This window comes from Strigops habroptila, chromosome 12 (genome assembly GCF_004027225.2).
Source record: "Strigops habroptila isolate Jane chromosome 12, bStrHab1.2.pri, whole genome shotgun sequence".
Taxonomy (NCBI): domain Eukaryota; kingdom Metazoa; phylum Chordata; class Aves; order Psittaciformes; family Psittacidae; genus Strigops; species Strigops habroptila.
Window position 1 is genome coordinate 12,845,844 of NC_044288.2, and position 101,044 is coordinate 12,946,887.

Sequence of the window (101,044 nt, forward strand, 5' to 3'; positions counted from 1 at the left end):
CGCGGGGCCCCGGTGCTGAGGGCGGGTCGCGGGTCTGGGGGAGATGGCAGCGGGGCGAAGGGCTGGGCGCTGGGCCGGCGGCTCCTGTCAGCAAGGGTAGCCAGAGCATATCCGCTTCATCCTGAGAAAAGACCGCATTTCATCCTGCATGGAAGTGCCACAAAGTGCCAGCTGTTTCCTAGAGGATGAGGGGAAATGCAAAGGGGAATAAAAGTGATGAGACCAAAACGTGCTCATTGCTTGGGCCAGCCGGGCCTCCCGGTGCTGTGTGGGGAGCAGCACCCATGGGCAGCGGCGGCTCCAGGAACCAGAGAGCAGCTGCCAGTTTATGACTTTATTCATTTTCACATTTAGATATTACAACAAAACTCTTAATGACAAAGGATAACAAGTACTATAGGAGGAGAGGAAAGAAAGCAGTGTTCTAACTGGTTTGATATATAACCGTGAACTTCCAGAGACGAGACTCAACGTGAGTTATAAACACTCACATACGCTCACCGGTAGGAAAACTTCTCACGTGCAAATACTCACACACTCACCCACAAAACACTCACGCGCACTCACAGACCACACTTTTGTACTCACACATAACCCATGTTGTAACCTACTTGCTTCAAAGGCAGCCCACTGAAACATTGAATGCTGCTGTAGCAACAACAGGTACCAGGTTAAAATATTGCAATATAAATGAAGTGTTACTTGATACACAGGTTTTTCTTCAGAGACACAAGTGTATTTGCAAGTAGGCGACCCAACGCTTTGTCTTCATGAGGGAGGAATGTCTTCTCAACACCAACACTTTGTCAGGAGAAATGAGACCATGTATAGAGCGGGAACATTCATTTTAAAGGAGGAGGATGATGATAAATAGCTTAGCTTCAACGTTGAGTTCCAGTAAAAAGCCCAAAACAGAGTGCATTGTGAACAGAGCAGGCACAGCTATCAAACCCTGGGTTTTAAAGTTGAAATACTCCCTTGTTGCTGTAGAAAGACAGACAGCACTGCTGCCTAACATCTTAAAACCAGACCAGCTTCATTTCATGCTGACACTTATCTGGAGACTGTAAAAATCATAATGCCAGAAATAATGCAAGAATGTAGGGAAGGGTATCAGGTTTGTACACTCTAAATTTAGTATACTTTTAAGAGAGCGTGAAAGTACAATTGTTTCAACAGCTCTTCAATAACCCACACTACAATTGTTCTTTATCAGCAGGAGTGTCTGAAGAGGAGCCAGTGTTTGCTCATATCATGGCTGCATTGTTCATGCAATGCTGTTGATGCAGATACAATAGGATCTGATTCCACACACCCCTCAAGATGGTGCAAAAGAGAGAAAATAAACTTCTCGGGAGTCGGATGATTTGAATGTTCAAAAATCAGATGTGACACCAGTGCTTTCCCCAGAGTGAAGCAGGAGATCATTAACAATGGCTCTAATGAAGTAGCCCTTCTGCACAAGGATAATTGTGAGCAATTTACAGCTGAACCTAGAGACAAAGTGCAGCTGTCCTGGCTGGTCGGGAGTGCTGAGGGTGCTCAGATACCTCTGTCCCCTTCCTGCTGAAGAATCCTGCCAGGGCCCTGCAAGTGTCCGGCTTTGCTAGCATGCTTCTATCCCTCACATATGGACAAGGACTTGCAGCTACTTTGGCATTCTGTTTTTCAACTATTATTTTATTTATAGACCTCTTTCTTGGGCCCTCTCTCAGATGGAGCTCAGTGTTTCCAGGCACAGAACTGTTTGTGAAGCACTGGAAACAAGAGAGCCTGGGTCCTGTGGATGAACATCACCTAGCAAGCAGCCTGAATTTAGCTCAGCCGCCTGTCACCTTCCATCCATTGAGACCCCCAGAAGCACGGGGCACTTGCAGCCTTCCTCCTGTCAAGGGAACCACCAGTCCAAAAACCAGGGCAAGATGAGGGCAGGAGAATTTGGTCTGGCCTACACACCGTGTGCTATCCTACTTCCTTGGCCTGGCTCTCCAGCATCTCCTGCCAGAGGATTCTTACCGAGTCATAACAATTACTTAAAGATGCTTAAATTCCTGGCAACTTCAGGGAACATCAGCAGAAGTCAGGGAATTCATTGTCACATGCAGTTTCCAATTCCGCATCCTGAGCCAGTTTGGCTCAAGCTGGTCGGTTTTGTGCCTCTTTTTTTTTTTCCATGGAAATCGCAGCCATGTCATTCTGCTGACACAAAAAGGGAGGGGAACATTGAGCGCTCTAAGCACAGCCTTAGAGAATCTGAATGACAGGCATGCTTTTCCCATGTGCTAAATAAATCTCCCCATTACACTTGTGTGAAGAACTATAATTAAGACTTGGGAACGTCATCCGTAAGGACTCATAGGCTCATGTCAGGAAACGCATAAAACCCTCTGCTGGAAAAGAAATAACAGTTTGGGAAAGCAGTACATCTGACAGGAAACACAGATTTAAAAGTCCAGACCAAACCCTTGGCTCTCTGCACAGAGGTGTGGCCCACAAGCAGAAACACCCCAGTGCTGAGATGCCCTGGAGCAAGGAGCTGTGCCAGCCACGGGCATGTGGGAGAAGAGATGATGACAAGCTGTTCTGATGATCCTGTTCACCCTGACTCCTCTGGCGTTGATGTATCCGTACTCTGTGGCTGAGCTCTCGGATTGTGAGCAGGATGGAAAGAAGTAGGTGGGAAGTGGTGAGGCAGCAGCACAGAAATCTGTAGAGAGGGGCTGTGGAGGTTCCCCAGAGCTCTGAATTCACATGGTATCTTTTAGAAACAAAAGGCCCAAGTGATGAGATGTTTCCTCAGCAAATAAACGTTCCTCAATCCTCCAGAGACAGGTACACTGTGCTGGTGGCTCTACAACAGAAACTGGAGAGGAGCCTGTTGGGCAGAGAGTGCCCCCTTAGAGCCAGGGAACTAGGGTGACAGGGAAGGTCATGGTCCAGAACTGTTCATCCAGGAGAACTGGGGCTTGAGCCCTGGCCAGGTGCTGCCCTCCATGTGCTCAGTGATGCCAGCACACCAGGGGATGAAACCCAGAGCACCTCATTGCTGGAGCTCTGTTCCTTCCATTGTTTCCAAAGCCCTTGCAGCAACTTGGAAATAAACATTTCGCTCCCTACCACTTTGATCCTTTTCCTCCCAGCAAACAACCCATTTTCACTGTATGTTTAGAAACCAGCTGAAATTAACACAGCTTTGCTTAATTCCTCACTGGAGCAACAAATGATCTCAGCACTACTCTAGGACAAGGGGAAGGTGAGAGCAGCAGACCTGTGAGTAACCTGCTCTCAGCACAGATCACATAAACCCCTGTTTTGCATAGGGCCTGCAAAAAGATCCGCTATTTATCTCACAGGGTGGACTCTAGCCATCATCTGATGACTACTCAGCACTAGCTGTGTTGAGATGGCTAAAATAATCCTGGTGATAAGGCAGATTGACAAGTTTCCTCCCAGCAGAGATGAGAGGGGTGTGGGTGTTGCTTGCAGAGGAGACAAAGAGGCTGGCATCTGCTCAGAATGAACAGTGTGCATGAACATTTACACATATCCCTCGGGATCTCTCCATACACCTCTTTAAAATGTCCTGCTCTTGCTGCAAGTATCACTAGGGATTTCTTCCCTTTGATTCTGCTCCACAGTTCAGCAGCTGACATCATGAGGAGAGGAGAAGGAAGCAATCCAAGGAAAAACATTCAGGCTGCACACCAGGAAGAAACTTGAGACTAAGACGGATCTATTTATATCTGACCTGAAATGGGCTTTCTGAATGGGAAGCTGATCTGAGCGGAGGCTGGATGCTAGGCAGAAGGTGCTGTAGTGCTGAACACAGGCACCCACTCGCTGGCAGAATGCATCTGTCTGAGCCACAGGAAGAAAAGAAACACGAGGAATGAGCAAGGTGCTCTCTCCAGTCCCGGCACGGGGAAACTACAGCTGGTGGTGCTGTGTGGGCCATCGCGCTGCTGTTCCCCATCCGTTCGGGGTAGGTTCCCTGCTGGGGTTGGGCATAGGTTGAAGGAGAAGCTCTGAGTGACTCTGGTGATGTTCCTGGAGGGTGAGAGGGGATGCCTCGGCAGGTGCCTCCAGGGCCTGATGCCGTTAGTACTGCTCGGAGAAGAAGGAAGCGTGGAGAGTGGGGGGACTAGCCCCCTCTCCAGGCGGGGTGCAGCTGCCGTCCTCAGAGTGTTCTGACAGCTCCCCGTATTCACTGTTGTAAAAAGTCTGGCCTCCGACTTGGGACCCATACGACGGACGACATCTGCCCCGCAGGTCGGACTGTTCCCCCGGCAGCTCCGCAGTTCGGCTGGGCCCTTTACTGCTGGGAGGGAGAGACACACAGATCAATCTGAGCACTCCCAGAAACCCTCCGTCCTGCTTAGATTGATCCCAGCTTCAGGAATCATATGCTAATGCATGGGGAAGAGGCAGGGTCAGGAATAGACCTACACCTCGTTTCAAAGCACACCACCAGGCCTTGCTCTAAACCTAAGCACAGCCCATATGGCTTGTGGAAAATCTGCACGTAAGCCAGCGATAGTTATTTCAGCTCTTCTAGATAGCTTTTGGGAAGCCCAGAGAAGGGTTGGGACCCCAATGAGCAGGGAGAGACAAGAGACATTGCCATAATTGCTCCTAGACCTGGCAGGAGTAACAGAAACTGATACAGACCAACAGCCAGGGTTGGGGAAAGGAAACAAAGGAAGATGATGAAGAAACTGTGGGAGGAAATCAGCAACCCCATCTCAGTGCCTGCCAGTACCAGGTGACTGGCAAGAAGCCACAAGAGTGAGGGTAACTACACACTCAAGGACAGGCTTAAGGTCAGTGTTTTCCAGAAGATGGGATGCCAGGTACCCCATGGTGTAGGATACAACAGGAACATGCTTTAGGGAAAAAAGGACAAGAAGCAGGAGACAGTCAGATACAAAGCAGAGAGACCACAGGGCTATGGCTAAGGGAAAAGACAATGACCAGTCTGGTTTGATGTTGGGAGGCAGAGGTGAGGAAGAGGCTTGGGACTAGTCTTGTCTACACATGAGCTGACATGGCTCGCCCAATGCACTGTCACAGAGACAATGTCCCAGCCTGCTTTGGCACCAAGCAGAGATGAGCTGGACAGGTTCTTGCCCAGTTTCCAAGCCTGGGGCAAGGACATAACCATCTGTAACATCCTTAGCCCTTAGTGTGCCAGCTCGGCCTGCCAGGCTCAGTACCAGCATGTGGGAAGTCCTAAGGCCTGCACCATCTCTGCAATGCCACGTCGGGGCTGACATGGGTCACGGCTGTGGGAGGGAGGAGGAGGTGGCAGCCACATAGTTTCCATCCATCCCACCTGACACATTTCACCAGAAAATGTCAATAAGCATTAAGAGTCTCATCAACCCCGTCACTCCACTGTGCCTCATTATCCTAACGAACACATTCTCATTGAAGGGGCACAAGTTACATTTTTAAACCCTAGGAAGCAGCAGGCAGGTCTGTTTTTGTGCATTTTGCCTCTTGTTAATGTGCATGGACTTATCTGGCTCAGGGTCCAGAGCCCTGCTGCTGCTGCAAGCTCCAAGAGGTATATATCCTATGGGGAGACACCAGGAGCTGCCTCCTGGTCTCACTGCATTTGGCAGCAGGGAGAACTGAGTGGCTGGACTTAAGGAGTACCTGAATCCACCTTCTTTTCTGTGTCGGTTTTCTATCCTCTCAAATTCCTCAGATGCCAGAACCATCCCACTGTCTGTCTGATTGTCCTGGAAGGAAGCAACAGGAGTTATCAGTAACATCCCTGTCGACTGATTAGAGTGGGAAGGGAGGAGAAATCATTCAGGAGATGAGATCATGTGTGTCTGTGACAGGGAAAAAGGAGTAGGGGCACTTCACCAGCATGCTCCATGGTCTTGCTGGAAGTGATTTTCTTAGGTGGCTTCTTAAAAGCAGCACATACTGTGTGCAGTTCAGTGCCACTTTTTGGGAAAAAAGAAACAAACCAGTGTTCTCTGCCTGGAAGATGTATTACCATCAAATCTGAGAGAGGTGAGATTTCCCTCTGAGACTACAGGTATGACTTAAGTTTTGCCACTAGAGGAGATATTAAGTACCAGCCCAGGAGGGCCCCTACTGCACACTGCTGTGTGGGTCAAGGTACAGGATGTACAAAGATTCTGGATTTACCTAGTCCTGGCTGGATCTCCGTACGCTTAACCAGGCCACGTTCACAGATTTGAGAAGGGGGAAGAGCAGGCTATTCTCTGAGGTCTTTTATAGTTCCCTTGCTTGCAGATCTAACCTCCCTATTTGCACGCTCAGGCAGCACAAACTGTGCTGCAGAGAAACCCCTATGTGCCAGGTGGAGAAATGAATGGGCATAAGACTGGATGGACTGAACAGGAATGACACAGACAGACTGACATTAGATAGGAGTGCTCTTCCTTCCACGATCCTAACAGCAAAGGTGTCAGGAAACAGCTGAATGGTTCTTTGCCCCCTGCTCCACTCCACTCAGATGCTACTCACCGGGTGTGCCTTGTACATTGTATGTGTCATGGGAAACTCTTCAAATGTCTTTATCCTGGATGGACACCTGATCTGATTTCCTCCCGTCAGACAACCAGGGAACGAGACACAGTTGTAGTATCTGCTGACAGAAGCATACTATATTCAGTAAAACCAACAGAGTCCGTGTCCTGAAGAAACAGGATCCAAAACAACCTCCCCTCCGTGCAACCAAAGTATGAAGGGAGGTAGATGTCCTAAATGGTGGGTTTTGGGAGGGGAATGGGGTCACCTTAGGCCTCTCAACCCCATGCTACTTCTGCAGTGGGAAGCACCCAGACTTCCTGATCCTATCAGGCCCTGATTATCTCTCCACTTTGGATAAGCAGAATAATGTCATATAGATCCCAGGCATCCCACTATCACAGCTCCCCAGGGATGAGAAGCCGAGGTCTAATTGTTTGAGTGAGAAACAGGATGAAGCTCCTGCATTAGCAGAAGGGCAGAGGCCCAGCTGGCACCTTCTTTCCTCAGCTACCTGATGGCCACGACACCTTTAGTGGGATGTGGTGCTCTGGCAGTGTAGGTGGAGGCAGGAGAAGGAATGTCATAGGCTTACACATCAAGGGCTCTTTCTCATCAGGAAAGGAAAGTGATTTTGCTTTTATAAGCTATAAATGCTATGGATCACACCCGATCCTCTGGGATTTTCCCAATGTTGTGCTACTGGGTTCTCCCCATATCCCGCCTCAGGCTCCCTTACAGCTCAGGCTGCTGGCTGCCTGCTGAGCTCTCTCTGCCCTTTTCAGAGGGGATTCACCTTGCTGCTAGGCTGTGGCAGCGTATCCTCATGTCAAAGTCCTCTTCATCTGAGTTTTGCTGGGCAGAGGAAGGCACCTGGGAGAAACCATCATCTTCTGAGCTGTGCGAGTCGTTCAGCGGGATGTAATCCTTCCCTTCCTGGTAGGAAGAACAGTGAGTGGCCTTACAAGAAGGGGAAGGCTTTCCCACAGGAAAGGGCTCTACAAGCAGAAGCTGTCAGAGCTGGGGAGAAAAATCCTGGTTTATGTCTTTTTCTTCTCTGGGACAAAATATCTGTCTGGGGATTTCCGTGCCCTCTACACTAAGTAGCTGCAAGTGTTGCAGGTGTGCGGAGGTGTGCGCGAGCAGGAAAACAACCCAGTCCTACGGCACTTACAGTTCTCTAGCCTACACTGTCAGAGCACTGTGCTCCCATGGGCACATCACTGGGGCTTAGTCATGCTCGTGCTGGGATCCAGTGCTGCAAGGTTAAAATCAGGGGTGTCAGGATGAGCCAGTTCTCATATGTAAGCATTTAGCTATCATCTGAAATGGAACATCAAGAGAAAGTTAAAATCAGAGCTGCACGCTCACCGCAGTTAAAAGGCCTGGTGAGTGATTGGTAGTGATTAGGAATAGTTTCAAAGAAATCTGTGTATCTGACTGCTGTAATGGAACAGTTGTTTGGGTCACATGGCCCTGACATTTAGATCCAAGGATGGAGTTTCAGAACTCCTGGTGAAGTCCTGGTTTTCATTATGCAGGTGTGTGGGAGGCAGGAGCGCCAGGGCCTTGCGTCAGCTGAAAAATTTCAGATAATCATCTGGCGATTAGGATGGAAATGCTGGAATGATGACTGAGAGGGCACCCACCCTGCACGGAGTGGAGCTATATTAAGATGCAGCCAAAAGGCTACCACAGAAATGAGCTTTCCAGTAGCTCTGGGAAACAGACCTCTCTGGTCCAGGAAACCCTGTGTTATTGCTTGGCCTATGCAGAAGTATTGAATTGGCCAGAGGCAGAGGTGGGCACAGTGAGGGAGCTAGTGGTGGGACAAGAAAGAGCTGTCTGGAGCTGAGCAGGGGCACTGAGAGGTTTTCACCTGCTGGACATTTTCCTGAAGAAGGTTCCCCAGTATCTCCACCAGGTCGGAGAATGTTGGTCTCTCCTTGGGATCACCGTGCCAGCAGCTCAGCATTATACGGTATCTGCCAAGAAGAGATGCTGGGTTTATGCCACTTCCTACCCCACTCTGCAGCTCCCATCCACGGTGCCCACTGGGACACCATGTACCTGCACTGTGAAGGAAAGCTCGGCACCCCCCAGCACATTGGCCATGTGGACCCACTGGAAGGGTGTTGGTGCATTAAGCACTGAATGTAACAGTGCACAAGGAGCAAATTTGGATACCTCTTGTACCCTTCAGAGCAGGAAAGCAGAGTGCCCACTTACAGACCCATCCCAGCACGGGTATGCAAGGGCACCTAGATAGATTTGAACACATCTGGCTTGTCCTCCAGGCAGTTGCCTGGAGTGAAGGATGTGTTGGCTTATCCCCCACCCTGGCTGAAAGGTCTTTGCATCCCACAGAGGACCTGGTCCTGCCCTATGTTGGGATCTGGGAGGTTTCTGACTCACATTTCTGCTGTGGCGTACTCTGGGGCTCTCATCCTGGTACCGTCTTTGAGCCTCTGGCAGAACTCCTCGTTGATTTGTACTCCAGGGTATGGAGATGCCCCTAAAGGAGGTTTGAAGAGGGGTGGGAATGTGAAATGTGCCATCAGAAACCAGTCCTTCTGAGACTGCCCTTCCTCCCGAAACACTGGAGATGTGGTCCCTTCTCATACACAGAGTCCTTGGTGCTGCCCCAGTGAGGTGGAGGCCACCTCTGCATGCTCTGGGAGGCACCTCCCCATCACTCTGTTCATGGGTGGATTTTTTTTTGCCTACATAGATGTTTCTTCCCATCACAACCCTTAGATGTGCTGCGTCAGGGCCTCCTTCACAGACTCACCCACCAAACTGCTACGTGGGAAGAGAGGTCTCCCTCAGTATCATGTAACCCTCGCTAACACTCACCTAGCGAGAAAATTTCCCAGAGAAGGACCCCAAAGGACCAGACATCACTCTGGGTAGTGTAGACCTTGTCAAAGATGCTCTCTGGAGCCATCCATTTCAGTGGGAGACGGGCCTGCAGGAGGGAGAGGTGAGGCACAAGCGTTCAGTCAGGGACATGTCTCAGGACAGCCTTTCTGGTAGGAATGGGATGAAATGGATGAAAGGAAACCAGATAGCCCTGCTCCTCTCTCCATGGAAGGAATGGAGGTTTGGTGAGTCCAGAGGGAGGGATGAAGACACTGAAAGGGGGAGGAAAGAGTGTAAAGAAAGAAGAGTAAGTTAACGACAGACTGAGGGGCAGAAGGACGGAGACAGAGGTCTGCTGGTAGAGGAGGAGGACAGCACATACATCACTGGGCCAATCATTCCTGGTCGCAGCCACACAAGTGGTTTCACTCTTCCTTTTTCCTCAGTTTATTCCATCCCCAGAGCAGTTTGTGAACAGCTAAAGGGGACCTAGTCTGTATAGGGTTTGAGAAGATGGCACTCACACTGCCTTTCCTGACGTAGTCGGGGTCCTTGTAGATGTCCCGGGCCAGGCCGAAGTCGCAGATCTTTACCACGTTGTTCTCTGACAGCAGGATATTGCGGGCTGCCAGGTCTCTGTGGATGCACTGAGGGCACACAAAGAGGAAGGGGCAAAATCAGAGGGACAGGAACCACCATCAGAGAGTTCAGAGCACACTCCTCCCCTCCCGAACCTGAGCTGTCATGGGGGAATGGCGGAAGTGGGAAGGAGTTAAAGATAAAAATTTCACAAGGAGATGGTTAAGGAGAGGATGAGATGCCAAAGGACTCTGTGTACACGGGGCTACCTCAGACTTCCTGAGAAGTGTGAGGCAGGTCACTGAATCTCCCTGTGTGTCACCTGTAAAGTGGCTGTAGGCAGGTTTTGTCTGGTCAGGCATGCACAAAAGAAGAGGGGAGCGAAGGAAAAGGTGAACTGACCTTTCGGGATGCCAGGAACTCCATGCCACGTGCCACCTGGAAGCTGTAGCAGATCAGGTCTTCCATTGTCAAGGGACTTTGCCACAAGTCATCCACTGTCCAGGAGTACAAGAAAATGATTAGACAGTGAGTGGTCTTTTGTTCTCCTTGCTCTCTCCTGGACTGTGGATGCAATACTCTTAAGCGAGATAAAACTAGTCCTCAGTGCTAAGTGGAGTAACCAGCTTCCCTCTAGGATTTTTTGCTTAGGTGGCAGAAAGCATATGGCAGGAACCTGCTCCAGTGTGAGGAGAATGAGTCCAGCTTCCAGCACACGTCAGTCAGACAGAGCTTTGGGAAACAGGGCTGGAAAGGACTTGAGGGTCAGCTCATCATTCCTGTCCTAGGGAAGACCCACTGCGATCCCCCTCAATTCTCTTTTCTTTAGACTAAGACAATCCAAAGGAATTTAATCCTCCCTTTTGGGCCTCGGGAGTCTATTACAATTGACAACAGACGACTGCAATAGCCCTGTTCAGGGAATTTCCACTCAACAGTTACCAGCCCCCAAGGCCTGGTCCCAGCTCCCTGCTGTCATGCCCTACCCATTCCCCACGCTATCCAAGCCTGGCATTGTTTTGGTGGTGAGGAGCTGCTGCCGTGGCTGGAATGTTACCTTCCTGGATCGGCTGCGCTGTCGGGCTCTTGTGCAGCAGAAAGCGGTTGAAGATAGCGCTGTCGCTAGTCCCGGAGCGACTCCTCCTGTCTGCTCTCACCGCCTCCACGATGGACTGGACCTGAATACGCAGCCTGGGAGACTTCTCCTGTGAAGGAGACCAAAACAAAAACCTCAGCAGACAACACACACTGAAACCCCTGCACCCACGAGCTGCACAGTCTGTTCCTCTTCTTAGGTTGTAATTCCATCTTGGAAGCACCTACCTTCCATTGCAGAAAGAAATTACTTCCCTGATGTGCACATGAACCAAGATCACTTGGTCAAAGTGATCTTGGTCTGCTGCTAGACAGAGGGTGTGTTTGTCCCAGTGTCAGATCATGTTTCAGGCTATAACATCTTCCTTCCCTAGCCATGGGACAGGTCCCTAGGGGCAAAGGAAGCTACTTACCCTGTAAGGACTGAATCCTTCCCGCTTGGTCCGCAGGTAGTTGGAGAGGTTTCCATACTTGCAGAACTCAACAATAACCATGAGTGGACCTGGCGAGAAGGCACTGAAGTCAGTGGAGGAGATAAAGGCTTAAGATGGTCAGAATTTGCCCCAACTCATGTGCAGCCCTGCTGAGCTGTGGCACCTGCCCTGAGTGCACACAGACACACCAAAAACATCCCCACATGTCCGTGTGGTCACACACATGGCCAGCGGAAGGGACACAGGACAAACACTGATCTCTGGGAGCAGGCACAGCCTGCTGCCCTGGGATATTTACCATTGGGCTTGGTGCAGGCACCCAGCAAATTCACCACGTTGAGGTGATTCCCGATGTGAATGAGGATCTTCAGCTCTGACATCAGTGCCTTGTGCTCGCTTGCAGTAGCTCCCTCTGGAAACACACAGACCATGTCATGATGCCTTCTCACAGCTTTTGCACTCCCCCTCACCACCTTTCTCTTAGCAGAGTGTTAATGGGAGTCTTGCTGAGGAGACTGTAACCCCGAAGCCTTGGTACATTTTGTTATTGCATGTTCCGTATGAAATGTCAGAGCCTTATCTGGAGATCCCAGGATCCCTGCTGTACTGTGTAGGGGGCTGCCAGCAGGGGCACGGACCCAGAGCAAGGGACAATGCAACTTGTTCCCAATACATTTTTCCTTGTTATAGTTGTGCAGGGAAAAAGATGACTTGAGGCTTACATACAGATGCGTACGTTTGAATCTCTGCCCTTTTGGCCTCCAGACAGAGATAACGAGCCATAAAACAATTTGAAGGAAAATTAGAAACAAAAGGCATCCGAGTCTCTTGATCATGACTGGAGATAGGAGCTCTCTCAGCTCAAACCTAGAATATCTTTTTATGATTCCTGTCCAGCAGCAAACACAGTGCTGTGACCTTGCCAGCTCTCTGTACTGCATCTTCTCCCCAAGCGCCCAATTCACATCAACTCTTGATCCTCTATTTTACCCTCAGGGTGTGTTCTCTGATTTTCTGTGCCTTTTCATGCTTCTCAGCTTCCCTATGTGCATTTTGCCTTACTTGAGAGTTTGTACATTTAGTCTGAGAGACAGGAGCATCCTCTTGAGCTGCAGCTAATGGGTCAGGTGAGAGCCATGCCTCAAAAGACTAAAGCCAGGCTTCCCTCTGCAATTGCTGTGCAGGTCATTTGTACTCTTGCAGTGGTAAGTACTGCCGAGATGAGCCAGGATTTGGTTTCCACGTAAAGGCCACTGCTGGCCAGAGACTGCCTCGGTATTTTGTTGGGTGCCAAATTAGAGTGTTTCAGATTCCTGTTTGAAAGTGTGGCTATGAAAGCTTGAAATCTCACCCTGGATTGACCAGGTTTTGGGTGCAAAGCCAGTTTAGCCCTCAGAGCAGGTTAAGAGCTGCAGCCTGCTTCCTTACCCAGCTCTGAACCTGGTCCATAAACATAACATACAGGCACATTTGGAAGAAGGCAACTGGGAACAACACTTTCTTCGGTGACCTGCTGAAGAGGGGCTCTGGATTCTTGTTTGTCCTTCGAGACACATTTCATTCTTTGCCTTTATAAACAGCTAAATTTCCTTGACAGCTGAGTTCCCCAAGTCCCTGCTGCCTTTCTGCCACTTGCTTCCCAGTGCAGCTGAATGAGGCTAAAGCATCCATGAGGGGAGGCCAAAAGGATCAAGTGTGTTGAGGCCAAGAAGCCATAAACTAGAAGGCTGGCTCCAGCTCCTCTCCCCTAGGTCAGGGCTGGCTCACGCAGAAGCACCCAGGAGTGTTTGTGGGAGATAAAACATTTTCCAGGGCCTTAACAAATGCCTTCTGCAGAAGACAGGCATTGACAGGGTGGACATTCCCTAGCAGGTGCCTCATTCTTTGCTGCCTACACTGACTGTATATCCTGCTTCACTGTCCACGTACCTTTCAGCATTTTGACTGCTACGGTCTCACAGCTGTTACTTTTATTGATCCCAAATGCTGATGCTTCCACCACCTTCCCAAAGGCACCGTGACCCAGGACTTTACCTATAGGCAAGGAGAGAGGCAGTGTGAAGGAAGGCAGGTGCAGCACAGGCAGAATGGAATGAAAAAAAACCCCAAAATCCTAACAGGAAACCATGGGAAGAAGAAAAACATCATAAAGGAACAGGAAGGAATGGAACATGTGCCCTTCCCAGGTGGCTGCTTGCTCTGTCGGTGAGAATAAGAGAAGGGGTGATGGGAGGAACTGAGACAGAGTTGGCATGGACAAAGCAGAGGAAGGAAACGGCCCTGCAGAAGTGAGGGGCTGTTTGTTGCCCTCGAGCAGAGCGTGTGGGAAAGGTAAACGTGACACCTTGCAGCAGAGCAGCCAGGGCTAACGTCACTGCTCTGGGCCTCAAAGCGAGAAGGCATTAAATACACAGAGGTGTGTAATAAAGCAGGAGGATGAGTCTGAAGGGCTGGTGGGAAGCCCTGGCTGCAGCACACAGTGGCAGGGAGGGGGCCCGGCTCACCCAGGCGCAGACGGTCCCGCGGGAACTCCCACTTGCTGGAATCATAGGGCAGGTACTCGCACTGCTCCTCCAAGGGCACCTCACCGGGGTCCATGATGATGGAGAGGTAGCCTGTCTTGATATCTGCATGGGCAGGCTGCAGGAATCAACCAACACAAAGGGTGAGGAACATGCTCTCCTGGCACTGGGTGCTGACTCCCAGAGGGGATTTGGTTCCTTTGCTTGCGTTGACCTGCTTCCCCCTGGCAAAGGCCATTCCCCCTCACTTCCGTGACCACAACCCTGTCCTTGGCAGTGACAGTGCTTGAAGCATCACTCAATGACCTCCTTTTAGTGGGTGCTGTCATACAGCCCCACAACACAGCAATGCTGTTGTCCCAAATCCCACTATGCCACCTCCCCTGGGGACAGTCACGTACCCTTTTGATGTTACAGAAGATGAGGATAAGAAGTATCCAGAAGAAAACAGCGATAACACCAGTCCCAATCAGAATGACAATCTCCACATTGGTCCTGTCATCAGAGCCTGTGGGATGGGAGGGAAATTGTAGCTTCAGAATTCCCATTCTGTGCCCCAGCTCAGTTGTCCTGTGTGGTCTGCTTCAGGATGTGGGGAGGTGTGTTTGCCTGAGCTAAACATGCTCTGGACTACAGATCCTCCTGTAATAGCATCATGCCACCAGCAAGGCCTAGGGGCTTTCACTGCCTCCCGCTGCCTGGTTTTACAGGGAAGAGGTGTGGGACCTTGGCCACACTCCCACTGCACCCCTTCATCCCCAGGGGTGTCGTGGCTGCTGGTACCTTCCACAGAGACGCTGGCCGAGGAGTTCACACAGCCCTTAGCATTGCAGACGCTGCACAGGTAGAGCCCAGCATCCTCCTCCCTCACCCTCTGAATGCTCAGCCTCTGGTTGAAGTCCGCCAGGTCAATCCCTGTAAAGCAAGGAGGGTTGTAGTGGTCACTCAAAGGGAGGGGGGATTAATATACTGGACTCATTCAGGCTCAAAATAGGGCTCTTATTTTTTGGCTGTTTCATTTTAGATGGGAGAATGAAACTGCACCAGCTGGTAGAGGTTCTCTTCTGTGGCCTGATGGTCCCAGAAATACCCTGGAGGGGCTTTTCCCAGGCAGTGTATGGAGGGGACAAAACCTCTGCGGACAATGCTGGATGGGGCTGGTGCCCAGGCAGTCCAGCTGGTGTGCCAAGCTCTGCTTCAGCTCTAAGACCTGTTCTTTTCCCTCTGCAGTGTGCCTTGATCCTTCCCGTGTTCCTTACATGGGATCTGGATTGGTCCCTACATGAGCAGAGACTCCAGCCATTGGGCTGAGAGTAAGAAGATGAGTAATTTTTCTTCTCTCTACTCTCCAGCTGAATGTGCACACACACAGTGCTGAGCCAGGCCCTAAGGCATGGACTTGGCCAGTAAGACTGCATCAAACTGGGATAGAACACGATTAAAACCAGAGTGCAGCCAATTCAGAGAATGGGTGTCTTTCCCTGGGCACAGCAACTCCCAGAACCCAGCAGCATTCAGCTCTCCAGCCACCGGACATGATTCCCTGCCTTTGGTTCACCCCCAGCCCACTGTACCTGACACTTCTTCTACCAGTTTCTCGTCTTTGTACCAGCTGATTTCAGGAACGTGGTTGCCGTCCACCTTACAGCGCATCTCTATGGAGTCGCTGACGTTCACCCAAATGTCTGTCAGGTTCTGCTTGAGGCGGGGGATCTCCAGGGCTGGAGGAGCAGCACAAAGAGGAGGAGGGGAAAACGGGAAACTGATTGATCAAAAGGATATCTGCGTTCCTGGGGGCCTTTGGGTCTCTGACCCCTGCTGAAGGGTGTCTTGAGAACCCAGGTGCCCTGCCTTTGCCACCTTGAGTTTAGCTTGCTTGCGTGGCTTCCCCTGGGGACGGACTGGAAAGCTGATGGCAGCAAGAGCATCAGCTCTCCTCTGTCACTCCCGCCTGCCCTGTGGACCCTCACCCTGCACAGAGATGTATTTCTTGTGGCAGTGCTTCTCCCGGGTCTTCCTGTTCTGCACCTCACACACGTAGTCTCCCTCCTCGCCCAGGGAGATGTTGGGGATGGTGAGCAGCAAGGTGGCATCATTGGAGTCCGGCTGGAAGCGCAGCTCCCCCTGCATCTTGGTGGCATAGTGGTGGACGTTCTTGCAGTCCAGCACGAGGGGGTTGCCCTCCTCATCGTGGAGCTTGGAGAGGTTCAGCCGATACCACTGCAGGTTCTCGTAGGTGTAGTTGTCTGCATTGCAGCTCAGCTGTAGGTCCTGCCCCTCTATGGGCTCTTCCGAGGGCTGGGACTCAATCTCGAACCCATCTGGAATGGCTTTCAGGAAGGAAGTGAACATGTGAATGAGTTTTCATGGCTGAGCTGCCAGACACAACAAAATTGTCTCCTTGGACTTAGCTCTCTGAGGCCCGCCCGTCCTCATCCAAGGTAAAGGAAACCAATCTAGAGCAGAACTGTGACATGCAAACTGCTGGCAACAAACAGCTTAAGCCCTGCGAGTGCTAAAGGATATGCTGAAGTCCCAGGGTCAAATTAAGATGGGGTCACACGTGAAACAAGTCTGGGAGGTCTGAATTAGGCTGTTTCTGCTCTCAGCTCAGCTGCAGCATTCTGGATTGCACACATGCCTGCTTTTACACGTGCAGGCAGTTATTCAGCCAGGCTGAACAATTGCACATGCAGAGCATCACTGGAGCAGTGTCTGAAGATGTTCATCTGCCTCCAACAAAAGCTGGTGGCTCTGACAGCACAGGTACTGCCTATGAGGGCCATGAGCCCAGTTTTCTGTGGTCTGCCCAGAAAGGCATGAAGATAAGCCTCTGCTGTGCCTGTGCCAGCCTCCCTGTGCTCAGCCGATAGGGACAGACTCCTGCCAGCACAGGGTACCGCTGGCAGGAACCTTATGCAGCGCCATATGGGCCACGACTGCTGAGCTCTGGCTTCTACAAACTCAGCTTCCTTCCACCACCAAAACCTGGTGAGGACCGTGCCGGGGGCTCCGGCCAGCAGGACCCGGGCTGGGAGCAGTGCCACTAGAGGATGCTCTCGGACCAGGCACATCCCCAGCCCAGAGAGCTGCCTGGGCCTGGGCCGGAGCCAGCAGGATGTCCCCAGCGCAGGACCTAGGTACAGGCAGCACCGGCTCGCCCCCAAGCCTGCCTGCCAAACTGCCTGTGCTACCTGCTGCCAGGGCTCCAGGCTTTTGCCACCCAGCAGAGCTCTGGGATAACCCTGCTTTCCTGCTGGCTTCCTGGTCACTATTTAAGGTGCTGACTGTGAATGACAGGACCTGGCAGGCCCACGGTCCTCCCTGTTTCTAGCAGAGAACTCATCTGGTGCAGTTGGAGGGGACAGTACTCACTGGTCACGTAGAAGTAGATCAGCCGCTCATCTCGACCCACTTTATTAGAGGCAATACACTTGTACATGACTGAGACGTTGGCCTCCTGGATGGCCAGTTTGCTGACTGTCTGATGGGGGAGAAGAGGACAAGAAAGAGTTAGGAAGAGCTAGAAGGAAGAGAAGTAGGATCAGTGCTGCTCTCTGGCAGACAGCAAAACACCAGCAAGCCTGGCCCCAGGTGGTAGCTGTACCCGGGAAAGGGTTATGCAAAAATAGCCCCTTATTCAATAGCCCTTTGTGCATTTCAAGCCTCATCTGCTGGCTCTAGGAACAGCAACATGGTTTTATTCCTGATCTCTGCTCCTTTTTATGGAGCCCAGCCAGCACAGATGCCTCTCCATAGAAGTAAACTTCTTGCTAAGCCCCTTAGGTCACCATGGGGACAAGCCTGTGCCCAGCAAAGGCGACATGCACATGATGTAGGGTTGAGGGGATGGCTAAACCAAAAGGACACCAAAGTTCTGATTCCCTGAGCCCTCTGCAGTTAAGTGACTACTTGGTGTCCCACAGAGTTCAGTGGAGTTTACAGACCTGTAAGCACTCCTTTTATCCATAAGGGGAAAAGAAACCTGTGAAAGCACCCCAGCTCTCATCACTTCAGGAAGAGCTGTCATCTTCTCCCTTTAAGTCTACGCAGACACGATCCTAAAAGGTTCCTCCTCCCTTCTTCCAGCAAGACATGATTAAGATTGGGCAGAGAGCCAGGCTGCTGCCCTGGGAGCACAGACCCAGGAGATGCTGCCTCCAAATAAGCCAGGAAAGGCAGCCAGGGAGTGAGGATGTTCTCCTCCTGCCAGCTCACACTGTACATGTGTGAGTGGCCAAATGTGTTACAAGCACTCCCCTTAGAGGAGATCTGCAGTTTGAAGCACAGGTTTCTCCTCCCTCCCAGTTTAAATGACAAGTGGATCGCATGCAATAATCCCTCTAATGAGACAAAGTTTAAAATGCAAAAAAATTATTGTTCCTATGGGGAAACTACTTTGCCTTTTACTATTCATCCCACAGACTTTGGGAAGCATTTCCGTTCTAAGTGGCAATGTATTAGCCTGTGTTAATCAAAGGAACTGAATTCATTCAGTGCATATTCAATACAGCTGAAGTGACTTTATTACTAGTACTTTTGTGTGTTGCCTTTTCCGTTGCTTGGGGTTATTCAATACAGCTGAGGTGACCCTATTGCTGGCACTTTTGTGTGCTGCCTTTCCTGTTTCTTGGGGATTTTCCTTCTAATCTACACTGTTATGTTTGTGTTGGGCTTTCTGGATTTGATGTCATCCTGCAGTGCATGGCTGTGCACTGCACACCCTGTGGCTCATTCTGGCCTTTCTGGTCAGAATAAAAACCAGAGGAAGATGTAGGAGTAGAGAGGCAGAAAGGAGGAGGAGAGGGAGAGAAAGCAGATTTGAGGACATGGCATCCCACTGCAAGTGGAAGAGCTCTCTTCTCCTAGAACTCTTGCATGTCCCTGAGCTGTACAACCTAAGTTGGACCTCCAGGACAGTTACAACTAAGTAGATGGAACGAGGACACAGCAGAGGAACAGGAGGAAAATAATGAGGAAAAAAAGGAAAGGTCAAAAGGGATCGAGACCAGAGTCAGATGTGGAGAGGGACACAAGGGCTTCTCACCCGGGAGCTCCCACCACCCCTGCTCGCCTGCCTGAGGGACACCAATCTCTGCCTCTCCCTTCAGCTGCTCTGGGAGGAGAAACATCTGCCCCTGCCACCCTTTTGGCAGAGTGATGAACTCCCGCCAGGCCAGGGGACGGGAAGTGCCTTTGGAGGTGTGTAGGAAAACAGGAAGTGACTTTCGGAAACAGGGGCCCGTTTGTTTGTTCTGCATCCCTCTGTGAGCGGCTGGTGCCCGACACCAGCGGGAACAGGAACCCCGTCATGGCACAGAGCTGACACTCGCAGCTACCAGAGAGACAGAAAGAAACAGGCAGCAAGCAGCATCTGGCTGTTTGCAGGTCACATCAATGAGAGATGTTCCTTCCAGAGAGGAAACGTTGTGATGGAGAAGTGGGCTCTGTGGGGCACATGTGCTGCACTCACAAACCTGCAGCAGATGGATGCCAGCATCTCCAAACCACCCTCACCCCGCTGGGATGGGGTCAGCTGGGTGAAATGCCCAGCCACACACACGCACATTCCCGACGCCAGAGATTTCCTGGTCAGTTTCTGACTCCTGCGCTCTCTTCCGAGCTGCCCAGGCTGCTCTGTGGGGTTTGGCTCTCCCAGAACAGCTCATGCAAGAGTGCTCAGAAACGGCCACAGGACCCCCTACAGCACACGTCCCCTGTGCCCTCCCTAGCTGGGTGCAATGCGTTCAACAGCAATCAGTGTAAATCCTCCTGTACAGTCAGCCCCGGCAGGAGCCTCCCTGGATGCAGGGTAATTCCTCAGAGATGACAGCTCTCCCTCGCCCTGGGGCTGCCTGGTACTGCAGAGCCCCAGAGCTGGGAACGGCCACTGATGATTTACTTTAGAAGCAGAGGTGTGAAGCCCTCCCCAGGTCTGTCTCTGCCAGGCTTGTTTCCAGGCCGCTTTTGCTGGCTGATCACAAAGGACCCCTCTGAGGGTGCCTGTCTCCAGCTCCTCACTCCAGATGGGCTTGGAGCTACAGCCTCACCTTGTTCCGTCCCTCCACGAACTCCACCCAGGTGTCGATGCTCTCGATGGGGTTCACTGCATCCTGCTGTGACACATCTTTCCAGTCCTTGCACTCGGGCATCCGGTCCCGCTGATGGCGCCTTGCTGCCCGGTGCCTGCTATTGCTAATCCAGGAGCAGGGGAAAGAGGAGAGAGATGAAGAGGAGGTCAGCTGGGACAAAGGCAGCAAAACCCACTCTGTGTCTGAGAATCGATGCCCCTGTGCTCTAACTCTGCAAAATTTCCTGTGTCTTTCAGTTACATGGTTCTAATGTGCTTTATAAGGGTGCCCCACAACCACTAGTGGGACAAACATCTATAGATGTGAAAATTGAGGCAGGGAACAGATACAGGTGTCCCAGGCAGTGTTTTCATCCCTACACCTGTGTTTTCATCTTTCCCTGCTATGGGTGGAGGAAGGCTGGGGTGAAATCGGTTCATGTGTACCTCGGGCAGTTCTTGATGCCACTCTGCTCAGCAACAAGGCCTTAAACCGCTGCTGGGACAGTGAGTCAGGGATGTCACAGACTGGCTGGGTGCTGGCCTGGAGAGCAGATGGTGCAGCACTCCAGGGTGCTCCTGCTGCTCCTGATTCAACGAATACCAGGAGGGAAACATCCCAAGGAGAGATGCTGCTAGCATCTCACAGAAACATGGTGGTACCTTTTCAGGCTGAGACAGGAGAGCTGGGAGAAGTGCCTAAATCTGCCAGGGACTGGGGATGCTGCAGCCTGCAGCCTGCTTCTGAAACGCAGTTGGGGCCAGGAGACAGGAGGGTCTGGCCAAAATACAGGGTGGGAGGTATGGCGGGAGCAGGCTTATGGTGACAGGGAAGCAGGGGGGGAGCTGAGCACCCAAGAGCAGTGGCAAGGGCACCAGCAGTGCAGGGCACAGCGCTTGGCGGGGCGAGCACACCGGCGAGCTGTGTAAACAACAGGAAGCTGGAAAGAAGCCTCCTGCATCCTCTGGAGCTATGCTAGGCAGAAATACGGTGGCCTTGGGAGACAGTGCTCATAATTCATGGGCCCCTCTGCTTCCTGACAGGGCCACAGTGCACTTGCATGCGATGGAGAGCTCTCTGGTGTCCCTGGCTCGGTAACAGTCTGTACAGGGCTGCAGGACCTGGCTTCCTCCAGGCACCCTGATGTCCTCCACCCTGACTGCTCTGGCTACAACTCCCCAGCATCCCTTTTCCTTCTTCCTGCCACTAAAAAATGTCACCGTAGCCCTGCCGCAGCCCTGCTGCTGCCCCAGCTTCCCAGGGCATGGGCAGTGGGCACGCACCCTTCCTGCCTACCTATTGGTGCTGCCTGCACAAACACCCTCCTGGCAAACCATGCCTGCAGCTGGCTCTTCCCCTGCACACAGCACCTCTTCCCAGCACACAGCACCTCTGCTCCCCTGCCTACATGCACTTTAGTTGCCATCATTACCAAGAAGATGATGAAGGACCAAAAAACCACAGGGACCTTAGGGCAGGAAGGGGTTGAGCCCCAGCTCCTGTCTCAGAGTCTCACCAAGGGGCTGTGACAACTTCTCCTGCAATCTGCCCCAGTTTCAGACCCCATTAGCACAGTGGTCAGCAGTTTTACTGCAGGTAGTGTGAGGTGTGGCCAGACCATAGACATTCCATGCCAGATGCAGATGGCTGAGGATGCAGGGGAAGCTGTGGAAGCCCTTGGCATGTGGGACCAGCCACACTGGGCAAAACTCTCACACAGAGCACAAGTGTCTCTGGTGGGCTTAATTCTGCCTCCCCACAGTGGGTGTTCAGTGCTCCAAGCTACCACTCAGTGCTGTACTCCTCTTGCCACGTTGTGGCTGGGAGAGGAAAAGTGAGATGGGGTCAGGGACACAGCCATGGTCACAAGGAGCCCGCAATGCCGTGCTTGTGGCCTGGTAAGACACGGTTGTTGGAAGAAATGGCACTTACAGGCTGCGCCGGGAGAACATCCGACAGGGCATCCATGGCCTCCACTGCCACTGGATCACCTCTGGTGCCGGGATGCCATAGACTGTGCAGGTGAGGGCCTGGGGGCTCCTCCGGGAGTAGATGCTCGGAGAAGAGGCTTCCTTCTCATGGATGCGTGGAGGAACTGCAAGGATCAGAGTGACACCGTGAGGTCAGCCCCTGCATCCCCAGGCCAGGCACAGCCCTCCCCAGGCCTGTCTCTAGAGAGACTGGCCACTAAAGCACTATGGCTCTCAGGGCAGCTCCTGGGGACCTCAGACCTGCAAGGCAGAGCAGATCGTACTTAGGCACATTCAAGTGGTGGCATTTCTCCTTCCTCTGCAGAGTGTGACTGTCTGGATGCTGCAGGGCTCAAAGCACTGTCTGGCAGTCCCCGACACAGGGCTACAGAGCTTGCTGGAGACAAATCTCCAAGCAGCAGTGCCCTTCCAGCACCTTCTCTGCTGGCATCTGGTTCCTGCATGATTTGGACCAGTTTCTGCTGGGGGAAAACTTCCCAGAAGCTTCAGCTTCCCAGGACTGCTCCAGCTCCAGGCTTTGTGTGTGCTGCAGCTGCACTGCCCTCAAGTCCGTATCAGTCAGGGTCACCCCTCAGAGCGTGTCCTGGGAAACGGCTCCTGAGCAAGGACATATCCTGCTGAGAGTGATGGAGCCAGGAACAAAACTGTGCTGTATCACCAGGCCACAGAGAACCAGCCTCAATGTAACCAGAGCATCCCTCAGCAATGAGGGAGGAGATGATGTAAATACCAACTGCTTTAGGATAGCAACAGAGACTTGGGCTTGGAGTAGCCCAGAGGCTGGAGCCATGGGCTCCCCCTCAACCCCAGCCCTGAACCCCTCCCTTACCATTGACGATTAACTGGAGGCTGATGCGCTTCTCCAGCCCCGCCAGCCTGTTCCGCAGAACCAGCGTGTACGTCCCAGCGTGCTGCTCCGACACATCCTTGATCTGCATTGAAGATTGAGATTGCTTGGGAATTAGCTTCCCGTCCTTGTACCTGCGGGGAGGCAGAGAGAAAATGCAGCCATGGGGAGGAAGTGTCCCGCTGGCAGCTGGGCAGGGGTTTGCTGGTCCCCATTAGAGCGCAGTCAGGGCGCCGCTGCTAGCACTGGGGACCCCTCTGGAGAGACCCCTGGGCTTTCCCTGGACCTGAGCTACGGGTCTTGTATGGATGTGCCTGGGGCTGGGGATGTTGTAGCTCTGCTATAAGCAGAGCTCTCTTGCTCCTCTGGGCAGCCTTGATCCCCGCTGCAGGGGGACAAGAGGGGCAAGCTTCATTTGCTTCTCCAGAGCTGTTAGGACATTTGCTGCTTCCCCCCCCAGTGTCACCTCCTCCCATCCCAAGTTGTGCAGCTGAGAGCGAGGGTAGGTGGGAGAAATGACCCCCATGGGTAGAAAAATGTGTCATTTGGGACAATCTTCGCCACAGAGGGACCAGGCTAAGCTTTCCTAGTTGGTAGAGGGAAGGCGAGGAGGAGAAGGTGGTCAGGGTAAGAAAGGTGAGTTACCACTGGAAGTCTGGTGGGGGGTAAGCCACGACTTTCACCGGCAGCTTCACAGCTTCATCTCCTGCTGTGGCTTCTATCACCGGGCCCTTTCTCCACTCCACATTGATGAAGGGCTTTTCTGCAAGCAAAAAGGTGAGCATGGAGGAGAGGAGAGCACAAAGGGACAGCCTGTCACCAAGATCTGCTGCTCTCCACAGGGCCTGGCAGCAAGGACCAAGGACAGGCAGGGTGTTGTGGCAGTGCACTTGACAATAACTACTTCTCTGCAACGATGAAGTCAAAATAACCAAAATCCACTGTTGTCTAATCTGCTCATATGACCCCCAGTTCCTCTTCCACATCCCTGTTCCCAGCAGGGCCCCCTCTCTGGAGCGGAAGGGAGTGGGTGCCAGGCAGAGCTGGGCAGACCAGCACTGCTCTGTGACTCTGGCCTCACTGTTGTGAGCCATCAGGGACACAGGGAGGCTGTGCTGCCCCGTCACATTCTGCTGCCAGGAGACAGCCACCCAGTGCTGATGGTACCTTGTGCACCCGCAGCTCATGCCTCCCAGGCCAGCATCTGCCACAGGACCACGAGACCTGTGTGTCCTGCCATCCCGCTGTCATTTGGGCCAGTTTGGTGTTTGCATCTCACTTGTCATCTTGGCAATGTGAATGCAATCATGCTTCCAGTGTGGTTCTGGGGCGCAGAAGGGCTGAGGGACTGGAGGAAGGCTGGGTCTTACTAAAGCAAGGTGGGATGGAGGTGCAGGAGCCCCTCTACTAAGCCTTGGGCCAAGCACTGTCCAAGCAGTCTGAGGCTGTGCTTGCAGCTCGGCTCTGGCTGTGGCTCTGTGGGGAGCGGAAGGCACCGTACCGTGCACGATGACATCAGTGCTCTCCTCCAGCATCTGGGCGCCGTTGGTGGCAGTGCATGTGTACTTGCCCAGGTCCTGCTGGCTGACGTTGTGCAGGGTCAGGATACTGGAGAGCTCCGTGTGTGTCTGCAGGGACCGGCGCTCGGGCTCTATCACCGCCCGCTGCGTCTGTGGGAGATGACAGAGAGAAGGGGATGAAAGACATCAATGGGATGGGGTTGTGCAAGCCCTGTGTGACTGACTGCCTGAGGCTGGGATAACAGCATAGAGTTCTGCTTTTATCTACAGCCCAGTAACCAGGCTGGGAGACCTACAGATACCTGAATAGAGTGGTGCCCTCAGAGGACTCCCCTGTCTCACTGTTCACAAGAACCAGAGGCTACAACAGAGGAAAACACAGTGGGGAAGGGAAGGAAAACGCAGGTAGGGACCCCCTCAAGGTTTTTGGTAACCAGGGCTGTGTGGCTAGAATAGCTCCTTTTAAGCCAATGATGTTTGTTCTGGATTTGCACCGGTGGAAATGAAGCCAGTGTTTGCCCAGGAGAGCCCCAGAGCAATAATACCTCAGCAAAGAGAAAAAGGGGTCTCCCCTCTGTCTGCCTTCTGCTGCAGGAGAGAAAAATGGGAAAGCACTCTAAGCAAGATGTGCTGGGCACAGGATGGTTAGGATCATGAAGCAGAGCCCTGCCAATGATGTGAAGAGGCACACATAAAGGGGCAGGAAGGGACAACTCAGAGAGAAAGTTGTCCAGTGCTTCTGGAGCTGCTCTGTTTGCTGGTACCTGTTTGCCAGGGTAGGTCCACTGGAAGCGGACGCCAGAGTTGAACTCAGCCCACACTGTGCAGTTCAAGACCAGCTTCTCTCCCACCAGCAGCTCCATGGCTTTCTTGGGATACAGCTGGATGTCGTACAGCTCGCTCCCTGATGAGGAAGAGGCAATGGAAAGACATTTCTGATCTATTAACTCTTTGACTCTTTGAGTTACAGGACGCTTGAGTATGACCTCCTGGTGCTTGGTGTATCTCTGTCTGGCATACAGAGGAGATACAAGCACCATGCAGAGTCATGGTAGCTAGACAGGACCATAACAACCCCATGAGCCACACTGATGAACTGCAGAGTCATCTAAATTCCCCATCCCTGCACCTTCCCAAATATTCACCTGCTATATGGATGATGAAGAAATTGGATCTGAAGACCTTCTTGTCAATGACAGTCTCACACTGGACAAACAGGGAGTCCCTGATCAAGTGCGTTGGTACCTGCACCCCCTTCTTGTTGTCCCAGAAAGTGCTTTTCCCGTCAGGGTGGATGAGGGAATTTTGCTGGAAAAATCAACATTTTGCCAAACTGAAATAAGAAGGTAACAACATTCCCACCCCACCCCTTCCAGGCTTTTCACTGGCTAACGCATCCCTTTTGCGGGAAGAAACGATGCAGCATCATGCTGTGCTGACCTCCCGCCCTCTTCCCCCCAAGGGTTTGTCATCTAGGAATCTCGGCCTCCCCTATACCCTGAGCAGCGTGTCCTGAACCACGAGCCTCTGCATCTGCAAAGTGGGCCAGAGACTTCCAGGAATGGAAACTTCTAGTGATAGCTAAGGAAACTGATGCTGATGTCCGAAACATCAGCTCCACTGGGATGAGTGCTGACCTTGGGTAGTGTCCTTCCCGGGCAAGGGGAAGGCCCCTGGCCCCCAGAGTGTCCCTGGAGGCTGTTGTACAATAGTAACACTCATCCTGGAAGGATGTATTTGCATTGTAAAGGAAAAAAAAGGGGGGAAAAAAAAAGAAAGGCACAAGCAAACTGATAACAGAGCTGTTTTTAGTCATCAGCCCCAGGGCTGCAGCCTCCTCCCTCATAGGGATGCTGACCACCTAAAGGGTTTGTAGATCAGGGACCAGAGAAACAGGGGATGCTGCGGGGAAATGGGATTAAAACAAAGTCTTGTTTTGTTTCATAATGCTCCAGGGAAGAGAAGCAAGGTTGGCAGGAAACCCGTGGGGTCTGCCCAAGGGAACTGGACAGCACAGCTTCAACCAGCAAATAAAACGAGGAAGCCAGTGGCTTGTACTTTCCATGGAAAATGTGTCCCACATATTTTCCATTCCTGGCAGTGCCTGTCCTGCTTCCACTCAGGTAATTACAAATGCAGAACAAATGAACATTGTGGTCCAGAATCTCCCACTAGCCGAGCTCTCACCAAGATCAGTGTGACGTTAAGATCTGGGATGGACACGAGGCATGGTACCCAAGTGTTCTCCTTCTTGCTGATGAGGAGGGTCTCTGGTTTGTTGATAAATGGCTGTTCAAAATCTGAAGAAGAGATACAAGGAGAACAACTACTTAACAGACAAGAAAAGAACTGGGAAGAGGGACCAACCAGAAGAGAGTGAGGCTTTCTGGCTTTGTTTAACACAGCACGAGCTTGCCAGAGGGAGTGGTGGTGAACTGGATGGCCCCATCTGCAATGTGTGACACTCGGAGGAGACACCTGGAGCTTGGGAATGCAAAGGGAGCAGCAGAGGTGAGTGCCTGGGCCAGCCGGCTCCTCCACACCAAACACCGCACCAGTGGAGCGGCACTTGTGTGACATTTGGCAGTGCTGGAAGTGACCTCCCCTTTCCTGTCCCCCTCAAGGTCTCTGCCTGGGTTTGACTTGTTGTGTAACCATCAGGTCTCGTCCTGGGCTCAGCCCGGTGCCGGGCTGTGCCGTGCTGGTGCCACGCAGGCAGCGCGACCTTCCAGGGCGAGGAAGTGATCCGCAGCGGAATGGTATGCAGATGTCATCCTGCAGCCATCCCGGCCGGCAGATAAACAGATGAGCTGAGCTTTCCAGCGCTGCCACCCCACTGCCTCCCAACTGCTGCAAGCACAAATATTGACAGGAAGAACAATCCCACCCCAAATTAATCAGTGACATGACTTAGCAAGGACAGGGACATTGCACTAAACTCCCGGGGGACCTCGCACCAAGCAGCAGAGTGTCTGCAGAAGGGGCTGCCCCATCCTGCTCAGTGCATTGCCTATTTCAAATGAGAAAAGCCCAAGCAGGGCTCCACGGTGGAAAGAGCTGATGGCAGCAAATGAAGGAGATGTGTTATGGCCCATTGTGCCAGGCAGCATCCAGATACAGAGCGCAAAGACCGACCTGATCCTCAAGAGTTGACAAGGTAACAGGCAGCACAGACCCCATTTCTGGTTCTTTCCAGATACACTGGAAAGAGCTGGTGAGACCAAGATGCAAAATACACTTGCATCCCAAGCCAGGGCCAGAGGATAGGAAGTGTGCGGGTTGTCTTCCAGTGCCTCATGCCAGCTGCTGCTGAGGCTGTTCAAATCACACTGAGCACAATCCAATCCAACCCAGTGCTCCCACTGTGGAGTGCATAAGGGAATTCCTTTAATTTGTGATCTATTTGATGTAAAGCTGTTGCTTCAGTGATAGTCATGCTGCAAAGATGTACTCCTGGTAGCTTTTTTCTACAGCTTAGGTGAAACAAGCCATGCACAGGAAACGTGTTGGTCATATCTTATGAATATACGGATTGCCCAGAGAATTCTTATCTGTATTTCCTGGGGTTCTGTGCTGGCACAGGATTGCTGACTTCTGAAATCACAGATTTGTTTTCGAGTGTGAATATGTTCCTCACTCCTCTCTCGAGCCCTGGGCAGAGGGAGGAGGTGCACAACTGTCAGAGGTGAGAGAATACGAGGTCCCCTCGAAGCTCAGATGGCAGCCAAGAACTAACTGATTTACTGGGCTGGTGCTGCTGCCAATGAGCTTGTGATTCATGCACTAACTCCCCTCTCTGACCACATCACATATTTTCTATTAGGCTGTCTTAATGGGTCGGATGGGAATAATTTAGCATCTTCTTCATTAATATATGCTAAGCTTTATGAGATGGGGGCTGTACACATCTTATTCTACCCCGATGAGGCATTCTGTTTGTTTACAGTGCTATCTGTAGCTGTAATAAAATACACACCTAACTGGACACATGGGAAATGAGACATATGTGTGGAGAGTTCATTTGAGAACTGAGCTACAGGTAAAATGCAGAAGAACCCATTTTTCCAGCCAAGCACATATATTCTGGTTCCTGGCAATTCCACCAAGCTCTTAACATGAGAAATGAGGTTGATGGATAAACCTGTGGTCTGACCATGCTGTCTCCAAACATCCCCAACACTTACATCAGCCCTTCCAAGCTCTCTAGGGACAGTTTCACGTTGCAGCCCAGTTCAGCAGGAACAAGCAAGGTTTTATCTGGATGTTCTGCAATGGCTATGGTTACCGTATGCCTGGGTTTTCCTGACATGTCCCTTCTCCTGCCTGAAAGCCTGTCCTGCCTGGAAAGGCGGATTCTGAGGTTTCCTGGATGCTTGATAGCCGTAACAGGGCAGAGCCTGATTGGAATGAGTGTAGCCATGTGCACAGCAACGCTGCGAGGTGTTGGCTGGATCTGTTGCTCACAGGCTGTCCACAGGCACTGTGAGTCCCGTGGGTCCCAACAGTGTGGGATTTATTGCCCCTAAGCTACACTGCATGTGCATATTTGCTGCTCTCTGCTAAACAGGAGAGCCATTACCGAGCTGCACATGGGGCTGGAGGTGAGAGAAGGTGGACAAGGGGGCAAAGTGGCATTTGCTGGATCACAAAGAAAATCAGGCTCTTGCAAAAGCACTCCCCGCATGTAAGCTTGTTGGGTTGTACTTATTTTAAGCATGTGTTAAGAAGCCCTCTGCCTCCATCCTGATACCCTAGAGTGCCTGAAAACTCCGTCCAACTCACAGTCGTACCCTCACAACATGTCTGGGATCCAGGGAAGCTCTGTCCTGTTTTAGGATGAGCCCACGGGATGAGGATGCAATTGCCCAAACAGATCTCCATTCCTCTCCAGCAGCTGCCCAGCTTTTCTCATTTGCCCCTGCATTTTTCTCTGCATAGTTGCAGAGGCAAATCTGGCTTTGCCCTGGGACTTCTCAAAAATGCATCTTGTATGTCATGACCTGCCTGGCTCATGACAACTGCACCAACTAATAAATGGGGGCGGAAAGAGAAATAGCTCAGCCAACTGTTTCCAGGGGACAGGACTCATTTATCTTGCTGGAGCATGCTGCGAGCAGCGGGGGAGACAGCGCAGGAGGAGACCCTGGGGCATGGAGAAGTTGAGTGTTGGCCCCGCAGCCACTTGCTGAGCTGAGGTTCCAGCTCCAAGCCTGGTGGACAGCCTTACTCCTCCAAAACACATCTTATAACCCTGCCTGCGCAGGCAGCCCCTGTACTAGGTGGAGGGAAGCATCCAAGCCTGCCATTGTGGAGTGGCTCCAGGGCCATCAAGCCCAGGGACAGAAGGCTGCACATGGCGTGTTTGTACCACTGCTCCTCTCCCTCTCTCAGTCTCAGCTTTATGGAACATTATCATCCCTAGCTGCTAGCATCTCGGAGAGCCCCAGCTGCCCAGAAGCTAACTCTGGTGCTTTTTTTAGCGGTGAAGCATCTCTGAGGCCCGGTTTTCACTCCTTAAATTCCTGCATTCCAGCCCGGCTGGAGCAATGCCCTCCGGCCGCGACGTAATTGAATCCCAGGCGCTGCCGCCATGGATGGATATTGGCTCCCCTGAAGTGCAGGGAACCACCAGCCCTTGACCCCCTCCCTGAGCCTGCAGCAGCCACGCTCTGCCCTGGGAGGCTGGGGGGCACGTTGGGCTTTTTCTGCTATTATGCTGGTGCACAGGCTGCCGCTGAGCTGAAGGTGCATACAGATGGATGGCTCTTACCTCTCACAAATACGTAGGTGCTGACCGCTGTGGTGCCCTCGATTTTGGCATCAATGTACTTGTAGTAGCAGCGGTAGTAACCCGTGTCGTTCGCCTGGGTCTCTGTCAGCACCAGGACTTTGCAGTACGGCTTTGTGCCGGTGCCCTCGCAGTCTTCTTCTCGGATTGCCCGGCTGCTGCTGGGGGCTGCTGAGGCCACCAACTCAGTCTCCTTCTCCTTCCCAGCAGGGTCCACTTTGCCCCCAGGCCACGACCACTCCAAGGGGTGCTGGCCTCTAGACATGGGCAAAGAGGAGAGTTAGCTTTGGGCTGAGCAGGGGGAACGCAGTGAGGATTTAAGTGCCCTTTGTGACTCTGCACACATCTGTACATGGCCCAGCCACCACTCTTGGGCTATGGCATGGCTATCCTCCAAGGAGAAGAATAGGCACAAGCAGCTTCACCAACCACTGGGCACACAGAGGCTCATCCCCTTTCCCAGGCCACCTCTCTGGCCATGCTAAGCTGTAAGATATCAGCCCACTCACAAGCAGGACTCCCCCTCCCGTGACTGTCCTACTGGTATTGATGCCAGAACAAGAAGCCACAGAGGGCCCTGAGGGAAAGGCTCCATTTATTCTCTATTCCCTCTCATTATTAAAAGGGTCCAGAGCTATTAAGAAAACACATGGATGTGATGAGTTCCCTTGGCTCAGCATAGCTGCTGGCTGGGGCTCGTGCTGTGATGAATGGAGTGGGAAGGAGAACGAGGGAAGGAGAGCAGACTGGAAAGAAAACGGGAAGGAAAAAAGCAGGAGGGAGTCAGGGATAAAAGACTGCAAGGTAAAAACAAGGAGAGGCTCAGCTAACTGCTTCCTTCTCTGCTGCTGTGAGAGCGGGTTCCCTTGCTCTACACAGCACCCTGCTGCCCCTTCCCACCTCTGCTGAGACACTGAGCTACAAACACCTCTCCGTAACCACAGACCCTGTTCTCCAGCAGCCCAAAGACAAACGGAAAAGCCCAGGAACTGCAAGAAACCCCCAGGCAGAGCGTGCACATGTCTATTTATATATAACTGAGGCTCTCCAGAGCGGGAAGCTTGCACATGCACATGTACGCACGCACGCGCCACCACAGCTTGCTATAGCTGCACTTGTTTACTACAAACAAAACAAGCTTTTATTCCATGCTGGAAGTTTCCTTCTGTGAAATCAGAGCCCCTTTCAGAGGAAGGCCGAGTCTCCACTTGAAAGTTTGCCAGTAAATCTGAAAGTCACTTAAGAATGTGCAAAAGAAGGGGGAAAAAAGAAGATATCGCAAGAGACAGCTGTGGGGTGAGAAGGGCCTTTTGTCAGCACCACTTACTCTATCAGGGGAAACTGGGTTCATCTATTACGCAAGTTGGGAATAGGCATGTTGGCACATGCAGCTCCTCTGCCAGGACAGCTTTGTGGGCAGATGCTTCTAAGCGCAGGCAGACCATGACCATCACCAATAACTGGATGCAGACAGCAAGGGACAGCAAGAAGGAAGTAAGATAAGGTGCTATCGGAGGGCAAATGGCTCATATGCAATGAGGACAGGATTTCTGTCCAAGCATGGGGGAAAGACCTGCCGCTTTGTGTTTGTCTTCAGCAGCTGATTTATCTTCCTGCAGACCTTGCTGTCTTGCTCGCTGCGGCTGAGTTTGGAGACACTGTGCTGCACTCTCCCCATGTCACCAGGCATAAAGGCTCTGGAGGCAGTGACGTGCCCCTGGGGACAGCCACGCAGCCCCTCTGACCCAGCTCAAACTTCTGCATTCACTGAAAATGCCATCAGTGCCTGAGGCAGGACTGGAAGTACAGCTCTGGTGGCTTGTGTCCATGAATCACAGGCAGGCTTTTCCAAAGTAGCTGTCTCACAAACACTTCAATAAAAATAAAGCTCTTGAATTTTGAGTTTTCCCCATCCTATGCATGCACAGGGAAAAAAATACTAAATCTGATCACCAAACCTGTAACACCCAGTGGCCTCTGCCATGCCCACTGCTGCTGTGCCCATGGCCTCGCTGTACCAAGCACAGACCATGGGGCTGGCCCCGCTCTCAACCCGGAGCTGAGCGCTTCACACCCCAACTGCACAAAGGAGCCCCAAAGCCCTTTGCTGTTGCTCAGGCATTTTTGGCTCTCCACAAGGAGCAGGGTAATTGTACAAGTCTCCAGTGTTTCCGCTTTCTGTTTGTTTACCCACTGGGATTTTCACACATTATCAGATCCACTTGTTTTATTAACCATCAAGGCTTGCACTAGCTGAGTGACACGTATTTGTACAAACACGGATGGGCCAGTACAAACAGACTTGCCGACCAGCCTGCGGGCAGCTCTAAACCAAGGCATTCCTTGATCATGTGCTGCTCAACCAGAGCCAGTGGGAACACAGAAGATGTAGGTGTTGGTGTGAGTCCAAGTTCACCTCAATGGTGTGTTAAGAGCACCAGAAGACAGGGAGGATGGCAGGCCAGGCTTACTTGGCTTTATTTCTGAATCTACCCTCTGCATTTGAGGGACGGTCCAGGCAGCAGTTTTGGATGGTTTCCTCCCTCCTATCTGTCACCTTCAAAGATTTATTCCCAAGTTGTTTTCCTTCAGCTTCGATAATGTGCTGCTGGCTGATGGAGCCTGCTGAAGCCAGCTGGAAACAGATGCATTGTGGGCTTCTCCACAGCTGTTTTCCTAAATATTTTCAGGACAGATGCTCTTCAAGGGAGATGTTGCAATTGGCACCACTTTTCTTCAATCCTCTTTGAAGCTCCCAAGTGTGCTATGATGGGAAAAACTGGCTGTGGCTTTGTGGATTACCTGGGATAAGACAGATCCCCCGTGAGCACCACAGAGGATGTCCAGAGCAGTCACACACATGTAGGAAAGAGCAGCAGGTGGTGTGTGCCCCTGGACACTGCTCTGGAGCAGTCACGGTGGGGCATTGCCTTGTCCTCAGGCTCCTTCAGCCCCGCCACAAAGCCCATTTCCTCCTCAGGAGCCAAGAGGGCTCTGGGGTCAAATACTTCCTCTCTGCCAGACTCAGGTTTGTGCATCTGTGAACCAGCTCTATTAACAAGTCACTGGGCAGCAAAGGACAGCCTTGCCCTTCTTGCAAATACCATGTTGAGGTGACACTCTCTCTCCACCTGAGTGCCCAGCACCTACAGGATGGGACGAGGTGGGATGGGGATGGCACAGCCAGGACCAAGTTGATCCCTTGGAGGCTCCTGCTGTTGTGCAGCTGGATCCCGTGGGCTCTGATCCAATATTGATGAGCTGGAACAGCACAAGCTCTCTGCTTTCCCCCAGCACAGGCTGCTGAGGGCATGAATGCAGAGATTCACAATATTCTTTCCTTCCTTCTCAGGATGAGACCAAATAAAAGATGCACTGTCCACGTGGGCATCAGCCCCTTTGCCATGCTCTGCCACATGCTTAGATCAAAACATCACTGGGGCTCTCAGCCAGCCCTGGTATGATCGGTATTTTGGGGAATGCTCCTACAGTGGTCCCTTGCTCTGTGTGGGCCTCTCAAGGGTGTATTGTGTTGGGTGACAAGAGAACATGCCTGTATGTGATGCCATCTGCAAAAGCACAGCCCCAGCATCTGGTGGCTCCTCACGGGTGTGCTGTGTTTCTGTGTCTCTGCTAAGCATGCCCAGCTCCAGAAGCATCGCTTATCCCACGGCCTGGCACAGACTCTGGTCACTGATGATGCTAGGTGACCTGCAGTGGTGTGACAGTGGTGATTAGACAAGCATCCAGGCTGCTGCAAGGGAGCCTGAGAGCGCAGTTGGCTGCGGGACTCTCACGTTCAGTGGGTAAAGCTTGAAAGGTCTCCAGGGAGTCTCAGATGGTGGGTTTTGAGCTCAGCTTTCTGCTGCAGCACTGCTTCAAGCAGGCCCGTACTCCTGGCTCCAGGGCAGCTCGAAGAGCAGCCAGAGGACATTGTTCTCAAGGGAAGACCAGGGTCAAACTGAAGGCACCTCCAACACGATGCTCAGCAGGAAATCCCTGGATCCTGGATTTGATTTCATATTTGTTTCTGCCCTACCCTGCCCCACCACCCTCTGCTTTGCCTGTTCTCTTGGTGGTCTGCATGCTTTTCCCTTCAGCTCCCATTAACACAAGCCAGGTCTTCCCACGGTGGGTCATGGTCCAGAGAAGAGGTTGGAGAAGCAGCTGGGTGTAATCAGAGATCCAGGGACCAGGAAAGATTTACTTTCCATTCAAACAAAGTAATAATGTCCCACAGTCAAAGTCCTCTCCTCAAGACATTAGACAAACACAGGCTTGAGAGCTCAGAGGGAGAAGGGGAACCTCTGAGCCATGCAGGAGATGCTGAGACCTGCGGATGGTGTGAAGGACACTGCACAGCCCCTAAGGAGCATGGCTGGGACAGCAGGATGCAGGAGCAAGGGGCAGCCAGGGAACAACACAGGCAGAGGGTGCATGGGTTTTAGCACTGTTTGCAGGTGGCCCTGCTGCTCTTTGGCTGGCCTGTTCAGTCCTGCACAGCATCTGGAGCCAGGGGTAGGGATCTTCCTTATCTCAGCTGTGTCCATGCCAGTGCACTGTGAGCCCGAAAGATGAGCTTGGCACTCGAAGCAGTAAACATGGAGCTTGTTCCCACTTGACTCTGCAGCTTGCACGATGCGCCCTGCAAGGGCAGGCCATGTACACTCTGCACTGGAAATAAGATTTTGTTTTTCCACTTCATGTGATTTTTCTTCATATTAATTGATACCTAAAGAGTGCACAAGGGAAGGGCAATCTTGTCCACAGTCCAGGAGGGTTACCTGCAAAGAAAGGCTTTCCGCTTCATGGTGCTAAGCAGATATGTTCATGCTTGAGTGCAGAAGACACTTTCTTTAACCACAACTCTAACTTCAGGATGTCCTTTAGCCTTGGCTCAATCTGCAAGCAACACAGTCTTGAAACCACTTTTTGTGTCCCTGCCTGGGCCACTGCTGAGAAAGGATCTGGCCTGATTATACGCTCATTCAGAATAATCTCACTGAATCTCCCCTCTTCCAAAGTTTTAACAGAAGGTGTCAGTTCCAACATCATTTGTGGAGACAACTGCCACAGCAGAGCACTGGAGTCCCCGGACTCCCTCCTCTTCCTCTATGTCCCCTACAGCAGCTATGTGGCTGACCACAGTTCTCCAACTCATACACTTCCTACAACCCAGCACACACCGTGGCTCCTCAGGTCACTGTATGAACAAGCCCCAGTCACTTTAGCTTCCCAGACTGAGTGAAATCAGTTCACTATGACCACCAACAACCTTTCCTCTGTCCCTCTCCCATGGCTATGAACTGATTCACAAAGTAAAAGCAATGCCATCTGTTCCAGGAAAAGTTAAATATGTTTGTGACAAGACATGAACACAATGCCAGCCAAGTGCTTGCAGTAATTGCTCCATGGTTATATATAACACCGAGGAACACCCATTTGAGGCCCACGCTGAATTTATATCCCCACTGGCCCCTAGCACTCAGATCCCAGGCATGGATCTGCTTTCAGCTGCTGAAGGGAAACTCCAGCTTTGTCAGGAAAATTGATCTTGGTCAATTCTCCAAGACTAGGGGAAGTACTGAAAACATGTACAGCCAAGTGTCCCAAGCCTGGAATATACCAGTTCAGGCACATCACCTTCTCAGAGCCAGTCTCCAAAACAACCAGAGATTCTCCAGCTCTTCTCACAGTTATTCACCTGGCCTCGCTGGGGCTTCTCTTCACCTCCATGTGTACAAGGCAGAGCATGAAATCCCAGCTTCCTAAAAAAGCTGGAAGCCTCTCACAGTCACCACTAAGTGCAGCCTTGCCTTCTCCCATGGAGATTTCTCAATGTGCCTGCAAATAACCTGCTAGATTTAAAAAACAGAACTACAGCCCCTGAGGAGGTGAGCACAAGCAACATCAGAGAAAGACAAGGAGAGTCAGGAAGGCCAGTTTCCCTAAAGAGCTTACAAGGAAGCTATCAGATCATACAAATGTTTCTGTGTCTTCCTTCTGCCTGCAAGACTACAGCAGAGGTTACCACCATCCCCTCTGAGACATCTTCAGCTTCTTTTTCAATTAATTAATTAGATGAATTCACACTTGGTGAATGTGGCAGGTTTCCAGCCAGCTGTGCTAATTTGCAGGTGTACTGCAGGCAGTGTCCCTGGTGGGCTCTCCTTGCCTGGTTCTCCAGCACTCACCAGGTACGAGCAGTCTAGGCAGGGCCACGCTCGCTTGTGCCTTACCTGCAGGTGATGGTGAGCGTATCCTTGGCGTTGATGATGTGTTCCTCCTCAGTGATGCTAAGAGTAGGGGGGGTCATAGAATAACTGCTCACCAGATCTGTGGAGAGAAAGGAGAGAGGGGATGATGCAGACATCTGCTAGTCTGGACCACCACTGTGAGCAGCAGCTAGCCTGGCATCATGAGCCTCTTGAAGGAAACAGCTTGTAGGAGTCTGCTCCTAAAAGACAGTTTAATGCCGGCTCATTGAGCCAAAAGTGGTTCATTTGCAGCCTCTCTGGCTCCAGCGAGCAGCTCTTCAGCAACAGCCCTAGGGCCAGACAGTTCTTGGGCTCAGACAGACAGACTAGCACAGATGAGGGCCAGAAAAAGAATGGAAGACCAGAAATCAGGGAATTCAGGTGTGGCCATTCCTCACCAGGTGACTGAGATTGAGCTCATTTGGAGTAGGGCTCTGAAATGGTCTTATCTGCTAACCGGAGGGAGTCTGGCAGGAGATTTTTCTATACACATGTAGTTTTCTCTAATTAGGGGCACAAATCAGGGTGCCTAGATACCACAAATGCAAAACTCTTGCATTTGGGCAGAGATGCTCTCAGAAGCTGGCAGTGATTTACTGAATGCCCTTCTCCTGCTGGGCACTCTCAGGTACAGAACCAAACCTTTGGGGATTACAACAGTCCCCTTCTCTGCCCCAAAGCTGGATAGGCATTCCAGGAGTGAAATTGTCCAGGCTCAAGGACAGGCAGTTAAACATTATCACACTGTTCTTCCAGCTTTTGTCTGGGAGAGTCCCACTTCTCCAGCGCTTGCATCTCCGGCATGCCAGACATGCACCCTACGCGAGCTCCTCATGGACAAAACATCCCGAAGTACCGGTTACCCTCAGAGACATACCCCTTGTTTTTCATTAGCACAGTGTTACTGACTGTCATTACTTTGTGATCTTTATCTAGAACTCCAGCTCCTGGAGATGTGAGATAATTCAAAAGAAAAGTCTTGGTGACTGCAAAAACAAGCAAGCAAACTAACCCGAAATAGAAAAAACATCAAAGTTGCGAAATGTGAAGCTGTGACTCAGGTAGATGTTAACGCTAAGGAAGAAAAGAATGCAAAAATATGTTGCTAGCTTGATTTTCTATAGAAACACAAGTGTTTTGCAACCATGTTGTTGTTTGCATCTCTGTCTCCTTCCCCCGTAACACTCAAACCCATGTATCAGGGATGTGACAGGGAGATCTGACAGATCACAAACAGCAGGAACACTGTGTGACACCTGTCCTCCAAAACCATGGCCTGAGGTCCACAGCCCTTGGTAGAGCCACACGGTGAATGTTTCTCCATGGGGAAACCTGCCTCAGGAGACACCGAACGGCCACCAGCCCCTCTGACACACGGCCTCTGAGGAGACATGCCCATGGGGCAGCCGAGGTGCCCGGCTCCACCGCCACCAGGAGAGGCTGCTGAGGGGGACCCGGCGGCGCAGGGACGTGCCGAGCGGCACCGCCAGGCCAGGGCCGCCGGCCTTGTTCTCCCCGATTGTTCTCCACTTCCTTCCCGCCTGCGCGCGGCTCCGAGGTGGTGTCCCCACGGCTGCCCCCATGGCAACGGCGGGGTGACGGCCATCTCCCCCCCACCTCCTGCCTCCTCTTCCCTCACCCGCGTGAGGCAGCATCAGCCCCGACCCACCTCAGCCTGTGTGTGGGTCCCGCTCCCCATGGCCTGTCCTACAAACACCCCTCTCTCAGTGACAACAACAACAGCCATCGGTCATCATTCAACACACGCTCGGGTTGGCGTCACCATGGCCATTAGGACCGGGTAGTGCTCAGCCCCCACGGAGGACACCCTGCCTTGTGCCTCCAACCTCCCCTTCCCTAAGGGAGGGGACGTTCAAATGTCACAGACAAAAATGTGCCCCGGGGCTGCGAAAATAAATGACCGCATTTTTGGTAAAATCCCTTCAAAATGTAACGAGGTTTATTAAAAAAAGGGGGTGGGGGGGAAAGGAATCTGACCGCTAAGCTGCATTTCCTATTAATGCTGGACATGCTTATCCCAGTGCAAACACTGCTCTCCAGATGGCCACAGCCTGCTGGTCCATCACCCTGGCAAGAACCAATGCCTGCACCTCAATGGTGCTCAGCCCAAAATGCAAAGGATATGGCTTGCCATGGGGCTGGTGGGGACAGCAGACCCTCTCATCCCATCAGTCCTCTGGGGCAGCGGGCAGAAAGTGAATCCCAAACCCAAGCACAGCAATCTCTGGGACTGGCTGCAACTGGAGCCAAATTGAGTCTTACAACTGAAGTGGTCCCCCTTGCTTGAACCGCTAAATAAGCGGTCCAAAGTGGCAAGAGCCTCTCGGATGATGCCGTGCGCTGCATCTGCCCCATTGCTGGGCTCAGAATGAACAGGACGGCTGCAGAAATAACCCCCTGCCTCCCTTCACGTGCTGCACGGTGACCTGTTAGCAAACAACGCCAGGGGGTGGAGGGGAAGAAAGGAAAAGTACGATCTGTGCAGGTTGAGGCTGTGGGATTCCTGCAGATGCATCCTGTCCATGGCCCTCCGCGAGTACAACAGGAAAAGGAACCACTGCTCCCTCCGAAAGCACTGTGGCGCAGGGATGGGGACGCTCCCGCTGCTGACAGCCAGTGCTGGGACAGCTTTTGGGGCTGTCCAGCCTCCTCATCAGCCCCGGACTGCCGGGAGCTTCAGGGACTCCCTGCCTCAGGCACTGGATCATGCTGGGGACCCACTGCTCACCCTGACACCCCACACTCATCTCAGGATGCTGATGTCCACAGGCACCTGTGACATCCAAAACAGGCAAAGGGATGCACAGAGCCATTCCCAGCCCGCAAAAGCATCTTTAAGGCCATCAGCTTTCCCCAAGCCAAATTCTCCATCCCTCAATGAGCTTGCCAGATGGATCTACCCCATTGCTGCCCCTGTCTTTTCCCTCCCCAGGGAAGCGTGTCCTGCTACAGCTCACTCCTGTGTCTCACTCTCCCCAACACTGAACTTGGTGCTGAGTTTGGCCATTAAATCTCTGCTAACCGACATACAGATGGTTTGTGTCTCCAGCAAATCCCAGGGTGCGAGGGAGATGTCTCCAGAGCACAGAGCGCCTCCTCTCCTCTGAGTCCCTCCTTCCCCACCTCCAACCCTGGTGATGCGTTATCTCCTCGGCCCTCTGAGCATGATCCCACTCTCTCATACACACCAAATCGTGCCCTTGCACAGGGAGAGCATTAGTGTAATTAAAAAGGCATGCAGCAGCCCCGGCGAGCTTTGTTTTTTCAAGATGGTTTCCAAGCAAGTTGGCAGCGGGATATTAAAATAAACAGAGAGGGATTGATGGGATGCCGCGAGAGGAAGCAGGATCCCACAGCCACTCACACCTTGTCTATTTTCAGAGAAGTGCATTTCCCAGCGCTTTTCCTAGCCTTGATCTCTCGGCGCACAGCTCTGAGAGGGGCCAGGTTGCGCCAAGGGCCTTTTCTTTATAGCTGCTGCCTCCTTCATTTTCTCCATCCCTCTCTGCCTCTTTCTGCACCCTGAAATCACTGCGGCTCCCAGCATGGCAGCAGGGCTGCCCGCTGGGGTCCTGCATCCCAGGGCTCTCCCTGCCTGCTGGGGAAGCCATGCTTGCCCTGGAAAGTGCTACCCACCCTGGGGCATTTCACAGAGACCCAGCAGCTTGCAGGCTCCAGCCTTGTGCCTGACCTCACCTCTCCACCCTCATAGGGCTGGTTTTCCCTTGCGACGGCTGCAGATGGTTAAATCACTGCAAAGTGTCTGTGCCAGGGGCAGCACTGCCGCAGTGAGCAATGGGTTTGGAAACCCATGCAAAGGCTGTGCATGGGTGAAGGTGGAGGCATGGCATAGCACGGCATGGCACAACACGGCTCCCACTCTCCGTCTGCTTCCACCCGCAGGAAGCCCTGCACCGGATCCTCGCGCCGAGCCCCCCCACACCACCTCAGCCCTTCTCCGCTTCCCCTTCCCTCCCTCTCTGCTGAGTCGGCCCTGCTGACTGATTAACGGGGTGCCTTTCCGGACAGGGGTTTTGTTCACACTCTGTCCTTCTCGCTGACTTCCTTCCCCGGCGCTGGGCTGGATCGCTGTGGCCACAGCCGCCGCGTGTCCCCAGCTAACCGGCACGGCTCACGCTCCTGCCACCACGTGTACTGCTGAGGCTGTGTGATCCTGCTTGTCTCCCTGCACCTTGCATCCACAGCCCAACCCAGCCTGGCCACTCCAGTGCTGTACTAGGCCAAAAGATAGGCTGGAAATGAAAAAAAGTCAGGATAGCAAAGCTATCCTGACCCTGCTACCCCATCCCTACTTTGTGGTATTCAGGCACAATTCCCAGCCAATGAGCATCCCAACAAAACAAGGCGGGAACTTGAGATTCCAGGACACTTTCTACAAAAGGGATTTCTGGCAGATTTGTAGCAGGTGATTGAATCCGCAGACTGAGGCTCCAGGATGGAGCCCCTGAGTTTACCCACATCCCCAGTGTGCAATGCAAAGCCCGGGGATGAGCCCCTTCTGAATCACTGGATTCAAGCAGTGCTCTGACCTGTCCCTGGCCAGAGTTCAACAACATTCTGAATGCCCTGGAATTGCTCAGGGACCAGCAATACCTTAGAGCCCAACGTAGCTCATCTTACAAAGCATCTCCTGTTCCCCTTGGGTTTTACCCCCAGCCCAAACCTTTGGCTGCCCCGAGCTGCCCCTGCGGGCTGCAAAGCCAGTGGTGGGGCCCATCCCTTACAAGCAGGGCAAGGCATGCACTTAGACCTGCAATCATGCACCACAGCTACTATGTGAGCACAGACCTGCTCCTGGACAGCCAACAATAAAATTCTGGTACCTCACTGTGAATTGATGACACGGGGACTGAATGACCCTTTCTGATGCAGAAGAGCAGCAACAGTTGGTACTGGGGGAGAGGGAGGAGAAACCTTGCTCTGCCCTTTCTGCAAACCTCTCCTCCATCTTTCCAGGCTGGGATTGGCCGAATTAGCAGCATTTGCTGGAAAAACTGCATGTGCAGCATTGCCCTGCAGGAACTAACCCCAGCCAGCTTCCCCGTCCACTCCAGCTACCTCTTCCCCACCTGCCCTGTGCTGGTATAACTGAGTGCCCTGGTGCTGGAGGACCTGCAGCTGCCCACAGACACATGGAAGTCCACATGCCGGAGGCAGAGCCGGGCCAACTTCCCACCTACAGGGCTGAAGTTCCCTCACGGAGTGACTCCTTCTCACGCACAGGGCAAGCATCCAGCTGTGGGCTGGAGTGGCAAAGCGTGAGTGTCACGTCATGCAAGGAGCAGGCAGCTGGCAGGGCAGCAGGGGGAATTTGGACGTAGGGCTGTCAGCTCCTCCTCTTCCTCCTCCCGGTGCTTGCCAGCACGGAGGAAGGCTTGTTTTGCAGAGAGGTGAGATATCACACGAGGCTGAGAAATGAATGGCAGGCTCCAGCAAACGTGGGGGTGAAATACCAGGTGTTTTCTCTCCAGCCTCACAGCGGGCAGGGTGAGTTCCAAACCACGGTGGGAATTCACTCCAATGGAGCAGGTTCTGCCCAGGAGACACCCATGCCCATAGTAAGGCTGGGGGAAAAACAAGAGAGGTGGCATGCTAAAGGGCTCTGTGGGCAAGATGGAAACAGGCTGAGGTGTAAGCAATGAATAAATCAAAAACTATAACGGTAGAAAACTGGAAATCCTCCCAAAATGATGTATTTGCACAAGGGCAAAGGAAGCAGCTCCCTTCTGTTATGGCATTCATGAAAGATGTTCTTTTTCTGCAACTCAGGGTTGACCATCATTTCAGATGTGTCCCAGAAGGGGTTAAATGCAGGGGCTGTGCTCCTCTGTGCAGCATCAGCCCCTCTGTGCCCTGTGTTGTGCTACTGCAGCACCACTGATCACTGTCCCAGCCACACGACTGACCCCCAGGCACAAAGAGCTCATTCAGACCCAGAGCAACACCTTTCCCCTTCTCAGGGTGGGTGATGATAATGGTGAGACAACACTCCTCTGGTCCAGAGATTTTCATCTATGGACCTCAAAGCCCCAAATCACACCAAATCAAAGTGCGGTGGATCTGTGTCCTCACCGTTTTGTGAGGATATTCCCAAAGCATCAGATGTTCCTTTGCTTCAACCAGAGAAAGGTGTCATTTTTCAGGGGATACAAGGCACTAATAATTACAGAAACTCAACCAACGCTCACAAACACAGAGGTGATCATCATTAATGGGTGTCTGATCCCTCCTGTCCAACACCAAAAGCATAGTGAGATATTTACTTTGCTCCAAGACACCTCTGGGTAAGTTGGTGTATGGAGGCAGGAGCACCCCGAACAGGGACCCATCTGAGGGTGGAAACGCTTTTCTCTTGGCATCAGACTCAGAGACTCCCCAAGCACCACGGGCCTACAGCAATGCCAGATGAGGAGGAAGGATGTGTGCCAAAACGGACAGGGCATTTGGGGAGTGCAAATATCAGGGCTCTCCTCCAGCTCAGCACCTGTGGCCAGGGCAGATCGCAGCCAAAGCATCTCCCTGCCTGCCAGCCAAGCAGGGAGTGCGGTGGACAGAGATGCAAGCAGAGAGTGCATCACAAAACAGCAGCATGGTCCTGACACAAGCAGAAGTCACAGCCATAGCAGCACCACGAGGCCGGGTGTTCTGCTCTGCTCCCCCAGCCCCCGGCACTCCACAGCACCACGGCTGTGCATCCAGCACCCATGGGTCTGGCCAAACAGCCCCGTGCTCTCAGTCCAAAAGGCTGCTCTGTCCTCAATGCACGCACCCCAGTGGGTCCATTTAGCTTCTTATTCCTCATAAACTGTAATTCACTAGTTCTTTTCTGGCAAGGCACACAAATCTCACAACCACTGCACTGATGGGGAATGAGGCAAAGAAAGTCATGAGCTCTCTGGACTCCTTAAGCTCTTGGATTTCTAAGCTGGCAGTCTCATCAAGGGACAGAAACACAAGAGCTTGAAAGCAGGAGCCACTTTCAAGAGAGCTGGGCTGACCTGAGGAGCAAATTTACCCTTGCATCCTTCAGTCCTGGTCCCTTGGCGTCTCCAGGCAGGGATTTAAACCAGGGTCTGTCACAAACCAGCTGCCCTGAGGCAGCAAAGCACAGCTATACCCGATGCCCAACCACGCTGCCACCTGCTTTAGGGACTCTGGTCTGCAGGGGCATGCATAGCCACCATGGTGCCGTCATCCCAAAGCATCCTAAAGAGGGGTCAAGGAGCGCCTGTCTGGGAGTGTTTATCTGTCTGCCTTTCTCCCCCCGCAGGAAGCACTATCTCACCATCGCCCTGCCTCACTCCAGCCTGGTTTCCTGCTCCATCCTGCCAGGTTTACCCTGCTTTTTCCTCCTCCCCTCCCCCTGCCCCACGCTGTCAGGCCATGTTTGCATTTCTGTCTCCTGCCGTCTTTCCTCTCCCTGACACCCCCCCGCACTCACTCCCTACTCCATCCTCCCCAAGAGGCTACGTCCTGAGCCAAAGTTAGCCTCTGTCAGGTAGCCACATGTCCGGCCTGGGGCAGCGGGTCAGCCGGGGCCACCCTGCAGACCTCCTCCAGGATCTCTGCTGTCAGCAGCCTCCCCGGGCCCCAGGGGAGCCGGCTGTTTGCTGCTCTGCTCGGGTGAGGGATGCTCCCGCACATCAGAGAGCTCGTTTCCCCTCGGCCCACCCTTTCTGCTGCTGGCCAGACACCGCTTTGTTTGGTCCCCCATTCCCTGAATCGCTCCGGGTTTGTTGGCTGCCTGCTCCTGCCCGGAGAATCCTTTTCCTGCCTTTGAGATAGAGGATGCTCGAGCCATCTGTGCATTTTATTTCCTTGTAGAAACTAACAAGCCAAGGATTGCTTCCTCTCCCTGACATTTCAGAGGGCAGCTCCGGCTCAGCGGGATGCGCGGGGAGGGAAGGGAGAGCCCAGTGCCTTCAGGCAGGAACAGGACCTATTCTGTCCACAGGATTCACTCCTCAAGGGGTAGAAATCCTCAGACCTGCCAAAATGCCAGTGGCAGCTCCCACTCTGCCACTGCCAGGAGCCCAAGATGAGCCGCACTGCTTAGCATACACAGCCACCCCTCTTCCAGTGGCCCCTATTAACCGCATGGCTAAACCCTCACGCAACTCAATTAAAATCATCCTCCCACATCTTTAGGACTGTCAGGTTGCTTCTCCTCTTGTTTTAATTTACTTCTTTGAAAATCTTGCCCTGCTCACATTCTCTGCCCCCGCAGGACGTGATTAACGTGGCGTAGAAAGAGCAGAGGGATCGGATGGCTTTTAGGGGACTGGTAACAGAAATTAACACCCTTCGCTATGTCTCTAACCTGAACGGAGGCAATGGATGGTCCACAGCTTGAGTGAAATGAGTGTTGGTCCATATATGTTACGTGGAAGACAGGCATTGCCAGCACAAATGGATGGTCAGGATGGGCTGGGGACATACCCCCATGGGCCCTGGGATTTCTGGGCAGCTGGCTTGTACTGCTGCTACCTTCAGTTCAACTATCAGGGACTGCTCAGGAGTTGCCTGATCACTGCAGGATTCCACCCGTGTCTTACATCAAGCTGTAACTGCAGGGGGTTTATTGGGCTGAAATACTTCTGGCAGCAGTGGTAGAAACCCACGGGACACTGAGGAGACATCTTTGGCCACTGAGAAGAAAGAATAGCCTATACAGTGACAAAGGAAAAACAACTAAAGGAAATTATCAACTGCTTCTCACATTGTACCTGATAAAGTTACAAGGCAGTCGACAAAGTACCTTCTCATACAACTCAGCTAAACCGTGGATTTTGCCACTGTGGGAGACCCACAGAGAGATTCTTAAAGAGAGGAATATGCTCCCAGAGGACAAATCACCACCAGCTCCTACACACACTGATCCAAGTGAGACATCCACGTCTAGAAGCCTCTGAACTGCCCACTGCCAAAGCACAGTGGGTGCATCAGGGCAGGATCCCCCTGCCCATGCCAGGGCATCACCCGCTTCCCCGGAGCCCCTGCTGCCCACACTGAGGTTGGTGACAGCTTGGGCAGGGTCAGGATCAGCAATAGTACCTGGGCAGGGGAAAGGAAAAGCCTGAGAAGCAGTGGAGAGGAGACCCTCAGTTTGGACATCAGTAACTACAGCTCCATCATGAGTTCCCAGAGGCTCAGGTGAAGCTCCTGTCAAAGCAAACCACAGATGTGCATTGGGGGAGATGGAGTTCAAGCTAAGTATGGCCTCAGCATCTGGCTCTCACTGGGAGATGAGGAGGCAGCAGCAGCTGACCGGGAAGTCAGGCAGAGCCCGAGGGTGGGCACTGAGCACAGAGACAAAAGGGCAGCAGCATTTGGAATGAAAAAAGCAAGTCTCAGGATTGTTTTTACCTTGATGTGTGTGGGCTTAATTGCTGGCCTTTGAAGTTTAGCTTTTCCCAAGACTGTTGGCTTACGGACAGGCTGAACAGAAAACTGAGGAAACCCCACTCAGGGTAGGTTTCCCCACCATAAGCAGAGCCTGCAGACCCTGCCTGCCTCCTGCCCAGGCTGCTGCAGCCAACCTGACCATGCTGGGCTTTTACAGGGGTCTGCAAGCCATGCAGCTGGATTGGGAGGCATCATGCCATGCGGAAAAGACCTGCTCCTCCATCTTCGTGTCCCTGGAGTTTGCATCCAGATGTTTGCTACTTTGCTGCGAGTCGAAATCAACTCAGAGCCCTTAAACCAAACAGCTGCCCTGGAGCTGGCAGTGCCTGTTCTCTGCAGCACAACCCATCCTCAAGCTGATCTCCAGCTGCTCAGTGCCAGAGAAGCTAATGAACAGGGTAAGTGGGGGGAAAAAACAGTTTTGCAATTAGATGATTATCTTGGCCTTGGAAAACCTGGATTCAGTCCCCCATCTGCTCCAGGCTCCCTGCAAGCTCCTCATGTGGCTTCTTTGTACCTCCATCCCTGCCTGAGCCACAGAGGGTAGGGCAGCTGGAACTGGGCTGCTTTGGCTTGGAGAAAAAGATACTCAAGCAAGAAAAGAGGAATCCTTATTTCTTCTAATGAAAGATAACAGGGAACAAAGAAAATGGATTTATCCTGGAGCCAATAAAACATGAAAAAGCTACATTAGACGTAGATGGATCCAGAAAATAGGAAGCACAGGCAAAGCGCAGGAGGAATTTAAACTTCCTGATTATCAAAGCAGGGTTTTCAAGCATCAAGTATAATCTAAAAATAATAATAATGATTATAAAAAAGCAAAGGGAAGAGTGGTCACGGGCATGAGCATGGGGAGCAGGAGAGCACGAACCCCCCCTCCCTGGCGCAGCTTCCCTCGTGCACACCCGCACGTGCGCATCTGCACGACCCCTTCTGCTGCCTCCGACGGGGTGGGCACGAGGAGAGGCAGGAAGATCACAGGCACACGCTCTTCAAAGCAGAATTAGTCATCAGAGGTAGCGGCAGAGGAAGGAAGCCTCAGGTACGAGGTCAGACGTGCTCAAGCAGAGAGGGCTGCTCAAGAGCTCTGAGCGCTCGCTGCAGATCTAAGAGCCCCCCTGGCATTTGCACAAGCAGGACAGGAGGTGCAGTTCCCTGCGGTAAATGCACCTACAGCAACATAGGAGATAAGAAATTTCAATGCTCCTGGAAAACACTGCACAGCTTGGCTTTGTGCCATGCTTGAAAGCAGCCGGAGCTGGCCAAACCCAGAGCCTCCCCTGATGTGTTCATAAAAATCTTACTCTGCTCTCTACAGGGTCCTCGAGAGGGGTGGGCTCCACACAGCACAGCAAACCTCTCCCCTCACATAGGGCTTTGCTGGGTGTCTCCTCACTCCCAGGTCAGTGATCCTATCTGCTCCCTGATGGGCAAAAAGACTTGAAGATGGAGAGACTCGGGGCACTGGGAGGAAAGCCAGTCCCACAGGGCTGTCCAGGGCAGCGATGGCAAGTTAAATGCACACGCTCTCCGTTTCTCTTGGCATAGAGCTGCGACCACAAGCCAGGACCCGCTGCAGCAGGAGATGATAATCATCATCTCCGAGAGCCAAAGTGTATCAGGGCATTCGCGTCACTTGAGATTAGCTGGCTGTTTAACATCTGCACAGATTTCTCTCTCCACCTCCACATAACACCCCTTACGCAGCTATGAAACTCATTTAATTCCCTTCCAAGAAAGGCTGAGTTGGAAATGTCACACTATCATAGCACAGTTCCAACGATGAAACACCCAGCCTAAATGGCAGTGTTGGACTCTGGTGCTATTTGAAGGCCGGTTTAGCTAAAACACATTATACTGCTTTTTAAAAATAGTTTATAAGAGGGTTACCAAGTTTCATAAACACCTCGTTACTCTTGTTAATACTCAGAGCTTGACTGTTGTTTTCCCGTTCAAAGGTGCTTCCCTTGCCACGCAGCTCAGTGGGGAGAGCACGCAAGCGGACGCAATGGGAAGGAAGCGTTTACACATGCTAATGACTTCCACCAAAGGAGCACAAGTACTAACAGGGAAATTGTGCTAAAGAGACAACACGCCACTTCCTTGCCTGTCCCTATTTGGTCACCACGAGGTACTCTGTGCTCAGAGCCATGGGGTGAGGCTGGGGATGGCCTTCCTTGGGAAAGCCAAGGCGTGAACGAAGGGAAGACACGTTGGCTTGGACCACAAAGGCAGGAGAAGCTGTTTGGCAGCGAGGCTGTTTTGGCGCCACACTGGACCAAGGGGCAGAGGACAGACATGGGCCCTTTCCCATTCCCAGCCACGTGGGTCTGGGTGCCAGAGCCTTTCCAGGTGCTGTTCAGGCTATTTCAGCAGCGCATCTCTCCTCACGCCAGCACAGGTTTCCTAAGTTCACATGGGGCCCTGTTTATTTTTCTTCTTTTTTTAAATCTACTATTGTATTAAGAAGTGTTTTTCTTCTGGCAAAGGTTACTGCGGGGCCAGCGCTGTGCGGAGTCTCCTGCCTTCCATCACCACCATAACCTCGGAGCAGGAGCTCGGCCTGGCCAACACTGCTTATCTTCAATGAATGCAGGCTTGTATTTCCACTGCCATATAAAAAATAGACCCCAGCGCTCCCCCTCTCCCCCAGAGCATTCTTTGAAATGCCACCCAGGCCTTGTTATTGCTGGGAGGCTGGAGAGCCAGGGATTAACTGCCTCAGGCTGCATTAGGCTTTATTTGTCTAAGCAGCCAAGGGTGAGGAGCAGCCATAAATATTGTGAAATACCAAGTGTTGTGGAAGGGCAATGTTGGGCAATGCAGGCACCATGGCAGCAGCATCCCACCTTGGGCTGGGTGCAATTCTGGTGTGACTGATGTGGTCGGAAAGGTTTCTGCCTCCCTACAACACAGGAGGTTTGGGAGACATCAAAACCCATCCTCATGTGTGCAAACTGGGGACATCAAGCTACCACCCATGTCTTCTGGTTGCCTTCATTAGTCCTTGTAGCACATAAGCAAGTAAACGGGGTGGATCTACCTGACCAAGTGGGAAAATCCCACTGCAATACTGTCACCCAATGGGACACATACTGTGTCTGAGCCTGTCTGCCCAGAACGGCGTGGTATGGAGTATGCTGTGGGTCCCCTTCACTTGCACACTGGGATGTCATGGCTCAGAGAGGAGGTGAAGATCCCATCCCAGCACCAGCACTTAGAGACAGCAGCCCAGGACCTGCCAAGTCTGATAGCTTGGCAACAGCCAACAAACCAAATGAGGAGCCATCAGGCCCACATGCACATTACATTAGCTAAATTGCTTTACAAAGGCATCTCTGGGTAGCTCCATTTGCAGGCAAGGTGGTTGCTTTCCCCATGTTTCATCCCAGCACAAGGACCACACACCACCCGCCCAGCAGCACTGGGATTTTCTCAGTGTGAACGCATCTCCCATGGGAGCATCCCACACCACAGCCATCCACCATGCTTTTGGGACACACCATTAAACTTCTGCCCTTTGCTTCCCAAGGGCCGAGCACTGCAGCGTGGTGAAGGGATGATGGCCACTTAGACCAGATTACACCTCACTTGGGACTCTGCTCAGGCTAGGACAGCCCAACACATAAGTAATGGATTTCTGTGGGGGCTGGATGCCGTCACCTCTCCTGGATGCCGTTTTGCTTGCTGCCATCACTCTGAGCTGGCAGTTCCAAATCTGAGTATAAACCACAATTCGTGCCCAATCTTCTTGCTTTAGTAAATACCAAGATTTACTGTCATCCATGGAAACTATTGACTTGACCCTCACTTCTGTCAGTATATATTCTTTTAGGTCACTGTATCTAACATCCATCTCAGCAGATGCCAGTATTTCAGAAATGGGGAAAAGAAGTCACAGATGGAGAGCCAAGCCCAGAACTGAACCTCATTGTCAGCACAGGTGAGTGTGTCTGTGCAGACACATAGATGCTTCCCCCAGCAAACGCAGAACCTTTCACATGCAGGGAAACAGATGGAGGGTTTTCCAGGCTTTGCTACACAGCTTTGTGTAGCTTTTTTTAGGGGAGAACATATGAAACCAGTAAACCTTTTACAGACGTCCCTGCTGCCTGAAGAGCCCAAGTGCCTGCATATCTCAGAAAGCTGATGGAGGACCCAAAACCCCTCCATGGGTCTCCTGGGTCTCATGAATGTGCAGACAGACCATCACAAACCTGTGGAGCCACCACCCAACTTGGCTCTGTAGGATCTGCCGAGCCCCATTAAGCCCTGCCAGCAGCTGAAATAGCGAACCCACCACAGGATGGGTGCTTTGTGTCCCCAGAGAGGAAGGGGACAGTGACCCAGGTGGGAGGCCTGGCTGCCATGGGCACTGCTAGCACTGGCTGCTCAGCAAAGCCATCATGAGCTTGCAAATTCCTTATAAGCTTCCCATGTGACACAATTACCCAGGGGCCAGATCCTGAAGTCCTTTCTGCTCTCTTTACTCAGACCAGTCTCCAGCGCAGTCATTGAAGCATTGGCCTAAATACAACTGAAGGACTTCAGGATCTGGCCCAGTAATAAAAACTTCCTTCCTTTGTCTACTGCTCACTCCACATGATCCCGCTACCTCCCAGCCTCCTCCTGGCCACGTCTCCTGAGGCTGGGGCCATCAGTTGTTTTGGTTGATGCTACTCTTTCATTTTACCCTCCACCAGACCATGCCTGCAAGCTGCTGAGGTGGAGGGAGCCGGGGCAGTCAGCAAGGAGGAGGGTGGATCATGGGGTGAAACGCATGTGTGTGGACACCATACAGGCTGGGAGCAGTGTCAGCCATCACCTCCCCAAAGCAATTTCTTCAACACCTCTGAGGATGGGATAGGGTGCCTCTAAAAGAGCTTTTCTCCCTCACACTGACTGTAGAGCAACTGCCTCAGGCTATACACTGATGTTTTATGTGATGGGACTGGGTGAGATGGCTCCTGCCCAGGAAGGTATATCAGGAAGTTAACTCATCTCGCTGCAATGGCAACTATGCATCATGCTAGGAAGTGATGCTATAAGAAATAAATATAATTTCAAACAACTGGCAATATGAATTTTGCTGCTTTCTCTGCCCCAGAATAGCCAGGAGGATGCAAAGCCCTGTTATCCCCTGTGGGTACCTACCTCATCCCCAGCACATCTGAAACGTGCGCTGGGGTTCGGGGCAGGTGGCAGGAGCTCCTGCTTCCTTCCCATGTCTACCAGCCTTGCACACACCTGCGGCACTGGCAGAGCAATAAATAACCACAAATGGACTGATACAGCAATTCCCTTCACGTGGATCTCCTCTGCTGCTTGATGATGGAAAGCAAACAAAAGGAATTTGAACTTAGCTGAAATGAGAAGCATTTAGTCCTGAGGTACCAGCATAGCTTGAGGACCTAAACCTCAATCCTGCAACTCACGGATGCTCAGGTAGGCGGCCTGGTCATACAATGGATTGCTCAGAGATCACAGAAACTACTCCTGTGAGTTCCTGCTGACATTTGAGGTCTTGCAGGGAGATGCTCAGCTAAAACTGAAATGGTCAGACACAAACCTTGGAGCATCCAGCTCCCAGGGAACACAAAACTCTCCGAGCAGCAGAGGGCTGGTGGACTCAGGGTTCCAGGCTGCAGCCTCACAGGTCTGTGTGAGCCCTGTGCCACCATGCCCTGCATCCCAAGCGACACCAACCTGTGGATTACATGGACTGAGAGCCCAAGGTCCAGTCCAGCAGCAAAAGCTGCCTTGCTCAGGGCTTGCTCTTTAAGAAATAGTGTCTCTCTGTACATTCTGCCCTTTTTAAATACATTAATTGCCATGGAAACAATGCTTTTGGTATGGGAGCAGCCTGGTGGCCTCCACAGATGCAAGATAAAAAATCAATGGATACATTGAAATACAGGCTGTATTTCAGGACCTTTTGTGGTTTTTGAGGCTGGTCACCACGGGCACATAGGAGAGAATGGCTCAGACACTAACAAGATGTCCGCTTCCATGGAGAGAAAGCTGGGGACAACAAAACATGCAGTAACATCTCCTTTGCAGTGTTTATCTACTCGGTCAGAGCACTCTTGTGTGGGAGCCAGTCCCAGTACTGATGTACTCCTGGCACTGGTCATCACTCCCAGCTCCTGCTGAAGCATCCCAGCCCTGGCTACCCTTCACATCCTCTTTGCCAGTGAACAGAAAGAAAGCCTCACCTGGTCTCAGACATTGGCAAGGTGGCTTTGCTCCATGCCTCCCCTCTTCCCATCCATGGCCCTTTCCACCAGCTCAGATGCCTCACCAAAAAGAAGAGAAGTGCCAATATAGTACATATTTACCATCACTTCTTGGCCTTGAGAGTCCTTTAAATAGCACTGAGGGGGTCTGTACACAAACCAGCACAGACAGAAGGGCTGTGAGTGCCCTTCCCTCCCTACCCACAGACACCCCCAAAATCCCAGAGCAAAGGGCAGCCCCAGCTGCCTGGCTTCTCCCCTCCGGCGAGGGGGAACGCTGCCCTGTTCCCTGTCGTGCCGCCCATCATAAAGGGGTCCCTGAGCTGTTATCAGGCAGTGACAGTTTCCGCCATCAGATTCCTCCTGTCCGTCAGGAAAGCTAAATAAGGAACGTCGTTCAGGCGGCTGCAGGAAGAGGGGAAATGCAGGGACATCCGGCCCAGCTGCCAATTTTTCCTTTCCCATGAACCACCACTGACCTCCACCAAGGGAAAACCTGGACACCCAGCCTGGCATCGGCACCGCTCCTCTTCCATTAACCCTTCCCAGGGGAATGCCCTGGCCTCTGGAGCCTGCCCGGGCAGGTGGCCTCACCATGCTCTGCAGTATGGCCATGGAGGGATGCTGCATGGGTGCTGGGATGGGATGCCGCACGGGCGCTGCACACACCACAGATCAAGGCAGATGGACTCAGCGCACTGCCTAGCATTTGCCCAGCCAACTGGAGCCATGGCCAGGAGAAGGCTTCACCTCTCCAATGCCTGCACACAGGTGGGTGGCTACACCTTGCATGGCAGCAGCGAGTCCCAAAAGCATCATTGAGCTATTCAGATCGCTTCCCTCCATGCATGCACTGAGACCAGGAGCAGGGTTGAGCTTATTCTCTTGCTTATCCCTCTGCAACCAAACTGGGTTTTTCCAGGCTCTACCAGGAGTTGTAACGAGCTCTGGACTGGCTGCTGCAAACAGGTAAAATCACATCTCCTCTTCCTCTCTGCTCACTCCAGGACTCCGCACATCAACAGGGACCAGGACAATTTGCAAACCACTGAGCTTTTTCTCATGGTCCTTCCTGGGGTCTCTGCTGCCTTTCATGGCCCAGCAGCAGAGCAGGGGAGCAGCAGCAGTGCTCAGAGGCAGGGAGACCACAGCACTTGCATTTCCCCACCACCTGTGGTGGTGTGTTTACTGTGTGTTCTGTGTTCTCTGCGTGTTCTGTGTTCCCTGTTTCTCCACTTTGGAGTCTTTTCCTGACCCCCTAAACCAATCCTCCCTCATTAGCACATGACATCCATCCCATGGCACCTCCAGGCTTGGCTTGCAAAACCTGCACTGGAGATCCTCACCCTGGAAGGAGGGGGCAGAAACGCAGCAAGAAAAACAATTCACACGTGGGAGAAGTTTTAAGGTGAAATACAAGTCACCGGCTGAAACCTGTTTCTGCTACCTCAGCAGGGAAACGACTCCAGGAGAGACTCCCTGCTTAATATCCTCAGCTTATAAAACTCAGTGGGAGTTTCACCCCCGGCTGCCGCAGGGCCAGGTTTTCACTCTCCTCCTGCTGAACTTGCACCTAGAGACGCAGCGATTTGCCCGCAGCTCGTGCCTCCTCGCCCACTTGACCGCAGGCCATCTCCACTTCCACTATTCTGGATTAACAATGAGGCACTGCAGATGGGGAATAATACTATGTACCAAAAACATCTTGGCTGGAGAGAAAAAAGCCCCCCTGGGACCCTTCTAACCCTCTCTTTTAACAACGTGAAACAAGAAACAAAGATCTGGGATAGCCAGAGGCAATAAAACCCCTGGAATTAATTTAACCAGGCACTAGATGCCAGTGCAGCTGCAGCGGTATTTCTTTTCTTAATGAAGGACACAAGATAATTCGAGCTCTGGCCCAGGGCAAGGCTCGGCTCTGGTCTCCCCAGCAGTCACTGGCACGCACTGGGCAGTCACGGTCCCCCCATGGCACCCAGGTGATATGGAACCCTTGGGGGACTCTGTGCCTGGCTCCCTGCTGCCCCTCGCCCTGGTGGAGATCTGCAGGAGCTGCCTGCACAGTGGTAGCTGGGGCAAGTCAAGGTGAAGCATAGCACTGGGCGCCTCTGACTCACAGTCCGGGGTGGGAAGGGGGCTTCCAGCTTTAACTGATCACCTGTGGATCTTTTTCCCGGCAAACCCATCTATTTTCCATGCATGAACCCAGGCAAACACCCAACATCCACAAGGCCGCGTGGCGATGAGCTCCACAACAAGCCACTGGCCCCCACCATGCTCCGCATCCTCCCAGCACAGGAACACACCAGGAACAGCCTTCTCCAGGCGAGCTGTGATTGTGCAGCCCCGTCTCGCAATGCCCCGGCCCGTCTTTCCCAGCGGAAAAGCCCTGTGACGTTTAGTCATTCCTCACACGGAAACCACCACAACCACTGCTGCTCCGCTCCAGCTCCCCACCCTCCATGGGCAGCACAGCAGGGTCTAGCCATCACAGGGCTTGCTGCTTCTCCCCACACCTACAGGACCCCCCCAAGCTCCCCAGTACTTCAGGCTTATTGCAGCTTCTTTCCACCACTGGGTTTCAATGTACAGCCCCCCAAAGCAGGAGTGAGGGAGTCCCCACAGCTTGCCCGCGTTGCCTGGGGCTGTTTCAGGCCAGCATGCTGAATGCAAAGACACCACGTTCATTTGGAAATGCCTGTGCTGGACCAGCTTGAGTGGCTGGGGAGAAGGTGGGTGAGATGGGTGCTATCTCCAGGGCTCAGTTGCTCCCCAAAGCTGCTGAGAGATGGGCAGGCCTGGGCACCCATCAAAAGCCCCCTCCTGCTCCGCAAAGCAACCTCCCAAGCGCTGCGGATGCCCTGTGCAGCATTGGGAAACTGCTGCCTGGCCATGCTGCCGTTCCCGTGGGATCCTGCTCTCCCTTTCCCTCCCCAGGAACTGCCCTGGGACTCTGGGAACAGCCTGTTCCCTCCCTGCCGGCTGGGAGCACCTGCTCTTCCCACGCCAGCCCGCACCAACGTGGGGCCAAGAGACACCCCAGGGACTGGAATCCCGTGTGGAGCGAGCCCATGGGAGAGGGGCAGTGGAGTGGGGTGGGACACGCCAGAGGAAGCCCCCTCTTGCCCTGCCTGTGCTGGCTGGGGACATGGTGCTGCTGGGGGAGCGTCACCCCAACCTGACGTCAAACTGAGCTCAGCAGCAAACTGTTTATGCAGGCAGTGAGCAGCGGGGTTGTGTGCCCCAGCCAGATCCCAGGGCAGTAGTTGCAGCCCATTCATCCAAAATCATTCCTAAGCAGACAGCGGGGCACAAGGGCCATGGCTGCCCCCTCCCTGGGGACCAAGGTCTGCATCCCTTCCATCACCAACCTCCTCCTTGGAGGCCCTGGCTCTGCTTCATCACTAACAATGAAGCGGGTTAAGCCAGAGCGGGGTTTGTTGTGTGCTCATGGGCTTTTGCGTGAAAGGGTGTTGCTGAAATGGCCCGTGTTTATTACTTGCAATAAAGCAACTGCTTCAAATCCCAGCTGCAAAGGAAAATGTTGCTGCTGGCACAGTCAGTGCAGGGCTGTCGGAGCACCCGGTCAGGGAGGTCTGTGGGACCTCAGAGGAGGGCAGGCAGCAGCAGCCAACGTAATCAGCTCAGGTCCTGCACAAGCACAGGCCCTTCCCTCACACTGAGGGCACATGCTCTTGGAAGCAGCAAGCCAGAGTCCACCATGGGATTATTTGGCAGTGGGGTGGTCAGCGCTGCTCTGCAGGGAGCACTCGCTCCCAATTGCACTCCATCCTCGGAGCACTATGGAGCTGGGATGTAGGGAGAGCCTGTGGGCTCTCACACACAGCATTCCCTCCCAACGCTGGCCCATTTAACCAGGTATCAGAGTGCAGGAACAAGCAGGATGAAGAGCCAGGACAGACCTATCATGATGCTGAGTATTTCATCCTTCCCAGGTGGAACAGTCTCACACCCCCCTCCCTGCTTCCAAGGCAAGCAAATATTTTCACCCAGCTGACATTACAGTTAACGAGGAATTTGTGTGTCCTTTACGCACTGACAAATTGGTCTCAGGTAGAACAGAAGACGAAGCAAATCCCCAGGGTACGATCCCCTGGTTCAGTTCCACATCTCCCATCGTCGCTGCACTAATCAGGCAATGCGGGAGAGCTTCAAAGCCCTGCTCTGAGGAGGCCCCACACATCACGCAGCCGTGCTGGCCGGAGCCTCACAGGCACCCAGCCCCACACCTCCGGGAGATGAAAGAACCCAAAAGCAGCTACATGATGCTTTACAAATTGCTAACGAGAGAACTTTGAGCAGCAGCAGCTCCTGCCGCGATGCCACCAGCACCAGGTCCCTTCCTGCCCTGCCTCCCAGAGCTCCCCCGGAGCTCCAGCAGCCCAGTGGGTCCTTCAGCCTGGTGGCACCAGAGCCATCAGCAGCATTTTGGGCAGAGCAGGTTGACGGTGCTGCTGCCGGTGATGGTGTCCATGCTGCATCTCTGCGGCCGGACCTGCAGCCCTCCTATGAGCTCACTTCAATGATGGCAGCAAACGCCACCAGTGACAGTGAGTCACTGAGCTGAGGCTACAGAGAATTCTATTTATGCTCCCCAAATTCATCTCCCCACGTCGCTAGCTTCCAACATCACTTTCTGTCCGTCTTGCTCTGATCCAGGCGGTAAATGCTTTACCTGTGTGAGCAGGAGCTTCCCTGGGGGGAAGCCGATAGAGCTGGTGCCCCATCCCTGCTGCCCTGGCAGTGCCCACCCAGCTCTGCTCTGCCCCACAGTCTCTGCTCTCTGGACGTGCATTGCAGCCCCATCTCTGCCGCAGTCTCTGACCGAAGCTGTGGCCAGGGGGTTTGACTCGCTGCCCAACAGCCTTTCACCCCAGAAGTGCTATGGGAAGGAAAAGTATTTCACCAGGATCTGCCTTGGGTGACTTCCCAGGTGGACCAGAGCGGCCAGTGACCACTGGGAGAGGCAGGCTGGACGGCATCGCATGGTCCACCACCTCCTCGCACCTTCCTCCCCAACACGCTGCCCAGCGCTCACAGATTAATGACCCCGGGCATGAAAAACAAATACTCAGAGCGGGGAGCCGGCCTCCAGCCTGCCCTCCCGGCCCGGCGCAGCAAAACCCCTCCTGCGGGAGTCCCATGCGGCTTCTCCCTGCTCGCAGCGAGCGGCACGGGCACGGCGTGTGCTCCCCACCGGCCACCCCGCGACCCGCAGGGACGGCAGCAGCGTCCTCCCGTCCCGTCCAGTCCCATCCTCTCGCTGCGGGGACGCGGTCACAGCCGTCGGGGACACCCTGGCGGGCTCCGCGGCGCGTCTCCGCCGGGGCTGGGGGACCCCGGGGCGGGCGGCGCCGGTCCCCGTCGGGGCTGGGAGACGCCGGGACGCGTAGCGCTGGATCCCGGCATATCCCCGTCCGGGATGTGGGACGCCGCGACAGGCAGCGCCGGGTCCCCTTTCGTCCCGCCGGGGCAATCCCCATCCCCAGCGCGCCCGCAGGTGCGGAGCGGGCAGCAGAGCGGGCAGCCCGCAGCCCCGGTCCGGTCGGTCCGGGCAGAGCAGAGCCCCGCGGCGCTCACCTGCCTCCGAGACAATGCCGAGCCAGAGCCAGAGGGGCAGCGTGCAAACTCTCTTCATCTCCGGGGCCGCGGGCAGGTCCGTGCGGGGCGATGCGGAGCGGTGCGGAGCGCCCCGCGCCCGAGCTCTGCTCCCGCCGCGCCCCAGCTGCGGCGACGCGCGGCGGCGGGCGGGGAGCACCGGGGCCGTTTCCTTTTCCTCCGCCCGCCCGGGCCGCCCGCCGCCCTCCACGGAGCCCGCGGGGCGCCGGGCGGGCGGCGGGGCGGGACGGGGCGGGGCGGGCGGGCGGGGGCGCGGGGGGGGGGGGCGCACCTGCGGCACCGGCACCGGCGGGTGGCTGCAGCCCCGCACATCGGGGTGCGGGCACCCCTGCACCTGTGAGCGCGGGTGAGCATCCATCCATCCATCGCCTGCAGCTGGGTGCATGGGTGAGCATCCATCCATCCCTTGCGGCTGGGTGCAAGTGTGTCCCGCACCTGTGTGCATGTGTGTGCATCGCCTCTGCTCCACGTACATGAGCACCCCACCACTTGTGTGTATATTCATGCCACCACATGCCTTGCACGCCTGTGTGCACCCTTGTACATCCTGCTCGCACCTGTGTGTGTCTTCTTTCTTGTGTGCATCCGTGTGCACATCCCGACCTCTTGTCCTGGAGGGAATGCACACAAACATCCTCTCACACCAGTGTGCATACCCCTCGTGTGAACACACACCTCACATCTGCTTGCATGCGCGCCTTCATGCCTACATGCACTCCAAAGCCCATTCCTCACACCTACATCCACACCCCCCCCGTACCTACACTCCTCCTGCACACAAAGATGCACAAGCACTTTGTCACACCTGTGTGCACACACTCGCACCCCTACTCATTTGGGGTGCACTAGGGGCCCCACTCATGCCATCCATCCATGTGCACTGCCAGCAGCATGAGGCAGCCACGTTGCCCCTCAGCACTATTACATGGGGCACACATAGCTCTGGCAGGTCTACACCAAACCCCATGCACACGACCCTGGCATTGGCAGCAGAATGGGGCAGCCCCACGGGTGACAGCGGCTCCAGCTCGGTGTGAACCGACTGGGAACATGCTGCAATGGCAGAGCTTTGGGAATGCGGTGGCACAGCGGGCACAGCCCTGGCCAGCTGCCTGCACACCCAACGAGTGCTGAGTGGATGGATTAACACAGCCCCACGCTGCACCCGGGAGGGTTATTAATTATACACGCTCGCAGACAGCGAAGAAAGAGCCTGAATGAGAACCATGTGCTCGTGGCTTTGAAAAGGCATGAAAACTTCTCGTGCGCTCTGCTCTCCTTGCCAAACCCAAGGAAGAAATCACCCCATCCCTCTCCCAGAGCTCTCAGAGGGGCTCCAAGCCACAGAGTTTATTTTACCTGACTCCCCCCAGCCCTATAACTGAGTTTTTAACCCTGAGAATGCCGACTGCATTGCTCTACAGCACACTCATAGCGGACCACCTTTCTCTTTCATCCCAAAGGAGGAGGAAAGGAGCAGGAAGCAACGGTGTCCCCCCATCCCAGGTGAGTGCCCAAACCCTGCAAGTTTCTGGAGAGACTTTTAAACTCGCTATGATGACAGGGATAGCTGGGGACTGCACAGAGGGACCGCACAGAGGGGCAGCTCTGCCCATCACTGCAGGGTGACGAGCTGAGATTGCGGGATCAGACCCCTTCCTGGTGCTGGGGGCTGTGACCAGAGATGGAGCAGCCGTGGGGCTTCCTGTCATGTCAGTGTGCCCACGCTGGGGTCACTGTGCACCTGGGAGGTGAGCAGCGAGGTGATGCGGTGTGGGCAGTGATGGAGGGATGAATCACATCACACTGCTGAGATGCTGGACAAAGCACAGTCGAATATCTGGAGAAGCCGAGTGTGAGAACAGTGGAAGGTCTGCCCTGGATTTGGAGGGAGGGCAATCCTCTGGCAGCCCCAAAATCAAGGGATTTTGGCATCCTGCATCCATTGCAGTGCAAATGTGGCACCGTGCAGGCGGTGGTGGCCAGGACGAGCCCGTCCATGCTGCCATCTAACGGCGGGACGGCGGGGAGGGCTCGCCCCGCGACGACAGGGAATTTTCCATCACAAACACAGGGTCACTGTGGGACCGGTGGGACCTTTCCATTGTTGCCGCCTTGGGAAACAAAAGGATCTTATTTTAAAATCTTGAGCCCCTTCCAGCACGTGGGGAGGACCCGAGGAAGCAAAGGCTTCCCCAAAGCAAAGGATAAAGACACACTGTCTAAAGACACAGAGCAAGGAGCCAGCGCAGGAGCTGCTGGACGCAGCCCAGCCCCAGGGACAGCAATGGGAAAAGCAGACGAGTGGCTCTGAGGACACCCAGGGACAAAACGACAGGGTGACCTGCAAGGAGAAGACAGCCTGGTCCTGAGGGCAGATGGCAAGGACCAGTTTGGGACATGCAGAGTCCGGATGCTGGAGCAGAGAGGGGAGCTTCGCCTCCATGGTACCCACTCCCCCATTCCCATCCCCTCCTATCTGAACCCAGGGCCAGGCTCAGCCGGTCACTGCATCCACACCACGCCTGGGGTTTCTGCTCCACGGTGCTACGGTTTATCAGTGAAACGCACTCTTCAGGCAGCATTTAACAGCAGGCAGCATTTCCTCACCAGGCTAAATCGCACGTACGGCACCTCAGAGCAGTGTTCTCCCTGCACGCAGGAGCTGCTGTACGTGCTGCACAGGGCAGGGGCTCTGCCTGCCCCAGACGCCTGCCTGCAGGGCCAGGCAAGGATGTTACACCCCGAAATGCAGCTCTGGAGCTGCCCTTGGAGCAGCACCACAACCACCACACACAGCCTGGCAGCAGGAGGAGGAAGGATGTGCTTATTCAAGAGCCTGCTCAGCCCAGGGATGTGGGACAAGCAGGTTTCGCTGCTCTCCAGCTCTGCTTTGGCAAGGGGAAGGTGTAGGAGGTGGCAGCGATGGCACTGGCACACGTCACAGTGAGCAGCTCGCAGCCCGTGCCGCCACACCGGCCCACGCGGCACACGGCAGCGGTGGCAGCGGGAGCCGGCTGCGCTCCCTGCCTGCCCGTGCCTGCGCATCCCCTCCTGCTCCCGCTTCGGATCCCGCTGCTGCTGCCCAGACTCACTTGCCTGCGGTTTTGGGTCAGTCAGGATGGGTTTCAGCTCCCTGCTGTGATCAAACCAGCATCACCTTCCTGCAGAGGGTCCCAGCCCTTGCCAGGGGATGACGGCGCCGCTCACAGCAGCATTTCCAAGCCAACAGCTCTTTCTTCTCCACTCTTATTCCAGCTGAGGCTGGAGGGCAGCGAGAAGATGATGCAGGAGCCTGGAAAGGAGGCTGAGTGCAGCCCAGGGGCTCAGCAGGGAGGGAGCAGAAAACCCTGACATCCCTTCCACATCCAACCCCCGAGCAGGGCTGCACAGAGCAGCAGCTTCCCAATAAAGGGGGTCCCTCTGCACCCACCTCCACCCCAGGCCATGGAGCCCCGGGCTGCTCGGTGCTCCTGCACAGGAGGCCACGTCTGCCTGCATCTTGCTTGGGTCCTCCTCCCCTCTGCCTGAGCGCAAAGTCATCTCCAGCCCCAGCACAGGCATTAGGCAACCCCAGAACTACAGCAGAGCCCAGCCCTGGCACACTGCAGCAGAGCTGCATAGGATGGGGGAATGGCCCTGGTGGTACCATGGGAGGGCAGAGCCCCTGTTGACCCCCACTGGGCAGCGGGATGACCAGCGAAGGAGTTGCTTTGACAAGCATCCCTGTGCCCAGCTGTGGGAGCTGGAAAACCTTCACATCCAGCCCTTCCCACAGTGCAGAAAGTGAAGCCTCTGCAGAGGAGGCATTTGCAGGCTCCCGCCAGCATCAGGGGTTGCACAGGATTGGGATAGCTCTGGCCTCTGCTTTGACCCTGGAATGGACTCGAGTGGGATAAACATGATGACTCCCCTCATCCCAGACACCGCCATCCTCCCTCCCACCAGCCCAGCTCAGACCCACCCCAGCACCTCAAGTCAACTTCACAGCCGTGAGCAAGGTGCGGACATGGCCAGCACCCCCCAGGCACTAACTGCAGCAGCCAAATCCACTCAACTTGCGCTGCAGGTGGATGGAGCCAGGGCTGGAGCAGGGGCCAATGGAACTGCTCTGCACCCCCAGGCTGTACTAGAGCCCAGTGCAGTAGATCCCCCCCCCAGCATACAAGCTCTGAGACACAGAGGTCTTTTTAATGAGCTTTAATAGCGACCGAGTGGAAGGGAGGGGAGTGAAGGGGAGGGGAATGGGAGTGGAAGGGAAGAGAGGGGAGTGGAGGGGAGGCAGCACCACAGTCCCGGGCTGCAGCGGGGCCCACACCGTGCACCGAGCTCCCTCTGCCGCCAGCCTGCAGCCCTTCCCCATAAAGCCCTTTGAGCCGAGGAAGCCAATGGCTGGGACACAAGAGTTCAGTGTCCAAAGGCACTTGACAGTATTCCAGGACTGCTGCCCTCCTCCAGCGTTTTACAGGTGGGAGCATGGAGCGACAGGAGGTGCAAGCAGCCTGTGGCTGTGGTTACTGAACTGTGCAGTGCTCAGGCGTGGAAGGTTGTTCTTCGAGGGGTGCCAGTGCAGCACGCACAGCCCATGGCACAAACAGCAGGCGTTCAGGAGCTGGGAAGAAACTCATCCCTCTCCTTCCTCCTAAAACTGAAGCCAAAACAGCCTCTCCAACACCCTCATGTGTGCAGACTGGCCTCCTGTCCTGGGGAGCAGCCAGCCGGCAGGAACAAGGAGCCAGGCTGGTGTCCCCAAAGCTCCTCCTCGCCCCTCACAGGGACAAGTGGCAGAGGCGCATGGGCTCCATGTTGTCGCTCCCATCGCTGAAGCAGGTGCTGAAGAAGGGGCAGTATCTCTCCGCAGAGACCTGGTGGAAGGTGAAGAGGTGGGACATGTCCCCAGCATCAAAGAAGGTGACGGTGCCCTCCCGGCAGTCCAGGAACACCCCCACTTTGCGGGGAGCCCGGCGGGGAGTCAGGCGCACCCAGGGGGTGGTGGTGGCCCAGTACTCGGTCCTGTTCCGCAGGCGCAGTGTCCAGTAGCCATTCTCCGGGCACAGCTTGACCTTCGCTGCCCGGTCCACAGCCTCGGCGGCCACCCCCAGGTCCCACTTGGTTTTGCTGCCCACCCAGACCTCCCAGTAGTGCCGGCCGCTGTCGAAGGTCTGGGAGCTCAGGACGTTGACGCACTGGCGGAAGCGCCGCGGGTTCATGGGCACAGGAGGGGCTCGGCTCCTCTCTGTCACTGCTGTCAGGTCCCTGGAGAAGACCAGGTTGGGGTGGGCTGACTCAGGGTCGAAGGTGAGGGGGGCAGGAGCTGTGGAGACACCCAGGTGGCATTTTACTGGCTGCATATTCCCTCTACAGAGCATCCCCAGCTCAGCCATCCCTCACCCCGATCCGCTCACCAGGACAGATGGAGCGCAGCATCCGTCTCCAGAAGATGTACTGCAAGGGGCCGCTGCAGCTGTCCCTGTAGTGCTCCAGGTCAAAAGCAGGCTGGGTCTCAACGCGCACCGAGGGCCTGGGGCAGAGAGAGCAGCCGTCAAACCTCTGCCCAGAAAGGGAGGGGAAAGGGACATGCTCCCCTGTGGCAGTTCTGGCCCTCAATTACTCACAGCCTCAGACAAACCTGAACCTCAAGGTCAGTTCTGCAGCCCCATGAGCTGTAAGAAGCTAAGAAAGGGCAGGGAGAAGCCAAAGTACCCAAAGGCTGTGGCATCAGCCTTGCTCCTGCTTGCAGCATGCATTGCTCTTGCATTCATTCCAAACCAGCACATTCAGCCATCCCGACACGCATGCTTCCCGAGAAGAACATCCAGCATGCGCTGGGGATCAGCCCCCAGCTGGCACAGCACCAGCAGCTCACTGAGCAATTTGTGATGCTTTAAAAGCTTGAGATAAGATCCCTCCCTCATGTGGTCCCAGCCAGGGACAGAGATAAGCTCCTGAAAAGGGAATCAGCTTCTTTCACGCCAGACATGTACCTGATATCCAGGCTCTCCACCTGCAGTGAGAAGCAGAGAGAATTAGCAGTCACTGTCTGTAATTCATGCAGCTGCACAAATAAGCTCCTTGTCCTGCCTCAGACTGTCACACAGCACAGAGAGAGGAAACCAACCTACCAGGACCCTCACCCTGGGGGAAACTGTCTGCGCACCGGGGCCAGGGGTGACAGAGAAGGAGTAAGGCTCCTTAGACCCACCACATCCGACAGATCCTATATCCCTTGTGGCTAAAGTCTTTGGACTCCAAGGGATTGGGCAAATAATCTGGAGGGATGCCAGTGAGATCAACTTCCAGGTACAGCCTATTTCTGTCATTTAGGACTCTCCCCATCCCATAGGCAGATGCTGAAACATCCCTCATCCTCCTGCCAGGGTCAGCCAAAGACACTCACCTCCAGCAACGACACTTCTTCCATCTTGCTCAGAGCCTGCTCTATGCGCTCGATGTCCCTTTGCAGCACTGATATCCCCTCCTCCAGCCCATGCACGTCCCTGTGCAGCTGGGCCAGCAACTGCGCTTCCTTTTGGGCCAGCTCTGCCAGCACAGCTCTCTCCTCTTCCTCCAGGATCTGATGAAGGCAGGCAAACTGTGTCCGGATCTTAAAGTTCAGCTCCCCAGACACCTTCTGAGAAGGAAAAGGCAGATGAGCCTGGCAGCTAAAACACACTAGGAGGTGCAGAGGATGGCTCAGCTGTTACTCTGCTTACAGAGTCCTGGAAATCAAGTGTCTCAGACATACCCACAACTTTCTGGATGGAGAATAGGACACAAGGACAACTTTTGAGGCTGCAGAGCCAAAGGGAAAAAACAAATGAAACCAAAATTTACCAACCAAAAACAAACCCAAAAACTTTACCAATGGCTTGGTCACCTTAACTAGAAATCCTTGCACACAGCCACAGTGGGCACCCACAGCCCTCTCCCACACCACCAGGAATTGGCTTGTGTGTAAGACTGGAGCTTTTTTGCTTTCCTGGAGCTGCAGACTCAACTGCTCAGGTTGGTCAGGATTTATTTCACACCGTGCCAGACCCCCAGGCAGGGCTGCCTGACACTGGCAACTTGTTCTTTTTCTCTGCTGCCTCCATCTCCCAGGCCTGTTGTTTGTATGGGGAGATGGGGGAGCTGCACAAACTAATCTCTGTAGATAAGGCTGATAAATCCCATTCAGCTCTTTCAGAGGTCACTTTTTCCCAGTTGTTTGGTCAGCCAGCCAACCTTGTGGTGCTCGCTCTGCCTTCCTGCCTGTTTACAAGAGACAGCCAATGACCTTCTATTTTCCAAACCTTTAAGCTTTTAAGCTCTAAGTGCAACCTCAGCCCTCATTATTTTCTCAAGGAGTGCTTCCTGAAATGCACATCCCTTTCTACCAGCAGGAAACCCATCTCCCCAGACTGTATCTGAAACTCCAGCAGCACGCATGGCCCCCTGGCCTCCCTTTGCTCCAGCAGGTGCTCGTGCTGACACACCAGAACCGCAGAGGACATGCATGGCCTCCCTGTTCAGGTCAGCAATTTGCTCCTGTACTCTTGAAACATCTCCTAGTCAGCTCTTCCACTGCAACTGGACATGAGCCACATGCGCTTACTTGCTAATACTTCATTAATGTCAAAGGTCTATCCCAAATCTGGCAGTGGGATAAGAGTAACGAAACAGTGCAGGCAGAGACATCAGTGACTCCAGTCAGAGGACAGCCTCCCATCAGTTGTATCTCACCTCTGAGCTACTTCCATTTTCCTTAAACTCTCCTTCCTTGGCTTTTAATACTTTTATGTCACTTGAGAAGGAAGTGCAGACAGCCTGTGTCTGTCCTTGCTTCACTGATCAGTGACAAGCAGAGTGTCACAAGTAGTGACAAGCCCATAGAGAGCACTCAGGCTCCTCACATCATCTCAGAGCTTCGCAGTGAACCCAAACACAGTCATTTTAAGAAGGCCACTGCTCTTTGCAGCACCAGCTCCTGACCCAGCTCCTTCGGCTTTGCTGCCACTCCTTCAGATACACAAGAGGATTTTAGAGCTTCCAAGAATTAACCCTCTCCCAAAGTGGCAGCGCTGCAGGGCCAGAAGAGGCTGCTCAGCTGACACTCACCCTGTCCAGGCTCTGCTGCACCAACGCACCCTGTAAACGCTGCATTAACAAGTGCTTCATGCCTCTTCCCAAAGCCTCCACTGAATGTTCAGTAGCAATGGGCTTCGGCCTACATGCAGGGGAGCATGTTCAGATCCCTACATAAGTTATCCATCTAGATTTTTACAGGAAACTGAGCAAAATCCCAGCTGAAGTGATACACAGATCCTCTATGAACGTTAACCCAGAGGCTGTACAAAAAGCAGGTATCACACGGCATTACCATCAGGCCACAGATATCTTCCTGTGTCACACGCTTCCTCTGCAAGAAGTTCTCCATCTCCTTCTGACGAGCTTGCAAAGCATCTTCCAGGTGCTTCTGCAGGAACAAGTTAAAGAAGGTGAGGAGACCATTCACTGTAATTCAGGAGCAATCCTAATTCCTGAGACCAGCATTAAAGGGAGGCTGCAATTATAAAGACAGTAAAGAGAAGAAAGCACCTGATGCACAGACTTGAGAACTACGTATGTGTGCACATAACGAAACAAATTTATTTTTAATAAATAAAATTATTTATTATTATCCCAGGCTGGGAGCTCCAGCGTGGGAAATCTGTTTGCTCAAGGTTTAAACTGTGTGCTGTGAACTGACCTGTGCAGGGACTGACCCCTCAAGCAGCGCACGCAGCCCTCACCCCCCGCTGCGTGGTCCCTACGTGAGAAACGAGGCTGCGATGGAAGTCAGGCACGGCAGTGAGGGAACAAATGCAAGAGAAGAAAGCATCCAAAGGACAGACAGCTGGAAGGAAACAGGGAGAGGGAAGGAATCAGGAAGAGACACAGATGTCACTGCGCTTGGGGCAGACGAGGCATGCATGGGGCTTCCTTGCAGGGGAACTGACTGCAGGAGGAGGGGGTACCAGGCTTGTGGTGGCCACACAGGGCTCACGTGGCACCCGTCCCCTTCTCCCCAAGCCGGGCAGAAGCCACTCACCCGCATCCTGTGCTGGTGCCCCACGGAGCCGCAGCGCCGCACCTTCTCCACCAGCCCCGAGAGCAGGTAGTGGGTGCGGAAGGAGCGGCTGGGGAACTCGCGGCGGCACTGGGGGCAGGAGGGGACACGGGTGCCGCTCGCCCAGTAGCCCTGGATGCAGGTCTTGCAGAAGTGGTGCATGCAGTCCAGCATGACGGGCTCGCTGAAGAGCTCGCAGCAGATGGCACATGTCAGCTCCTCCCGCAGGCTCCGGTCCTGGCTCCTGCCGGCCATCCCTGCTGGCACACAGGTCCCAAAGTCAGCTTCCAGCACCAGCATCCCCAAATCCCCTTCCCCCTGGGCTAGGGCAGGCTTTGCCTCTCCTCATTGCTGGGTGCTCTGGGGCAGGGTTTGGTCACCAGCTTTATCCAGGTGCTGCACTGGATGTATCCAGCCCTGGAAAGCCCCAAGCGGTGGGAATACCGGAGAATCCCCGGCAGAGGGACAGCCCTTTGCCCAACAACAACTTTGTTCCCTGTTACTTCACCAAAGCCACTCCCAGTGTCCCACAGCGCCGGGCCATGTGTCCCGACAGGGTTCCAGGGAAGGGGTCACCTGGCCCACGGGCAGCAAGCGGCCACCGGGCAGGCTGGGGGGGCTCTGGGGCCTTACCCCAGGGCCCGGCGGTGCCTGTGCTGCAGCCGCCCGGCTGTGACCGCACCCGGCCCGGGGCTGCCGAGAGCCCGCTGCACCCCCCAGGCCCGGGCCTTGAGGTGCGGGGCCCGGCCTGCTCCGCGACACCCCGCCCCGGTCATCCCCGGCCCCCCGGAGCACCCACCGCGCTCACTGGCCTCGATCCCCGCCGCGACCTCGGACCCGACCCCGCACCGCTCCGCTCCGCACCGCGCCGACCGCAGCCTCCGCCCCGCCCCTGGACTGACGCGCGCCTCGACCAATCGCCGTGCGGACTCAGGGCCCGCCCGTGCGCTCATTGGATGGGGGCTGTGGGCGGTGGGCGGGGGGGGGGTGCTCCGGGATGTGATGTGGTCACGTGTTCGCGCGGGTCCGGGTAGGAGTGACGGGGCCCTGCGCGGCGCCAGTGGGAGAGTGCGTGGGGTAGCGCACCGCACCGCACCGCACCGCACCGCACCGCATCGCACCGCACCGCACCCATCTAATGCATGGCCTGCACTGCACTGCCCCTGCGCTGCATTGCCCCTGCGCTGCACTGCCCCTGCGCTGCGTTGCCCCTGCGCTGCACTGCCCCTGCGCTGCATTCCATGACATTGCCTTGCTCTCATTGCCACCACCCCTGCACTGCCCCGCTGCTGCATTAAGCAATGAGAGCATAGAAATGAGCAGCAGGGTAAACCCGTCCCCTGTGTTCCCTGGTTTCCCCTCTCCAGGGGTTGGAAGCTCGCAGGACATGAGCCAGCTTTCCAGGTTCCAGGACCTTCACGGAGCAGCTCTGACCAAAGCCTCAGGGTCACAGCTTCACGTTTTACTCAATAATCACAAGGGCTGCAGGCTTGTCAGCGGGGGAAAGGAGGAAGGGTTTCACCCTTGTGTGGTCATCTGATGGTGGGCCCTGGGATGTTATGGGAAGTGGCAAACAGTGGTGGACATGTGAGAGAAATCACAAGAGCTTTCAGTACTGGAAGTAATGGGAACGAGCACGAGTTTCACAGACTGTCTGTCTCTAACCGCTGTTAGAATCTGAGCAGCCCCATCGGGGCGATGCGCAGGGCACTGTCCATCTCCTGCCTTCCTGCTGCTGCTCGGTGTTTTCTCACCATTAGAGCAGTGCAATTAATGCATAAAATGTTTCCACCTGTCCACATTTGCGTGTCTGAAGGATTTTCCCAGGCTCTCTCTTGCACTGTGCATGCTTGCCCACTGGCATGTGGCCACAGCGGCCCTGCTTGCAGGCATCAGCCTCTCTCTTGTGTCCACCGGCCTCTTGGGGTCACACGCTCAGCCACAGCCCTGCAGTGATGTTTGAACTTGGAGCACCACTGGCTACATGAGGAGCAATCAGTCCTGGGGGATGCTGCCCATGGGCACAAAGCAGTGATGAGCTGAAGCTCCTTGTTGCTCACCATTGCAATGCAGAGCCCTGACTTAGGCAGCTCAGGACCCCTAGGTGTCCCCAGGGGAAGTCCTGAGCTCCAGGAAGTGCCATGGACAAGGGAGAAGGATGTGGGCTGCTGTGAAAGTGCTTTGAGGCCTCTGGGTGGTCAAATAAGTGGCATCCGTGGACACCAACAAGGTCAGGCCATGCCCAAACATGCTGCCAGCACCAACAGTTATTGTGGAGACTCAAGACCCCTCACTCGGGGGCTGGCCACTGGAGGACAAGAAGCAATTGCTGGGCAGGAATTGTCTCCAACGGGCTGAACCTGCTCCCATTGCTGCCTTTCGCCCCACTGCACTGCACAACTCAGTGGGGTCCCTGTGGGAATGTCACTAGGATGGTGACACCAGGACCTAGGGGATGACACAGGGATCCAGAAATGAATGAACAACCTCTGCTTAGCTGTGAGTTAACACAGCAAAACCTCACTCCACACATTTATGGAGTTTTGTGCTTCCAGTAGGCTGGATCTCACGATGTGGATGGGCCGGGGCTTGCCGGGAGCAGTGACTGCTGCCAGCCCAGTGTGGGTAGCACCTGCACAGCGGGAGAGGCGCTGGCACTCCATGTCATCTTCCTGCCACAAGCCAGCAATACCCTGCAAAATAGCTGGCTTTGAACTCTTGGATTTTGGATGGGAATTGAATCGTCTCCTTTTGAGAGGGAAATGGCTTCATCAGCCATGTCCAGCCTCTGATTTCCTTGCTTCAGGAGGAATCACAGACTATGCACAGACACACACAGACACATGCACAAACCTGCAGGCAAGACACCCAGCGCAGGGCACGCAGCCTGGGGTAAGCCAGGGTGCTGTTTCCTGACCTCTTGCAGCTTGCAGCACCGGGGTCCATTATTTGTGCAGCTCTGCACAGAGGTAAAAGCATCAGTAATTGCTTTTCAGCAGAGATCTGGAATGTGCTGTGGAAGGTTATGTTCCCTTTGCAGCTTGAGCTGTCACTGCTGGGTGATGTCCCCATGAACCAGCATCTGTGCTGTGTTTAGAGAGCTCATCCCTCCCTGTGGGGCTGGTTAGAGAGCCCAGGGAGGTGCCAGCCCTCAGCCTGCACCTCCATGTACCCCGGGGCAGCTGCAGGCCTGTTGTTTGGAGAAGGCGAGTCCCTCTGTAGCCAGATAACTGAAGCTTCACCCTTAAACAGCAGAATTTGGGCTAGCTCAGGTGGAACCTGGTCCTGGGCACTCACACACAGTGTGAGCAGCAGGAGCATCCCCCTGCTGCAGCACTGGGCTGGGGCCGTGCCAGTGGATACCTGGGGGCTGCAGGATGCTGCTCTCATCGGAGCGGTGCTTTACACCAGCACCCAGGGGAATCCTGAACCCCCTGATTCCCTGATTTGATTTTCCCAAATAACTCCCCTTGCTGCCAGCAGGACTGATTGCCCATGTAACATTGCTCATCTCCATCTTTGTAGGTTTGAGATGCAAATGCAGGTTTCGGAGCCAAAGGAAGAGCGGCACCATTTTACCACGCACTGCACTAATCCATCAATCCCAGGAGAAAGTTCCAATGCAGGCGGGGATGTCCTCGTCATGGCCATTTCACTTGCTGGGACATCAGCTATGAGGTCTGAAGCTAACAGTGAGTGGCAGTCACTTCCCAATGAACACATCTCCCATCTGCGGATTGAAAACACACACCCCAGCGTCCCTGGGTCTCGGATTCTTGTTGAAGTGCTCCTGGCATCTCCTTCCTTTCAGCACTCGCTTCAGTTGGCAGTGTAATGTTTTTCTTTCTTTTTTTAGCATATTCCTCTTGGGAGGCTCCAAGCTCTGGGCTGGGACCTGAGAACACTGTGTTTGGAGAGCCTGATTATGCACTGGGGAGATGAAGGATAATGTGGATCGGGAAGGGTCTGGCTGAAAGCTCATGGATTGTGTCCAAACCCCCCTGCAGTTCTCCACTCCATGCACTAAACGTATTCTTGGAGATGGGTGTCAGAGGCACTGTTTGGCTTCAGAGAAGGAGGGGGATGAAGCTGGACCCACTGCACTTCCCACTTCATCCGCAGTATCGATCCCTTGTGCCAGCTCTCCAAACATGGGCAGGAAAGCTCAAGAGGGCTTGAGAGGCCTTGGATTTTGATTTCCCTGTTTCGCTTTGGTTTGAGTACAAATACACAGCGAGGACTTTGATTCCTCTGGATCCCACTCTGCTTGAGCAGTGCCTGGCTGTGGAACAGGGCAGGGGGCTGAGGGGTGAACTGGGGCTGGAGCCCCAATGGGGAGGTGCTGGGCAGCCCCTCAGCTGTGACTGCTGTGCTCGCTGGTCTGTGCCCTTCTGCACCCACAGCCTGTCCCCTGCAGAGCGGAAACCTGGAGGCAGGGGTGCTCCAGCCACAGACACTGGGGTGAGATGATGGTTTTGGTGTGTCTGTAATGGAACAAAGAGCAGCAGCACGTGGTAATTCCCAGCTCAGCTGCCTACTGGGGTTTGACAGCCCACATGTGGGAGTTTGTTTTAAACACAGTCGAAAGACTTATCAGTGCTATCCTCTGTTCTTACCCTGGGACCTGTCAGTGGTCCTTAGTTCCACATCTCAGACACTGAGCTGAATTAAATCTGGTCTATTCCATGTGCTCACCCAGACAAGCCCCAGGGGAATGACCCTATGGGGCTGAGCCAGGAGCCAGCCCTTCTCAGTGCCCACAGCATCCCTGGCCAGGAGGGAGTGTGGTGCTGCTGGGCCAGGAGAGATCCTCAGACTCCTGATGTCCCCAGAAGCAGGCTGCACCCCAGGGGGCTCCGCTTCAGTGGGCTCCTGCCGGCTCTCTCCTGCAGTGAGACCAGGAGAGAGGGAGAAATGGAAAGGGAAAACAGCAATTGGGAGGAAAAAAGTGAGAGAAGAAAGGATGAGGTGGATCAAGGTAACGGCTGCATGACCGTTAATGAACATTTTGCATCCCTCCATGACCTCAGCTGCAGGGACACGGTTTAAAGACTTTGGTTAGAAAAGCGAGCAGGAAATGAAGCAATGCTCCAAGATGCGATATCTTTGGATAAATAGCTGGAGGAGGAGGGTGACCCAAGGCTAGGCCATTATTTGGCAATATTTTCTTCCCAGGCCCAAATGACACTGCTGCTTTGCTAAAGCCAGACCCTTGTGCTCTGAAGGCATCCAACTGGCCCCAAGTACCCCGTGAACTGGCAGCCATGGTGCAGAGAAGAGCCAGATGGAGATGGTGAGAGGTGTTGAGCAAGTTCAAACCATCCCAAACATGCCATGAAAGGACCCAGGTCAAGTAAGACCAGTGGTCTGAAGGTCATTTTGCCCTTTGTGTGTCCAGGAGCTCATGGAGAAGGCTTGTGCGTCAGCATGGACAAATCCATCTCCTACTACATGGAGGGAGGGAGTTTTCACCATGGGACTGGGGCACCTCTGAGCCCTTGGATGCTGCATGGCCCTGGGGGCACTGGGGCTGTGGGAGGATTTAACCCACAACCCACTGGTGATGGCATGTAGGAAACAGGTCCCGGAACGGGCACGGACGGATGAATGCTGCTTAACCATAGCTTTTGTTTTTCCAAGGACACTCAAATAGCCGAGTTCTTAGGGACTGGATTCATATGGCTGCTGAGCTTCCCATCCCAATCTCCCTCCCCAAGCTCAGCAGCCATATGAAAGCCCAGGACTCCCCACGTAAACCATCACAAGCTGTCTGACACACCGAGATGTGAGATTCCCCATGCTGCCCCTCCAGGCAGCCAGGAATCCACCACGTTTGCATTCCACCGGCATCCTCCCCACACCCGAGCGCCAAATCCAGGAGATTTCTGCAAATATTAACATTTCTGGCTGCCACTCGTTTGCCTGTTTATTCTGAGCTATTCATTAAACCCCTCTGATATTCCACACGCAGCACATGGCTTGGCCAAAACAGTTTTGTCCTCTCAGCCTTCCCCATCATGGGTCATGCTTCAGCTTCCCCAGCCAGACCCTGGTCCCTGGGCAGAGACACCCAGTAACACTCTTCTCCTGCACTTGGATGCCTGGTTCATGGTGAGGCTACTGAGCACTCACAGACATGTGGAGCTGCCTCTGCAGGGCCTGAAGCATGTGGATTGTTTTTAGCTTCTTTAAGGTTTCTCACCTCAGTTCTGTACAGCAGGGATGTGGGAAAGGTCTTCATGAGCTCACCCTACAAAAATGGGCTGGGCAGGCTCGGCTGCTCAAGGTGCTGAAGTCTTTTGTTGGTTAGCGTCCATATTCCACAGCCAGAACACAGTAGTCATGAAATCACATCACACCCCGAGATTTGCTTTCCCCTGGCTTCTCTGAGGCTGTGTGGTCTATTCATTACTTGCATTAAAGATGGCCACAGAGCCCAGGTTCTGGGAATACCACACAAATCTGACCGGTTCCCAGTGTCTGCAATGCTGAGGCTGTGGTGGTGCTTGGTCAGGCAGCTCACTGCTACCCAGCCCTGTGCTGGAGCTGCCCCAAACAGCCCCGGGGCCAGGGTTGCTGCGGGATGGCTCCAGGCTGAAGTCAAGGCCAGAAGCAGGCAGTGGCCTTCAGGAGGCTGTGTCTTCTGCTGCTGGTTCTAACAGCACAGTCAGCGCCAAGAGCGATGATCTTACCACGGGATGAATTGATGTTTTTCAGGGCCCTGCTCTTTGCTCCCCATTCAAAGTTCATAGAGTGATTTATCTGTAATAGGAGCTATGCAGGCTCCTTCCCCCTCCGTTCCAGGGGAATAAGCCGGGGCATTGCCTTGCCCAGGACAGCTGTCAAAACAGGGAATAACCCATCCGGAGACATGGCGCCTGCTGCCTTTCCCCTTTCTCCAGTGACCAGGGCTGGCTGTGCTCCTCCTCTTTGCTCTGCTAATGACGATGCACACTGCTCTGGCCCTCGAATGAGGATGTCATGGGAAGCTGTCCATCTTCTGCCCAGAGTGAATGTCACCCTGAAGGAACATGGTTCTCCCTGTGGGAAGCTGAGCACCACATGCTGCAGCGTTTGAAAGTCCTGAGTGCTCAGAGAGGTAATGCTGTGCGAAGCCCTATTTCTCCTGGCATCTTAAATACCTTTAATGCCTGGGGAGAAATAAGTCTCTTCTCCCTCCAGCATGAAATGGCTTTCGAAGTGGATTTACAGGCTCCAGATTCACCTCCCTCATGTGTCTGATCCGAGCTCTTCAGTGGAGGCAGAGAGGAAACACTGCTCATTGAATAATAAATTGCAGGCCCATGCTCCCCATAACAGTTGCTTGGAAAGTATCCCACACGCCTTGTGCCAGATTTGCTGGCCAGGGAAGCTCAGTGGTATTAGCATGTTCCAGTTAATTAGGGTTGTGAGCCGTCCTTTTCACCGCCTGAAGAGCTGAAGGAAGGACAAACCCAGAGCACTGCCTTTATAAGGCTTTGTGCTCTCCAGCTTGGCTTGTGCGTGCTCTGCTCGCACCCTGGGGATGCTGCTCTGTCTCCTGGAGTCTCAGTGTCATACCTATCTCTCAGTGTCAGACAGTGGCTTCTGAATCACGTTTCTGGGGAACACAGAGCCAAATGGATTCCCAGCCAAGCCCCTGGGTTTGTATCAGGACTGGATTGGACCCTCCTGCCCCAGTGTGAAGAGCCACCAGCAGCACTGGTGTGCACTGACACTGCTGCTGGCACAGCTCTGCAGAGCTGAGCATGGTGCGGATAATCTGCTGCTTGCTGACAGCTAATGTGGGTCCCCACAGGGCTGGAAAAGATGGAGCAAGGTAGTGAAGCAGCAAATGTGATCCTGCTGCCTCTACGGTGGAGCTGAGCACCAGATCTTGGCTCCTGGAAAGCCAGTACCTTTTGGCAGCACCAAGCTCATGGAAAACATGCCATGCCCTGAATTTTTCCCAAGTGTTTGCATTGCCTTCAGTCTTGACACTTAGGCAGAGTTCAGGCTGGGGCTGCCATCAGCCCATATGGCTGTGCCTGCTCCTGTTGCCACAATCCATCATTTAGAGCACTGTTTGTCATCTCAGCAGTGACAAACTGGCCATAGATTTCTAACTTCACCATGTGCCTATGAAGCAGGAGTATCCGGCCTGGGAGAGCAAGACCCTGATTGCAGAACACGCTGCCTTAGTGGCATGGGCAACTTAGAAATAAACCCCGTGGGGCAAAAGTGTCATCTCAGCTGTCCTAGCAAGGCTGCCACTACCACACATCCAAACACCCAGTCTCCTGTAGTGCACGCAGCCCACTGCTCCAGGGGTGTGCTTGCCAAAGTGAAGCATTTTTGTCACCTCTTCTACATACAGGGGATCAAGACACATCAAATGATCTGCCCAAAGGCAAACAAGGAGCCTCTAACGGAGTGGGAAACATTCCCCTACCCCAAAACTCAGCCAGATTTCTAGTCTATCCAGACAACTGCTGGTGTACAATGTATTGTATTTTTGCAATCCTGGCTCTGAAGAGCTTATCTGACTGCAATTATCCTCTTCTGCAGAAGCTGTTTTCTACCTGGCTCAGTACACAAACAACAAGCAACAACCCTCTAATAAATTAGCGAAGCTTGGAGTGCAGTGACTTGCAGAAACCACAGCTAAATGCAGGGGCCAGTTCTGGGCTCGAAGGCTCTGCTGTCTGCCTGGAGGAACCGAGCTGCCCAGAGTCCTTCTGCCCTGATGTGAGGATGAACAAGGAGATTTTGTGTGTTGGAGGAGATCCAGGGGTAGGGAGGGAGTTAATCAAATCAAATGAGCCCTATGGCTTTGCTGTAAGTGGAGCCCTGTCCCTACCTGCTCCCAGCTCTGCCAGGAGCTGAAGCATGGCCATGTGTGTCCTCTTCAGCAGGACACAAACCCTGCTAATCTCTTTCCAAACCATCTCCTCTTTCCTGGCTCACTGACCCTCATCCTGAAGACACACTCACCATCCTTGTCTTCTGTCTGCCCTGGAGGGGAGCAGAGATTTGTCAGTCCCAGGCCAAACCATACAGCTTGTCTCTCCTGCTGCTTCTCCAGCACCTCTCATTGTGGTATCAGATCACTCAGGTATTTCAGCAAAACCTTGTCCCTGACGCTATCTCTGCTCCTCCACTAATTCCAGAAATGTTCCTATGAGGACAATAAGCAGTTACGAAATGAGAACATCTGCTTTTAAATTCAGAGAGGGTGCAGACAGCTTTCTATCCTCCCTCCCACCTCTGAGCAGCTTTGTGGCTAATTTAGCTCCCAAATGCATCACAGTCTCCCGAATCCGCTGCACCCATGACCTCTGGGGCTCAAATGGAAAAGGGGCTTTTGTGTTACCACAACGTGCTGATGCTTCTGAGGCTGCTCAGCAAAACACGGGCTTGACACCGCAGGAAGGAGCAGTGGAAATATTTTGATTACGTGCAGGTGGAATTAAGCAGATGTTTGAAAAATGAAAAGCTGCTTTTTTAAGTCAGTCAGTGCCGCTGCTCCAGATGAAGCAGGATGAACGGGAGCATCTGGAAGCCTTGGTAACAGATTTCTTAGAGATTTCTCCGAGATTTCTCCCAGGGAGTGATCAGATAATGTGCCTGCTTTTTATGACAGGAGTTGTGCTAAAGAGTGTGGCTTACAGCTGCAAGGTGTGCAGCGCGAGGACCTGCCTGCTCGCTGAGGCAGAGCAGATCACGGGCTGCTGAAAAAGCAGCCCTCTCCTCTGCCCCATTTCTCAGCTTTTTGACATCATTTTTGCTCCCTGGAGCATAAAATTCATTGTTGTGTTCTCAGAAGAGCGGGTGAGCAGAGTCGCTTTTGCCTAATCAAAGCACAACCAGGGAAAGGCTTTTGGGCTGCAAAGATCCTTTGAACAATCCCATCGTGTTTGAAAGGACACGAGTCTCCTGCAACACTGGTGCAGGCGTTTGTGTGTACCCAGCCCATGTGTGAAATACCCCAGGGTTTGAGGCTACACTGTGCATGCAATGGGTCCTGCCACCTCTGCTTGGGGCTGTGCAGCCTTCCCTGGGGCAATGCAAGGGACCATTTATTGTATTTCTCCATCCTCATTCTTCAGGGTGTAGTTGCTGGTTGAGGCTGGGAAGACCCTCAGCTCCTTTGGGATCTGTTAGCTGCTGGGGACGTCTTTTTGGCTGCAGCAGCACGCACCATGACTGCTCCTCTTAACCCACCAAAAGGATGAGGGGCTCTGGAAGAGCAGACCATGGGTGTCTCTTGGCTGCCGAGGAGCCGAGGGCTGGGCAGCATCAGGGCTATGATGCATGAACTCACCGCCAGCAGTAATTATGTTGTAGCTGGGTGGGAGTAATTATGTTGTAGCTGTTGTAGCAGGCTGGCAGGCAGCCCGTTTGCAGTGCCGGCAGAAGGGCCTGGCTCCTGTGGAGAGGGATGGGGAGCATGGAGGGAGAAAACAAACCCTGTCTTGGTGGCTGCCACTTGGAGTGACACCTCAGGTGTGCTCCGAGCTCGACCTTCCCTTACTGCACTGCTCCATCGCTTGTGGGGGGATGATTTGTGACCACGTGCATCACCATGGATCATGGGCAGGTCTCCCTTCCTGAGCTCTGTCTGTTCTGCCAAGCACAGGGCCTTTGGGCTATGTTATCTGGTTGGAGAGCTGAGTGGATGTCTGGGAACATCGCAGGTTTTGGTGCTAACCTCTCTGCTGGACCCTGAGGCCGTGGGAGAGGATGGTTTTGAGGACTGCAGTGACTACTCTGTGATTTAAGAGTTTGCATTTGCTGTCATCCAGCAAACACCACATGCCAAAAATGGCTGGAATTCACCCCATGGTCCTTCTGAAGGTTCACAGCTTCAGGCTGCAGTAACTCTCCTGTCAATCACTGCCTTTTCCCCAGGCATCTTATTCCAGCCTGAGGAAGAGAAGAGTGGGGAGCTCTAGCAAAGGACTCCGGAGAATGGGCAAGAAAAATCTTACACCAGAAAAGAAAGGAGGAAAAAAATATCTCTCTCAAGCAGAAATCAACCATCTACTGCTGAGGACCCTGGAGAGGAGGAGTATCCATCCACCAGGAACACAAGGAATAGCATACACGTCTCGTTTCCCACTAGCTGCACTTGGAGACAGCAAAAGCCCCTTCCAAGCAGTTTGTCTTGTCCTCCTCCTCTCCACTCTCAGCTTTCCAGAGCTGCTAAATCAACATCCTCAGGGAAAATGAAGGGGGAGAAGACACAAAACTCCCATAAAAATCCAGCTAGTGCAGCTGGTGGATTTGCCTGGCCGTCAGTGCCAGGGCACTAAGCCTTTTCCTTCCTGAAGGGAATACGGGGAGAGGAAGGGGAAGGATGGGACTCATGAGGACCCTCATCTGAGTCTTGGGTTCAAGTGCCACTTTCCGTGTGACTTACTTTAGGAATGTTCTTACTCTCGTTTTTCTCCTAAGCCATTGAAACGTTTTATTTTTCCTGGTGTATTGCAACTTTTATGGCACAGAAGATTGGTTGAAAACCCTCCCCTTTTTCATTCTCACAAAGAAAAGGAAACCAAAGTCCACCGTGGGGGTGAAGAGCAAGATTCCTCCGATAAACTACTAGCTGTAGATACTCAAAGCCAAGCAGAGGTGTCCTCCTCCCTAACCTCTAGGAGCATCTTCTAGCCCAGGTGAGCTGCAAACTCACACACTGCCTGTGGCACAAATCCTATGCTAGGAACACACCTGACTACTTTGAAGGCAAACTTTGGGCAGGCAGGGAGCTGTGCTTCTTCTGCTTCCCTGTGCCACCCTCAGGGTGCTTCCCTGGGCTCCGATGAGCTTGGATTTTGCAGATTTGGACATGAGGATGCTGCTTTTGTGCCTTTCCCTCTCTCTTGCTCCAGGAGCGTGGGTAGTGCTGAGCACCCTAAAATAGAAACTCACTTGGGTTCCCAGCTCCACATTGAATCTGGCTCTGGAACAGACTGAGCCATTGCCAAGTGGCCAAAACTTCTCACCATTACTTCTATTTGCATCACAAGAGTACCCGAAGGCCTGTCCCACAGCAGCAGACTGCTCCATGGAGGGCACTGTACTGACACAGAGGAAGAGGAGGATGAGGGGACGTCCATGAGGGCTCTGATAAGTTGCAGGACCTGCAGACCTCTTGCTGCAGGGAAGATCCACCCCTGGACAAGACCGTGCCAGTCCCAACGAGTTTAAAGCCTGAGCAGATGGGACAGCTCTGGAGCGAGGGCATATGGACACTTGCCCAGGTCAGTGGCACAGGCGAGGAGCTTGCAGACCTCCATCTCCCACCACTTTTCCCCGGAGAGGAAACTGAATGTGTTGGAAAAGCTTCTCTCTCCTCGATGCAAGAAGCCCCTCAGTGGCTGAACACTGTATAAACAGCAGCAGCAGGCTCCCTCCCCCTTTCCATTTCTGTTTGTTAAACACACGCTCCCTGCCTTTCTCTCATTCAGGAGCTAACCCAGCATCCAGCTTTGCGATACGGGGGCTGTCAGTCACCCTGCAAGAGGGTGCTCTCCAGATGCTCAAGGTGGTACCGAAGCTACCCCTGGTGATGAAGCACCCCCCAGCAGCCCGGATCCTTGCCTGACTTCCTTGCTTTTTTGAGGACAGTCACAGAAAGTGCTTTTCACCCCTTTGCCACAGGTTGACTCCCAGAGAGTGGAGAGGACCAAGCGCTCCATCCCGGCCAGCAATGAGACAATAACTTGAGGTGAGCAGCTCGGTTCCTGGAGGAGGAGGATGCTCTGGCCTTTGCAGGTGGGTTGGGGAGGGCTCATCTGTATGGCAGGACTGAGATGGGGACAGGTCTTGGCCATGCCACATGGTCCAGGCAAAAAAGGTCCAAGCATCTTTGGGAAACTGAATTTTGGGGACTGGCAGCTGAGAGCTGGAATAGAGAGAAAGTGAACAAGAAATACTGGCAGGAGTTTCGACAGGGAGTCTGGGAAGCAGGATGCTGAGGGAGAGCAGTCAGGAAAGCAGGCAGGAGAGCAGGCTGCTCCAGGGGGCTGCACAAACCAGGCACGTACAGGGACAGAGCTGCAGGTGTGGGGCTGAGGTGCGTGGCTGCCTGAGAAATTCGGATCTCTCCCACAATCTGCCTCCTCGTGGCTTGGTTCAAACCTCCTGCCAGCTCCTCCGTGCTGGGACTGCACACGTTGCTGGCACTCGGCTCGCTGCCAGAGATCAGTGCCCTCAAAGAGAGAGCTGCGAAGAGATAGGGATCTGCAGGACAAAAACTGGTGCTTGCTGTCTTTCTGTGCTCACTGCATGTTAACTGTTGAACAGAGGGAGCCCCTCGTAACCCTGTTTTAGCCTGCATTTCACCCATGGAGTTTCTGGTCTGTCCCAAAGCAGGATACTGGGTTTTCTCCCTGGTTGTTCTGTTGGTTGTTATTTCCCTCTCCTCCCTTGTCTCATCTATCCCAACCTCCCCAAATTTAAGGAGGTAACAGACTCCCCAGGGTGACGAGGACCCCTTCACCAAGCTCTTCCCTTCTGCAACCCCAACAACTGGTGTGTCTCCATTGCAGCATCACCCACTGAGCCCCTGTCTCCCAGCCAGCCTTGTTCTGCTCCCATGGCATGTCCCACAGGGCAGGGGGTCCTGCACTGTTCCCCCCTGCTTTCTGTAGGAGAGATTTCCAGAAGAAAGCATGTATCCCTGCCAAACGGATCTCTCCTCATCACCTTTTTCATCCTGTCCTGAGCTGAGTGGCGAAGTCATCCTCCTTGCCTTGTCCCCTTCAGAGTCTTCTGTGGTTTCAACCTAGGCAGGGACATGCAAATACTTGGAGTGAGGAACCACAAGAAAGCCCGTGTGTATCCCCTCCTCCTTGTACTTTTTCTCCCAGTGCCAGTTCTACACTGGGGTCCCCTAAAAGCAGCTCTGGGGCCCTGGAGCTTTGCACGTGCAGGGCTGGCAACACGTGTCTGATGCTGTGAGGTTTCTGCACCACTGGGCCTGATCTGGGTAGATAATTTAGAAGGCTGCAGCAGATGATGGGCAGGTCAGAGGCTCTTCCCTTCTGCCTTAGTGTCATAGTAGGACAATCACCCCTTCGCTGGAGACGGAAGGACTTGAGACAATTTCTATGTGCTCTTTGGCTTCAGGAAATCATCCCAGAGCTGCTATTTGTCCTGCAACCAGTCCATTGCACGGAGAAGGCAAAACCTTTCCTCTCCATCACTTACATTTTGCATTTTCATGCAGCTCCTGAAAACTACATTCAGGTTTTATCCTGGGAGATGCAGAGTCCTCTCTGGTGGGGAATGCATGAGGCTGGAGTTAGCAAACTTGGGCTCTGTTCCCAGCCCTGCCATGGATGTGCTGTGTGGTCTCTGGCAAGCTGGTTAACCTCCGTATCTCAGTTTATTGTGTTCTCCTCTCTTAAGTGCTGTGCTGTGGGGTGCAGGGCTTCAGCCCATTGCTGCCTCTTGAGTGCTGTAGGGGAACATGAAGGTGGTAGAAGGTGGCCTCCCTAGAGTGAAAACTGGGTTCTGGTGATGAGGGATGGTCTCAGACCTCTTGCCACAGACACATGCCTGCTGCCAGCTATGGGATTGGGGATGAGGTCAGTCGGTGCTCTGGATGGCTGCTGGACATGAAGGGTTTCATGGAGTAGAGCTGCTTTGGAGGAAGGACACAGCAGAGATTAAATGAGTGAGCCAAGGCATGGGAGTATCCATCAGCCTCAGCCCTCACACCCCAGCGCTGCTGTAGAAAGAGATTGTGGCTGTCATTAGCCAGAGAGCAGAGGCTGGTCAAAGTCCCTCCACTCCCTCCCTTCCAATCCATAATAACTGTGATAGAATTGTAATTGCTGGCCACGCTCTGAGCAATCTTTGCCCTTACCTCCCTCTTTCCTGCACCCCTTGTGCCCATGCCACGTGCCTGCTGGCTGCAGTGACCCCAGGCTCGCTTCCTGGGACAAAAAGAGGAATTTTAATCAACAAGCTCTGTTTTCTCCAGCCCTCTGCCCACCCGTCCAGCCCTGCTTCTGAGCCCTGCCAGGCTTTGCAGATGGCTCTTCCAGGTCTGGATGTGCCCTGACAGAGCTGGACCAGGCTGGCTGGGTGCCTGGGGCAGCAGCAGGGACGCAGAGGGAGCCAGGGTGTCCCCAGGAAGCCATGTGAGTCCCAGGACACCTAGACTAGGCCCACTGTAGGAATGGATTTTGGAGTTGCCACGGTGGGCACCATCCCTCTCAGTCACTGACAGCAGTGTGCTCAGCAAAGGGCTGAGGTTTCACAGCTCCTCTGTGCTTCCTCCCTTCCCAAAGCCTGGAGCCTGGTGGCACAGGAAACAGCTCTCTGCCTTGTTGGGAGCCATCCCTGGATCCCAGCCCTGCCTCAGGCTGAACCTCAGCTGGAGGAGAGGGTGAGGGCAAGATTCAGGCAATGTCCTGTTTCTGCATCCCTTCATAGCAGCGCAGCACAGAGGAAAGGGCTTAGGGTTCTTTCTGCCTCCTCCTGGTCTGCCCTGCTGCTCTGTTCTCCCAGAGCAGTTGCGTCTGAGCTCCAAGGACTTTTCCATCTAGCCTGGCAGGCCTGCTGGGCTCGGGAGCGTGCGCCTGCAGCAGCCTAGACATATGCCAGCTCTTCCATTAGTTGCTGGAACAGACCTCGGTCCACTCTTAGCAGCATCCCTGCGACCTCCAGGCAGCCCCTGGAGTGGGAACACTTGTTATGACCATTTTGTCTCCTAATTAAAATGCCTTAATTGATTTTTAATAGTTCCCCTTTGGAAAAAACCACAAAGCAAAGCAAATCAAATAATAACTCCATTAAGGCCATTTTGTTAGGAAGCAAAACAGCTCCAATAATCACGATGTTCCTGGCTCCTCTCAGATAGTGGGTAGCTGCCAGTCTCCAGTGAAAGGAAAAAGCCTGAGATGTGAACATGGGAACTGGCAACCAATTGCTGGGTGAGGTGGGGAAAAAGGGAAGGGAGTGTCCACTGGTGGTGTGCCAGGACTTGGGTGCTGAAGATAAATGGGCAAGTCACAGAGAAGGGGTAACGAGTGATAGTGATAAAGTAATGCCTGTTCCCCTGCTCTGAGCCCCATTGCATCAGCTGCATGGGGTGTCCTTGAGCTCCTTCCTCCTGCCTTAGAAACTGGGACTTTTCCAGGGCTGGGGGCAGCGGTGTTGTGGAGATCTGAGATCACCCTTTAGCAAACCCCTACCCCAGCAAATCCACCCATTTTTCCCTCTTGCTGCCTCGAACTACCTTCCTACCCTCTTAGTGGTAGCTGTATGACATCCATTATCACAGTATTTGAGCCCAGCAACTCCATTTACAGGAATCATTGGCATAAATTGGCCAGCAGTTAGGCAAGTTAGGCAAGCCAAGGGACATGGAGAGGGCAGGAAAAAGCAAGTGTGCAAGCAGGGGCTATCTACCACAGGCAGCTCTTTTGCAGCCCCTAGGAGCAGCTCCCAAGGGAGAATCACAACCCTTGCTCTGAGGAGCGATGGAAGAACAAGCAGCCACTTATTATTCATTGCAACTTAATCACTGCCACCTTGACCGTTTTCCCAGCATTATTTTATGCTGTTTGTTTATGGAACTGGCTGAAATGCAGTTGCAGCATTTCATAAAATGTATAGAAAAGCATTCCCCCTTTCCCAGGACAGGCTGTCCTTAAACATTTGCCTTGCAGGGTGCAGGACTTGCAGGAAGCCCACCAGCACCCAGTGATCAAGTGCTCCCGTCTCACCTAGTACAAACCCAGACCAATTTGTTCTTCAGTTGAGAAGGTTCCCGGCAGTCTGCCTCTAATTCCCAGCTTCATTTAAGCCTTCTGCCTCCCACCCTCAGTGGCAGGGCATCATCCCTTCTCTCTGCAGGTCAGAGAAAACACGATGCTCTGCAGACCACCCTGTTTGGGCACAATGATGACTTCTGCTCACTTTTGATCAAGTGTGCAGTGGGAATGGCGGCCCCACACAGTGCTGGGGAGATAGGATATGTAAGGGGCCATGTCCACCCCTCTCCGCATGCCCCAGCAGCAATTCTGAGCCACAGAGGCTGAGAAGCAGCCAGTAACAGAGCTGGCTTTTCTCCTGCTGTGTTTGGACTTGATAGCCCTGCTGCAACAGCACTCTGCTGTTACAACGGCACCAAACGCCAGCCACGGGTTCCAGGCTGGGTCAGTTCTGGCTCATGAGCCAGGCTCCCTGCTCCCAAAGCCATACTCACACAGACATTTGAGCACCATGTGGCAGGAGCTCACTGACGCCGCGGCTTTGGCTCTCAGGCCTGTTTGTGCCTGGACGCTCAGCAACAGCTCTGCAGGCGGCTGGTTCGCAGCTCCAGCGGTTTGTCCCTTGCACAAGTCCCTGCAGGAGCTCCCTCCTCTGCACAGCCAGCGCGGGCAGGGGTGTCACCGCCACGCAGGGGACAGACAGGTTCTTTTAGGGATCCTCAGCAGAACGGTGTCAGCACTAAATCGTGGTTACAATTAAAGCTTTGTTTTCTTAACAAGATATTATGGTTAGCGTAGCACAGGATTTCTACAAGCTGAATCCATGTAGTACAATCTACAAGTAGTGTAATACAGACTTCATGATGCAACTTATGATATCTAATCACCTAAGTAATACAGAATTTATAACACAACTTATAATCACTCAGACTCTCTGCAGACCAGGTCAAATTCTAATACATGGTTTGCTGTACCAATAGAACAATCAAAATCTAGACTCGAAACCCCTATAAAAGCATGAGACACTCACTCAATCCTCAAAGGGAGCAGACGGTGGCAGGGGTGTCCCTCGCTATGGGTCTCACTGTCCAGCAGTTCCCCACTTAGGACTTGTAAATGCTTGATTTTGTGGACAGTGCTGTGTGCTGTTACGCTTCCCTGTTCTGTGATGGGGTCATCAGCAACTGCCTGACTGGGTGCCTGGGACCTTCAAGGCCATCCAGGAAGGGAGTAATTGTCCCTGCACCCAGGAACCTTGAGGCTGGCAGGGAGGGGAGGAAGAAAACTGTTTGGTTTGTCTAGTTGGTTCACAGGACCTTCCCGGCCTGATAGTGAGGGAAAGGGAATGAATACGTGACCTGCTTGCTCACAGACAGTGGCTGCTTGCCTCATAAAATGGTGTTAGTTAGGCCTACCAGTCTGGCCCTGAGGGGTTGAGGGGTTTTTCCCTCTTCAATTCAAATAAACAGAATCCCAGAAACTTGGGTGAAATGTTGCATTTTTCCCTGACCTTTCCTCGGGAAACTGGCATTCAGCTGATCATAGGTTCTAAAAGGAGGTGTAGGAGAGCTGCAAGGCTGTTCAGTGTAAGGAACGATGGGGGCAAGGGAGAAGGAGGGATGTCACCACTGCTGCTGTTGAGCCTGAAATGCCATGTGGGACATGCCCTTTGAGTCTCAATTCTTGCAGATGCTCTGCTGTCTCCTGAGCTCTCACTTCTGCTGTGTCTGTGTTCCAGACCTCCATCCCCTCCTGACAGAAAGTCTCAGGCCACGCATGGGACCTTTGGAGGGAGCCAACAGCACCCTCACCATGGAGAAGACAGCACTGGACGAGAAGCTACCACAGGGCTGGCATGCCAAGGACTTTGTCACTCCTAGCCAGGATCTCTCTGGGTCCCGCAGTGTTATGATGGACAGCACCAAGATCCTGGGGGTGCAGGTTGTTCTGATTGCTGCCTACTCCCTCATCATTCTGCTGGGGTTCATTGGCAACTCCTTGGTCATTTACATCATAGTGAAGTACAAGACCATGAGGACCGTCACCAACTTCTTCATAGCTAACCTGGCCCTGGCAGATCTCATGGTGGACACACTCTGTCTGCCTTTCACTCTAGTCTACACGCTGCTGGACGAGTGGAAGTTTGGAGCTGTTCTTTGTCATCTGGTCCCTTATGCTCAAGCTCTGAGTGTCCATGTGTCCACTCTCACCCTAACTGTGATTGCCCTGGATAGGTATCGGTGTATCGTTTTCCACCTGGACAGCAGGATTTCCAAGAGGCTCAGTTTCACCATCATTGCTGTCATGTGGCTAGCAGCAGCTGTCCTGGCAGGTCCTCTGGCCATCTTCAGAGAGTACCGGTATGAGGAAATCCCATCCATCAACCTCAAAATGGCTGTCTGCTCAGAAAAATGGCCTTCTGGTAACAACAGAGATGCCACCATCTACAGCCTGTCCATGCTCCTCCTGCAGTATGTTCTTCCTCTTGCAATTATTTGTTTTGCCTACACCAGGATCTGGTTCAAGCTGAAAAACCACGTCAGTCCTACTTCTAGGAATGAAAACCAGTGCCGGAGGAGGAAAACGACCAAAATGCTAGTGATGGTAGTTGTAGTATTCGCAGTCTGTTGGCTCCCCTTCCACATATTCCAGCTTGCCATTGATCTTGATCTGGTCCTTATCTTCCATGACTACAAACTCCTGTACACTGTCTTCCATGTCGGCGCCATGTGCTCTACATTTGTCAACCCTCTGCTCTATGGATGGATGAACAAGAACTACCGGAACGGCTTCCTTATGTTCTTCCGTTGCCAGAACAAGCCAGAAAGTATCCACACTGAAGGCTCGGTTAGAGGGAGGTTGTACGTCTTCAGGGCCAGCACCTTAAATGGGAGCATCAAACAGACTCCTGGCAATGGACCAGTGCCCACAGAGGTTTAGGGATGGGACATCCACCTCCAGGACTGAGGCTGGCTGAGCCCAGAGACATTCTCAGGTGAATGCCTTTTTTTGGCAGAACATTGTGTTGCCAAAACATTATAGCTACTGCAGGCACGTAGAAACACCCCCTGTATCTCACAAAACAATAAACCTGGTGTATTTCTGTCTGACCAAACAAATGAATTTTGCTTTTCTCTGCATTCAAGTTACGCATGCAGGAACACGAAGAATCACACACAGAGGAGGCTTTCATTTAGCCAGCAAAATACTCCCTTTTGCTATTTCCATTTGCCAAAATGGGTTGTTCAACCTTTTACCCTCTGACACATTACACATTACAAATGCAGAACCTTATTGTGTATGCTTCTTCATCTGTATGTCTCCTACCCAAAAGCCTTAATGTTCCATCTTTAGCTAATGTCACCAAGGGGAGGGAAACCTACAGTCTTCTGCAAGCATGGGCTGGTTAGTACCATCACTGTGGTGTGCTGGGCATGGAGCAGGTAGGAGGTGGGCAATCCATCATCTCTTGCACAGCATTTGCATGAATCTGTATTTGCAACCCATGGGATGAGCTCAGGTCCTCAGAAAGCCCAGGAGGTGGCAGTGACACTACTTACCACAGCTTCCTTTACAAGAGCAAGAGCAAGGCTATGGGGACACCTCATTAGCCAGGGAGCTTGTGAGCCAGTGCTCTGGATTTAGCGAAGAGGAGAGCAGGCAGAGAAGCTGATAGGAAAGACCTGGGGCAGTAGATCAAGGGAACTGAGACTGAACCTAGGAGAATGGCAAAGGTGATCTCCAGACCCTAAGATCTTGCGCCTGCCATGCAATAACTTGATGGGTGCCAGCATGACCAGAGGCAGATCTACCAATGCCACCATTCTCCACAGCACTTGGAGGGTTTTAAAGCTTTACTCTTTCTAGGGTTGGAGGTAGCATAGGTTGGATGCTTCAGTTCAGAAGACAGATGTAACCTGCTTGCATGATTGTCACAGATGTGGTGTCCCCTGGCAGAAGAAGACATGCAGACAAAAGATGTATTCTTTCTAACCAAACTATATGTTCTCCTCTCTAAAGCTGTCAGCTGAGGAGCGTATTTTTAGCTCCGCCATCAAAGGAGCCTTGATTGCTACTATGATCTCAGCAGCTCGTCATTGGTGTTGTCTCTAAAAGTCAGTGTTCATCAGATTGGAAAGTAACTCCCAGATGCAGGAAAGAGACTCGAGAGGCCTCCTCATTAAAAAGAAAAACTTTGATTTGTAGGTCTTCACTGGAGCAAGGACAAGAGGTAAGAGGACTTGCAGTCCTGGACCAGGCTGCTGGGCTGTCACATCGGGAGTCCTCAAGAGATGAACTGTCAAAGGGCTTATCTGAAAGTCCAGCTCTCCTGCCTCCTCCCCAGCTTGTCCTGCCTATGGCCCTTGTTCTCCAGCTGCGCTTCCAACTGCCACTCTAGATTTTAGTCTCTATTTCTCTGATCCTCTGCTCCATTTTCCTAAATAGGTACAGGAAAGTGGTCTCTGGTTCCTTCCCAAGAGAATCACTGCCAGGCAGGGCCTGCAGCCCACTCCACGCTTGGAGGCATGGGCATGCTGATGTCTAATAACCTCCCCAGCACCTGATCCTGCAGGTCACAGCCGGTTTTTCTTTTCAGGGAGCTTCTGGACCTGTGAAGATCCTGTCAGGAAGTCACTGATGTTCCAGCAAAAGGGTCATCTGCTTCCTAACAGGCCACAACATGATGGGAGAGCCAAGGCATAAGTAAACCTTTGCCATGTGACATGCCATGGCATGGTGGTGGGAGTTTGTTGTTTCACCCTGATGGAAGGAGGAGGATATTCTCCTCCACAGCACCAGTAAATTCTGTCTCTACCTAATAAGCTGGTCATTTCTACAATCAATCCTCCTGAGGAACTCTCCCCCTATTTCCACCAAACTCCAAGATACAAAGAAACATTTATGTTTCAAAAGCGGCTTAAATGAGTGGAAAGAATTCAACTATTACCAATAAACACTTCAGAAAGTGATTTAACACTCAATAGTATATGTCCGTGTAAAGTAACACATTCAGCAATGCAAGCTTGGAAGCTAATCATGCTGCCAGCCGAGATGGATGAGGAACTAAATTGCTCTTCTAGGGGCCTTGCCAAAGGTTTTGTCCTGTGGCACCACACACTGTATCTGACTGCAGAGCGAGGCAGATAATGACATTATGAATGACAGTTTAATTTTGAACCAAGACTTTTAAACTGAATATGGATAAATAAATAAACAGATTCCAGCTCTTCACAAATAAATACTGGCAGTGGCATTTATAGGGCACAGGGATTTTTTATGCTGGAGCAAACTGAGAACGAGAAACTATTTACTTCAAGCGTAATTTGCATCATTCTGTTGCCTTTATTTAATGCACTGGTGCAGCCTTACTGATAGATGGCTGCTTGCTGCTTTTTCCTCGCCATTGCAAAAAATACACAACCTTCCACAGCCACTGCTGGTGACAAACCGGCTCCTGGTTGTGTATCCACATCCCTGTGGAAAACCATGATGCCTCTATGGAGGGACAGTGGCCCTAGTGTCCGCTGCCAAACAGAACAAGAGAAGGTGGAGAGCAAGGAAGCAAAGCTTCTTACCAAAAGTCGATTTGGGCAAATAAATAGTATGTTATAGACCGTCATGATTGCATTGAAGACAGGAATGAGTTTGCTTCCACGAAACAGAAATCTGTTAGAGATGAAGGTTCCCCAAATATTAACACTGTTAAAGATGGCCTTATTGCCATGATCAGTTCCATGAAACCAACGACCAGAAGCATTGTAAGTTTTTGAACTATTTAGAGCTTGGGACAGGGTAGGAAGGACCTAACTCACCCTGCTGTATGGGTTTCAAGGGCAGATCCTGGAGGAGTTAGAGATAATCTTGGAGTCACAGGGATCTTCCCGCTGCCTGCTCCTTGCCAAAGGTGCCTCAGTGAATGCTGGCCAAGCGGGGCTCCTCTCTGCAGAGCTGGCCCTGGTGTTCCTGATGTGGGATGGAATGATTCATGTCAACAGCACAGCTGATAGGGATAAGGCATTTCATTACAGGGTTACACACACAGTGATAAAAATGAAAATGAACAAGTGTTTCAGCAAAGCTTGTCTGGACAGCAGTGTTCCCAATGACCAAATGAGTTTCCTCTAGGGCTCTTTCTGATTCTTGCCGACATCCTTCTGAAAATGCTCCTTCACTGAACTCACCCGAGGATATTTCACAGCTTTTAGGAGGGAGGTTCTGAATTCCCTGAGAAATACCCTATTTCTCATGCTAGGAGACTCCTTCTGGTCACATCATACAAACCCTGTGTTATAAAATGTACCACTGAACAGTTCTTGATTGCCAAGCGAGACCTAGCAGATGATTAACTCTGAATAGACACCACAGGTGGGGATGCCTCTAACTCTCCCATGCAACCATGACTCACACACCAGACAAATACAACAACAGCTGAGATGTGGCGACATCATTTAAAACCAGCAGCATCAGTAACTGCTGCTCCCTACTACAGGCTGCTCTAGGAGTCCTCCAGTCCCAGAGTCTCTTACCAAACTTCCAGGCTTGACAAAGCACACTGAAATTTGGAGAGCAAGGGCTGTGCTTTGGACACTGGGGGCTCTGCAAGCACTAGAAGTTTTGCCTCTAAAACACTTAGTTTGCTCTGAAAATCCCTTCCCATTTGATTTCCAAAGTATATATTTCTGTAACAAGCTAATGTGTGTAAAGAGAGCAAAGGTTTGGGCTTTTTACTTTTCCTTGTCTTAAGGCAATATATAGAGCTGGCATTTAGATCAATGCAGGGTGAGCTGGGTCCTTCGGTCAAGGCTCTGTTAGAATCAAAGACATGACACACTCTGTGATGCCTGTGCTTCATTCTCCTCCAACAAAGGCCCCATCCAGCCCCTCATGGCTCTCTGCCCTGTAGTAACATGTGCCCTCTCCCATTACCCACAGCAGTCCAAGCAAACAATGTCAAATGGCACGTTTTATTCAAAATGCCCACAAATGTATCGGCAGAAACATTGCTCTGAACTTTTCACAAAGGCTCTGTAGGGAAATACACACCAGGCCAGGAAAGAAGCAGTTCTAACGTATGCTAATACAGGAAGGGCTGGAGTGCTATTCTGCTGAAGGAGGTCACAGGCAGCTCAGCATTTCCCTTGATATCAGGTGTTAATCTTATCAGCGTTCCAGCTAACATGGTCTGAAAACAAATTAGCTTTTGTTTGGGCAGGAGCTGTGGGGTTGGCGCTTTCTTTGCACGCCTTTGTCTTTTGGCTCGATTACTGTGTGATTTCGACAGAGTCTCTGAATGTGCTAGGTTTGAAATCAGGCCTCGGGATCAGCTAACCTGGTGAACATCAGGTTAGCTGCAATAATCCAGAACAAAAAAGGATTCTGTGTTCATGAAGCGGCAGAATTCAGCCCCTTGCATTTGAAAAAAAAAAACCCAGCAGAGCTTTGTCTTCCTTTCAGTTTTCCTTTATCTAGCTTGAGATTCTTCAAGTGCCAAAAATAATATTGCATATTACTGCCAGAACATTTATCTTCTCTTTGAGCTCATTTCAGAGAAAGGATTTGTTCAGGAGGGCCTGGGAGGGGACAAAGGCGAGGGTTTTAAAGCTCATCCTTATCTCTAGTCTCAGTGTTTTGTACGTTAAAAGACAAATCAGAAAAAGACAAAGTCACTCACACACGCCAAGGGAGGCACCAATTTATCTTCAGACAACACAACCTCTATTTAATTTTCTATCCAGACACTCCAGCACCCTTTGCCAAAGCGTTGTGTGTATATGGGGCTGAAGGAGGTTGTGGCAGGAAAGCATTTTTCTCCTGCTAATAGCAATACCTTAGTGTCACTCATGATTTATAGCCAGCAAAGAATGCTTTTTCTGGTCTGTGTTCTGCTCGGTGTAATGAGTACATAGTGCGGATGCCTCATGGAGTTCACAGGAGGAGATCTTCATTAGTTCAGCCCTCTCCAGTGTGGTAGCAAAGACTGTGAACATTAGAGGAGAAACCGTTTTGTTTATAACTAGCTGATTGAAGTGCACAAGCATGGAGCTGTCACCGTGTCACTCTGCTAATGTGTCACAAACTTTCAGACACTGTTTGTCTTCAGGATGAGCAGGCGGCTCAGCTACAAGGGGCTTCTCCTTGCTGCCGTGTGGAAGGAAGAAGGAAAACAGGTCACAGAACCAGATTTCAAGATATTCAGGAAAGAATCAGCCCCTGGATGAAATTTGGAGGTTAATACAGTTCTTTATAGAGCGTGGGGCAGATTGTTGGCTCTACTGGGACTAGAGTGAGTAAGATCAAAAGGGGAATGAACTCTGCCATGGTACAGGAAGAACAGAGCCTCTATCAAATTAGAGGCAAGTAACAACAGTGAATGTGGATCCATCCTGTCCAGTATTCTGTTTTAGGTCAAGGTAATAAAAGATGCTGTTTACAGAAAGCAGGCTAACTTGGAAACTTCAGAGGTCCATTCCCCTCACACCCCTAGCAGCAGCCACAACTGTTGTACTAGGGATATGAGAGGGGACATCCCTGTCTAGACTGTTTAGTATCCACTGCCTGGCTTTTTGTTTGTGATTTGTCTAATCCCCTCCTGACTCTGACAATTCTGTCTGTTTCCACAGCCTCCTGTGGCAGCCTGTTCCAGAAGTTCACTCCCCATGGTATAAAAAAGTACTTTCTTTTATCTGTTAAAAGCAATTTCCTACTAGTTTAAGCAAATGCCCTCTGGTTCCAGTACTGTGGGACTTGCTGAACAGCAGCTGAACCAGTGCTTGCCCCATGCCTTCTTCATTTTGTAATGCTTGATGCTGTCCTCCTCCTCCAGCATTCCCCTCTCCTAGCTCAAGTCATGTCTTCTCCTAAGGCAGCTTCTTCATCCCCAATCACCCTGTATGCTCTTCTGTGGACTTCCCCTAGTTCCACAAATACCACAAGAGGCTGAATTTTGTCATAATTCCTGTGAAGGGGTGGGATCTATCAGCTTTGTTCCAGCCTTGCTTGAGATCAACCATATGAGTGCTTTTAAATGTGTGGGGGGGAAGGAGACCTCTTGATGAAATGCCAGGCTGCCTCTCCCTGGCTGCAGCATCACTCTATTCCTAATGAAATCCCATTGCACTGGTCACCAACCCAGCTCAGTGACTCCTGAAATGCATCCCCAGTTTTGTTTTTGAAGACAAGAGCCACAAGGACAGTCAGATCCCTACCTCACCTTGAACTCTGTATCCCATAGATTTATCCAGGGACAATACTGGAATCCAAATGATCCTGATTCTGGAGCAGTGTCCTAAATCACAGCTTCATCTGTTCATTCTACAAAACTGAAGAATGAGAAATTGTGCATTTCGGGAAAAAAGTGATGAGTTTTGTTACTTGGCAACTCACGCTCCCACATATCTTGGAAGAATCAGAGAACATCCTGCACCTCAGAGAAACCCACCAGCTTAGGTGAGGAGGAAGGGAACTGGCAGCAGATCCCCAAAACTTTGAGCTGGGAAGATCTCTTGGGGCTCCTGAAGCAAAAAGTGCTTTATGTCTGCATGCTCCTCAGCTTGCCTCCTCAACGTGACTGTCTGCATCAGTTACTGGGCTCTTCATGGTGAAATAATCCGTTGTTCTGCCATTTCTGTCTCGCAGTGGCATTTCACAGCCATCTGAATGTGCTCTAATCCACCTGCCAGCTGCAATCAGCACACAGCGTGGCTGCACTCCTGTCAGCCAAGATTCGAGCACCAGAAACAAAAACCTTCAAAAGAGGAATCAGCAAGAGATCTGCATGTGGAAACCGGGGAGGGGGCAGTCAAACCTCAGGCGTGCTGGACGTTCGTGCAGTGATAGCAAACCCAGGCAGTGAGGCCAGAGTAAAATTTGACTTGCTTTCTGCAGTGGACTTCAGACAGGAATCCAGACATGATTATTAGAACAATAATTTAGGGCTTCAGTTGCTGGGAGCTAATCTCCAGGGTTGAACTCAGCAGATGGCTGTGTAAGTGGACCCCAGCTAATGCATTTATGCAGTGGTTCAGCATTTTTGGTCCAGTTTTGTCACTGACAACTTTGCTGTGTGAAATCCTATTTTTTTTTCCTAGGTTAGATAAAAGAATCTAGTGGTTTCAAAGCGCAGATCTCAACTCTCTGAGACAACCCTGCAGTACCCAATTAAGGTAAAGCTAAGGTAGCAAAACTAGGATGGCAAGAATTGATTGAAACTGTCTGCTGCTTCAAGGAATGCAATAACACGAGATTGCTATGGTGGCAAAGACGCCTTATGAAAGCACAGGGTACGCTGGTCTCTGGAAGGTCTGCCTGGCATTGCAGTCCTTCGTTGTGTGAAATTCCAATTGGCTTCATCCAAAATCATTCAGAGTTGGGTGGTTAATAGCCAGTAGTTTGTTTGGAGTCCTGGTCTTTCTAATTATGTTATTAAAAAGACATGAGCTAATCTCACTGCAACCCAGGCAGCTGGAACAGCCCAGCAAGAACTCCTCTCTCTGAAATACAGCTATTAAAGTACTTCTCATAGATTTCCCAGACAGCAGGGAGATGTTCTGGGGTATTTTAATCATGTACATACTGTAAGAATAGTATAAGAAAAGATCATAGGAAATAAATGGAAGGGAGTTGGAACTGCTTTGGCTAAACCATTCCTGATCACAGGGTGTTTCACCTCCTTCAAGGCTCCCGTGATGGAGATGGCACCCACTCCCTGGCACAGTCTGTTCTGAGCCCTTCCTAATGTCTAACCAATAAATCTCCCTTACTGAAATTCATTATTTCTTGTCTCCTGGCAGACGCAGATAATAGCTTATTACCTTCTCTACTGCACCTTTACATATTTAAAGGGTATCATCATGCATCTCTTCCACTCCCTCCAGACTAAACCAAGTCATTTTGTTCTGTCCTTCCTTACAGCACTTATTTGCTGTACCTCTGTTTGTTCTTCCTGCTCTCCTCTGAACTTTCTGTGTTCAACAGCCAGTAGGTTTGCAGGTAAACAAAAGGACTGAAGGAGGTAGAAATGTGAGGTTCTCTGAGCAATTGCTCTATAGACTGGAATGTGTAATTGGGAACTGCTCCATTCCAAACACAGTGACTGCCTCTACACTATGGCAGGAGACCAGGGTCTTTGTTTCGCTGTCAGCAGAGCTATTTCCATGTTCTGATTCATCAACAGCTGTCTCTGCACGGGTAAAAGCAGCAGCACTTTCCAGCATTGTTCAAGCCCTTGCAGGTGAAAGTAAGGCAAGAGTTTCCCCACAAGTCGCATGTGGAGTTCTGTCCCTTGTGTGTGCAACCTGACTATGCCTGTAGCATAACCACACATGAAAGACCCTGTTCTCTAGGACAAAGGGACACAAGTGACAAGAGGCCACAGTCACCATGTCCAAACTTGCCGTTCCCAAGGAACCTGGTGCCTTGCAAATGTGTCTCTTTGAGCCAACCTCAGGACTATTTCTTGTGCTGCCTGGCAGCTTTCTGCACTCCCCATCCCTGCTGTGAGTGCAGCAGTCACTTCCTCACCTCACAGGCCCAGGGGACCTTCAGGCTGTGGCTGGACCCCACTCTTGGATCCTGTGGTGCTGGGGGAGGAAGCTGCAGTCCCCAGATCCACCGAGGTGCCTGAGCAAATAGCTCTGCCAGCAGATCAGCAACACAAGGGCGGTGTTGGCCTCTCACTGTCCCCAGTATCCCCTGTTCAGGGGTTCTTTAATTGCTACTTCTTTTGCTTTGCCTCGAAGAACAGCCCTTGCATTGTATTTCCTTGTATTGTGGATAGAAAGTAAAGTTCTTTTCAGCTAGTTCTCTCTCCCAGCTTAGGTGAGCTGCTCTTAAACTGCTGAGCTTTGCTCTCCTCTTCTGTGAAACAGGACAAATGCAGCACTCAGAGCCTTGTAAAACATGTCGTATGGGCCAGCTGAATAGTGTTACTGCAGTACAAAGCACTATAATTGAACACATCTTGCAACAATTACGTTTCCATCAGTTGTGTATTAAGGAGACCTTACTTGGAAAGTGCTATTAAATACTCAGAGAAAAGAAACTGTGAATTCTCAGAGGTAAGTATTTATTCCAGACTCTCAAACAAAAAGTAGTGATTTGTGAATCCAGGTGTGGGAGGGTTTTTAATGGTGACAGTGACCGGAATTTTTCGGTGTGGAGTGTGAACATGGACTGAAGGATGGCTGCAGGCTTTGCTCCACTGCTCATAAGCAGTTTGGAATTGTTTGGGCAAGAATGATTCTAAAGAAATACCAACACAGTTGTTTTCTGTTCTAGGAAGCTAATTAAAAAAGCAATTTTTTTTTAATTTTATGTTTTTTAAGACATCTTACTTGTTGTCTTGTGCTGTCTTGTGCTTCCCTCCTTGATGATTGCTAAGATGTGCACTTGGAAGAGGAGCTTCCTCTGCTGAAACCATTTCAGAAGATGCTCTGGGCTGCAGCAGCAGTGAACAGCCTGAAGAGCAGGATGGGGCACCCTGACTGCAAAGCAAATGTACAGAGTTGTGTGCATCCCCAAGCAATCAGCAAGGCAAAAATTACATTTAGATGACCTCCTGAGGCGGAACATCTATCATGGCTAGATTAGGAAGCGAGAAAGCAGCCTGCTGTTGTGGCTTTGATGATCAGCTCATGTCTTCACTAATCAGTGGCCCCCATTGCATCAATTATGAGTGGAGTCATTTATTAACAAAACACTTCCCCCAGCCTCCCTGTGACCCGTTTATTCAAGGGTGTCGAAGTGGCACATGTTCCCTGGAGGCTGGAGTCTATCCTGGGAAGTGATTGAACTGTTCCTTGTGCAAGTGTGTATTACAACTCATAGCAAATGTATTTGCAAGTAGATCAGTGAGCCACAGAACGAGGAAAGCCAGGTTTCCTAATGGCCTTATGCCTGCTGCCTGTCTCTCTGGTGTCTAATAATGTGTCAGCTCACACAAATGGCACTCTCTACCTGCTGTGCTCTTGCACAAGACTTTTCAAATACAACATTGTGGAGACCTTGACCCCTGTGTCAAATTCTGTTGAAATCCATCAAGTGGTTTAAAAGTTCAGTGGGGCTTTCTACCCCATTGCCACTTCATTAATTTTGAAGCCACAGGACATGAAAGTAATCAGCTTTCTAGGGAACCGTATCTTAAAAGTTACCCTTCACCAGCAGACACCCCAAAAGATGTCAGTTGTTATGTGCGTGTTAGCAGCCCCTTTAGAGGCTCTTGTGCGTGGGCTCCCTCCCTCCCCGGAATTTTTAACCTACTTCACTATTAAAGACAAATCTCAAGTCTGAGCTCTGGTTGAGACTTTTCATTAACAAGCACTAACAAGCAGGCACCAGCTGCACAGGAATCCTATCAAATGGAAGAGCTGGGGCACGATCTCCTTGTTCCCTCCAGCGCACTTGTTACTGTTTTGTCTTTTCAAGTTCTGTTTTAAGTCCTGGGTTCCCTCCGATTCCTTGCAGGGCCATTCCACAGATGAATGGATCCTACTCTGAGAAGCTGCTTTCTGTTTCTCAGCATATATTTCCCCTTTGTTAAAGTCTTCTCATCAGGTCTAGTCATGCCCCTATGTGTTCTGGTATTTCTGGTACCCTGCACCATCTTAGGAGAAATAAATGAATAATCTCCTTCCTCACATGCCCACCTTTCACTGGGCCCACTCAAAAACCAGAATGCCAGTTCTGTAGCAAAAATTCTTCAGTTATGCATTCAGATGACTGGCAATTTATAACAGCAAGTTAAAAATGAGGATCCTAACCAGAATTTAATATACCCTTGTTCTTGCAGTGGTGGTAACTGAGTGCAGATTTGATGTTTTCAACCCAGAGTTGCAAGGATATGCACTCTTCTATCAGTCTGTTTTGATATAAAAATTCTTATCTGTACTGTACTGTAGGCAGTAGGTCAGCTCGACCTGCTGTATTAATGAACTGCCTCTTGGAGGTAGGCTTTTTATAATAGCCAGGACTTCTTAAGTTTCATGGTCGGCACAATGCTATAGAGAGCTCATTCCTTCTATTCCTGCGTGGCTGTGCTAATAAATATAAGACACATGCCTTTGGCATTAACAAATAGATACGGCCCCTACAGTGCGACAAAGAAATGATTTTGGCTGGGACTTGCCAGTGGTATATTATCAGAGGGGATTATATAAACAAGCCAGCACTTGTTAGAAGGAAGCATGGGGATGTGACTTCATTCCTGGATATCATCCTACTTTACTGTCCAGAAAACCTCTGTAGGACGCTGGAGCTTGGAATGCTGGAGACAGCTTGACTGTGTCTCTCCATGTGAACTGTGCTACTAAGGGTCTGTTCAGGGACCCTCCTGAGTGATGAAGATGCCAGCTCACCCTGAGGTATAGTATGAAAAGAGACCCTGGCACTGAGTTCTACTTGCCAGAGACTTGCAGACATTTAGAAGTGCTCTGTTGTGCCAGCCGAGCCACAGCTGCTACTTCTTTTAATTCTTGTAATCAACAGACAACTGCTGAATGTGATAAGGCAAGGATTTCAGCTCCAAACAGGCTAAAAACAGGGAGGGAAGAAGAGACAGACAGCAGACAGATACCAGGTAGGAGAGGCAGATGTCAAGCTTTGATGTTCTCCCCTTCATTGGAAAGAGTGGAGATGAGATTAGCAGTATTGCACTCAGTAATGGTATTATCCTGTACCAAACACCAGGAGATGCAGTTATTCTGAATGTCACTGTAAAAACATGAACTTCAGGTACTTGATTCTCCACTCAGTTGCTCTGTTTGAAACCAGATTAACATCACAGAGAGCAGGATTCCACTTTTTGTGTTTGACAGTAGGAGCTGCTTTTCGTATTCAGGAAAACTGCCTCCTTGCCAGGTGGCACTTCAGTACTTGTCACAGAGTGCCAGTGTGGTGTAATGCATCAACTACTGCTGAAGGGGAAGCTGGAGGATTTCACAGAATCACAGACTGGTTTGAGTTGGAAGGGACGTTAAAGACCATCCAGTTCCAACCCCCCTGCCATAGGCAGGGACACCTTCCACTAGACCAAGTTGCTCAAAGCCCCATCTAACCCGTCCTTTCTTTCCTAGCCATGCCACTGAAGGCCCAGTAATGGTGCACACCATTAGCATCCCAGACATACCCCAAACATGACATCAGAGAGCAAAGCAGAGCCTCCATGTCATCATATGCACTGCAGAGCAGGAGAATGAGCAAGACTCTGGAGGAATTCACACTTACTCAGTATATCCCAGACAAACTGTACCAGTATCTGAGCTTTTTCCAATATACTGCTAATGGTTTCACATCCCTCTGGTTGTTCATTCTCTCATTCTATCTCCAGGGGAAGATGAGAGTGCAAGGAGTGTCTTGTTCTGGTGGGTCTCTCTTAAAAAAGTATGCATTTATCTCGCAGGAGGCAAGATTAAAAAAACCGCCTCAGTGCTCTGGGACCAGAAATTAGTGGAGTTTATCATGGCTCCCAGGTCCTGAGCGAGCTCATTTTGTAGTCCCAGCTCGGGTCCAAGAAGGCTCTGCTGTCACCCACCAGTCAGGCTTTACCCCTTATTGCAGGCAACCTGCTGTGCTGTGCCAGGAGAGAAGCTGTTGGCTCTGGCTTTCACTCCTGGCACTGTGCTGCCTTTACTGTATGTTCACACTCCAGTGAAAAGCATGGCCATAACTTCTGTCAACCTTTCTTGTGATTCTGAGAAAGAATTAAGTTTCAGCGCAGGGCCACCCTTGAGTCCTGCTGTTCTGGTGAGAGCTGTGGCTATGGGCAGCATGCTGAAAAAGGCAGTTTCACAGGGATAGGAACAGATGTTTATCTGGTTCCAGCTCCCTGGTCGCCAGTTGAGAATATTTTAGGGCATCCCAAAAGTCACTCACGATTCTTTGAACTCTCAGGGATGCAGGAGTACAGAAAACTGTAGGATTCAGGCAGAGAAAGTCTTTACAAATGTCATTATTTTATGGTCACTCTGTTTGTTAACCTTCTTCCCCCACCACCCCAAACTGAGATGTTCGAATCAACGATCTGTGTCAAACGGTGAGTGACTTCACTGAGGATGTGAGACACTCCACTTCAGGTACTCCTTTTCATCTCTTTGCACTTCATTTTTTTCATCATTAAAATGGGAAGTGGGAAGCAGTGTTTACCCGCCTCACAGCACATACCTAATTACTGCTGTTGAGTAGGTTTCACTGCTGTTGCTGGTCAAGTGTCATATTAGAGCTGCAACCCCAAATGCCAAGTCTTTGAGTAGCTTTCCCTTCATGAACCACACAGACCAAGTCAAGTTCGTCATACTTAACAGGCTCGGCACAAGGGACACTCTAATTTGACAAGGTGATGCCTTCATAATGAGCAGCTCTTTATTAACGAATGCGTTTACCACTAAGCGAAACACATTTCTGTACTTCACAAGCTGTGAAAGGATCTGAGCAAACGCATTGCTTTGGGAACAACAGAAAAAAACCCAACATGGACCAAAATAATTAACATGTTCATTAAAGGAAGGAAGGAGTTCTGTTGAGTGATGTCAGAAATATGTTACATGATGCTATTTAACAAAACCAGAATGAAATGAAGCAGTATGTCCTGTCAGAGAGAGCAGGCAACTGCAAACACTGGCAACCAGCAACACAGTGACTCCCTCCTCTCAGACAGGCGCTGCTCTTGCCCAAGTCTTTTAGAAAATGGTGAGCTTATTCTTTAACCTGGAAGCTGTTTAGCTCCTCTTTGTTTATCCTGATGCAGTTTCCTAGATGGGTGCATTATCCATGTGAAGTTTTAGTGGGTTTTGGATACTAAGAATCATAGAATCAATCACAGACTCAACTGAGTTGGAAAAGACCTTTAAAATCATCAAGCCCAACCGTTATCTCAGGACTGTCAAGCCCACCACTAAACCATGGCACCGAGGGCAAGCTGATCTCCCCTCACGATCTTCACTCATGGCTGCCTCTCATGATCTCCACTCGCAGGCACCCCTCATGTGCCCCCCATAGTGGCCAAGACTGTATAGCTGCTGCCCCTACCCCTCATGGCTGCCCCTCCTCTCCCCTCATGATCTTCCCTCATGGCCGCCCCTCACCCCTCACAGCTGCCTCGCCTCCCCCTTCATGATCCTCCCTCATGGCCGCCCCTCCTCTCCCCTCATAATCTCCTGTCATGGCCGCTCCTCCCTCACGATCTCCTCTCACCCCTCATGGCCGCTCCGCATCTCCCCTCATGATCTGCCCTCACCCCTCATGGCCGCTCCTCCTCTCCCCTCACGATCTTCCCTCATGGCCGCTCCTCATCTCCCCTCATGATCTTCCCTCATGGCCACCCCTCCTCTCCCCTCATGATCTCCTGTCATGGCCGCTCCTCCTCTCCCCTCACGATCTCCCCTCATGGCCGCTCCTCTTCTCCCCTCACGATCTCCCTTCACCCCTCATGGCCGCCCCTCCTCTCCCCTCATG

The 101,044-nt window shown here is 52.5% G+C and overlaps 3 protein-coding genes across 8 annotated transcripts; 1 reads left to right on the plus strand and 2 right to left on the minus strand.

Annotated features, from left to right (window-relative positions):
* Positions 1 to 319: 319 nt before the first annotated feature.
* On the minus strand, positions 320 to 57,928 carry FLT4 (fms related receptor tyrosine kinase 4). 5 transcript variants are annotated; one of them, XM_030505145.1, is made up of 30 exons: positions 57,764 to 57,928; positions 36,459 to 36,555; positions 30,202 to 30,476; positions 26,619 to 26,731; positions 25,577 to 25,739; positions 25,196 to 25,335; positions 24,413 to 24,581; positions 23,557 to 23,674; positions 22,894 to 23,045; positions 22,006 to 22,168; positions 20,053 to 20,191; positions 17,378 to 17,486; positions 15,973 to 16,332; positions 15,577 to 15,723; positions 14,786 to 14,917; positions 14,404 to 14,510; positions 13,985 to 14,120; positions 13,410 to 13,514; positions 11,779 to 11,892; positions 11,460 to 11,548; positions 11,009 to 11,156; positions 10,354 to 10,448; positions 9,897 to 10,019; positions 9,367 to 9,478; positions 8,926 to 9,025; positions 8,390 to 8,495; positions 7,307 to 7,446; positions 6,508 to 6,628; positions 5,659 to 5,744; positions 320 to 4,318 (listed from the first exon to the last, which is right to left on the minus strand). In XM_030505145.1, the coding sequence occupies exons 1-30, from the start codon at positions 57,819 to 57,821 to the stop codon at positions 4,099 to 4,101; spliced, it is 4,137 nt and encodes a 1,378-aa protein (XP_030361005.1). In that variant the 5' UTR covers positions 57,822 to 57,928; the 3' UTR covers positions 320 to 4,098. The 5 variants fall into 5 exon arrangements, with proteins under 5 accessions (XP_030361005.1, XP_030361003.1, XP_030361004.1 ...); XM_030505143.1 differs by having other exon boundaries at positions 20,053 to 20,197; positions 57,764 to 57,893; XM_030505144.1 differs by having other exon boundaries at positions 320 to 4,315; positions 6,508 to 6,631; positions 20,053 to 20,197; positions 57,764 to 57,893.
* A 4,057-nt stretch (positions 57,929 to 61,985) lies between these two features.
* LOC115616174 (nuclear factor 7, brain-like) lies at positions 61,986 to 67,771 on the minus strand. Of its 2 annotated transcripts, XM_030505148.1 has the most exons (7): positions 67,690 to 67,771; positions 66,873 to 67,147; positions 66,162 to 66,257; positions 64,200 to 64,433; positions 63,787 to 63,806; positions 63,208 to 63,323; positions 61,986 to 63,116 (listed from the first exon to the last, which is right to left on the minus strand). In XM_030505148.1, exons 2-7 carry the CDS (start codon positions 67,143 to 67,145, stop codon positions 62,572 to 62,574), a joined length of 1,284 nt encoding a protein of 427 aa, XP_030361008.1. In that variant the 5' UTR covers positions 67,146 to 67,147; positions 67,690 to 67,771; the 3' UTR covers positions 61,986 to 62,571. The 2 variants fall into 2 exon arrangements, with proteins under 2 accessions (XP_030361008.1, XP_030361007.1); XM_030505147.1 differs by lacking the exon at positions 67,690 to 67,771 and having other exon boundaries at positions 66,873 to 67,467.
* An 11,579-nt stretch (positions 67,772 to 79,350) lies between these two features.
* On the plus strand, positions 79,351 to 86,700 carry LOC115616175 (neuropeptide Y receptor type 2-like). Its single transcript, XM_030505149.1, has 2 exons — positions 79,351 to 79,599; positions 85,338 to 86,700. The coding sequence occupies exon 2, from the start codon at positions 85,376 to 85,378 to the stop codon at positions 86,537 to 86,539; it is 1,164 nt and encodes a 387-aa protein (XP_030361009.1). The 5' UTR covers positions 79,351 to 79,599; positions 85,338 to 85,375; the 3' UTR covers positions 86,540 to 86,700.
* The last annotated feature ends 14,344 nt before the right edge of the window (positions 86,701 to 101,044 follow it).

Coding starts and splice junctions, on each gene's coding strand:
- LOC115616175 (XM_030505149.1), top strand. CDS start 85,376: ATGGGACCTTTGGAGGGAGCCAACAGCACCCTCACCATGGAGAAGACA.
- LOC115616174 (XM_030505147.1), bottom strand. CDS start 67,190: ATGCTGGTGCTGGAAGCTGACTTTGGGACCTGTGTGCCAGCAGGGATG. Junction 64,434..66,161: donor AAGATATCTGTGGCCTGATG/GTAATGCCGTGT, acceptor TTTCCTTCTCAG/AAGGTGTCTGGGGAGCTGAA. Junction 63,117..63,207: donor GCTGCGCTCCATCTGTCCTG/GTGAGCGGATCG, acceptor GTGTCTCCACAG/CTCCTGCCCCCCTCACCTTC.
- FLT4 (XM_030505142.1), bottom strand. CDS start 57,821: ATGAAGAGAGTTTGCACGCTGCCCCTCTGGCTCTGGCTCGGCATTGTC. Junction 23,046..23,556: donor CCCCCACCAGACTTCCAGTG/GTAACTCACCTT, acceptor GCCTCCCCGCAG/GTACAAGGACGGGAAGCTAA. Junction 11,893..13,409: donor AGCAGTCAAAATGCTGAAAG/GTACGTGGACAG, acceptor GTGTGTTTCCAG/AGGGAGCTACTGCAAGCGAG.